Source organism: Eurosta solidaginis, chromosome 1, assembly GCF_040869045.1.
Source record: "Eurosta solidaginis isolate ZX-2024a chromosome 1, ASM4086904v1, whole genome shotgun sequence".
In the NCBI taxonomy this organism is placed as follows: domain Eukaryota; kingdom Metazoa; phylum Arthropoda; class Insecta; order Diptera; family Tephritidae; genus Eurosta; species Eurosta solidaginis.
Window position 1 is genome coordinate 386,395,685 of NC_090319.1, and position 144,179 is coordinate 386,539,863.

General features: G+C 36.5%; 2 protein-coding genes across 15 annotated transcripts; one reads left to right on the forward strand and one right to left on the reverse strand.

The window, feature by feature from the left end:
- Window positions 1-737: 737 nt before the first annotated feature.
- Window positions 738-112,693, reverse strand: Pli (E3 ubiquitin-protein ligase pellino). Of its 14 annotated transcripts, none has more exons than XM_067763379.1 (10): window positions 112,385-112,693; window positions 107,848-108,133; window positions 23,065-23,157; window positions 11,249-11,480; window positions 10,110-10,301; window positions 9,857-10,045; window positions 5,521-5,619; window positions 5,297-5,450; window positions 5,055-5,232; window positions 738-4,522 (listed from the first exon to the last, which is right to left on the reverse strand). In XM_067763379.1, the coding sequence occupies exons 2-10, from the start codon at window positions 107,856-107,858 to the stop codon at window positions 4,396-4,398; spliced, it is 1,275 nt and encodes a 424-aa protein (XP_067619480.1). In that variant the 5' UTR covers window positions 107,859-108,133; window positions 112,385-112,693; the 3' UTR covers window positions 738-4,395. The 14 variants fall into 14 exon arrangements, with proteins under 14 accessions (XP_067619480.1, XP_067619481.1, XP_067619479.1 ...); XM_067763380.1 differs by having other exon boundaries at window positions 107,848-108,044; window positions 112,367-112,693; XM_067763378.1 differs by having other exon boundaries at window positions 112,367-112,693.
- LOC137238423 (E3 SUMO-protein ligase ZBED1-like) lies at window positions 52,022-54,274 on the forward strand. Its single transcript, XM_067763366.1, has 2 exons — window positions 52,022-53,943; window positions 54,007-54,274. The coding sequence occupies exons 1-2, from the start codon at window positions 52,449-52,451 to the stop codon at window positions 54,012-54,014; spliced, it is 1,503 nt and encodes a 500-aa protein (XP_067619467.1). The 5' UTR covers window positions 52,022-52,448; the 3' UTR covers window positions 54,015-54,274.
- Window positions 112,694-144,179: the final 31,486 nt, after the last annotated feature.

A 144,179-nucleotide genomic window follows, 5' to 3' on the forward strand; every position in this document is an offset into this window, starting at 1 on the left:
TCCGTAAAGCTGCGCACAACAAAAACAACTTTTTTTTTTATCTGTATTCAGTTCATTGGATTTTTATTTATCGTAGAATTCAGTAAATTTAATTACAGTTTTTTTAGTTCTAAAGATGCTCAATATACATACATAAGTATTTTTTATTTAATCTTTGTATAATTTTTTTCGATATTACTTTATTGTTAACATTATACTTATTATTATTAAATTTATGCCTAAAGTTAAAAAAAAATTTAATATTTCAATTTTAAAATATTTTTTCTTTTTTAATAATAAAACTGGAAAGTTCATGAACTTTAAATACTTAATTGTAAACACTTCTTTACTTGTTTACGTTAAATCAAATACGCTTAATAAATATGGCCTGGAAAAGCGATTTCTATTACAAAATTACTCAACGCTGCTGCGGTGCAATATGAAAGGTAAAATAAATTTTTCATTTAGTTTTTAAAATATTTATGTAATAAGGTTCTCAAACGTAATCGCAAATAAAAGTTAATCGATTTATTAAGCTAAATGACATGCATGAATAAAATGTTGTTAGTTGCACTTTTTGCTTACATTATTATTGCAATTCAAATTATTTTTAACAATTTTGTTGTGCAAATTTAAGTGAATGTATGCATTTTTTTTAATGAAATAAAGTATATATTTCATCAACGCGTTGGTTTTTGAATTTTCAGTTTTGATACCTTTTTACACATATGCAGATGTACCAATTAAGATTCTAAATATTAATTTTTATACATAAATATATAAATTCTTTACTACGATTAGTTTGCTAAATTTACAAGTTTAATTGTGTTTTTATAATTATATTTGCGCATTAAGCTACATTTAGATTTTTATTTAAATTTTAGTTTATTATTTGTTGTATGTTATTCAATTATAAATTATTAATATTAAATAAAAAATAAAACAAATATATAAATGTAGCCGTCTGCTTTGCTTCCTACTTAACTTGACCATATGTACTTAAAAACTCAAATTCATACACATACTACATATGCAAGTACCCTGCAAAAATCGTTGGATCATGTGGTCCACTGGAGTACTAACCATTGTACTCCAATGTAATACAGCAATGGACCAACTCATATTTCTACACGAACCTATTGCAAGCCGAACATTGCTCATTTTTTACGATTATAATCACTGCACGATGTTTATTGGACTGTGGGTACTCCATGCATTACTCTGATGTAATGCGGAGCTGGAGTATATGGTCCCGTCCTAGGACATCGCAATGTTAATTGGACCATATTTTTTGTATCAATTGTGGTTAATTTTGGAGCACTCGGTTGGTCCATAGTGAGTACTCCATACATGCATGCATGGACTACTAGCGATTTTTGCAGGGTAAAAGATATACCAGCCAAAATTATTGAAAATTTTTATACTTTTTCTTAGTTTTTTATTTTCGTTTATTGAAAATGATGTAGTCCAAACTATGTAAACCAATTTCGAAAACATGTTTGAATTTCGGAATTAGATTAAATTAAAGAAATGTTCATTAAGAGCTTTTAAGTTTCTCGCGTGCACACGAAACTGCTAGAAATTTTAAATTTTTTCGAGCAAGTTTTCGAAAGTGGTTTTATAGTTTGCATTGCACCATTTTAAATAAATGAAAATAAAAAAAGAATAAAACGAATGAAATTTGCCAGTCATTTGAGTATGCAAAGTTTGACAATTCACAAAAAAATCAATGCGAATTTGAGAGACCTCAAATTTGTACTTTGCTATAATGAATTGGACTACGTGTGCAGTTTCCTAAAAGTCTAAACAAAAATTTTGAAATTTTCTTTAAAACTGCTCAAATTTTTTCAAATACGTTTTCGAAATTATTTTCATAGTTTTCGTTATCAACTCAATAACGTTTTTATTTAAATTTAACGAAAATAAGAAGGAAGAAACCAACTGATAACATGATTAAATAATTGTAGCTACTATTATTTTACTCTCAAGTGTAAAAGGGGCATGAGTATCGGCGTGTTTAATGCTTTGAATAATTTGGATTTATTTCAATTTCAAAGTGGTTTCGAAAGCCTTTAAAATTTTATTTTTCAAATTAAAGATAAAAAATTTAAAATACAGTTTTAAAGCATATTCAATTTTAGTCCAACAAAAACGTTTATAAAGCTATTTTCGCGTTTTTGCATTTAAATATAAAATAAACTCAAAAAAGACTTAAAACTCTTTGAACTTTTGGAAAGACGTATTTATTTATTAAATGTGGTGTCTTGCATTTGTGCCCATTTGCCTACATATTTTTGAATGGGAGGCGGATCAACCGTTTTTGGATCTCGATTCGAAAAAGATAGAATTCGATCACATTATATCCAATTTTATGAAGCTCTGAAAATAGATTCCAGATATTCTCAGCTGAGATAGGACACTATTGAAACGAGTGCTGATATGAGAACATTTTCCTGAGAAATGAGCGCCTTTCGCAGCCTTAAGTGAGAAATAAAACGTTCTACGCGGACGCCATAACTCCGAATGCTATGAATTGAAAACGTTTTAGGACTGTTTTTGAATAAATGTTTAAGCTTGTCCGGATTGATATTGGAACACTTCCCTGATCATATTCTAAACCTTTATTGATATTTTTACTCTTTTTACCTTTATTCTCATCGTTTTTGGAACAATTTTGGATCAATGTTGAAATATTTTTCTGAGCCTTAAGACACTTATTTTTCAAAGCATTGCTCGAAATGACTCCGAATCCGATAAAATATGAGTTTTTATCACTTTTTTGAAGCGAATTTCGGAGCCTTTTGGAAGTCATATTGGAATCTTTTTCTGGTCCTCTTCTGAAGACTTAATTCAATCCTCTGTGACTTTTCCGCTCAACAACCTTCATTTTTCACACAAAGCTTTATAAACCTTCAAAAGCTTTTTGATGTTAATGGATCTTTTTTTGGAGCGCTCCGACTTTGGTTAGCCGCGATGTGACTTTAAATGCAAAAAACTGATTTTACGTAAATAAATTAAGTAGGAGCTATACTCCTAAAAATTCTCTTCAATTATGGAACATCTAGACAGCGGAGTTCATATCGCCGCCAACACTTATACTCTAACACTGTATTTCGAGCGTAACAAACATAAGTACAATACATAGCAACATATTTATCTTGCATTAATTCGCTTATTAATTTATGTATTCATATCTTACTGGTCATTGACTGCGAAAGGTTGTGATGACATATGATATAGAAACAGCACAGTCATGTGCTACAACTACAACAGCACAGTCATAACCATTCCATATCTTCGCGCCTGAGTGGAACATCACCCTATAACAAGCTGGATAACGCTGTTTTCATCACGCTTTTGAAAAACTTCCAAGAACATAATTTTTAAGAAGGATGTAATATTTCAGCACCTCTTTCAAAAACGACCTAAAACAGAAATAGATTGAATTAGGCCTTTTTCACATCTCGGTTGAAAAACGCCCTATATCTGAATTTTTTTCAAAAGCGCTCTATCTCAGCATAAATTTAATATATCTTGATCAGAGATGGGACATCTTTGAAAAAGTTCTGGTATAGGACTTTCCTTAAATAAATTCGGAGATAGAGCGTTTCAATCAAGCGTCTATATGCAATCGATTAAGTTTTTGATTTTTCCATTCCCCGTGTCGTCCTTCAGTTTCTTTTTCAAGCAATGCAACAGATATGATTAAGCCTTTGGTATGCTGATATATATTACACCCATGTCACCACTACTTAACGCTTCTTCAGATTTCACTAAGCTCTAAATTGTTAAATATATGTACGTAACATACTTATTTTTATATCATTTATTCCTTTATATAGTTTGTATTTAATTTTACATTCCTTTACAATTCATTACATGCATTATTAGATTTCATTATCAAGACGTAACAGTGCAAATCTGCATACAAATTCTTGTATATTGCATTATTCCAATTTGTTATTATTATTTTTATATATTTTACTGCGCTCACAAATTCATCTGCCTTATTACAATAAAACTATTATTTTCTTTGTTTTTGTAATACTTGCTTACATTTCCTTTCATTAACGTACATACATATGTATATATCTATATAAATAATTGTATTGAGTTTATATCTACAATAATTTGCGAATATTCTCCTGCCTAGATGGCAAATAAGTTATGAATACCTTAAAGCTTATCAGCCAATTAGTTGGTGAAAAAAAATACAAAAAAATATATATTAATTATACAATTATGCAGCATATCTAAACAATAATTTTCAAATGCTTATTTCAAGTGATAACTTCATATTACATAAATCAATAATGTGTATATATAAATGGGCTGATAAACCAGACACTCACTTGCATCCGTTAAAAATTAGATTTTTTTTACATTTAATTATATTAGAAACTACATTATGCTAGTTTAATCTAAATTATCTTGGAAAATTAACTTAATAAAACCAGACGAACCATCCAGTGGCGTCGCACAGAAAGGACAAACTGCCTGAAAACCATTCGTGCCATGCGGTATGTCAACGTTGGCCCAGTATCTGTGGAGAGGAAATATAAACAATATTATTCGTCATAATCCTAATAGCTTTGTTAACACTGTACAGAAACCTGATGAGAATTGGAAAATTTTTTCCTAAGATATTGAGACAAAACAAAAAAAGCGATTTCTGGGCTTGTCGAAGTTAGCCTCCAAACCGCATTTCAAAAAAAAAATTAACTATAAAAAAGAGATGAAAAAGGAATACAACACCCACGTGCTTACAGTTTTTTTTTTTAATAACACGTTAGTTTAATATAAAATAGTGAAAAGTTCAATTTAGAACTTCGAAGCCCATAACTATTGAGACTAACTTCAAAAAACGGATGCATCACTTTATGGCTAATCTCTTCAAAGAAATTAAACCCAGAAAAAATTATTGGCATAACCATATAATGAAAAAATAAAAATAACTAAAATATTAGAATATCGTCTTCATCACCCCACCATGTCGCTCACAACGCAAATTTTCAACTTTTGTCTTAAAAACTCATAAAATGCCTAACTCATAGCAAATACTCATTTCAACTTACTTGACTGTCTTCTCAGTCGCCATATGACCGCATGGATTAAAAGCAAATGTGGGTGCACCGACATCAACATAGAATGCCGGCTCTAAGCCCATACAAAGAGTAACAACTGGACCAACTTCGAGGCACATAGGACAACGACGGGCTCCAGTACTTTTATCTTGACCCCAATCATGATGACCTGCAATTTGCATTTTCTTTAAATAACTTCTTGCTTTTTTAATATTGTAAACTAACGAACAAACCTTGAACATGTCCGCAATTTAAGTACACATAAGGCTGATTCACTTGATCACCAATATTAACTTTTCTAGGTATTACTAATGTATTCAAACCGACCGGACATTGTGGACGGCCGGCATTGACTTCATCAATTAACTTTTCCAAATCACGTTTGGTCTAAAATATAACGAGGAAATTCAAATAAGTAAGAAATAAAGTATAGCCTAGTTGATATTGTTACACAAACCGGCGAATGTTGTAAGCCTTCCGCTGAGCGCCAAAGCAGTGTAGCACCACATAGGTCAATAAGTGTGCCGTCTTGCAGCACATTTGATTCATCGTAAATCTGTAATTTAAGCAACATGCAATATAAATTTATTAGTTGTTCTTTTTCAGCCTGTTAATTTTTAAGATTATGGAGGTTTGATATATTTGTTTCGTGATTTCATTTTATTATTATTTTTAATCAGAGCAGAAAAGCGCTTATTAGCTATAACGGGTGTTTAAAAATTTCTTACCTCTATTCTAGTTAAAAAACAATTTGATTGGGAGAAAAGCTTTTTTGGTTAAAGCCTATTTAAAAAAAACAATTCAGTAAAAAAAAAAACTTCAAAAATTGACAAAAAAAATTGTAAAATATATTCAAAATTTTTTCTATATAATTTAAGAAAAAAATTAATCACTGTAACACAAAATTAAAAAAAAACAATATGTCATTAAATATTAGAAAAAATTTAAGATAAAATAAAAAAAATGTATATATTGCAAAAAAAAAAAACACAAATTTGCAAAATGTTTTAAAGAAACTATATAGTATAAAAAATATTATGTTCAAATAATATTATAGTGTCTTTGCGATATACATACATACGTACAGCAATTACAGAAAATATTAAAAAAAATATATATTTTTATACTCAGTTGAGCAGAGCTCACAGAATATATTAAGTTTGATTGGATAACGGTTGGTTGTACAGGTATAAAGGAATCGAGATAGATATAGACTTCCACATATCAAAATAATCAGGATCGAAAAAAAAATTTGATTGAGCCATGTCCGTCCGTCCGTCCGTTCACACGATAACTTGAGTAAATTTTGAGGTATCTTGATGACATTTGGTATGTAGGTTCCTGAGCACTCATCTCAGATCGCTATTTAAAATGAACGATATCGGACTATAACCACGCCCACTTTTTCGATATCGAAAATTTCGAAAAACCGAAAAAGTGCAATAATTCATTACCAAAGACAGATAAAGCGATGAAACTTAATAGGTGAGTTGAACTTATGACGCAGAATAGAAAATTAGTAAAATTTTGGACAATGTGCGTGGCACCGCCCACTTTTAAAAGAAGGTAATTTAAAACTTTTGCAAGCTGTAATTTGGCAGTCGTTGAAGATATCATGATGAAATTTGGCAGGAACGTTGCTCCTATTACTATATGTACGCTTAATAAAAATTAGCAAAAACGGAGAAGGACCACGCCCACTTTTAAAAAAAAATTTTTTTAAAGTAAAATTTTAACAACAAATTTAATATCTTTAAAGTATATAAGTAATTATGTCAACATTCAACTCCAGTAATGATATGGTGTAATAAAATACAAAAATAAAATAAAATTTCAAAATGGGCGTGGCCCCGCCCTTTTTCATTTAATTTGTCTAGGATACTTTTAATGCCATAAGTCGAACAAAAATTTACCAATCCTTTTGAAATTTGGCAAGGGCATAGATTTTATAACGTTAACTGTTTTCTGTGAAAATGGGCGAAATCGGTTGAAGCCACGCCCAGTTTTTGTACACAATCGTCCGTCTGTCCTTCCGCATGGCCGTTAACACGATAACTTGAGCAAAAATCGACATATCTTTACTGAACTTAGTTCACGTATTTATCTGAACTCACTTTATCTTGGTATAAAAATGGAACGAAATCCGACTATGACCACGCCCACTTTTTCGATATCGAAAATTACGAAAAATGAAAAGTGCCATAATTCTGTACCAAATACGAAAAAAGGGATGAAACATGGTAATTGGATTGGTTTATTGACGCGAAATACAACTTTAGAAAAAAACTTTGTAAAGTGGTTGTGACACCTACCATATTAAGTAGAAGAAAATGAAACAGTTTTCCAGGGCGAAATAAAAAAACCCTTGAAATCTTGGCAGGTATTACATATATAACTCCCCTTTAAACTCTCATTAATACCTTTAATTTGATACCAATATCGTACAAACACATTCTAGAGTCACCCCTGGTCCACCTTTATGGCGATATCTCGAAAAGGCGTCCACCTATAGAACTAAGCCCCACGCCCTTATAAAATACTCATTAACACCTTTCATTTAATACCCATATCGTACAAACATATTCTTGAGTCACCCCTGGTCCACTTTTATGGCGATATCTCGAAAAGGCGACCACCTATACAACTACCACCACTCCCTTTTAAAACTCTCATTAATACCTTTAATTTGATACCCATATCGTAGAAACAAATTCTAGGGTCACCCCTGGTCCACCTTTATGGCGATACCTCGAAAAAGCGTCCACCTGTAGAACTAAGGCCCACTCCCTTTTAAAATACTCATTAGCACCTTTCGTTTGATACCCATATTGTACAAACGTATTCTAGAGTCACCCCTGGTCCACGTTTATGGCGATATCTCGAAAAGGCGACCACCTATACAACTACCTCCACTCCCTTTTAAAACCCTCATTAATACCTTTAATTTGATACCCATATCGTACAAACAAATTCTAGGGTCACCCCTGGTCCACCTTTATGGCGTTATCTCGAAACGGCGTCCACCTATGGAACTAAGGATCACTCCCTTTTAAAATACTGATTAACACCTTTCGTTGGATACCCATAATGTACAAACGCATTCTAGAGTCACCCCTGGTCCACCTTTATGGCGATATCTCGAAAAGGCGACCACCTATACAACTACCACCACTCCCTTTTAAAACCCTCATTAATACCTTTAATTTGATACCCATATCGTACAAACAAATTCTAGGGTCACCCCTGGTCCACCTTTATGGCGATATCTCGAAAAGGCGTCCACCTATAGAACTAAGCCCCACGCCCTTTTAAAATACTCATTAACACCTTTCATTTGATACCCATATCGTACAAACATATTCTTGAGTCACCCCTGGTCCACCTTTATGGCGATATCTCGAAAAGGCGACCACCTATACAACTACCACCACTCCCTTTTAAAACCCTCATTAATACCTTTAATTTGATACCCATATCGTACAAACAAATTCTAGGGTCACCCCTGGTCCACCTTTATACCGATATCTCGAAACGGCGTCCACCTATGGAACTAAGGATCACTCCGTTTTAAAATACTCATTAACACCTTTCGTTGGATACCCATATTGTACAAACAAATTCTAGGGTCACCCCTGGTCCACCTTTATGGCGATATATCGAAACGGCGTCCACCTATGGAACTAAGGATCACTCCCTTTTAAAATACTCATTTTGATACCCATATTGTACAAACAAATTCTAGGGTCACCCCTGGTCCACCTTTATGGTGATATCTCGAAACGGCGTCCACCTATGGAACTAAGGATCACTCCCTTTTAAAATACTCATTTTGATACCCATATTGTACAAACAAATTCTAGGGTCACCCCTGGTCCACCTTTATGGTGATATCTCGAAACGGCGTCCACCTATGGAACTAAGGATCACTCCCTTTTAAAATACTCATTAACACCTTTCGTTGGATACCCATATTGTACAAACGCATTCTAGAGTCACCCCTGGTCCACCTTTATGGCGATATCTCGAAAAGGCGACCACCTATACAACTACCACCACTCCCTTTTAAAACCCTCATTAATACCTTTAATTTGATACCCATATCGTACAAACAAATTCTAGGGTCACCCCTGGTCCACCTTTATACCGATATATCGAAACGGCGTCCACCTATGGAACTAAGGATCACTCCGTTTTAAAATACTCATTAACACCTTTCGTTGGATACCCATATTGTACAAACGCATTCTAGAGTCACCCCTGGTCCACCTTTATGGCGATATCTCGAAAAGGCGACCACCTATACAACTACCACCACTCCCTTTTAAAACCCTCATTAATAACTTTAATTTGATACCCATATCGTACAAACAAATTCTAGGGTCACCCCTGGTCCACCTTTATGGCGATATATCGAAACGGCGCCCCCTATGGAACTAAGGATCACTCCCTTTTAAAATACTCATTAACACCTTTCATTTGATACCCATATCGTACAAACAAATTCTAGAGTCAACCCTGATCCACCTTTATGGCGATATCCCTAAATGGCGTCCACCTATAGAACTATGGCCCACTCCCTTATAAAATACTCTTTAATGCCTTTCATTTGATACACATGTCATACAAACACATTCCAGGGTTTCCTTCGGTTCATTTTCCTACATGGCTATTTTCTCTTATGTTGTCACCATAGCTCTCAACTGAGTATGTAATGTTCGGTTACGCCCGAACTTAACCTTCTTTACTTGTTTTATGCTCGATTAAGAAACAATTTAATATTTTATAATAATTACCGGTTGGCCCTTTTGCTGTGCCGATCTCGATTCGCGCAAACTGAACACATCACCACCAACTGAACATTCACGCCATAGGCCACATTTGGCATTTCCACCACAAAACTGCCCCTTTGGATGCATTATTAGAACACCATTTGTAGTGAGACCATCGATTTCAACATTGTCTTGCCATTTGGTGGCCTTTTCCTAAAAAAATAATTAGATTTATTATAAACTTAATTGATAAAAAATATATTGCTTTCAAACTTACGCCTAAGAAAATATTTCTACTTGAGTCGAAGCCCGCAGCAAATATTCGCGCTTTCGACGCCTCACATCGATTCACCAATATTCGGCATGCGAAACGTGAAATTGTACTTTGCATGACTTTAGCATCTTTTTTATCGCCGGGCAATGTGTCCATAACAACGAAATCAATAGGGCTCTCGGATGAACGGCCAACCTGAAATAAAGCACACAGAATTGAATAAAGTGTAATGAATGACTTGAGCTAAATATGCTTATATGTATGCATACGTAGGAACCTGAGGCAAGGGTTCAGAGAAGAGCTGTATGCTCAGTAGTAGCTGATGAAATGCCAAAAAAGCTAACTTGAAGTGCTCAGAAAGGAGCCGTATGTGCAATATGGTCAGTAGAGAGCTGGTGTGAGGAGCTCCGGAAAGGACTGACGCAAACTGGTCAGAAATTACCAAACTTGAAATGCACAGAAAGTAGTTGTATGTCTAGTGGTACGTAGAAGAGCTGACGCGAAATGCATCGTAACATGCACGTGGTTTTGAAGGAAATTCGTTGTACTATGGTCATAAAGATCGTACAACTCTCCGCCGTTGACATCATGTAAAGGTGTAGGTACTTCCGAAAAACTTGTCTCACCAAAAGCAAATTCATCTTATCTAAGAGTCGTGCTGTCGTCTTTCGGCATTGCACATGATTCAGGGTCATAGATCATGTTAGGGTGAATTGACCGGCACGTAAGGTCTTCAAATAGACTGAGTGCGTAAATAAAGCTAACTCTTTCGCCCTTGTAAATAGTAGATTCTCTATAGGAATTTCCCAACTTTCTGCTTCTAGATCGGAAAATCTATTTGCCTAACTCGAGCCTATCGTCGTTACGGTCACGTCTTTTGCTTGCCCCTTAATATGAGTTTCTCGAAGCACCTTTCAAAATCCCGTGATTAAAGCGTATTACGATTGTTTTTCAAAGGCCTTTTTCTTCCTGAGACACATAAAAAACTGCACATACCGCAGATCATTTTCCCAACCAAAATCCGTGTTAAACATATCCACCGTCTACTTGTTTATTTGGAGGATTTAAGCTGTCACTTTCTCGGGGAAGGAGATAACTTAAGGCCCTTACATTCCTTAATGCAACAGTTAATTATTTCTTACCTGAAACATATCCGTTTCCGTGTCCTCTTTGTATTCAACAATGACAGCTTGATTGCGCGACAATGTGTAGGATATTGAATGTTGATTGGCATCTAAAATAGCTTTCGATGTCTGTGGCGATTGGACGATATAATGTTTGGAACGTTTTACACCGTTCGGCTCTGTACGTTTGTATAGTACAAATTTCGAACGCCTGCGTCCGCGATCGCCTTGCGGTAAATAACCATTATAACTGTAAATATAAGTTATAAGAAAATAATTTGTAGGTGAGAAAATAATTTTTACTCAATTTTTAAGCATAAATTAGGTATATTCAGAACTCTACTTTAACTAAAAAAAAATTACAATTTTTCTTTGTAATTGATATTAGAGAAAAATTACAAGCTTTGCGCACGGCGACGGTTACAAAAACATGTTTCTGAATTTCACTTCATCAGCTAGCTTTTCGTATGCTGACCTTTGAACACGAGTACACCTGAACACTGGGGTTAAGGCCATACTGGTGGAAGCCTCTATCTACTCACCAATTTGATGGCGCTCGCTTTGTAATTTGTCTCTAAGTTTTTGTGGAATATTTTTCGACGCGTTCAACAGAACTTGATCAGTTACATTGGATTAATAGCAATGCGGTGCATTCTAATGGCTGAGTAGGTAGAGATATCTGCTTTAACACCAGTATGAATGCAGGTGCACTCGAGTTCGAAGCTCAGCACACAAAAAGTAGCAGGCTCTTCACCTGCCCACCAGACTCACTCACCACCGTGTTTTTCTCTACTACCAAATTTTTCTCTACTTTCAATAAAAAAGTAACATCGTATTGTGTCGCTAGTCAAATAGCTAAATAATTTACGAAAAAAGTTTAAGAAAAACCAAGGTTCTATAATTTTTGTTATTTTGGTTTTCATACACACATCACATGAATAGATATTCGTAGGCTGAAAAAAGTCCATAATATCTAAGCGCAAACTACAACAACACCATTCCAAATTACGCTATTCGTAGAATAGAAGACATCTGAAATAAATGCTGACAATGTGGCGCGCAACAACGGCTAGTTTGCGTCCACGTACACTTTCGTGTTCACATCCGAGTATGCTCAAGGCAACTTTTGTGCGACTACAAAACACAGCAAAAGCAACAGAATGAAAACAGCAGCTGCAGACGCGGATGCGGACGGCACTACAATACAATCTGCAATAGTTTATCTATTTTTGACGAATCAAAGTTCGTTAACACCGAAAGTTGTACCACAAAGTGAAATAGAGGACGGAACCGCAACAGGGCAATGGAAGTACCAACGCACATCAACATTTAAAGGAAAGGCGTCGTGCTGCATATTTACGTTTGAATTAGCTGAGAAAATACGCATTCGATGATACTCAGACAGATTTTGGTCGACGTTGAACATAATTTACACAATGTATTTACAGTAGCGGACAGTAAAACAGCAGTGGGATTTTGTTTTTTTTTTTTTTTAATGTCTGCTTCTGGGCGGAAAACTCTATTTTCCCCATCATTTTTGACATTTTAAGAAACAACTTTGCAAAGCAATCTCAAAAAAAATTTTCGAAAAAATTCGAAAACTCGAAAAATGTTTGCGTAGATTTTGAACTTTTTATTTCGAGTTTTCTTAAGTTTTTTGACTATGCAGTTTTGTAGCCTATTCAAACAAAGCACAAGTCATAGGTCCCTCAAAACTCGCATTGATTATTGACAAATTCAGAAAGAAATAATCAGGGCTGTTATGGAATCCAATTGTTGTCGGAATCGGATTTAAAAACGACAAAAAAATTACTTTGGTGTCATGAAATCCAATGTTATCGGTTTAATGTTCGAATTGAAATTAGTATCGGGTTTAGGTGTCACAGAATTCGATAATATCGATTTTGCTATCGGAAACAATCCAATCAGTTAAATGCTGTTGGATTTAATTTTTCCGTAGTTGTGTTTCTCTTGCAGTTGAGTATTTTCTAAAAATGTAAGTAAATAACGGTTTATTTTATATAAATAAATGTAAATTTACATATATTTCCATTCTTAATAGGGGAAAGCATAAAAATTCAATGCAAAACAGTATTTTGACTGAATTTATAGAGAAACATCCAGATATTGCGAAGGGCTTCACGAAGCACATCATCTAAAATCGTTGACACCGTGCTTCTACCTATACTCATGCTAGAATCCTTGCTAACTGATCTTCAGCTAAAACGTAGCTGCTAGTTGCAGCACTGGCAGAACTTTCGAGCGAGTTAAGCGTCCTTCAATGGTGTCCAATACTATTCGGACATCCTCTTTGTTTATGCGATAGTATGCAATGTAACTGCAAATACACTATAAATATTTAGAAACCCACATGAAGAAATATTTTTATTTACGCTGTCTCTGGCAACTCAAATGGAATGCTGCGATCTCTCAAAATTTTCCCTTGGACCTTCTCGCAACTTTCTACTTCCAATAACATAAATGCTACAACTGATGATGCCATTTTGATGTCAATAAATTTGTTTATTTCTGCTCAGATGCACAAAACAATTATTTTATAAAATTTTGCCAAAAAGATTAACATCAAAATTGTCGGTGCACCGATTACACTGCAAAACAGCTGATTCGAACATCGGTTTTATTTATATTCGAAAAGAGCAAAACTAATACGGTTTTATGACTCCAATTTAAATCAATATTGGTTTGTAATTCCGACATAACGCAAAACCGACTTGGATTCCATGACAGCCCTGAATTTCTTTCTTAACATATAGAAAATAAAAAACAGAAAAACTAGATTGACGAAATGTGATAAAAGTTGTCATTGCTATTTTTATGTTCGCTGCTGTTTATATACGAATATGATGCGAGTACACCTATTTTTGATTTCCATGCCCTTTTGCACAATTATATTTGGATAGAAAGCTTGATAAACTATATGATAAATATTTTTAAAGCTATTTTTAAATGAGAAGTCAGGTGAGCAGTCAGAAGACGTGGTATCTTGGTCACCAAAAGTAAGAAGGAATCTAGCTCTATAAGTGTGTAAAAAATAACCCAATTCCATGACTTAGTTGTGCGCTGGGCTTGGGACCGGCCAACCTAAAATCCCCTAGTAACATAAGTGCTTACAGCATCGCAGCCGGTACCTTGACTTTAAGCCTAAACAAAAAAGTTTGCCTTGGGTGAAGGTGTTGCACATTTAACTCGTTATTATTTGGACAAATTTAGATTCGGTAAGCTATGCAAAATCAAATATAATCTCCGTTTTAAGCTAAATAATTTATATTGCGGGCATGTTTCTGAATTCCCCTTCTTCATCCGGTAGTTTATTGGGTGCAAACGCCTCTATCTACTCATTTATATTTTAGAACATATCATGTCTTACTCGAAATACCTTCTAATTCCTTGTCGGTTTATTCGAGCTCAACGCGTTCTTAGTCTTCACTACATAGCATCTACACTTTCGCATTCTGTATCCGAAAATAATCAGTGCTCTATCTATCATCTTCTTCTTCTTCTCGAAGCAGTGCTTCGGCCCATTCAATAGGTACGATCACTCACGAATTGTCATCGATATCCTCCAACGGTAGTTCAAAGAAACTATCAGATTTGCACCATGGACACATTGGTGTTAGAGGCGTTGGTTCAACGTTATAATTCAAAAAATAGTTGGTTTCATGTGGGCACACATAACTCTTGTTTCAGATATTTCATTCCTGAACTGTACCAAAGCCTGCCAACCACTCGTAATTTCCAGTCCTACATGATGCTTTTATTAATCTTTGTAGCGGAAATGGTGATGGGTAACTTATTGTTATTGTGCTTCATCTGATTTGACAATGATTTTACAGTTGAACACTGCTTACCAACACTGGTAGAGAAGTTACAGTCCGCATGTGCTTTACCTCTGCTTTTGTCGGGAATGACTCACTTCAGCTACTTCGGTGTTGTTCCATCTTTTCAACTTAACCCTTTTGTACTATCCAGCTGAGTCGAAGTATGGAAGTGGTATACTTATTTGGTGCACCGTCATCGTTCTACTCGTCATACTAAGAAGCCTTCCTTCCTGCTCATCTCCACCTTGCGATATACGACTGCCAATAGAGGTTACTCGGTGCAACTGGCGTCGCAACGTTAGCTCCTTTAGAAGCTAGAGTCTTGCCCGGGACAGTTTGCTCACGAGTTGGCTTAAGATTAGTTGGTTTTACTGCGGGGTACATCCACATCAGATAATTAATTACGTTTTAACAATTAACATTTCGATGTTGTTTTTGCTAACAATCGCAAAAGCTTTCATGATGTTGAAAATTAACAATAAATACTTCCATCCTTACATTCATGCAAATATACATACATACACATTTCAATATGAATACAAAAGTAAGATTGTCTGGCCAAGATCGAAAAATAATCAACAGAAGAAAAAACAAAGGCTTAGTATTTATTGCGCAACAAGTCAAACGCTCCGAAGCAAGTCATCATATTTGGGATAAAGATTATAAACTTCGTCGACTGGGAGCAGTTCTGAATTGCGAAAAATTAAGTTAACACATTTGGCGCCTAGCGTTCATTTGGCACTGGAATTGTTGCTACGGAAAGAAACCCAATACCACCCACATTTGTGATCCTATCAGAGACATTTGATCAAATTGAAATGCGTCAATATTTCGCCACAATTTCACAAGGTTCATCAAAGAGAAGTGCGAATTATTCACACACTCACGCCAAAGAAACTAATTAAATTTGCCTAGACAAATTCAATTAAAACTACAGAACAGCAAAGCAAAACAAAAAAAGAGTACATGGAAATAAGAAAAAATATAACTAAATAAAACAAATACAGAATTTAATTAGCAACACGCAATGACGACTGAATCTGTGTATCTGGGCGATGTTGAAAGTAGCAGCAACAACAATGCAAGGAAAATTTGTTTAGTAAATATGACTTGGTAGCAGTAGTGAACCAGCAAAGTGACAACATTCCATAGGAGAACAATGAACTACTGGAGATCAGTAATATCAATCACATGTAGTAGATTACATCAAGTATTTGTGAACAGTAGCAGTGCCGCACATATCATTCGCTTGCTTCATAATTCACCACAAATGGAGGACGCTCAGGGACTAATCCCGTGATGCAAGGAACAAGTCGCTGCTTTGTCCTTTCTTTGATTTTACTTTACTTGCTGCACATCAATACAAAATACTAATGTTAATATTTTTGGCTAAAAACTTCTATCCAAATATCTGCCTAAAATCTCGAAAAACAATCCATTTAAAACTTTGGAACCTGGCCTAATGAGGATATTTCATTGAAAAATGTTTTCCATCTCTCGGACCGAAATCGGTTCCAATTTCGAATTTGGTTCCGGTTCGGTACGGTTTGCGATTTTTGTCAGGTTTCGGCCCCGTTTTCGGTGCCAGTTTTAGTCCGGTTATTGTTTAGATTTCTTTTCTGTTTAAAATTCTGGACTTGTTTTGGTCAAGTTTAAGTTCTGATTTCTTTTTTTAACGCGATTACAGTTTAGATCCGGATGTCAGTTTCAGTTCCGACTTTGATTTTAATTTTGGTTCCGGTTTCGGTTTCGCATTCGCTCGAGTTGAAGTTCTGGCTTCGGCTTCGACTTCGCATTTGGTTTCATTTCCCGTTTGATTTCAGTACCGGCATCGGTTTCGGTTTCTCACCATTCCTCCCCTATCCATGGTTTTTTTTTCTTCCTATTCCCTTCTTCCTTTCCTCTCCTTGCCTTTTTTCTCCCCTACGCTTTATTTCCCTTCCTCCCTCCTTCACTGTCTTTATTTTCTCATCTCATTTTCCTTCCTTTGTTAAGCTTTCTCTTCCATTATTTTCCCTACCATTCCTTTACGATCCTTCACATTTAACTTTTCTTCCCTTTTTGCCTCCCTCTTTCATTTATTCTCATTTTTTTTTTGCTTTTCTCATTTATTTCATTTCCATTAGCTGATTTGGTGTTCGACTGCGCTCATATCATTTCAACCACGTACATAATTTACAAAGTGTTCACAATTACACGTAACAAAATACATTAAATTACAATTCAAATTACATCAAAAAATTAACATAGTTTTCCATGGCCCAAATTCTGCCAAGCTGCTTTGGATTCATTAGATAGTCTTCAGACTTCTCTTCAGTTCGTTTATGCTTCAAAATGCTAACTGGGATGTAGAAGCACCACAATATGCACCGTAGTGACACATCAATCAGAAGTTTGCTAGCATTGAAGCCATAAGTGTTCGTAGAAGCAAGTTTAAGTCTAATTTATGAATGTAGCAGATGGTGTGAAGCTAAATGGGCTAATAAAAAGGCCACACGACAAAATGACAACCAACGTTATTTGTGAAGGTCAGTTGCGCTGCCACAAATTTATTAGACATTGTTTGTGCCGATTTGTTTCGTAAAAATGTAATGACCCATATCGCGAAAAGGTTCTTCAATTTCAAATGAAGTGATAGTGTTTTTAAATCCAAATGTGGCTTTCCACAGTGACGGGTGGAAAATTTTAGCTTGACTTTGACGCCAACTTTAATAAATTTCTAATCTTTGTAAACTTATCACGAAAATAATCACAAAGAAGTCACATTATTTCGAAAATCATGCCGGAATGATTCGGAGGTGGTCCGGAAATTGTATCAAAACTGTCTGGAAATGACTCCGAATGCATCCAGAAATGGTCCGAAATCAGTCCCGAATTGATCCAGAGAAATAACCGAAATTAATAAGAAACAAACTCTAAAAACAAAACTGTAACTAATCAAAAATAGTCCAGAAATAATCCTTAAGCATGTCGAAATATTCCCTAATGACTACTGAAAGGTGGAGATCTGTAGAAAGGGAACTTATTAGCTTAATGCTTAAGATGATGCGGGAACAACCAAGAAAGCCCCTTCCAACCTTTTATTCGGGGGGATGGCATAATGGTGTGAAGATGATAGCGTGCGACAACATCGCGAGCTTGCGGTGGCTGGAGGAAGTGGTTCCAAGCCTCCAAAGGCAAGGCACGAACGCGCGGTTTGAGGTGGTGAGGCGCAAATCCCCACGGTACCAAAAGTTAAAGTATGTATACCATGCGTGATGAAGTCGGAGGATACACTGCGACTTCTGCAGAATCAGAATCCGAACATACCGACACAGGAGGAAGGTAAGTTCTACATCTTCTTCTTCAATATTTATAGGCGACTCAGGAAAAGAAGTCCCGAGGATAAAAATCCTAACACGCTGGAAGTGGGCGAAGTCGAAAAGGACCTCAAAAGCCTAAGGGAAAATAGACAGCTGGAGGTAGCCGACGTCACCACGAAGGTGTTAGAAGAGGACCATCGCCCAATGGTGCTGTGAGTCGCACAGAGGCACAACAGTTACAAGAGGCTGAAGGGGGCTTGGAACACTCTAAACCAAAAGGGCAAGGGGAGGACGACGAGGTCACGACGAAGGTGTTGTAGGGGGACAAACAGCCCAATGGTGCTGCGAGTCCTACAGACAAACCTCCAACACAGTAAAGTGGCGTCGAGCGAACTCCTCCTAACCCTTGAGGAGGGTTCGTTTGACGTGGCGCTAATCCAGGAGCCGTGGCTTTCATCGGGAGGAAAGGTTTCTGGACTTAACGCGCGCGGATTTAGCGTTTACTATGCACAAACGGAAGGACGGGTGCGAGCTGTAGTAATGGTAAGGAAACAGCTGCATTCATATATGCTGTCTAATTACACTACTGAGGACCACGTAGTGGTGCCCGTTGAGCAAAGGAACAAGCAGGCACTTATCCTGGCATCCTGCTACATGGCTCATGCTGCGGAGGTTCCACCGATGGAGTTCAAGAGGCTAGTACAGGACGAAGGGCGCAAGGGCGGTTGGTCATAGGCGCGGATGCAAATGCGCACCACAATGCGTGGGGAGGATCAGATACGAACGAGAGAGGCGAATATCTATTTTGTTACATCCTGCAAACCAATTTGCAGATAGCCAACAGGGGAAATGTCCCTACATACATTGGTCCAACATCCAGCAATGTTTTGGATATTACACTGAGCTCCGAACGTGATATAGTATGACTGGATGGTCCTTGATAGACCATCCTTCTCCGACCATGCGTATATCAGATTCAGTATCCCCCTAAAGAGGGTAGAGAAGGGAGGAACCTTTAAAAACCCTAGATAAACAAACTGGACTAAATTCCAGAAACTAATGAATTCCTAACTGGACGCTTATGACTGCGTATAACAAAGCTTGTCCTCTAAGAAGATTCAGAGGAAAAGCAAAGCCGCCATGGTGGAACAATGAGCTGAGTCTTCTAAGAAGACAGGTAAAAGAAATGTTTAAGCTAGCAAAGACCGCAGAAAGCGAAGCGTGTCGGGACGAGTACAGGGATCTACTGAGGATCTATAAGCGTGAAATTTCCAGGGCGAAGAGTCTCATGGAAAAGTTTCTGTACGGACATAGAGTGCTCCTGCGAAACAGCACGGTTGAGAAAAGTCCTAGCAAAGGGAAATATTCCAGGGACTAATAAAGAAAGAGAACGGGGAATGGTCACGTAATAGTGAGGAATCCCGTGAGGTGCTTCTATACACATTTGCCAGCAGGCAGCACTCACACTTCGATCACGGAGCGGGTAGTGCCGGGCTTGGTGACCGATACCAAGATCGAGTGGGCAGTGAAGACGTTTTCTATGTTTAAATCGCCGGGCCCAGATGGTATGTTCCCGGCCATGCTACAAGTCTCAAGTAGGGCGGTCGTGGAATGGCTTAAAATAATATTCGATGGGTGCATAAGACTGAATCATGTACCGCACTCTTGGAGAACTCCTCGTGTAGCTTTCCTACCAAAGGTGGGAAAGATCGGTCACGTGTACGCCAAAGATTATAAACCCATTAGCTTAACATCATTTCTGCTCAAAACCTGATAGATGCATACATAAAGTCCAACGTGGATGAAAAGCTGCTCTCGACAACACAACATGCGTACACCAAAGGCAAGTCGGTTCGGTAGACACCGCACTGCATAGGGTGGTAATAAGCGTAGATAAAGCCCTGGAATATAAGGAATATACTCTAGGAGTCTTCTTAGACATTGCCGGGGCTTTCAATAATGTCTCTAAATGGGCGATTATTGATGATCTTAATTATATTAAAATACATCCAGCCTTAACCAGATGGATCGGCTGCATGTTAAATTGCAGGAAGATTACATCACAATGGGGATTGTACGAGGCCACGAAATCAGTGGACAGGGGAACGCCGCAGGGAGGGGTGTTATCACCTCTGCTGTGGACGCTGGTCATCAACCAACTGCTCAGGCGATCTGATGAGGGACCCGTAAAACTTACGGCTTACGCGGAAGACGTTGCAATTGTCATAAGTGGAAAGTGCCTTCCAACGATTAGCTCTTTGATGGATCGGGCGCTTGGGGATATTCATACCTGGGCATCAAATGTCGGGCTGAAAGTCAAAGCGGATAAGACGGATATGGTCTTGTTTACAAAGAGGTACAACGTCCCAAATTAGATCAGGCCTAAGTTAGGAGGGGTGACCCTACAGGAGAAACCTTGCACAAAGTATCTAGGAATCATCCTAGACAGTAAGCTGTCATGGAAGCTCAACGTGGAGGAGAGGGTGAAGAAGGCTTCAACGGCACTTTATGCATGTAAAAGAATGCTGGGGTGTATGTGGTGCTTTTCGCCCTCTCTTTCTCATTGGATTTTTACAGCGATTGTAAGCCCTATCCTATACTATGGAGTTCTTGTTTGGTGGAAAGCCACACTAAAAGCAACCTACCTCAAAAAATTAGAGGGGATATGCAGACTATCAATGCTTAGCATTACGGTAGCGCTGAAAACAACCCCGACAGCTGCACTGTATGCCATTCTGCACATTCCACCTGTAGACCTGGTAGCAAAGAACATAGCGTTAACAACTGCAACCAGGCTCGATGCCTCGGGGCAGCTTGAGCGCCGACCATACGGTCATAGTAGTATAGCGTCATCAAGCACAAGACGAACAGACTACCTGATTCTTTATTTGCGCTTCGAGGGTGATCTTAAGGCCACAATAGAGGTGGACGGTTGGCGCAAGGGTGCTCAAATGGCGGACGAGGCGATACATGTGTACACAGATGGTTCCAAAGTAGTGGAAGGAGTATGGTTTGCGGTATACTGTGCTGATCCGGAAATAAACAGATCCTACAGGCTGCGGGATTACTGTAGCGTTTTCCAAGCGGAAATAGTAGCCGTAACCAAAGCAGTAGAAACCCTGGAAGAAAATAGCCCAAGCTGCAATCGTGTTGACTTTTATATTGACAGTCGAGCAGCAATTAAGGCAATAATCTCGCATAACACAGCATCTAGATGCGTGTTAGAGTGTAAGCAGTCCCTGGAGAGAATCGGGACAGGGAGAAGCATACATCTATATTGGGTCTCAGGGCATATGGGAATAGATGGGAATGAAAAAGCGGATGAATTAGCTAAAAAGGGTGTATCCCTTGAAGCTTGCTCCGTAGACGTCCCAATTAGACTGGGCGAAATTAAGCGAAGGCGAGAGGTGCACATGATCGACCAAGCAGAAAAGGCGTGGGTTCAAATGTGGGGCTGTAAAGTGTCGAATATTATGTGCAGTTCTTACAACCTTAGACTAACAAAGCTGCTTCTTTCATTAAAAAGAGAGGACTGTAGACTCATGACGGGTATTCTGACTGGACACTGCCTTCTGGCGTCACATGCCTTTAAATTAGGGTTGGTCAGTGATAGCAGATGTAGGAAGGGCGGGCTGGAGGAGGAAACGATCGAGCACGTTCTGCGCTCTTGCCCTGCGCTTGCCAGGCTAAGACTCCAGCTATTAGGAGTGATACAGCTGTTAGATCTAGAAGCAGCAAGTGGCTTAAATCCTAGGAAGCTTCTAGTATTTGCCGGAGTTATTTTATAACATAGGTCCTGGTTTTTGATATCGTTTTTCAGTTTGGTCGTTAAAACAAACTTCTGGTAACACTACGGCCTTATTCAGTCTATGTGAGGTCCTCATGGACCGGCCAGTTCAACCTAACCTATGCCCTAATGATCCGGAGATAGTTTCAAAATGATTCCTTATACTACGCGAAATCATCCCGAAACGAATCATTGAGCATCCACAATTGACATTATCCACAAAACAATCCCAAAATGGTCCCGAAGTTAAACTATAACTACGGATAAAAGTATCTTTGCAAGTGGGCTAGAGATTGGTCTGCTGAAGTAGTAAATCTATAAGAACGGTGTAAAAACTCTGGTTAAGCTGGTTACTTGTCAATTTTGAATATTTGAATTGATATTCACGCATTGTTATTGAATTTACTACAGCAGCAAAGAAATCCATGATTATGTCAATTCAATATCAAATTTCATTAAATTTATGTTTAAATAAAATTACAACATGCATTTTTAATGCACGCACACAACCGAAAAAATAAACTGTCGAAGTGTTTATTTATGTCATGGCAGAATGTTTTCCTTATTAGTGCATGCACTCACCTACGTCTATTTCTAGCTTGCAGCTGATCTTTCGTGCTAACGAAAATAAATGAAAACGCCTTAGCTTGGAAATTCTCACATTTATAAAGCCAAATGTACGCTCAAATGCATTTATTCAAATAAGTTGTACGAATGAAGAACGTATTATCGTCCAAATACAATAAGGCCGTAAGCGTGTTGTCGCGAAAAGATTGAGCTGAACCTAATTTGCACAACGTTTTTGTCCAGTGGATAATTGTCGTCTATTGTCAATCTGTTCGATCCCTTTGAGTGAGGTCTTAATTCTATTAATATTTTCATTCAAGTTTGCTCCATCTTACTTACCCAAGTATAACTAGTTCGCCATATCGTACTCGCGGTTTGTCGTGTCCATCTGCATCAGCTTCAGCTAGTATGGGGGATTCTGTGCCGTCAGTGCTGTAATGAATAAAATATAAACAAAGAAAGACAAATCAGTATAAAGCAAATTAATTAAATGTGATTGTTGTATTAATATTAATGTGTCATTAAGCAAATATACGTATGTATGTATTGTGACGAATATGAGTGACACTAAGTGATACTCACATCCCTAGTCTGATGCTAAGTAAATGAAGTCACAACAACAATAAAGCAGACAGTCACTTGTATCTACATAAACGAATAAAAACATTATGTCTACACGCAGCAGAGAAGAGATGCACAAACACATGCAGATATCTTATCTGAGATGCTCCCAAAAGTATGCAATTGTAATTGTTGAAGTGTCGCTCACAAATACACGCATATGAGAAGCTATATACGTGCATCTGTAGTTATAATTATATGGCAGTAACTAAGTAAATTCTGGAAGCGCATAGAAGATGCCACGAGGAAATCACAGAGTATAAAAGCACCAGCGGTAGAGGCGCTATAATCAGTTTTCAGTTAAGCACGCTATCTGTCGGGCAATAGACCAGTTTCATTTAAGCTATCAGTCAGTTTGGTTATTAAGCCAGCTGGTTGCAAAGTATAAGTGTTATTGTGAAGTACTTTAATAAAGGCCATTTTTCCATTATTCAATATTGGAGTTATTTATTCAACAGTTTAGTGATTCAAACTTAGCAGAGGGTAGCAAATAAGAGGATTTGCAGTAAATTCGTTACAGTTTTAAGTACTTGATCGAATCTTTAATATCTCTACTCCTATGCTATCGATTTGTTAAGAAACAGATAAATAAAAATAAATGTAAGGCGCGATAACCTCCGAAGAGATCTAAGGCCGAGCTTCTCTTCCAATTTGCGTCGTGCTCCTCTTGATTTTCGCTACAAATTGGCCGGACGGGACCTACATGTTTTATGCCGACTCGGAACAGCATCTGCAAGGCAGATGAGTTTTCACTGAGAGCTTTTCATGGCAGAAATACACCCGGAGCGCTTGCCAAACACGGGCGAGGGGCGACCCCGCTTAGAAAAATTTTCTTCTAATTGAAAAATCTTATTTCTAAAATTTTGATGTTGCTTTGCCCGGGGTGTGAACCCAGGGCATACGGTGTGGTAGGCGAAGCACGATACCATCACACCACGGTGGAAAATAAAATATATATATAAAATCGAATATATAAAATCGATGACTCATCTGTAACCCGTCGGTAAGAGATCGATAAAAAAAATCCCGAAATTATTTGTTGTCGCGAATCTCATAATTCTAAGCCCCTGAAGGAGCGAAAATAGACCCACCAATAAGTATACCGAATTAATAATGTTGACAATCTGGTTTGATTTAGCCATGTCCGTCTGTCCGTTTCTCGGTTTGAGCGCAAACTAGTTCCTCAATTTATGGGATATTTTGATAAAGTTTTGTGAGCGGATATATTTAGGTGGCCTAGTAGACATTTGTCGCAACCAGCCGGATCGGACCACTATAGCATATGTATACCCCCCAAACAACCGATTTTTCAGAAAATAGGTTTTTCGATATATCTTCCTCAATTTATGAGATATAAGCTTCAAATTTCACCAGATGGTTTCGCATATGGCACGTATTGATGTCTGAAAAAATCGTAGAGAGCGGTAGTATATGATATACACCCCATACAACCGGCTGTTCAAATTAGAAGCTTTTTATAATTTCTGCCCCATTTAAACAGCTAGAAGCTTCAAATTCCACTAAATAATTACGTATGGCATATAAGGTTGTCTGAAAAAATCATAGAGGTCGGTCGTATATATACCATATATCAGGCATGCTTAACGAACGAAACGATATCATTTCGTTACGATAATCAACGCTAATAAACGGAACGAAGTCACTTCGTTTCGTTTATTAACGTTAAGATCGTCAAATTAACGTTAATTTGACGATCTTAACGTTAATAAACGAAACGAAGTGACTTCGTTCCGTTTATTAGCGTTGATTATCGTAACGAAATGATATCGTTTCGTTCGTTAAGCATGCCTGCCATATATCCCATACAACCGATTGCTCTAATTTCTGCCTCATTTTCTAATTTCACTAAATGCTTAAGTATGCGTATATTGTTAAATGAACAAACTGTATAGATCGGTGGAATATATAGTACATATCCCATACAACCTATTGGTGAGATAACAGATTCATGTTCATAGCTATCTCATGCAGAAAACAAGAAACGTGAAACTTCGCTTGAGTATTACTGATCTATTATTATTTGATATATCGGTGTTTCCGCAGAAGTGTCAGCCAACAGCAACAAAAAGTAAACATTTTATATATGTCAATCGAAAGCCGAATATGTTGTCCTCTACGACACAATAAATAAAAAAAAAATTAAATAAATAAAAAAATGTTGTCTTTAGATTTAACATTAAAGTACGTGTATTGAAAATATGATATGAAAAAAGTTACATTAAAAACTCAAGCGCATGCGTCGGCTTTTCTTTGCCATTTCATCTAAAACTTCATCAACGGTAACAATTTGATCACGGTGGATGCTTAGTGATGCACAGCCATTCAATCGATTTTCACTCATCGTGTTTCTCAAATAGTTTTTAATCAACCTAAGAGTTGAAAAAGATCTCTCGTTCGTTGCCGTTGTTACTGGAAGCGTACACAAGATTTTCAAGTGGCCTTTATGGCAGGTCTCTTAAGCCAGCCCAACCTTTTCAGCTCAATCAAAAAACGAGACGGTCCTAAATTGCACAACATTTATTACTAATTTAGTACCGGTTAATTAAATTTATTACCCTTGTATTTTAAAAAATATTGAGGGTTGGGCTAGCTTAAATTTAAGCCAGCCCAACCCATATGCACAATCAAAAAACGTGACCGTACTAAACTGCACAACATTTATTACTAATTTAATACCGGTTAATAAATGTTTTTGAGTTTAGTACGGTCTCGTTTTTTGATTGTGAATATGGGTTGGGCTGGCTTAAACTTAAGCTAGGCTAACCCTCGATATTTTTTAAAATAAAAGAGTAATAAATTTCATTAACCGGTACTAAATTAGTAATAAATGTTTTGCAGTTTAGTACGGTCTAGTTTTTTGATTGTGTATATGGGTTGGGCTGGCTTAAACTTAAGCTATCCCAACCCTCGATATTTTTTAAAATACAAGGGTAATAAATTTTATTAACCGCTACTAAATTAGTAATAAATGTTTTGCAGTTTAGTACGGTCTCGTTTTTTGATTGTGCGTATGGGTTGGGCTGGCTTAAACTTAAGCTAGTCCAACCCTCGATATTTTTTAAACTACAAGGGTAATAAATTTCATTAACCGGTACTAAATTAGTAATAAATGTTTTGCAGTTTAGTACGGTCTCGTTTTTTGATTGTGCATATGATATCGATATTTTTTAAACTACAAGGGTAATAAATTTCATTAACCGGTACTAAATTAGTAATAAATGTTGTGCAATTTAGTACGTTCTCGTTTTTTGATTGGGCTGAAAAGGTTGGGCTAGCTTAAGAGACCTCTTTATGGCCATTATACATACATAAAAAGCGAGCATTTGCTGAGTCTCGAGTTTCTGAGTAAAAAGTGGCTTGTTTGCATTCGCTACGTAAAGAAAATACCCACCTTTTACTCGGGAAATAGAGTCTGAGCATATGCTCAATTTTATGAATGAATTTTTATTGACAGATACATGGGCCACTTAAAAAAACGTCAAAAAAATTAAAAAGCTTCGCTCTGAAAAACTCACCTTTTACAAACATTTGCATATACGACATACATACATACAAATCTCTGATGCAAAACATAACTTAGGTATATATATTCCGCGAAAGATACTCACTAAGTTTATGTAAACTTGCAACTCATATTACAAGAGTAGAAAAGGAGCTTGCTTTTGAACTGTAAAATAAACAAAACTAGCGGGAAATGCAAATTTTGCAGAATTTAGACTTGTTTTAATTTTTGATAGACTGAGTACAGAGTCAATTGGAGAGTTTTTCAAATGATAAAAAATTTACTGAAATTTTTTCTTAAGCCAACAAAAAATAAATGAAAAAATCTGATAACACTTGCTAATAATTTTTTTGCTAATTTCTTGTTTACAGCTTAAGATACAAATTTGCATAAGCCATGTAAACAAGATGTATATATAAAAAAAATTACAAAAAAAATTGAATGCAATAAAAAGGCAAAAGGTGATGGCCACTTACGGCGCAATTAACAATCCATATCGAACAAAGAAAACCTGTGTGAGAAAGAAAATCAACATAAGGAAACAAAATATGACAAAAAAATAATAATAATACAGCTTAAATGCAATAGCATGAGGAAATTGTTAATTTAACGCATTGATAATATTGCTGATTTTTATTTATTTTTTTCGAACAAACAAAAGTTTAAGTGCTTTCGAAAAAGCGAAGTGAATATTGCTGTTGTTGCAAAAAATTACGTAAGTACTTATTATTATTACTCTGTTTCAATGTTCATATTTATGTACGATTGTATTTTATGAGATAACTTGGATGAAGGGTAGTGAGGTACAAATCGATGAATGGAGTAAGAGGTGAAGAGAAATACGAAGATAAACAAAAAGAAAAGATGACCACAAAGGGAAAATCGGAGAGAAACGATGACAGTTATGAAAGGAAAGACAAGGATAGAAACAGAAGTAAAAATGAGTAAGATAAAAATAAGGATAAGAACAAAGATGAAGATATAGATATAGATAAAGATAGGGCTGTCCTTATTTATCCAAAAAATTGGATGCGGCAACTTCCGAACTTTGTTTGGTGTTTTTTGTATTTTTTTTATGATTTTCTTCATTATACCTTATTTTGGACAGTAAAAAAAATTTTAGCGGACGTATAAACAGTTACTAAATATAAAGATATGGATTAAAATAAATAAAAACCAAAATATAAAGTTAGAGTTAAAGTTAAAGATAAAGACAAAGAAAAAGATAAACGTAAAATTGAAGATAAATACAAAGTTAAATATAAGCATTAAGACAAGGATGAGAGATAAACTTGAATACTAAAACAAATATAGAAATACATATACATACAAATATAATGTAAATAACTGTTACGATGACAAAGAAGTAGGCAAATAAAATAAAAAAGATCATCAACTCCGATGAAGACGATGGCCAAGGCAAATAGAAGACAATGACAAAGATAAGAGTAAGACGAAAATTAAATCAAAATCAAGAAGGGAAAGACGAAGACAAATGGAAAAGCGAAATCACGACGAAAAAAATTAGACGAAGACATACAGGAAGACGACGGCAAAGAGAAATGCGAAGGCGGAAACGAAGATAGGATAAGAAGGGTTATAAAGACGTAGAGGGGAGAAAGCAACAAAACTATGAAAACGAAGACTATAACGAATGCGACGACGAGGACAAATCTAAAACGTATTCATAGACAAAGAAGAGGGAGATACCCCAACGGATAAGGGGATTTGAATACTGCCGCTGTAGACACGTATGTAGTAAGAGGCGACACGAATTCACATACGATATCGGATTCAATCCAGCAATCTCGCTTTGCTAATGACAGTACCAGCCTTAGAATGTCTAAATGATTACATACACAAGGCTACAAGCCAACGCAACACCTCAAATCCTCAACGGTTAAGTTTTAGTTAAAAAATCTATCGAAAAATACCGTATACCGATATATCCTACCGAGCATTGGTTTAGAATCAAACTGTCAACCTTTAATTTAGACAGCAATTAAGCAGTTTATTGCTTTTGCAACGGCCTTGATTGCATTTAAAGTTTAAAAAAATTAAATTGGGAGAAAGTCAAAAGCAACAGCAATAAAATTCACTAAAAAGAAAGAACTGGATTATTTTGCCTGTAAGAAACAACCAGGCAGGCGACAAAGCAGTAAAAAGGCACGATAACTGATTACAGTAAAAGTTTTGTAAAAAAAAACACACGCATTCAAACAAAAATGGGAGGTAGTGACCAGACAAGTGCACACCCAACAACAACCCTTCAATACACCAGACTGTGCAGTCAATACCCTCTGAGCTTACAGACAGTCTACATCGATTTCGTATCGCATTTAAACTTGCTTCCCATTTTACTTCATGCTAAACAATTTTGAGACAATTGCGAACCATGCAGATATAATCGCCAGAGGGAAAGAGGGGTGGCGCTGTTTCAACTCCCACATATCATGGAGAGCTCACATGTTGTTTGCTAGTGGCTATGTTGTGGTTTGCTGCAGGGGATATACAGATGTTGGTATGAATGCCCAATCCTACATATGACCGCATGTGTACATACAGACAGATCTACGAGTATGCAATGTCTACTTGAAATTGTGCAACGCAGACAACATATTTAGAAAATAAATATAAAATGAAAGCAAAAGGAAAATTGACAACAAACTGTTGTAATTTGCTCTGCAATCAGACTTAGCAAGTGAATGTATTTTCGGCTTGCCAGCACAAACTGGCGGTCTGTAAACCAAATCGAATGTTGGAAAGCACATGTTTCCAATTCTTCATTTATCGATATCATATGCAATATATGTATATTAACTGGGCCGATTTATTAACCGATATCGCGCCATCGATTTTTCGATAGGATTTGGGCTCAGGGAAAAGAAGTTCCACTACGCATACCTAAAAAAATAATTTTTGAGCCTGCTAAATTTCATTTTTTTTAGTTTTTTCGACTTTGATTTTTAAGGATTTTTTCATGACCTACTAAAAAAAAATTTTCATTTGATTGTAAAATATATATATATATTTTTTTTTTTCAAAAAACTGTCATCGACGACGTTTATAGCGGACATTTTTGGGTCGGACAGGGTATACATATGAAATTTTTTTTAGTAGGTCATGAAAAAACCTTAAAAATCAAAGTCGAAAAAAAGTAAAAAAAAATTAAATTTCGCAGGCTCGAAAATTATTTTTTGGGTACGCGTAGAGGAACTCTTTTTCCTGAGCCCAAATCCTATCGAAAAATCGATGGCGCGATATCGGTTAACTTTCGTCCATACAAATCGACCCACCCTAATGTATATATCTGCGATGAGGCGAGTCATGTTTGGGACATGAAGCTGCTGTTAGAAGCTTTTATAGGCCTGCATACACTCTCATGATGTCCCATCATGAAAAAGATGGCGGCAAAGAAGGGCGCCAGCCTCGGAACATCTACAATAAATGTTCCAATGAGAGAAAGACGATAGAACGTTTCATAATATAAATAAAAAGGAGGGAGGAGTCGCATATGATCTATCACCCAAGCGTCGACGATTATTCTGCAAAATGTTGAAGATCATATGCAAGTCTTACCAAGTCCAAGACTAAACGATATCAAAACTTCTTAAATTGAATTGAAAATGTCGGTAAAGCAATACAAAAGAAAAAATTTTGTTTTTTTTTTTTAGCATACTTTTCAATCTAAATTCAAATGCCAAATATGAACAAACAAAAATTAACGTTTTTTATTTAACAAAAAAAAAACACAAATAAAATGTACCTTTGGACAAACAAAATGCAGATCAGTGGATGTGTCTCATAGCCATTGAAGTGTTAGGCGTGTAGACGGTGCATTATATGGTGTGACGAAGTCTTAGTAATAGTGGCCTTAGTGGCAAAACTTATTTGGGGCACACTGCGCATACAGCCCAACGTAAATAGTCCCTACAAGTAGTACGGCCACTATCTTGTGTTAGTGGAAGCCCTAATAAATAAGCTCTTCGTCACCCGGCCATACGATTACTGGGAGTCAGCTGCTATTTATGTTATATTCCTTTGATTATCCGTGGCCTTTGCTGCGGAAACATGCATAAATGTAGCAAAATGTGAAAATATGTAATTTAATGCTTGTTTTGGTTTTTGTTTAGCATAAACAAACAATTTAAATTGTCAAATGAACTCGCACAGTTTTGACAATTTTTTCCTAAATTGTTGCAGTCCTGTAAAGTTCCAGTGGAATATTAGTCTAGGTACCTAAAATTTAGGCGAACTCGCACCAAGCCTAAATTAGCATTAAATGTTGTGCAATTTAGTATGGTCTCGTTTTTTGATTGGGCTGGAAGAGTTGGGCAAGGTTAAGAGAGTTATTTTCATTGGTTGCCACGTGTCGTATAGTTCAAACAAATACCGTTTCAATCCAATAATACTTTAGACGCCTACTTTTTTATCAAACATTAATTTTTGAAACATCTGTTATTATCTGCTTAACGTCAGTAACATCAGATTTAAGTACATATTTACCAAACTAAATACGCACTACAATAATACATTCATACATTTTTGTTTGATCGACAACAAATAAAATAAGTCAATAAAAACAACCTCTCTGAAGATGGCAAGACAACTTCCACGTGGAAAAAGTTAACTATTGGTTAAACTACCGTGAAATTACCGTAATTTATCCGTTAGAAAATATCGAGTGGTCCGCTAACTTCACTTAAGTTATCGGTACACCATAAAAAAAAATTAGATGTTTTTTTTTTCAAATTTATAAAATATGCCACTTAAATAAAAAAATAAATGTAAGGCGCGATAACCTCCGAAGAGATCTAAGGGCGAGCTTCTCTTCCAATTTGCGTCTGTGCTCTTCTTGATTTTCCCTACAAATTGGCCGGACGGGACCTACATGTTTTATGCCGACTCCGAACGGCATCTGCAAGGCAGATGAGTTATCACTGAGAGCTTTTCATGCAGAAATACACCCGGAGCGCTTGCCAAACACTGCCGAGGGGCGACCCAGCTTAGAAAAATTTTCTTCTAATTGAAAAAACTTGTTTCTAAAATTTTGATGTTACTTTGCCCGGGGCGTGAACCCAGAGCATACGGTGTGGTAGGCGGAGCACGCTACCATCACACCACGGTGGCCGCTATCTAGGGCTAATTCACGGCAAGTAGGCGTAGGCGTGCCACTCGATATTTTCTAAAATATAGTCGCGACAAATTTTTTTGTTTCACGGATAAATTACGGAAAAATCACGGCAATTCACCCAATAGTTACTTTTTTCCACGTAAAAGTTGTCTTGCAAACTTCAGAGAGGTATTAAAATCTACACAGACGGCTCAAAAACGGAAAATATAACAAATAATGGCTCATTATATATGAAGAATCTTCAAGATTTGTCCAAAATAAAGAGACTCAGTGATCAATTTCTCAGCAGCCAGGCTACATTAAAAATCATTCGAATTTAATTTGGACAAGATGGGCAAAAGAGTTCAGTGATCCCTACGCTACAAAACCCATTTTTACATCATTGTGAAGCCGATATTAGAACATCGATCGATAATTTGGAATCCGCGTTATCAAGTTCATGTGGATAGGCTAGAATCAGTTCAAAAACAGTTTTTACTTTTCGTCTTGACAAACCTTCAATGGGACTCCTTGTATAATCTTCCTCCTTACACTAATCGGTTAAAACTAATAAATCTTCCTACCCTTGTAAACTTGAATGTTCCATGCCGAGTTTCATGGCATTATAAACCTATAATTCTCAAACAATGCAGAAGCAATTTCCAACTAAACGAACCTTTTCCATGTTTGTGTGAAGATTATAAGTCTCACTCGAGAATAATTGATGTTTCGGACTCGCTCTTTGCCATGAAAAAAACTGTTTTATCTTCTCTTAATAATTAACAAGTAAGGGTATCTAAGTTCGGGTGTAACCGAACATTATATACTCAGTGTGAACTTCAATTGTACATTTTATTTCAGATAAATTACTTTTCTACATAACACGTGGCCCTTTTAAAAAAAATATGTATACCCATTTCCTCTTACAATAAAACTTGACAAGTGAAATATCATTGATTCAGAATTATTTTTTGCTAAGTTGTAGCTTATTATTCTAGTCTACGACCCTTTTAAACCTTTTAAAGTTGTTTCATATCTAAGTTGCCGTGGTCTTTAACCGATCCCGTCCATTTTTTCTAGAAATATTTTCTGCTATAAGGAAAATATGTGTACCCAATTTTTATACGATCCGTTAATTTTTCTTGGAGTTGTGGCTCCCTAAACATAGAAAATTGCTTAGTCATAAAGGGGCGGTGCCACAGCCATTTACAAAAATTTTAGTGTTCTCCAATTTAATGTTATAATTCAATTTAGAAAGTAAAATTCTGTTGATACAAAGCTCTTTTTCGCTAAGATGTAGCTTATTATTTTCGTCTAAAACCCTTTTAAAAATCTTTTATGTAAAAGTGGGCGTGGACCTTAACCGATTTCGTTAATTTTTTTTCAAAGCATGCCTGCCGAATTTTATTACGATAGATTTAACGATTTTTCATTTATGATTAATAATATTTTTAAAATGTATTTTTTTTTCACATGTGGGCGGTGCCACGCCCATTTTAAAAAATTCTAGGTGTGTTATTTACTAAATAATCAGGTTTTTTGTGTTTTCCAAAATGTTATATATATAAACCTCTGCTCTGGGTTGTGGTAGTCAACGAGCTTCTTGTGGCGCTGGAAGCCAATGGCTGTCGGGTGGTTGCCTATGCAGATGACCTCGCTATCCTAGTCAGGGGCAAATTTCTGGGCACCCTGCGCGATGTTCTGCAGGGATACCTGGATACTGTGGCTAGGTGGGCTGAATCATGTGGAGTGGCGGTCAACCCGGGAAAAACAGAATTGGTTCTTTTTACAAGGAGATATAAGATACCCGACTTCAGAACTCCTTCGATTGGAGGGGTACCGTTGGTACTTACTGACAGGGTTAAATATTTGGGAATTGTTCTGGACAAGAAGCTGTCCTGGAGGCCCAATGTGGAAGATAGGGCCAGGAAGGCCGCGGTTGCCTTGTACTGCTGCAGGGGGGCTATCGGAAAGAGATGGGGGCTCTCGCCAGGAGTAGTACACTGGCTTTATGAGATGGTTGTCAAACCGATTCTGCTATATGGGGTGCTGGTCTGGTGGAAAGCACTGGACACGGCGAGCACCTCCAAAATGCTAGTGTCAGTGCAACGGACGGCGCTTATCGGCATCAGTGGCGCTATGAGAACAACACCTACCTTGGCACTGAATGTCATGCTGAATATACATCCAGTAGATATTGCGGGAAAGGCAGCCGCGGCCCGGTCGTTGGTCAGGCTTCGTGATATGGGTTATATGCTTTCTGATTTCGGACACTCTAGCCTTCTTACTAGTTTCGACTTTATCCCGGACAGGACGGACTATTGCATGCCGGTGGCCGCTCCCTATACAACCTTCACCCCAGTCATTCCCCCGAGGGAGGAGTGGAGAAGAGGAATTATCTGGGGCATGGGACCGGTTAACTTGTTCACGGATGGGTCGAAGTTGGACGGAAAGGTTGGCGGGGGGGTCTTTTGTCAAGAGCTAAATGTAAGCCGCAAGTTTAAGTTGGCTGATCACTGCAGTGTATTCCAAGCGGAAGTTGCTGCGATTAAGGATGCGGTGGATGAAATGCTATCCAGCGCTACTACGGTTAGGGAATTTAACATCTACTCTGATAGCCAAGCGGCTATAAAGGCCTTGAGCTCAACTACAGTGCGATCGAGGGTGGTCTGGGAGTGCCTGACCACACTTGCGATTGCATCGAATTATTTTACAATTAAGATTATCTGGGTCCCGGGCCATAGTGATATTCCGGGTAACTGTCAAGCGGATCTCTTAGCCCGAATCGGTACAACTGAACCGGATGAAGATGGCTGTAGGGATTTCGGGATTCCGCTAGCCACCTGTGGATTGCTCTTCCATAGCTGGGCCTCGAGTCAGCTCAGCAAACGTTGGGCGGACACTACGTCTTGTAGGATATCAAGATCTTTCTGGCCGAAAGTGGATGGCAGGAGGTCTGCTGAAATAATTGGGTTCACTAAGGCTCACCTATCAATGGTCATTGGGGTTTTGACAGGGCACTGTCCCATGGGTATCCATGCGGTACGTCTCAATATATTGGAAACTCCATCCTGCTGCAGCTGTATGGAGGATGATGAGGTGGAATCACCAAATCACTTTATGCTTGACTGCCCAGCTTTTGCCAGAACTAGGCGAAAGTATTTTGGTCGTGACTCACTTGGATCTCCCGAGGAGCTATCCAAGGTTGAGATCGGGATCATTCGGAACTTTATCGTTGCTACCCAACGATTCTCTAAGTAGTTATATCTACGTCACCGTTAGTTTAGTTTATTATATGTGGTATCACAACGGACCGTCATGTTGTCCAAGTGAGCTTCCTCTCATCAGGGAAGCTACCACCCAACCTGACCTGACCTGACTATATATATAAAAAGTGGGCGTGGTTATCATCCGATTTCGCTCATTTTCAATAACAATCTATTCTGGGTCCAGATAAGCACGCGTGCCAAACTTGGTGAAGATATCTCACCACCGTAGTGTGATGGTAGCGTGCTCCGCCTACCACACCGTATTCCCTGGGTTCACACCCCGGGCAAATCACCATCAAAATTTTAGAAATAAGGTTTTTCAATTAGAAGAAAATTTTTCTAAGCGGGGTCGCCCCTCGGCAGTGTTTGGTAAGCGCTCCGGGTGTACATATTTCTGCCATGAAAAGCTCTCAGTGAAAAATCATCTGCCTTGCAGATGCCGTTTGGAGTCAGCATAAACATGTAAGGTTCCGTCCGGCCAATTTGTAGGGAAAATCAAGAGGAGCACGACGCAAATTGGAAGAGAAGCTCGGCCTTAGATCTCTTCCGAGGTTATCGCGCCTTATATTTATTTATTTTACATCTCAATATTTACTCAAGCTATCGTGTTAACGGACGGACGGGCGGACATGGCTCAATCAAATTTTTTTTCGATATTGATGATTTTGATATAATAGAAATTATAAATTATAAATAAAACATAAATAAGAATTAGAATAAAAAAATAAAAAAAATTATGTATTAAAAAATGGTTTTGGAGAGGTTAGAAACGTGAAAATGATGAGGATTAACTAGGAATTGCCTTGCTAGATCAATATATGCCCCCAACCCAGCACACGCTGAGGGCATTTAGAATTAATGGAATTCATGACGAGCTTTAGGAATACCAGTTTAGTATCTTTATATTTCGTGTTTATGTTGTTCTCGTCACATAAAAGTCCCAGCTAATAGAAGTTCCACTGTTTTCAGTTGTTTTTAAATGAAAAGCATAACCCCATATTTGGGTACATTCAGTCTAGTTATGTTCGGTATCTAGGGATCTGTTTGAAATAAACCTGCAGACCGGCACAGCAGAAGTTCTTTCACTTTCCAAGTCTGAGTGCATCTTAACTTTCACAAGAATATAAATGTAAATATTCGTTTAGCATTTCCCGCCTATTTTGTATCAGTTCGCCAACTTAATAAAGAAAATGAGTGCGCCACGACTTATTACCATGAAAAAAGCGCCGTTACGACCCAAATGGGGAGGAAGGCGTATTTATTCCAGTGGACGTGGCGCATAGGAGCATTTACAAATAAACCCAACAGAACATTCATACATACATTCATCCAAAGTAAAAGCATAGCGGAATTTCTCTAACAGAATACAGTAGAGGAAATTACGAAACGAAAATTGGAAAGAGCCAAATAAAGAAAGTAACAGCAAAAAAATAGAAAATATAAAATTAAAAAGCAAAAATTTACAACTATGCAATTTAAGTGAAGGCGGGCAAAAATACGTTGGGAATGTTAGACGATTTTAGATTTAATACATTTTAGTTAAATATTGAAGCGGCGTGGCGGAGTGGGTCGCTGCCACAGAACGCCTTGAATCTTGCTTGACCTGCCCTCATACTTTTCTGTTTTTTATTTTTATTAAAATTATATTCTGACTAGATTTATTTCACTTTAATGAGGTCGTCGCTTTGAGCGTGACCTCAGCTTAATTCAGCCCAAGCATGTCGCGCGAGCAAGTGGATTGACTTGAGAGAAAAAGAAGTAAGGGTATCTAAGTTCGGGTGTAACCGAACTCAGCGTGAGCTTCAATTACACATTTCATTTCAGATAAAATACTTTTCTACATAACACGTGGCACCGCCCGTTTAAAAAAAATGTCTCGCCATTTCCTCTTACAATAAAACTTGATAAGTGAAATATCATTGATTCAAAACTATTTTTTGCTAAGTTATAGCTTATTATTCTAGTCTACGACCCTTTTAAACCTTTTAAACTTGTTTTATGTCTAAGTTGCCGTGGTCTTTAACCGATCCCGTCCATTTTTACTAGAAATACTTCTTGCTATAGGGAAAATTTGTGTAACCAATTTTATTAAGATCCGTTAATTTTTCTTCGAGTTATGGCTCCCGAAACATAGAAACTTGCTTAGTCATAAAAGGGGCGGTGCCATGCTCATTTTTTATTTGAATTTTTTCCTATTTATTGTTATAAATCCACTTGGGAAATGAAATACCATTGTTATAAAGCTCTTTTTTGCAAAGATATAGCTTATTTTATTCGTCTACGACCCTTTTAAAAATCGTGTACATAAAAGTGGGCGTGGTCCTTAACCGATTTCGTTAATTTTTCTTGAAAGCATTCCTTATAGTAAAGGTAACCTCTCTGCCGAATTTTGTTACGATAGGTTTAACGATTTTTGATTTATGATAAATAATATTTGTAAAATTGATTTTTTCACAAGTGGGCGGTGCCACGCCCATTTTAAAAATTTTTTTCAAATTTTTATCAAGAGTCTCAATATCAGTCCACGTGTCAAATTTCAGCATTCTAGGTGTATTATTTACTAAATAATTTAGGTTTTTTGCGTTTTCCAAAATGTTATATATATAAAAAGTGGGCGTGGTTATCATCCGATTTCGCTCATTTTCAATACCTATCTATTCTGGGTCCAGATAAGCTCGTGTACCAAGTTTGGTGAAGATATCTCAATATTTACACAAGTTATCGTGTTAACGGACAGACGGACGGACGGGCATAGCTCAATCAAATTTTTTTTCGATACTGATGATTTTGATATATGGAAGTCTATATCTATCTCGATTCCTTTATACCTGTACAATAGGGTGGCCACAAGAAATCAATTTTAGATTTTCCGCTGGGGCACCCCCATAAAATATGCCAATAGATTAGAAAATGATAAATACAAAGTTTCAGTCCAATCCGATAATGTTAAGACGTGCCTCATTGAAGTCAAAGTTAGGAAAAACAATGATTTTTCAGAAAAATTTTTTTGTGTTTCCTCAGTAAAAGTGAAACCGTTTATGCCAGGAACTTGACTCGTACACCATTCGATAGGTAATTTTATTTGTATTGATTTTGATCTGAATAATATTTTTGTAAAACGGTTATTTTTAGCAGTATTTAGCATTTATCAGATCAGGTCATAGTGGATATCCCTAATTTTTAATTTCCATGCAAACGTCTATGGTCATTACAATATTCAATAGTATATGAGTCAAGTTCTTGGCATAAATGGTTTCACTTTTACTGACGAAACACTAAAATTTTTTCTGAAAAATCGCTGTTTTTCCTAATTTTGACCTCAATGAGGCACATGTTAACATTATCGGATTGGCCTGAAACTTTGCAATAATCATTTTCTGATCTATTAGCATATTTTGGGAGGGTGCCCCGAAAGATAGAACAAAAATTAAAATTCACCATATACCTTGTAACCACCCTACGGTACAACCAACCGTTATCCAATCAAAGTTAATATACTCTGTGTACTAAGCCTGCTGAGTATAAAAATGAAATAAAAGCAGGTAGAATAGTATAATGCAGATCTTTTGTTGGTTCAAATGGAGTAATTTAAAGCAGTACCTAGTAACTTAGACTAAAAAAAACACTAAATTATGCTTTCTGCCAGTTTGGCATTGCAGGTTGATATTTTCGGCACAGTCACTTGTGATGGCATTAGGGCGGCATAGCTACTTCATCTACCAGTCGTTTTTTTCGCTGTTGCATTTAATTGTGAAATTCCTTTCCAGCATGATTCTTACTCTATGTTTCATTTAAATTTTGTTTGTACTAATTATGATTCTGATTGTCACACAGATTGGTGCTGATGAAGAGACAAACAGATGAACTGACGTGACCGATACGCTTTGCTAGTTGTTTAGCTCAAGTAAGCTTGTTAATGACATCATAACCGGCCGGCAAAGTGTTTGAGATGTGGGTTCGAAATTGGATGTTGTTTAGATGTCAGTTCTTACAATGGTCGTACACCCAAAAAAAAGGTTTAAACTGAGGAAAACTGATAATCAATGTAGACAATTAATTTTTTTATTTTTTATTAAAATTACTTTTTTTTTGGCATTTGGGAATAATATTCTTAAACCGAAAAAAAATATATATATGCGTTATAAAATAATACGTTTTACGATCCGTGATTGAGATTTATTTTTTAATCACAATAGCTTTGAAATGGTGGATCGGATTGAGATATGTAAACTAGCGACAAATAATACTCGTTAAATCCATAACTTATAATTTTTAGAAATAGTTTAACAGTTGTATAGTAAAACGTAATACGGGCCCAGGTTACGAAACGGAAAAATCGGCATCACAGTTAACCACTTCTGAGGTGCTTTTCAGGCCAATTCATCCCACCGATGGACGTTTTGAAGTTTATTGTTTATTGAAAAAAAAAAATATTGGTGAGAAGTTTTATGGTTAATACCAAGTTCACACAGAGGGCTAATGAAATGATTAGGCAAGTTTTCTTCCATACAAAATACAAATTCATAAATTTCTCATTATTGCCTTATTGAATGCCTATTGTAGTCAAAAACATATACTTTATTGTCAATGTAAAAAATGACACACACGAAATTCTAAGTTTAATTTTTGCAGCAAAAGATGGTATGATTTTTTGCAATATAGGCATTTGTTTGGATAGGTGCAATATCAAAGCTTTTCTTTAAAGTTAAATAGTGGATGGATAGCAGTCTATTTAAACTATTTTTTGGCGTTGCTAACGGATGCACTATGTATAAAACAAGTTTGATATTTATCCGTCAACTGTCTGACAGGATGTTCAATGTGGCTACTTTTTAGCGTTTTGGCAGTTTTTTTAAAAGAATTTTCAATATGGCGATGCATACGCTCGGCCATTGTGAATTCATACAAGTGAAAAATTTTTATATTCCTCCATTGCCATACCTACCTGTCAAATAGTAGATGACAGGGAGAACGGCTGTCGCGAATGGCCAGAGAATGGAATAAAGGTTTACTTTTTGCTCGCGGTTATTAAATTTAAGTGCCATGAATTGCCCATTTGTGTTTCAAATCAGCTTTTCTTTGAAATGTGTATAGAGAAAATCGGGCTTCACATTAATATTCATTTCTAAAATCTAGTTAATAGATTAAATGTGAGCAGCCTGTAAGCAAACATTCTAAAATATGTAAATAATGCAATATACCACTCGTCTACAAAAATGTTTGTAAAACACTATTGAGCAAATGATTTAAGTAACCGAACAGCGATTGAACAGGTGATCCAGGCTGTTTACTATTGTGAACGTTTTTATCAAACAATCGCCACTTGTATGAATTCACAATGCGCTCGGTTATCTTCAGCGGGTGATAGAAAGAGATACAGGATGGGACTGCGATAGTCACTGGATGCTGTTTTTAAACAACAAAAACAACAAAAGCCACTTTAAAAATGAGGTGATAAGTTCTATTTGTTGTTTTGACGTCTATGCTGAAGATGTCACACGTGGCCCTTTGAAACAAAAAATAAATACTTCATCAAATTGTGATTCGATTAAGTTTCTGTGTAAAGTTGGTGTTGGGATGTTCCAGGAATATGTTTTGAACCCTTTCGATCAAAATTAGTGATTGTTTGTCGTAAGGTCTCCAGATAATGACCACATATTCCACGTGTAAGCGTGCGAAACGGGGACATGTAAAGAAGTTTAAAAGTGTATGGATCTGAAAACTCTTCATTACATCGAACAAAACTCAATATCGAGTATGCTTTCGAGAGAGGCAGAATAATATTACTGTGAAAAGAAAATTTTGCTTCAAAAATCACTCCAAGATCTTTAATCTCTGTAACTTTCTTTAAAACAGAGTTGGCAATATTAAAACCGATAGGCGTGGTATTCTGACGTCTGGTATATGTTAAGTGGAAACATTTGTTTATTTTCACCGACAGTCTAATGACACCATTAATGAATATTATTTAAATTGCTTTGAAGTTTTCTTGCGTCCTCAGAATTTTTAGCAGCAGCAAACACTTTCAAATCACCAGCATAGAGCAAAAAATTCGATAAAGAGAAGAAATTGCCAATGTCATTTAGCAGAGGGCCAAAAATGTTTCCCTGGGATACACCTGATGACGCAACAACATCGAAAGAGCCAGCACCAGCTGATGACAAATCGTAAACTCGACCATAATAGTTTGCTATCTATAATAAACCGACAAACAAAATAAGTAAAGTAGCCTCTGTTGTGGTTTAACTTCAACCCCTGGGCTTGCTTTAGTTAACTTAAGAGATTAGTTTCCTAGACGTACACCCTCATATGTAGTTAAACATCGAACTTCAAGAGTACTTAGTACTCACGCCTTTTTTAAATGTAGTTGATTTTCAAGTAGTTAATAGTTTAATTGTAAAACTGGTCATTTTGTTGTTGTTGTGTTACCAGTGCCCTAGTACCTCGTTGCAGAAGTTTTAGGCACCACTGTGCACCTCTATCAATGTTTACTTTGCTTGCACACCGGCTATCCAAGTTATATTGGCACATATGTATTGGTATGCGTTCAAGTCAGCTGTTTATGTTAAAATTATTGATTTCCAGCAATACCTAGCAACGAAGGCAAATGAAGGTAGTATTTTTCTTTTATTCATTTACTTATATGTTCCATTTGTTTGTTGCTTTGTTTAACCAACCAACAATATTACGCTACATTTTGGTTACATAGCACGAAAAGCTGGCGCTTAGTAAATAATATAAATGCATATGTGTGTTGGAATGTTCAACTAAAGGTTGTGGGTTAGCAGACATTTTAATGCAAACATAGACATAAACGTGTAAGTATGTATTAAAAGTAGGACGGTGGGTGGAAAAGTCAGTTTATACACATACACAGATAAATACATATGCGCTTATGTTCGAACTATTTTCTATTTTTATACTTGATGGACGTCACTGGGTAAAATGGAAACCCATCAATATGCGGCAACAATGATAATATTGTTGGTAAAATGTGTATGAAGAACAAAACTGCATATATATGTACAACCATACTTTTGAATCGGTTATATCCATTTAAGTGATTTATTAGCTATGTAACAGGCTTTATTCTTTTATATCTAACTATGTGACACAAAATTGATTTTATTTATCTTTTTAAAGAATTTTTTTTCTCACACTAACATTTACCATACGTACCTTAGACTGGGTCCATTTATTAACCGATATCGCGCCATCGATTTTTCGATAGGATTTGGGCTCAGGAAAAAAGTTCCACTACGCATACCCAAAAAAATAATTTTCGAGCCTGCGTAATTTAATTTTTTTTACTTGTTTTCGACTTTGATTTTTAAGGTTTTTTTCATGACCCCCTAAAAAAAATTTCATTTGATTGTAAGATTTCCATGTATAGCCTGTTTTCTTTTTCTTTTCAAAAAACTGTTATCGCCAACGTTTTTAGCGGACATTTTTGGGTCGGACATATGAAAATTTTTTTAGTAGGTCATGAAAAAAACCTTAAAAATCAAAGTCGAAAACAAGTAAAAAAAATTAAATTACGCAGGCTCGAAAATTATTTTTTTGGGTATGCGTAGTGGAACTTTTTTTCCTGAGCCCAAATCCTATCGAAAAATCGATGGCGCGATACCAGTTAACTTTCGTCCATACAAATCGACCCACCCTAGTGTACATATATGAGTATTACAGCCCGATGTGGTCATGTTATAATTTTTTTCGGAAAAGTTTGTTCTAAGTTTCAGAAATCGAGCTTATCAAGAAGTTACGTTAAATCGCTTCTGAACAAGTTTTTCAAATAACACGCTTCCTGCGCCGCCTAGAGGAGTTGTTTTCTCACATGTTTTACTGCCAACGAAATCAATTTTATGTTCAAATTTTCAAGTCACTGGCTGCTCAAGAAAATTTTCTTTAAATCGATTACAACAATTCAAGTTTAGTTTAGATTTTTTAAATATTTCAGTCGTTTCGGAATTCATTTAACTTGCATTTACTTTTCGGTGGTGTGACATAAGGTCAACGGGCAAAACGGTCAATTGACGTTATAACCACTTCAAATATCCATGAGATCAATTGACCTTATGACCTGTCTCAATTTGACTTAACTGCCATTTGAGAAATTTCCTTTTGACCTTGTGACCATTTCGGGGGAAAAATCGAAACTATATCAAGTAATTTAAGATCCGCACATAAGCGAAAACTTCTTCAGGATTGGTTAGACGTTTAGTTGATTATGCATGTTCTTCTTCTCTAATCCGAGTTTATACTTTAATAAAACCGAAATTAATCGAATTTTTTTTTTTCAAATTTTTATTTGCTTTCATTCAAATAAATTATTATTATTTAAAATATAAATAATATTATTCTTATTTAAAAATAAATATAATTTATTTATATTTACGTTGGAACAGTATTAAATCCGATCTTTAACTAAAATGAGACCAGAATATAGAATAAGAAACCCCGCAGGAACAAGTTCTTATTTCCGGTTTTTTACTAGAATGAAACAAAAATATAGGAGCGCCGTATCCGAAAATTAAAAAAAAAAAACAACAACAATGTGGACAGTTGGCAACAACAAAGTGGACTTTATGACCATTTCGGAATTCGGCCATAAAGTCAAAATAGTTCATTTTTGAAATTTGACGTTGTCATCATTTCATATGATTGGAATCGAACAAAAATGTTTATTGGGTACGGCCATGTGTAGCTGATCGAATGTTAGTGGCGAATTTTGTGGCATGCAAAACATGCAAAGCAAATGACATTGAGCTTATATAGAAATTGTAAAATGTTTTTGAACAAGAACCTTTGTCATATACCACTTACCATGTGCCACTTTTACATATGTATGTAGATGTGTATGTAGTATGTTTGACGATTTGACCAAAATAATATATAAACTTTGCAAATAATACAAATAATTTCCCCTAAATCTGAGATTGTGAATTTACATCCATTATACCTCATATCCTATGCTGTGGGGATGTTGATTCGGAGAAGCAAACTGGTATGAAACTAGCTAGGATAAGAAACAAATTCGAAGAGTTCGATGACTATTTTTTAGCTGTTGATATTAGAGAAAATGACAAAATCCGCTCACAACGTTGGTAATTTGGACATGTTTCTTAATCTCATTTCTTCATCAGCTAGCTTTTCGGGTGCAACGCTTTGAACTCGGGTACACCTTCATACTGTTTTTAAGGCAGATATATACTTCTATCCACTCAGCCATTTGAGTACACCGCTGCATGTTTTGTAATTTGTCTATAACTTTTACCTTTTTGTTGCTCTTCCTTTTATACACACATTGAAATATATATGTATATGTACTATAAGTTTTTAATCCCGAAATGTGTAGAATATTTATCGGCGCGTTCAACAGAATTTGATCAGTGACATTCGATTTATAGCACTGCGTTATTAGCAATGCTTCTGCTGTTTACCAATCTATCAATATGAGTTACCTATATGTTCTTGATCAGCGAGATAGGCTCATAATACTGCCTTATAAAATTTTTCTTTTATTTCAATTCCTTCAGGAAACGTTATAACTTTGTTCAACGCAATCAAAAGAGACGGCGAGGCAATATGAAAAAGTGAAATACAGAAGAAGATACGAAGGTAAACAACTTGAATGAAGTGCTCAACGTACTCAAGCAATGCTTTTTCGTTTCCTCTTAGTGCAATTTTTGGGTATTGCTCTAAGCAGGTGTTTTTATATTCTTTCTTTTCTTCTTTTTCTCAAAATCAAAGGTATCAAATTTCCTGTTGTGGTTTGTGGTAAGTTAATGCATGGTTGATATAACGGAAGTTTGTCCTCGAGGGTACTTGAGGACGCATATTTTAATAAATAAAAAGAAATTAAAAATATAATAAACTGCAGCTGTATGTATAGTGAAAGAAAAAAAACACACATTATTTTTCATTGATGATATTAAGTTAGTGGGTTATAAAAATATTTTAAATGTTCATAAATTCGCTAAGACCAGATTAACATCGAAGACTTTGGTTTAGGTGCAATCTCGCTTCACAGGGTTTGTGGAAAGTGAAGCGAAGCAAAAAAAATTAGATTTTTCAAACGTCAAAGTCGAGGTTTTAGTCGAGGGATTTATTATAAACTTTCTGTCAAAGTTTAAGTCTGGGCGTGTTAAGAGCAAATTTCAGGTATTTTGGTGTACCAAAAAATCGGGTATTTCTTTACATTAAAATGTTTGCTATTTACAATAATATGGCAAACTTTGAGTACTAATAGAATGAAATTAATTGCTTTAAATCACGCAGTAAAGCGGAGAACACGAGTACTCAATTAAAGCTACGAAGCATTGGCGACTGCTGTTGAAACTTGCAACGGGATTTGAATATTTGATTTACTCGAAAATTTAACCATTTCATCGAAATTTATGCATCTGCCCACAGGAAAATTCCTTGAATTTCGAATCTAAAGTGCACAAAGCAAAGAGCTTCATATACAACGTATAACGAATACGCTGGCAGTTTTAAAGAGCAAATTTAAATGTACGTCAGTTGTACTTCAAAGAAATTGAATATCATTTTAACTTTCCCCTTATAATTGATTTTATCTCCGTCAAGCAATACGAATCAGTTGTCTAATGAAAAGTGCTGCCAAATTTTTTGCGACAATTAGAAGACTACAAGGCAAGCCATGTTGAAAATTCGTAGAAAATTGCTTAATAACAGTGAAATTTAGCTCCCACAGAAGCATTCAATTTCCAGCTACGACAAACCCACATACAAACGAGCAATGTCAATACCGAGATCCCGATATTGAACAAAGTTCGGTATTGATGAATATATCTGGACTAACTGTCATCATACATTTATGTAATACAATTTTCTTAAATATACTCAAGAATTCATAACATGTACAATTTAGACCTTTTCCCGCTCGCTTATAAGTGATGGTATTATTTAAGTGTACAGATAGTAGATATTGAATTCGGTAATCTGGTGTCTTTAAAACTTCAAAATTTCAGATTTTTTACTTAACTTCCTTTTAGGTGTGCGATATGTGTATGGCCTTCGAAAACTTTTGTCTAAGGACTTATATTCACCCACGTATGCACATGCATATGTAGCAGTTACGCAACTTTAAAACAATAATTAACTTTGCATTTAGATATTATCTATGTGTTATGTATTTCGTTTATTTCCCAATAAGCATTAGGCTTGAGCTTGAAACTAAACTTCAGTTTAAGTATAGCAATAAATTCACGCAATGGCTCTCTAGGGCCCACAACAAACATCTTTTTGACTCTGTTCAGCTCACAACAACATAGAAATAATTTTCCGTAGAATAACACCAGAGGAGTTATCACAGCATGCTTTGAAATGGCTTTGCCATGATGCGCACTCAACGCAAACGGCGCTATAATGGATTGACTTGTTTTTAGTATTTTCGAGAAGGCAGCTGTAACTGTTACTGATGATCTTGTAGTGTAATTCTAATAGCCAAACTCCTTGAGTTCTTTTGAAGAAGAGTAGAATCGGTGATTCTCAAAAAAGTATAGTTCTTTTGTTGAGCTCCACTTTAATTCAATAATACTATGTACAAACACACACAAAATTGGCAATTTATACCATTTGGGCAATTTATTACGCAATTTATAATATAATAAATTGCCGATTTAAAAAAAAAAATTGCGTAATAAATTGTTTTAAACTGCAAATGCAACCTTGTAAAGTGGGTTTATTGGGTAGATTTAAACGTCAGTTACGTGTGGCTCAAGTATATGGTGGCTCATCTCAACAGCTGATTTTATTTTTTTCATTTCACCGGAGTAGGGATTGTCAAAAGAAGATGGCAAACTCAAAATGAAACCAAAACATTGAACATATTTTCTTACAACACACAAAAATTTCAAAGTTTTATGTTTTCATTCCATTCCATTCGCCTAATACCAACACGCACATTTTGACAATCTGAACAAAGGTATGTTGTTGCTGTGGAGATGAGCCAACCAGATATCAAATTACTATTGTGTAAGCTAAATTGAATTGTATGAAAACCACTCAATTTAAAGCGAAATTGCCTCAATTTATTTTTCTGTTTGAACATAGTATAACTAGACTCCATCTAAAAGACAAGGTTTGAAACAGATTGAGTTACCAAAATTGATGAAATATTTTCGCAATGTTTGTTGGGTTATGCTTGCTTAACGCTCTGCTAAATAAATGCATTTGTTTAGTTTTTGTTGTGGTGCAATACTTATTAACGATTTTTTAAATTTCTTAAATTTTTTATTACGATTTTTGTATCTTTGTTGTATAACCGACGTAGCCAGCCAATGTACACCTGTTTTAATGCGCCAATATTTGTTAACGCCATCACAAGGAAGAGGGTGTGTATTTAAACACAAAATATGTATTACGAGTACTAAATGTTGCTTAAAAAGGCAAAAAAAAAGTATGATAACGTCAAAAACGAACGAAAGTTGGCCCAAATAGCTTTCCATTTTAGCGTAAATTTAATGTTATTTCTGTTATTCATGCATTTGTGTTTTTGTTTCTTTCTTTCGGTCTCCCTTCTTTCTATAAGCACCTATTAGTTATGTATTTTGATTTTTAATTTTTTGTTTAACTTTAATTGCTTGTGCAAGCGTCAATAATATACAAAAATTTCACAAAGGCTTTGGCAATGTAAAAACTGCAAGACAATGAATAGTTATTGTTATTTCTGGCTTGTCAGTGGATGGCTCAACATTTAGCTGCATATTTTTGGTATTTGTATTTCTGGGATGGCACATTATCGTCATTAAGTTGAGTTAATTTACATCGGCTTATCGTTTATTAAATAAAAACATTTAATTTATTTATCAATTCATGTTAACGACGACTGCGGCAATATGTAACAGCTATGGGAATAAAAGCAAATCATCATTAGTATCAACGGTGTTTTGGTCGTTTCGTAGCTAGTTACACCAATAATCGCTGCTTTGCGATGACTGACGCCAATTGGGAAGCATCAAGGCATAACATGCCTTCCTCCACGCGTCTCTACGCTAACTCAGTGGATGTTTTACCTTTCCTCTGCTGCTATATACAGAGGCCGTTGAGCTTTTGTTCATTGCACTTTGTTCATATCAACACCGATAGAAATAACGCTAGTAAAATCAACAAATCGGGTTTGTTGTTCCTAAGTTAATATGTATTCTGTAAAATGTGTCGCACTATGGTTAATTCAACCCAGTTTTTTTTCAATAGAAAAAAATTTATTCAGTGGTTTCAACAGAGGCGAAACTGTTGGTCCCAATTTAATAATATTCTCTAAAAATTACAGATTCTGCTGAAAGAACTGATTTCATTGGTCATTTCAACAGTAAATAACTGTCAATATTATGCAAAAGCATCAAATAATTATAATTACGCTCACGCCGCTCACTACTTTGTTCTTATGACCAGGGTGCCACAGAAAGCACTGTCATATCAACAGCACGGAAACATGTTATTTTTACAGTTGAAATTGTTATTCTTAGGGCAACAATAATAATAATTTTTAAGTTAACAGAGCTAGGGTTTTAGAGTTATGAACTTTTTTTTTGTTGTTTTGACTGTTGTAACGGTCCATTTAGAATCGAAAATTTGTGCGAAGTTGATTCAACAGCTATTTGCGATGAATAAAAATTACAGAAATTTTGGTTGAATTTAGCCGCAATTCCGTTGATTTTACCATTTTTTTATACCCAGCTGTACTTGTACACAGGGTATTATAACTTTGATTGTATAACTGTTGGTTGTACAGGTATAAAGGAATCGACATAGATATAGACTTCCATGTATCAAAATCATCAGTAACAAAAAAAAACTTGATTGAGCCATGTCCGTCCGTCCGTCCGCCTGTCCGTTAACACGATAACTTGAGTAAATATTGAGATATCTTCACCAAATTTGGTACACGAGCTTATTTGGACACAGAATAGATTGGTATTGAAAATGAACGAAATCGGATGATAACCACGCCCACTTTTTATATATATAACATTTTGGAAAACACAAAAAACCTGATTATTTTGTAAATAATAAACCTAGAATGTTGAAATTTGACGTGTGGACTGATATTGAGACTATAAAAATTTGAAAAAAATTTTTTAAATGCAGCGAGCACCGCCCTACTTATGATAACATCAATTTTACAAATACGAGCCGAGCCCGTGTGCATCTTGCGCAACCAATATAAAAATCTCTTATCAAATATCAAGAGAAATCGGCTGTTCTATCAATCAATTAAAACTTACAGCTTGCGCTGCCATCTGGTGTATGGTAGCAACTGCCGGTAATGCAGTGCAAATATTCACAATAGTGCCATAGTACAAATAGATTTCTTTGTGTGCTCACAATCGTTTATTTTTAACAAATTATTTTAATGAAATATAGCTAAACAAAAGCACTACGACCAAAATTGCCCAAAGCTCACTAATAGTCCGAATATCCATCTTTACAACCAAAACTTTATTTATAGATTTCGATTCCAAATAAGAGCGAAAAAGGAACCCGTACATAAAAACAGCAATTAGAAATAATATATAAGATTATTAATCTTAAATCAAAAATCGTTAAACCTATCATAACAAAATTCGGCAGAGAGGTTGCCTTTAGTATAAGGAATGCTTCGAAAAAAAATTAACGAAATCCGTTAAGGACCACGCCAACTTTTATATAAAACATTTTTATAGGGGTCGTGGACGAATAAAATAAGCTGTAATGGTGTTTCATTTTCCAATTGGATTTATAACAATAAATAGGAAAACTTCAAATTATAAAAAATGGGCGTGGCACCGCCCCTTTTATGACTAAGCAATTTTCTATGTTTCGGGAGCCATAACTCGAAGAAAAATTAGTTCAGAATAGAACCATATGTATATGTATTATTGCGCAGCCTTGTAACACTATTAAGCACACAAAATAAACAACAGCATTTCAAGTGTACAGCTGGGTATGTAATGTTCGGTTTCACCCGAACTTAGACTTCCTTACTTGTTTTACTTTAAGTGCAAGTAAAGCTCATACAGCACACCATTAAACCTCGATACTGCCATTGGCATCACGGGAAGACCTTCCGTAAAACTTTTCTTTCAAATACTTTAAAAGTCGTCCAATCATTTTTCGATTACATCACGACAGGTATATTGAGGGACATAGACCGTGATTTTGATTCGTCGAAGGAAGACTTTACTTCTTAATAGCCTTCTCAGTCGAAAGTAGTATTTGTGAGTAGAATGATTAGCTATTTGAGTTATAAGCTGTTGTTTTCGCAGGCTCACATTCAGATGAAATTTCTTTATATACTTATTACAAAATAACATTTTCCAAACAAAAGTTCAAGAGTGAAGTATCTAAGCTTTTCAATGTTAGCATAAAACTCTTTGGTACTCCCATGTAATCAAATAATATTTTCATAGCATATTTACGAGTTTTTTTGATGTTGACAACCAATGAGTGTACTCGTCTTGCTTCCTTGCTCGTTGATAAACGACTAAACTAGTGTTGGGAACTATCGAATGAAAATTATCGAGTTATTCGATAGTTCACTAATTTTCATTCATTCGATAGTCATTTGAAATTCGTTCATTACTATTTTTTCGAGTTACTAGTTTTAGGTATGAATGATTCGTTCACTACTATTTTTTCGAGTTACTAGTTTTAGGTATGAATGATTCTTTCACTACTATTTTTTTGAGTTACTAGTTTTAGGTATGAATGATTCGTTCACTACTATTTTTTCGAGTTACTAGTTTTAGGTATGAATGATTCGTTCATTACTATTTTTTCGAATTACTAGTTTTAGGCATGAATGATTCGTTCACTACTATTTTTTCGAGTTACTAGTTTTAGGTATGAATGATTCGTTCACTACTATTTTTTTGAGTTACTAGTTTTAGGTATGAATTATTCGTTCACTACTATTTTTTCGAGTTACTAGTTTTAGGTATGAATGATTCGTTCATTACTATTTTTTCGAATTACTAGTTTTAGGCATGAATGATTCGTTCACTACTATTTTTTCGAGTTACTAGATTTAGGTATGAATGATTCGTTCACTACTATTTTTTTGAGTTACTAGTTTTAGGTATGAATGATTCGTTCACTACTATTTTTTCGAGTTACTAGTTTTAGGTATGAATGATTCGTTCATTACTATTTTTTCGAATTACTAGTTTTAGGCATGAATGATTCGTTCACTACTATTTTTTCGAGTTACTAGTTTTAGGTATGAATGATTCGTTCACTACTATTTTTTTGAGTTACTAGTTTTAGGTATGAATGATTCGTTCACTACTATTTTTTCGAGTTACTAGTTTTAGGTATGAATGATTCGTTCACTACTATTTTTTCGAGTTACTAGTTTTAGGTATGAATGATTCGTTCACTACTATTTTTTTGAGTTACTAGTTTTAGGTATGAATGATTCGTTCACTACTATTTTTTCGAGTTACTAGTTTTAGGTATGAATGATTCGTTCATTACTATTTTTTCGAATTACTAGTTTTAGGCATGAATGATTCGTTCACTACTATTTTTTCGAGTTACTAGTTTTATGTATGAATGATTCGTTCATTACTATTTTATCGAACTACTAGTTTTTGGTATGAATGATTCGCTTATTACTATTTCTTCGAATCATTCGTTCTATTTAAATTTTTGCTGTGCATATATCAGTGTTAAAAAGATATTAAAAGAAATTTAGCATACGTCAACCTAATCGACAAACGTTTTAAGCGTGGTAATTGTTAAATATTTTTAACTGAGGAAGTGATTTTAACGATTTAATTTGTGTAGATATTTATAATGCGGCCTGGATTGAAGAGATCTTCTGTTTGGGAGTTTTTTTACCAAAAATGGCAATGAAGTTAAATGCCATATATGCAAAAAAATTTTTAAATTTTCTGGCAACACATCAAATTTAAATGACCATCTACGCCGTAAGCATCCGTCTTCCTCAGAACATAGGAATCTAACTTCAGGAGAAATAGCGCCAGTAATTTCAGAAGAGGAACATAGTTCCACTTCTCTTTCGTCAACTACTGCAGGGAGTGCAGCGCGCAGTTCGTTAACAGTACCTACCGGAGACATTTCCAATAGTGGATGTTTGAGAAGGACTGTTCAAACAAAATTATTTGTTACCAGCACACGTTCTGAGCTCTCAGAGCAAGAAAAAAATAATATTGATGAATCTCTTTTAAAGATGATAACAAAAGACTTGCAGCCGCTTTCCATCGTTGACAATTTAGGATTTGTAGAATATACAAAAAAGCTTCAGCCATTATATTCCTTGCCAAACAGAAAAGTTTTATCAAATACAATGCTACCTTTTAAATACAATGAAGTAAGAAAGAAACTGCATGACTTGCTCAACATTGTAACACATATTTCAGTTACAACTGATATGTGGACTTCTGATAGTCAAAAATCTTTTTTGTCAGTTACTAGTCATTTCGTTCGGGATAACAAAATGATTTCTGCAGTTTTATCAACAAAGGAAATCTTAGGAAATCATACCTCCCAAAATATAGCTACAGAATTGAAGTTAATATTTGATGAGTGGTCCGTTTTTGACAAAATAGTTACTGTAGTAAGTGATAACGGGGCTAATATTAAAAAGGATATAATTGAAATGCTACAGAAGCACCACCTCCCATGTGTAGCGCATACATTAAATTTATGTGTAATTGATGCCGTCAAAGCTGTTCCACAAGTTACTGTGCTCATAAACAAGTGTCGTGCCATAGTCACTTACTTTAACCATAGTTCTCAAGCGACGGAAAAATTAAAAAATATGCGAAAGCAAATGGGCGTTACTGAACTGAGGTTAAAACAAGATGTCCCTACCCGGTGGAATTCCACCCTTATAATGATGGAGCGCATATGCTTGGTAAAAGAACCACTCTCTGCCATAATAACGTCTTTACCAAATGCACCTGATTTCCTCAATTCATCAGAATGGGAAACATTGTTGGACTACACTAATCTTTTCAAGCCCGTAGAGGCCATGACAACCGAATTGTCAGGAGAAAATTATCCCACGATGTCACTGGTAGTGCCCCTAATCAGAGGTCTTCAATACGCAGTACGAAATCGCAAAATGAAAACTGTAGAGGGAGAAAGTTTGAAGAGCAGATTGTTAGAGGTAGTTTGGAGACGATTAGGGCAGTTGGAGTCTGACAAAATGTTCGCAAAATCATCATTCCTAGATCCTTGGTTTAAAAAAATTGCGTTCGGTAATGAAATTAATGCAAATAATACAACAAAAAGGCTAGTGGAAGAAGTAACTTCCCTAATACGGCAACAAAACACAAGTGTTTCTACCAACACCCCAAGAGAAGTATCGGTCGATAAAAGCGAAGTATCTCTCTGGGACCTTCGCGATGAAAAAGTTGCTGAAGCAAAAACAATTTGTCAAAACGCGCCCAATGTCAATGCAAATATTCAGTTGGAGCAATATCTAAGGCAAAATTTTGTTGATCGCTCAAATAATCCCCTAGACTATTGGAATCGTAGCCAGTCAACATTTCCGGAACTATATATGCTTTCGAAAAAATATTTATGTATACCCGAAACATCGGTCCCGTCAGAACGAGTTTTCTCGAAAGCAGGGCAAATAATTAACGACAGGAGAAACCGACTTAAAGGAGATAAACTGGATATGATAATACTTTTGAACAGCAATTTAAACATTGAAGGTATTTTTCATGTCAACTCGATGTACATACTTGTATTATTTACTTTACAATCAATTTTTTTAGGGGTTTAATAACACAATCAGTTGCCATCTCTGCGGCGAAAATTTAATATAGACCCTCATGCACTATCCGATTTTGGCTAGAACAACTATAGCGACTTTTAGTATTTAAGTGCTTGAAATATTTGTTTTATGTTTCTTTTATAAGTGAAATTTAATGTGCAATTTTTATATTAATTAAACGTGACCTGAATTTTGAAAAAAAAAAAACAGTAGCTTATGTATAAGTTAAGGCAATCAATAATGCCTCTGAAACAGATTTGAATAATACAGATAAAAATCCATTTTAAGTAACCTTACTTCCTGTTGTTGTTGTTGTTGTTGTTGTTGTAGAGGCATAAAATCTCCCCACAGGTTTGGGGAGACCAAAAAACTCTGTGGGTTGCGAACCAAGGTCATTTGCATATCATTCATGCGCTTTGCATAACATGTAACAAAGGCATTTAAATTGAATATTTTCATTATTTACTTGAAGCACAATTTACACCATTTTAGTCATATTTAACGTTTTTGTTACGTTCCAATGTAGCGTGATCCAGATACGGATAGAAATTTAACATATAGGTTTGTTCTTTAGCTACCCCGAGGGGTAACTAAAACAATCCAGAATTTGTTCTTTTGGCTTCTGGCAAGCTAAAGAACAAATTAAATGAATGAATGAAAAAATTCGTTCGATAGTTAAAATTATTCAGTAACTAACTATCGATAGTTGAATTCATTCGATAGTTCCCAACACTAGACTAAACCACTACTAAAACGATCATAGTAGTCTTACCAACACAGTCACAGTTACAATTTTGAAGAGCTCTGTTCCAAATAAATAGCGAAAAGCTATTTTCTAATACTTAATGCATTAAATTATTAATTGATTATTGTCACCCAAATTCCATTTACCGAAAGCATACTTGAAAAGTTGTATACAAATTGCAGCTATTGATTTAATAGTACCTAATCAAAAGGCAATAACGGCAAAGTGGGCATCAAGGGGAAACAACACTGAAAGAAATGGCGCTAGTAAAATTAATCGGTTCTGTTGTTCTTGACTTAACGGAGATTCGGTGAAATTGATCGAATTATGGTTAATTCGACGAGTTCTTTGTCAAGCGAACAAATTAGTTTAGTCATTTCAACAGAAGAGAAATTGTCGCTCTTAAGTTAACAAAATTCTGTAAAATTGACACATTTCTAATCAATCTAAGTGATTTTTTTGTTAGCACAGCTGATCTCACTGGTCATTTCAACAGCGATCAACAGTCAATACATGAGCAAATTTCAAAGAGAATTTTACGCTCATTGCGCTCTCTACTTTGTACTTAGGCATGCTGTGTACTATATGTATACACATATTTACGTATGTATATGGCGGCCGCCGTGGTGTAATGGTAGCGTGCTCAGCCTACCACACCGAAGACCCTGGGTTCACACCCCGGACAAAGCAACATAAAAATTTTAGAAATAAGGGTTTTCAATTAGAAGAAAATTTTCCTAAGCGGGGTCGCCCCTCGGCACTGTTTAGCAAGCACTCCGAGTGTATTTCTGCCATGAAAAGATCTCAGTGAAAACTCATCTGCCTTGCAAATGCCGCAACATAGGTACTTTCGTACAAAGCTGTCGCAAAAACTTTTTTTGTTCATTTGACTACTAAAACGGTCAATTACGAATCAACGATTTGTGCGCAGTTCATTCAACATCTTGTTGCGATGGATAAAAATTTACAGAAATTTCGGTTGAATTGACCCGTATTTCGGTTGATTTTACCAGTATTTTTCTTTCAGTGAAGAAATATGTACTCGGAAACAAAGACCATGTAAAAAACGAACAAACAAAAGGCGCCAAGTAACAAAAAAAATATATAAATAGACAACTAAATGATTCTAATGCACATTTATTGCTCCAATGCGGTTGACCCATTTACAAGATTTGTGTTTATGCTATTTCCGCCCTACTGGCGGTTGCATGCTTATCATATATCAATACTTGCATATATGTATTTAAGTATACATATGTACAAATCAATATTTTTGTGCAGATAGCAACAAGCACAGAACAAATCTTTCTACGGACAGAAAATGAGAATGCTGAACGTCATTACTGTTGCTTGGTGCATACCAGGAAAGATACAAGGAAAGCATTAAAGAAGAATAAATTGATCAATCACATATTGAAGACAAACAAACGCAGGTCGTATTTACAAGCAGAAACTCAGACGCAGACAATAACGCAAACTCAGACGTGGTCACAGATCAATAGACAGAAGACAGACAGAACCTGCGGCCATGAGAACTAAAAACAAAACTCTAGAGTGCGAAAAAGGCTTGGAAACTTGATGCATCGATAACAGAGTCATAAGTGTATACGTACCATAGTAGCAGTGTTGCCATATTCACTGTTGCAAATATAAACTACAGTTTTACACAGAAAATGTATAAAATTGATATCGAACCTTCAATCAAACCATGAATCGTGCAGCTTTTATAAACTGTTTCCATTTTTATTTGACTAATTTTGATTAAAGCATGAACAACACATATATGTACTGTTATTGTTTTAAATTACTTCAATTGCCTAAATTTCTCGCAATACTGTATACAAGTCTATATGTATCTAGAAAGCCACATAACCAACCCAGATAGTGGTGAGGCGCATGATTAACTCCGTCCAGATCTACGCTGTGTTCAATGTGGCGTAGACGGCAAAGGCAATGACAGTGATTACAAAGACTTTGTTTATGCCACAGTCAATTGAAGTATTTGCGTTCTTTTTCTAGTTAAGGCGAAACAAAGTTTTTGTGAACTAAAGCAATGAAGCGTTTAGAAGTTAGATTATCTAAATTAGAGCAGTGAATAAATGCACTTTGCGAGGCAATGTAATATGGTCGTATGCTAATGAATAGCCAGCCAAGAATATGTATGCAGATTATTACGAAAAAAAAGAGAATGGGTGTCCATATCACGAAATTTAATAGGTAGTTATGCCAAGTCCCAATACCAAGTCTTCCATTATCTTAAATTCTAAGACTTTCTACCTAGGTGCTGCCACTGAGAATGTTTTACAAGGATGCCAGCTATTTCTTTTTTTAATTAAGAGACACGCCAGTTAATGGTCAATTCAGTTATTTTTTTACTTCGCTAGTTAAGCAAATACTTCCATTGATCTTTGTCAATTTTTGTTTTTTCTGAAGCGTGTTTGGATTTTCTTTCATATAAGAAACAAAATTAAATGCGCAAAAATCTTCAAAAATTAATGTGAGTTTTGGGAGACATACAACTTGTACTTTGATTGATTGGTCTACAAAACTGCATACTAAAAAATTTAGAAAACTCTATATAAAAAGTTCGATATATTTCGAAAACATTTTTGAGATGAAGAGTTGATAAATTTTATAAAAACTTCAACTGCTATTTTTCAACTGAAACACTGCAAACTAATTCCAAAATGTTTTCGGAAAAACTCGAAAATTCTATACAATTTTACAAAAATGTCGAATGTTTTATTTTCTGTTTTCAGAACTTCTGCCAAGTATTCAGTTTTGTAGCCCAACTATTTAGGTCCCTTAAGCCAGCCCAACCTTTCCAGCCCAATCAAAAAAGACAGAGCATACAAAATTGCACAATATTTAATGCTAATTTAATACGTGTTAATTAAATTTATTACAATTGTTGTTTAAAAAATCTCACAGGTTGGGCTAGTTTAACCTTAAGCTCTCGCTCGCGTTTTTTTTTTTTTTTTTTTTTTTTTTTTTGGGATTAGTTTTCATTCAATTAATGCGTATTAAATTAGCATTAAATATTGTGCAATTTTGGACGATATCGTTTTTTGATTGGGCTGGAAAGGTTGGGCTCACTTAAGAGACCTCAAATATTGTAGTCTAACAAAGTAAAAGCTCTAAAAAGAATACTTAGCGCGATTAACCTTCGACGAGATTTTAGGCGGAGGTTCCTAATTTTATCCACTAATTGGTGGAACCTACATGCGACTTAAAACTTGCACTTTGAGAGACTAAAACTGATTGGGCTACAAAGCTGCATAATAGAAAAAACTGTGGAACTCTAAATAAAAAGTTCGAAATTTTGGAACAACTTTCTCGAATTTCCGAAAACGTTTTTGAGCGTTCTCAACATGTAAATACTTCAGGACTTAATAACTCCCCCAGGTTCTGTGAAACGGTGAAATAAAAAAATGGTCAAACAAAAATTTATTCAAATGTATGGGATTTTTATACCCAGCTGTACTTGTGCACATGGTATTATAACTTTGATTGGATAACGGTACAGGTATAAAGGAATCGAGATTAATATAGACTTCCATACATCAAAATTAGCAGTATCGAAAAAAAATTTGATTACGCCATATCCATCCGTCTGTCCATCCGATAACACAACTTCAGCAAATATTGAGATATCTTCACCAATTTCGGTATACGAGCTTATTTGGACCCAGAAAAGATTGGTATTGAAAATGAGCGCAATCGGACGATAATCACGCCCACTTTTTCGTTATCGAAAGCCACCAAAGTCACCAAACACATTTAGAAGAAGAAAATTTGGAAGTGTAAGCCGTTAAAGATATTACATTGGAATTTTGCATAGACAATATCCTTGCCAAATTATATATAGACTGATTGAAGATAAACAAAATTGGTTAAAGACCACGCCCACTTTTCCTAAATGTATAACCTTAACAAAGTTTGCAATAACTCTATGGTATTTAACTACATTTAACTGATATTCTACAAACAACAGCGTTTCAAGTGCACAGCTGGGTATGTAATGTTCGGTTTAACTTGTTCGGTTCTTGCGTGTTTTTTTTTTTTCGTTTCATCGATTCACAAAAAAATTCTCCACAGAAAAAGTTTTTCTAAGCGGGGTCGTCCGTTACCAGTGTTTTCGAAAGACCTTAAGCTTTTACTTCACTAGACCAAAAATAATTGAAACAAAAACCTCAAAAAATTTCTCAAAATTCTAGGTAAACATTTTTAAATTTTCATAATGATTTTTAAAACCCTTTGAGCTTTATTTTTCTAAAATAAGAGACTAAAATCTCATAAAAGGTGCTACAACCATTTTTATTGCTATTTTCAATACATTGCTAAATAACTGACCGTAAGTGTAAAATTTCAATCCGTGTAAAACGTATGATCAAAATTAATTTTAAACATGAAAGGTATAAAAAGAAATTTGTATTGGCACTTACATTCTATTTATGGATGTCAAATATTGTATGCTATTGGTGCGTGACTGGGCATTGGCTTGTGAACGCCCACATTCAAATATTTATATTTAGTGCACATTAATCTTGAAGCGCAGTTTTTGTGTTTTATAATGACACATCCTTGTATAATTTGTATATGAAAAATGTATACCATTGAATCTGAATATAGTGAACGCCCGCTATAGTGAACACCTTAGACGAGCACACTACCTCCATAACGCGGCGGCCAAGAGAATAAATCACCAGTAAAAATAAAATCTTCTCTGACATTAAAAAGAAAATTACGTAGGGTGATACGGGTAAATTAATTGAACAGCAACGGCTATTTGGTGAAATTCTGGAATTAACGAAGGTCGGACGGAAAAATCGTTATACAACTGCTTTACCAATCAAAGAAAAAAAACTATCCAAATGAAAAATATATCCCAAAACCCTAACTGTATTTTGACATCAAAACATCACGTAATATCTGCTTCAAAGATACGTTTTAGTTGCTTAGCAAGATTTGCTGCTTCATTGAGACTGCTAATCCGTAAAAGAGAATATCAGCTGAGTAAAGTAGAAGGGGGTGGTAGAAAGCAGTTCAAAAGAAAATCCACTTAATTCAAAATGATTCTCAAACTATGTTGTGAGTGTTAGAGCTACTCACCTTCTTTGTTCAGATTGTGCTAATAGATTAGTCATTTTTTTAAGCTGACGAATGAATGAGTAGCAGGCAAAAAAGTGGGTCAAATGCCGGGCGCACAATGTAAAGCATTGATGGCAGAGTTAAAGTTATACGAGTGAGGTATGTACAAAATACATACATACAGTAGCGCGTAGTGAAATAAAAGTGTGCTGCATAGGTAGATATATATAAGGTATTTCGGTATAGCCAGATGAAAGTCGTGAACCGGATTTTTCATAATTTTTTTATTTTTTGAATTGATTTTTACATTTTTTGCATAATTTTTTTTGCTTTACCCATTTTTTTGTTCGTCCATTTTTCTTCATTTTAATATCTTATTATTTTTTCTTACACTTTTTTTATTATTATCTAAATACACTTCTTATACTCAGTTGAGCAGAGCTCACAGAGTATATTAACTTTGATTGGATAACGGTTGGTTGTACAGGTATAAAGGAATCGAGATAGATATAGACTTCCATATGTCAAAATAATCAGGATCGAAAAAAAATTTGATTGAGCCATGTCCGTCCGTCCGTCTGTCCGTTAACACGATAACTTGAGTAAATTTTAAGATATCTTGATGAAATTTGGTATGTAGATTTCTGAGCACTCATCTCAGATCGCTATTTAAAATGAACAATATCGGACTATAACCACGCCCACTTTTTCGATATCGAAAATTTCGAAAAACCGAAAAAGAGCGATAATTCATTACCAAAGACGGATAAAGCGATGAAACTAGGTAGGTGAGTTGAACTGATGACGCAGAATAGAAAATTGTTAAAATATTGGACAATGGGCGTGGCACCGCCCACTTTTAAAAGAAGGTAATTTAAAATTTTTGCAAGCTGTAATTTGGCACTCGTTGAAGATATCATGATGAAATTTGGCAGGAACGTTACTCCTATTACTATGTGTATGTTTAATAAAAATTTGCAAAATCGGAGAACGAACACGCCCACTTTTAAAAAAATTTTTTTTAAGTCAAATTTTAACAAAAAATTTAATATCTTTACAGTATATAAGTAAATTATTTCAACATTCAACTCCAGTAATGATATGGTGCTACAAAATGCAAAAATAAAAGTAAATTTCAAAATGGGCGTGGCTCCGCCCTTTTTCATTTAATTTGTCTATGATACTTTTAATGCCATAAGTAGAACAAAAATTTACCAATCCTTGTGAAATTTGGTAGGGGCTTAGATTCTAGGACAATAACTTATTTCTGTGAAAAAGGGCGAAATCGGTTGAAGCCACGCCCAGTTTTTATACACAGTCGACCGTCTGTCCTTCCGCTCGGCCGTTAACACGATAACTTGAGCAAAAATCGATATATCTGAACTCACTTTGTATTCGTATAAAAAATGGCCGAAATCCGACTATGACCACGCCCACGTTTTCGATATCGAAAATTACAAAAAACGAAAAAAATGCCATAATTCTATGCCAAATACGAAAAAAGGGATGAAACATGGTATTTGGATTGGTTTATTGACGCAAAATATAACTTTAGAAAAAAACTTTGTAAAATGGGTGTGACACCTACCATATTAAGTAGAATGAAATGAAAAAGTTCTGCAGGGCGAAATAAAAAACCCTTGAAATCTTGGCAGGAATACTGTTCGTGGTATTATATATATAAATAAATTAGCGGTATCCAACAGATGATGTTCTGGGTCACCCTGGTTCACATTTTGGTCAATATCTGGAAAACGCCTTCACATATACAACTACCACCACTCCCTTTTACAAACCTGATTAATACCTTTAATTTGATACCCAAATCGTACAAACACATTATAGAGTCACCCCTGCTCCACCTTTATGGCGATATATCGAAATGGCGTCCACCTATAGAACTAAGGTCCACTCCTTTTTAAAAAGACTCATTAACATCTTTCATTTGATACCCATATCGTACATACAAAGTCTAGAGTCACCCCTGGTCCACCTTTAGGCCGATATCTCGAAAAGGCGACCACCTATACAACTACCACCACTCCCTTTTAAAACCCTCATTAATACCTTTAATTTGATACCCATATCGTACAAACACATTCTAGAGTCACCCCTGGTCCACCTTTATGCCGATATCTCGAAAAGGCGACCACCTATACAACTACCACCATTCGTTTTTAAAATCCTCATTAATACCTTCAATTTGATACCCATATGGTACAAACACATTCTAGAGTCACCCCTGGTCCACCTTAATGGCGATATCTCGAAAAGGCGCCCACCTATAGAACTAAACCCCACGCCCTTTTTAAATACTCATTAACACCTTTCGTTTGATACCCATATTGTACAAACGTATTATAGAGTCACCCCTGGTCCACCTTTATGCCGATATCTCGAAAAGGCGACCACCTATACAACTACCACCACTCCCTTTTAAAACCCTCATTAATACCTTTAATTTGATACCCATATCGTACAAACACATTCTAGAGTCACCCCTGGTCCACCTTAATGGCGTTATCTCGAAAAGGCGCCCACCTATAGAACTAAACCCCGCGCCCTTTTGAAATACTCATTAACACCTTTCGTTTGATACCCATATTGTACAAACGCATTCTAGAGTCACCCCTGGTCCACCTTTATCGCAATATCTCAAAAAGGCGTCCACCTATAGAACTAAGACCCACGCCCTTTTAAAATACTCATTAACACCTTTCGTTTGATACCCATATTGTACAAACGCATTCTAGAGTCACCCCTGGTCCACCTTTATGCCGATATCTCGAAAATGCGACCACCTATACAACTACCACCACTCCCTTTTAAAACCCTCATTAACACCTTTCGTTTGATACCCATATTGTACAAACGCATTCTAGAGTCACCCCTGGTCCACCTTTATGGCGATATCTCGAAAAGGCGTCCACCTATAGAACTAAGGCCCACTCCCTTTTAAAATGTTCATTAACCCCTTTCGTTTGATACCCATATCGTACAAACAAATTCTAGAGTCAACCCTGATCCACCTTTATGGCGATATCCCTAAATGGCGTCCACCTATAGAACTATGGCCCACTCCCTCATAAAATACTCTTTAATGCCTTTCATTTGATACACATGTCATACAAACACATTCCAGGATTACCCTCGGTTCATTTTCCTACATGGTTGTTTTCCCTTATGTTGTCACCATAGCTCTCAACTGAGTATGTAATGTTCGGTTACACCCGAACTTAACCTTCCTTACTTGTTTTAATTAAATTTTTTTTTTATAAATTTTATGTTAACTTTTTTGTTGTTAATTTTGCCAAATTAATTTCCTTTAGACGTAATGGTGAACCCGAGTATGGCTTTAGGACAAGGGCTGCTCGACTGGTGCCAATACTGTAGGTGCTGACTGTGCTGGAGATTCTGCTACGGTCGCAGAGTGCGTGGGTGGCTCAATCACCTTGTTTAGATTCATACAAACGAATAGGAAATTTAACAAAGGAAATATCTTCAAAAAAATGTAGGTAATTAGGTGTAAATTAATGAGCACTGTGGGTATTCACAATGTATGAATGCCAGAACACACTTATGATTTAGTTATGCATATGAATTACTGCATATTAAGGTATGTATACTAGGATGCTCCTTTTTTTGCGAAAATTATCAGAGCCAGTCGCTTCAATTACTAAAAACGAACGCTTAATTATTTGTTTACTTAAGGCGCATGCATTAGCTTCTTCGCAAAATATGGGCGGACGAGTGCATGCCCAACGATTGGAATCTAAGTGTTCTTTGCCCAGTCCACAAGAAGGGGGATACTGCAAACTGCAAAAACTATCGCGGAATCAGCCTTCTTAATATCGCATATAAGGTCCTGTCAAGTGTATTGTGCGAAAGATTGAAGCCCATCGTGAATCGGCTGATTGGACCTTATCAGGGTGGCTTAAGACCTGGTAAATCTACCATCGCCCATATTTTCACAATGCGCCAAATCTTGGAAAAAACCCGCGAAAACAGAACCACCACACATCACCTCTTCGTCGATTTTAAAGCCGCCTTCGACAGCTCGAAAAGGAGTTGCCTATATGCTGCTATGTCTGAATTTGGTTTCCCCGCAAAACTTATGCGCCTGTGCAAAATGACGTTGAGCAACACAATCAGCTCAGTCAGAATTGAGAAGGACCTCTCCGAGCCGTTCGAAACTAAACGGGGTTTCAAACAGGGTGCCCCCATCGTTCGATTTCTTTAATTTGATGCTGGAGAAAATTATACTAGCTGCAGAACTTAACCGCTCTGGAACAGTATTCTATAAAAGCGTGCAATTACTGGCATATGCTGATGACATTGATATCATCGGCCTAAGCAACCGACGGCCACCGTGGTGTGATGGTAGCGTGCTCCGCCTACCACACCGTATGCCCTGGGTCCACACCCCGGGCAAAGCAACATCAAAATTTTAGAAATAAGGTTTTTCAATTAGAAGAAAATTTTTCTAAGCGGGGTCGCCCCTCGGCAGTGTTTGGCAAGCACTCCAAGTGTATTTCTGCCATGAAAAGCTCTCAGTGAAACACATCTGCCTTGCAGACGCCGTTCGGAGTCGGCATAAAACATGTAGGTCCCGTCCGGCCAATTTGTAGGGAAAATCAAGAGGAACACGACGCAAATTGGAAGAGAAGCCCGGCCTTTGATCTCTTCGGAGGTTATCGCGCCTTACATTTATTTTTTTTAAGTACCCGCTCCGTTGGTTCTGCTTACTCCAAACTGGAAAAATAAGCAGTAAAGTTAGGTTAGTTGGTGAATGAGGAAAAAACGAAGTACCTGCTGCCATTGAGCAAAGTGTCAGCGCATATGCGCATTGGTAACCACGCTACTGTTGCCAGCCATAATTTTGAAATAGTAAAAGACTTCGTTTATTTCGGAACCAGTATCAACACTAGCAACAACATCAGCTCTGAAATCCAGCGAAGAATCACTCTTGCTAATAAATACTACTTTAGTCTAGGTAGGCTATTGAAAAGTAAAGTCCGGCAAACGAAGATCATACTCTACATGTCAGTTATCGTTCCCGTCCTGCTAAATGGTGTAGAAGCATGGACCATGACAACATCAGATAAAACGACTCTGGGAGTGTTCGGGAGAAAAGTTCATCGACCTCTACGTGTATTCCAGTGAATTAAAACGCAGCGGCTGCGCTGACTAAGCCATGTTATGCGAATGAAAGATGACGCTCCGGCCAAGAAAGTGTTTCTATCGGAACCCGCCTATGGAAGCAGAGGTGGAAAACGATTTAAACTCCCTTGATGTAACCAACTGGCGCGGGTGGCAGAGAGAAGGAGCGACTGGCGCGCCTTGTTTGACGGCCATAACCGTTTAAACGGTTAAGCGCCAATTAAGTAAGTAAGTATAGGGCTTTTCTGTCGCTGGCTGCTTCCGTTTACTCAAGTTGCCTAAAACTAGGGTAAATTCCGTATTCTCGGAATGTAGTCAAAGCCAATTTTATTACAAAGGCCGACAAGAACCACACACTAATCTACGATAATCTACATCGCAGCATGAATATTGTAAGCGCAGGTCAATTAAAACGGCTTGCCATTCGATTATGAACAAATAGAGGGTTAGGAGGTACAAAGAATTAGCGCTGTGGGCCTTTCTTAACATTGAAGAGGCGTTTAACTTTGTATTGCAGAAGCTGTAAGATTCCTGTTTATAAGCAGACGTAGATTGCAAGAGTACCTGGCTATTGTGTGATGCGTTCTAGTATCTAGTGATATAAACTCAGACAAAAACAGTTACCTAAAATGAGGAAAACATTTCCTAACCAATTTTTCTTTAAATTGAAGACAATTTTTTATAGAACTTTTCATTAGTCCGAGGGAACAGTTTTCTTCAATTTTTTATATTCAATACTTGATTGGATATTTCTCACAATATTTACATGTACACAAACGTGATAGCTACACAATTTAACTTTTTTTCATAGAAATTTCTCCATTTTTAGGAAAGTAATCCCATAAACAAGCAAAAAAATAGTTTTAATTTTTAAGAAAATAACTTTCCCAGCTTTAGGAAAGGATTTCTATGGCGAAACATCATAAATAGAGATGGGATTTTACCGGGTATTTCCCATTTTTATGGGTAAACCTCACGCGGGGGTTACTACATAGGTTTGGTTGCGTTCGACGTACAGGGTTTCGAGATATAGGCCGAAACGTGGACCCGAGTAACCCTAGAATGTGTTTATAGAATACGGATAACAAATGAAAGCTGTTTATGAGTGCTTTAGTAGAGGGTAATTCTCATACCCCTGGGTGACTAGGGTCTAGAGATATAGGCCAAAACGTGGGCCAGTGAATGCCTAGACAGTGTTTATACATTATAGATATCAAAAGAAAGCTTTAGTACAGAGTAATATATTATCCAGAGACGGACTGGCACTGGGATTAGGACTAGTACTGGGACTGAAACTCGGAGTGGGACTGGGACTGGGACTGGAATAAAATACATACCACCGTCTGGGACAGGCAATAAGGGATGCAGAAGAATGAGAAGAAATTGAGAGAAGAGAAAAGAGAGAAGGAGATTGAAAAAGAGATAGAATGAGACGAAGATGGAGATAGATGAAGCGAAAAAGACGGAGGGAGGAGTGAATAAAAGGATTAGGAAAATTGAAGAAGGGGGGGGGGGGGGGGGGGGGGGCAGAGTCAGACGGAAAAAGCTTATTAAAATGTATGCAGATAGGCAAAATTTAGGGCAGGACAACGTCTGCCGGGTCTTCTAGTAGGTTTATAAATCTCTTATATAAATGTCATTCGAAAATGCTTTATAAACCTCTTGTATTTTTTATGAATAAGGGGATAGTATACGGCTCCAAGGTACTTCATATAAGCATTTGAGCGTTACAAGTCTAATAATCGCCAGCATTTGCATAAAATATGTAAAATATTTAACATTAAAGTGATTTGCATCTACAAACACCAATCGCCGTACAAAAGGTATAACAATAAATACTACAAGCTTTTGGCTTTAAAACTGCATGCAGCAAAGAAATTACATACAAGTTTATTTAAATATGCATGTGAAGAATTCCATGGTTGGTACGGCACAATTTGAACGAATTTTTATCGTTTTCGTCCTTAAATAAATTAAAGAAAAACTTTAATTTTATCAAACAGAATATTTAGTGCATTAATATTATGTGCTAAATGTCCAAACAAAAATAGAAATTTGCTTCTGAAATTTTCGTGAAAAATTCAAAATAATTGCAGTTTGTACGGGACAGTTTTCATTTTTCGCTGAAGTGAATCGTGGCATTTTAGCCGCCCAAACAACTTTATTGGATAGTGGTTGCACCGAAATTTGCAAAAATATAAGTACATTTCTCTTACAAAAATTTATATAGCTGATACGAAACTTTTTGTGCGGGACAAATGCGTTTTTGTACGGCGAACGTCCGCAATTCAGATTCCCGATCCAGAAAAGTTGATGATGTGGTTATCTAAAGCATAATTTATGCATGTATGTAACTTCTTTCTCATTTGGCGATTAAAACTTAAATGGAAATTTGTAAAACTCTTCAACTATGTAGTGCCTTCATATTTCTTCTAGTGGTTGTTAATGAAACTTAAGTGATAGGTAGGTATCGTGTTTTTTCCAGTTTTTTCTGAAATTGTTTTATACTAATTCTTATTCTTTGCATCTTTTTATACCAATTTTCTTTTCAGTACATTTTATTTTTGATTTTATACCAATTTTTTAATTCCATATTTTATTCTTTTTTATTTCTTTTTTTTTTGTACCAATTCTGCACGGCGAATAGGTCTAATTCGCTTTCCCATCACGTTGTTCGCATTGCATTTTTGGTACGCCAATTTTTTATGTTTTTATACCTTTCATGAACATGAAATGGTATATTAACTTTGGTCCGATGTTTGTAACGTTGAGAAATATAGAAGATAGACTCACCGTTAAGTATACCGAATTGATCAGGGCGACGAACTCAATTGATATAGCCATGTCCGTCTGTCCGTCCGTCTGTCTGTTTGAACGCAAACTAGTCCCTCAAATTTTGAGATATCTCAATGAAATTTGGCACAAGGATGCATTTTTGTATTATATTAGACATTTGTCGGAACCGGTAGGATCGGCCCACTATAACATATATCTCCCATACAACCGATCGTTCCGATAAGACGATTTTGGTCAATTCTGCCGCAATTTAGAAAGTATAAACGTGAAACTCGGTGATGTATAATCTAATATATCATAGGAGATTTCCTGTAAAAATAATTTCGATCGGAGCTATATATAATATATATCCCATACAGCCGATCGTTCAGATAAGGGGATTTTTTGCAATTTTTTTATATTTATCTTAAAAAAGTATAGGCATGTACATCTGTTCACTATATATTTCTTATCTTATACGTCCGCTTATTTGGAGATTACGAATATGATAAGATTATTGTTCAGCCCCATTCATGAAAGGTATGAAGTCTTCGGCTGCGCAGTCCCGTCCTTACTTGTTTTTTACTGATTTTTTGTTTATTTCAAGATTTTATAATATTTCTTTAAACCAGTTATTTCGTATACCAATTTCTTTATTATAATAATTTTAAATTCATTTTCTTCTGTACAATGATGAGCCACTGTAAGCTGATCAGGAAACCAATTAGTAAATCCACCGAAATTCACAATTTACCCTGGAATGCTCTATATAAGTATATAAATGTGTAAGTGCGTAGAGCACTTATATATATATATATATATATATATATATATTATGTTTGAATATTTTTTAGAAAGTAAATGAGTCATTAAGCTCCTTTAATTTATTCATAAATGGTAGAAGCCATATAAAACTTTAAAGTTTATTTATCCAAAAAAAAGCGCTTACTATAGTTAAGTAAGTGAAAGTGCGTTTCTTTATTATCAATTACTGTCGCTTGGAATTTTTTATTTTTTCGGCTTTTATATGGTGGTAATTAGGTGTGCAAACTAAGTCGGTATGCAGATTTCCACCACCGATGTTGAGTCACATGCGCAAATTAACTACTAATATTAACTGATAATCTTCTGAAGTTTGCTGTGTTTAATGCCAGTTTCACACAGAGGCTTAATGAAATAATTAGTCAAGTTTTCTACATTAAAGCCCTAATTGAACTCAATCTTCCATACAAAATACAAATTCTTAATTATCTCATTATGGCTTTATTGAATGCCTAATCGGGTGAAAAATCCAGTAGGTTTTGCTTGTTGCTTCGAATTTTATTGTCAATGTAACAAATGACAACCAAAATCAATAATTTACGAAAAATAGAAAAACTGGAAAAAAATTAAAAAATTTTATTTTCGCTGCCTTAGCTGCAAAAGATAATATGGATTTTTCGAAAATAGGCACATATTTTGTTAGGTGAAATATCTATGGGTAGTTGCGCATGTATTTTATTGTCATTGCATTTATAGTTAGAAGGAAACGGCAGCTCTCCATTTTAAGTATTTTTTGTAAAAACGAAATATTTTTTGGGGCTGTTGACAGGATTTTCGCTTAATGAAGCAAAAGGCCCTGTATGAAATGGGAAACTTAATTATATCATTAAATAGAATTGTGATTCGATTAAGTTTCTGTGTGAAAACGGTATTAAGTAAACTAATTACTTTGCAAAATGATGTCTAGTTTTAATAATGCAATGACTAAAACTTTAACCTGGCAGTTCTAGCTTGGATTACATTCAGCTTAGCACAAAAATCAATTGGAAGTAATTGTCTGCAATTTATTTTATAACTATAACCAGGGTCAAAGTCAAGTAAATACCCCAAATAAACAAAGAAACTATAAAGATGTGGGTATTACAAAACACGCGTGCGCAAACGGCTCAATCGCATTACTCAAGTACATATTGATCGCTTAGCTCAGCGGAAAATTGTATTAAAGACATTGAAATCACAAGCGCAAAGCAGAGAAAAACCAGGTGGCCACAATGTCATGTTCATAGGATTCGTCAAGTGTTTGAAGCGAAGCAAGTGAATGTGAGACTAAGCAAAACAAGCAAAAAACCATTAAAATTTATTACGCCGTGTCGATCACTGCGTAGAAATTCGCTGGCTGGCTATGCGCTTAGTGGTCAATAGACAATGTTAATGTAGTTTGCCACGTTTATTTAATTACTTTTATACGATTAATGATTTAGTTGGTTTTTAATGCTTTGAGGCTTTCTTTATGCTTATCTTTCCTGTTCCGTCGTTTTGTCGGCATGCGGCTTATTGCAACTAAGTTTAAGTAATTAATATGTACTCCACATGTACACCACAATAAATCCATTTGACAGTTGCAGATCGTCCAGTATGTATAGGTAATAATACTTTGAGTTAAACAAAGTGACCTTTGAAAGGTTTGATGATGCATGCGTCCCTATGCTGGGAGTCAACTTAAAAGTAACGGCGACAAAGTATTCATCATGTGATAATGAAATTCAGATAAATTTGATCAATAATTTGTGTTTGCAGCTCGCTGTTGAAAAATAAACAAAGCAAGCTTTTTGTTTTAATGTTTCTTGATTTGATCTCATCATTGCTCTGCAGCGCGAGTGTAAAATGAGGAAACTCAATTTGTGATAATCCAGCATTCCAGAGAAAATGTTTCGGCGGATTTATTTTTTACTTTCCAAATTAATTTTCAGTGGCAATATATTTAAAATGTATCACTTTTCATTGTGAAGACGAAAAAGAATTTCAAATTATAAAAATAAGTTGGTATAAAAAATTTTGGTATATGAAACTAAAAATTGGTTTAAAAATCGTATAAAATTATTGGTATGAAAAAAAAAATCTGTAAAAAATTATTATAAAAAATTTGGTATTGGACCCAAAAGTTTGTTATGGAATAAATAATTTGTAAAGAGAAATTGGTAAGAAACAAAAAAATTTTCAAAAATTAGTATAAGACACTGTATATAAAATAATTAGATATGTTATGAACATTGGTATAAAATATTTGTTACAAAGAAAATGGTATATAAAACTATTGCAAAAGCTAATAATAAAATTGGTATAAAAAACATAATTCCTTACTTCATTGGCACTTAACCGTTAAAACGGTTATGGCCGTCCAGCAAGGCGCACCCGTCACTTCTCCGCTGCGCTAACCACGCGCTATTTGGTAACACCAAGAGAATTTAAAACGTTTTCCACTTGGTCTTTCCAATGGAAGTGGAGGCCGCTCTCTTCCTCAGTTTCCATAGGCGAGTTTCAATAAGAATACCTTTTTCACAGTATTTCGTTCGCATAGCAATCGCTGTGGTTTCATTCGCTGGACTTTGTTGATGTCTGCATAAAGTTCATACAACTCATCACTAAAGCCTCTTCGCTACTCGCCGTCACCGAAGCGTAGAGGTCCGCAAATCTATCGAAGAATTTTATAAATAGATTTAAGTGCATCACATCTTATCATGTGCCATATCGCATCACCTCATATTAAGGCACATCTCATCGTCACACTACATCACATCACGGTACCCTCCAGCACATTAAATCAAAGCAAAGCAAGTCATATCGAACTTAATTGAACTAATAAAATCAAATAAAATGGAATGTAATGAAATCCGATATAATGAGTTCAAATCAATTTAAATTAGATTCAAATAAGGCTTCAATAGATCCTCTAACTGTTTTTCCAAGCAATCATGTACTCAATCACTTTCAAAATAAGAGATCAAAGTAGCACTTCAAGTACAACGCAGCAAAACCTTAGGTTTCGTATCAGAACTTTCGGTTTGTTACTAAACGCAAGTGTATCTAACAATTAAAAGAAAAGAAGAACTTTAAAAAAGCAAAAAGTATACAATGGATCATCAGGAGAAATGTCGCCGACAAGTTCATATCTCATCATTAATCATTACGAACGTAAAGAAAAATTAGGCATAACAAAATAATAAGAGAATGTAAAAAAGAAAAGAAAATAAAACGAATGTAGGAAGATAGAGACGTAGCTCTTACTCAGAGATCAATGACCCACCTAACAACAAAAACTACTACACAACAATGTTTGAAACTTGTAAGTAGTTTCACAAAAGAATGAAGAAACGGCAAGAAACACTTTAATTCACACAACAAACATGTTCAGTTCACTGCGTTCCTAAGTTGCTTCTCACTTTATTGCGAGCGTGCGTTCTTAGTGATGTCATAACAGCTAAAAGAGCTTTCTCATACACGTGACGAGCACCAAAAAAACAGTAGGCTGTGTAGCCACAAAGCCACACGCATGTAAGTAAATTCGAAAACGGAAACAAGTTTACTGCCTTTTGGTAAAACAATGCCACCGGAATGAGAGAGATGCAGAATGCAGACAATTGAAGAGTGTCAAAAGAAGGGCGTGTGTGCATTTGAGATGTAATAAAAAAAGGGAATGCACCTTACATACATACAAATGCACGTTACGGGGTTGCATTACAGGAAGTTGGTGGAAAAATTGCACTACAACAATAATAATAATAATATGAATGACACTTGTGCTGAGCATGCCTCTATACATGTACGAATTATGAGTAAAAAGAAAAAACATGTGCTAGTAAAGTGCAATAAGTCGAATGTTGGAATGCAGACAGCAAAGTTCAAGTCGCTTGGTTAGAGTGTATCCTGCGCTATGAATACCCTACCGTAACTATTTTTTTTTACATATTTTTTGCTCATCCTTTTCACATTTTCCACCTGACTTGCTGGAATACTGTCTGACAGCACCGATATCCACTAAACACCAAAAACACAAGTACATTACCAAAGAGGATAAATCAACAAGAGACATCACTTAACATGTTTGTTTCGAACCCAAATTACTCGCTGATTAAGATTGGGGTTACTGACATTCCTTTTTAAGGCTGTCCGCAAAAACACGGCGAAAACCACAGTTGCCACTTCGGGCTCTGTTTGGTACGCTGGTACCTTTTTGTCAATTTAGGTGCTTTTTAAGCAAGTAGCCACGATTTTGATATTTTTGTCTTTTTCACTAATGCACAGATTCAAAAATCGTTCAATCATTTAATTGTAGCAGAACAAAGGCTATTCCGGCACATAAAGGAGTAATGTCGGATTTTCCAAAAAACAAATTTTGTATATATGTACATATGTAGCTGATGAAACAACGGACTTATCAGAACGAGAGGTCTAGTTTTGGTGGTTAGATGTTTCGATCGATTAACAAACAAATTTCGTTAAAGATTTTAGTCACAAGTTTAGCCTAATAAAAGTGATACAACACTGAATTAAAAATTTATTTCAAAATCACGTTTGCTTCTTGGTAATTTTATAAAGCTTGCATTGATGGAGCCAATAAGAGGTCCAGCGAAAAAATTAATTCAAAACAAAATTTTACATTTAGTGCATTCAGGCGAATCGACTTGAACTAGGTAACCTGGCTGAGTTTGTGATTTTGTGATGCCACGAATTGTATGCTGCCACGACTTTGTTATAAGAAATGATCTCAATAACTCTCATACATCAGATGATGAATAGCACTGTGATATTGACATATTTTGAGGCTTATTTATGTATATGGGCAAGTTGCCTTTAAGTTTTAGTTTTATTCTTAGTGGCGACCACCGTGATGTGATGGTAGCGTGCTCCGCCTATCACACCGAATATCCTGGGTTCACGCCCCGGACAAAGCAACATCAAAATTTTAGAAATAATGTTTTTCAATTAGAAGAAAATTTTTCTAAGCAGGGTCGCCCCTCGGCAGTGTTTGGCAAGCACTCTGCGTGTATTTCTGCCATGAAAAGCTCTCAGTGAAAACTCATATGCCTTGCAGATGCCGTTCGGAGTCGGCACAAAACAAGTAGGTCGCGTCCCGCCAATTTGTAAGAAAAATTAAAAAGGAGGACGCCGTAAATTGGAAGAGAAGCTCGGCCTAAAATCTCTTCACAGGTTATCGCGCCTTACATTTATTTATATTTATTATTAGCTTTAAAAATTTTTATTTCGCTTCTTTGAGCCTTTAATTTTTGTCTATATAGCCTTTTTCCTGCAAAGAAGTTCTGGCAACACTGCTTTAGTGTTTTGACATGCGGCGAAAATTAATATAAAAAGTGGGAAGCAACTGTCAGTAACCCCAATCTTTTGTAGCGAGTATTTGATATCAAACATACGAACTGACGTCTTGTTATGTATGCTCTTTGACATTACTACCGGCAATTTTTAGTCGAACATACATTAGCGAGCAGAAAAATAGTAGTGACAATTTTTATCGTTTATAGTTAGTTAAATTCTTCTTCTATGAGTTTTGTAAATGAAACTGTGGAAATCAATCTTAAACCCGTTTTTCGAAGAAATTGGAGAACATTTTACGAAATTTTGGAACTTTTTATTTGGAGTTCTCTGAATTTTTATGAGTATGCACTTTTGTAGCCGAATCAATTTTACTACAACAAAGTGCAATATATATTTAGGTCTTTCTAAATTCACAGAAAAAGTTCGAAATTTTCTCTTTTCTTTTGCATAGTTTCAGTTAGGGATTTTTTCACAAAAAAAAAATTAAAAAAAAAAGAGTTCAACGAAATTTCATAAAAATTGTCACTACTTTTTGCGTGTTCGCTGCTGTACATAGTACACACACCTGTTATAAAATCTTCTCCCTTTTTAATTTCAAAAACAAAACCAATTCCGAAAACTTTTACGAAAAAATTCGAAAATGAGATAAGTTTTTGAAAAATCCATTATAGTCTTTAAGAAAAAGTTTGCTGTCTAACTATCAAAATTCAGATTAATATTCAACAATTTTTATACTGAAAGGGGTTTCCGAAAATGTGCATGAAAGCAACTAAAGAACTTCCGAAAAAAAAATGTTTACAAATATCCTTGCGAAATGTTTATTAAAACTCCAAATGAACAGTTTGAAAAGCTATTGATTTTTTTTTTTTTTTTGTTGTACGAGCTATACGCAGACATCAACATAGCCCAGCGAATTAAAACACAGCGGCTGCGCTGGCTAGGCCATGTTATGCGAATGAAAGATGATGCTCCGGCCAAGAAAGTGTTTCTATCGGAACCCGCCTATGGAAGCAGAGGTAGAGGGCGGCCCCCACTCCGTTGGAAGGACCAGGTGGAAAATGATTTAAACTCCGTTGGTGTGACCAATTGTCGCCGGTTGGCGGAGCGAAGGAGCGCGCCCTTGTTGGACGGCTATAACCGTTTAGACGGTTAAGCGCCAATTAAGTAAGTAAGTAATTCAATATAAGGAATTAAGATCAAATCGTAAAAGTGCACACCACCCGTGGCACCAACCTATCTATCAATCTAATAATAAATATACATACCCAGCAAACACAGTTTCTAGCGTTAGAGAAATATTGTAGTTTTACATTAGAATTCTAATGTAGTTCTCTAATGCATTTCTCATTAGAAACCCATTAGCAATTGACGTTAGAATTCGATTAGAATTCTAACCCTTTTCTCGATATCGAGAACGAAGTCCCCTTTTTGTCGTGACAGTTTCGCAAATCGTCCTCTAACCTTCTACCTTAGAGAAATACATTAGAATTCGATTCGTCTTCTAATCGTTTTCTAACCTAAATGTTTGTTGCGTATGTACATCCGTGGACTATGATGCCATACGTTACCGCTACTTATGTATGGACGTGCTAAGCACTTTAGTATGCAGACAGTGACTCCATTGCGTCGCTGCATTTCCTAGTTCCCTGGGAATTCAATAAAAGAAATCCTTGAAGTTTTAAGAAGAGTAGCAAACCGATATTGAACCAATGCTTTTTTGTATTTGCTGAAAGTTCGAATCACTTTATACACTAACTTATTAGCAAAGGTTGTCAGGAAATAATCCTCAATTAAATTCCTACATACTTCTGGTACAATTAGGTCTATTTCTTGCATCATATTCTTTAAAATACCAACATAAGGGTTCTTTGTACGAAAAATTCATATCAAAATTATCAACGTCGTAGAAGATTTCGATTGAACAAAGTCTATCCGTCCATGCGTTATGACGATAATTTAAGCAAAAATAGAGACACCCTTACCAAATTTGGGGCACGGGTTTGTTTGGACCTAGAATATATTGGTATTGAAAATGGGTCATGTCGGATGACAACCGAAAATAGCAGTGGCATTTTTCAACGAATTCCTTCAATTAAATTCTTTTTTTATTTATGAATATTTGAGAGGGTGTGTCAAATTCTTTTGCATAAAAAATACATATTTGTGCCTTTCGTATGGAACAAATTTTAAGACAACTTTCGGAAAATAATTGTCAAAAATCAATACGAATTTTAAGAGACTGGTACTTTGTTGGACTAAAATTGATTGGGCTACAAAACTACAAACTCAAAAAAATTCAGAAAAGTTTTGTTGAGATTTTGAATCTTTTTGAAAACGTTTTTGAGACTGGTTTGCATTGTTTTTGAGACTGGTTTGCATTGAAATTTGATAAAAATTGTCACCAATATTTTCGTGTTCGCTGCTGTACTTTCCGACAACTTAACAGGCTCACTGACACAAGTTAAATGGGGTCCATTCCACAGTAATAAGCACACACCAAACTGAAATTAAACTTACGAATCGAGAATTTTAGTTCAAGTAAGTGAGACTAAATAAATTCAAAATTAAAAACCCAAATTTTCTTATTTATTTATCTCAAATGCCACATCCGTCACCGTGGAATGAACCATGTGTGGCATGTGCTTACATTGTTTTTTTAAACGCTGATGTAAAATCTAGAAAATATCGGCATGCATGAACTCTATATGCACACAATAAAGTGCCAATAGACGGTTACCATGATCAAAATGTTCATTACAGGAGGGGATAAGTAAAAACAACCGTTAACCTTTCACTTTCTAATGTCTTTTACTAATTTTACAGCTTGGAAATGAAAATGTTTTCCATTAATATACAGCAAGCAACTGCTGGCTATTTTTACAACATTCTTCATACTTAATGTTATGAAACGAATTTCCGAATTTCAGTTTATTTATTTCACAACTATCACTAAACATGCCTGACAGACCATAAAAGGAAGATAAAAATAACACCACAAACCTAACATGGCCATCCAAAAGGAATACGGGAATTTTATTCCCTCCATCTTCATCTTGCCTTGATGTACTAGAAATATGTGTAAGCTGGTTCTGTTGTTGTTGTTGTTGTTGTAGCGAAGGTTTGGGGAGTGTTATCGATGTGATGGTTCTTTGCCGGATACAGATCCGGTACGCTCCGGTAACACAGCACCATTAAGGTACTAGCCCGACCATCTCGAGCACGGTTTGTGTCGCCACATTAAACCTTCAGGCCACCCCTCCCTCCCCACCCCCAAGTTGCATGAGGATCTTCGGGTCGCCAGAGCCTCGGCTGTTAATGAAACAGGATTCGCCACGGATAGGTGAGGTTTGGAGAAGCTAGCAACCTGCCTAGTTTCCGCTACACAACCCCTTGAATCTGGTATTTTAGACGCCTCTTACGACAGGCATACCTACCGCGGGTATATTCTTACCCGCTGGGGTAGTAAGCTGGTTCTCTCACCTTGTTCTCAAAAGTGCAGTTTGAAAGTTTTTTTTCAGCATTTAACGATTTTTGACAGTCGAAACACTAATAGGTAAGTATTTAGGTTTCATTTTAAGTACATCCCGAGAAGTTCTTCATAACTATTTTGGTTTATGCACGTTATTAAATTGATGCCAACACATACCTAAATAAATTTTAATATTTGCATTTACGGTCATTTGACAGCACTTTGCTGCTTTTATTGTAGTAGAATCATATTTAGGTCAGCAGCATCGATTTATTTCTGCAACACCGAAACTATAAAACCTTAAAAGGTAAACTATATATATATATAAACTATATATATATATGTATATATACTTAATAGCAAATGCGATGTGCAACGCGGCGTACATACAGCAGCGAACAGAAAAATAGAAGCAATGGCAGTTTTTATCCAAACTCGTCAATTAATTTCTTCCTTTTTTATTTTCTATATTTAAAATAAAAAACTTTTATAAATTTTGTAACTGAAACTATGCAAACTAATCTCAAAAATGTTTCCGAAATCGTTCGAAAATTTCGAAATTTCCATTTAGAGTTTCCTGAATTAAATTAGCATCTAATATTGTGCATTTAGTACGGTCTCGTTTTTTGATTGGACTGGAAAAGTTGGGCTAGCTCAAGAGACCTGAAACTGATTGGGCAACAAGACTGCATAATTAAAAAATACAGAAAACTTGAAATAAAAATTTCGAAATTTCAGCAAAATTTCCTTGAATTTTTTTCAAATGGTTTTTTAGATTATTTAGATCAGTTACATAGAATGTTTTTCTTAAAATATCGAAAATAAAAAATTTACGAAATCTAAAAAAGCGGCTGATATTCTTCTTTCGCTGCTGTATATACTGCGCTCTGGCATGTATCCATTGGGTTGACCCTAACTTTTGAAAATTTGTCTGAAACAATCGATCTTAGTTTCTTAAAAAAAATAAGATTTCAGTGTATATTATGTAAGAGAAGTAAAGGGGTTGTATTGATAATGTATTTCCAATGTAGCCCATTTAAAGAGAGATTTTTTCTTCGAACTTGTCTATATAGGGAAAGAACTGTTTCACAAACAGTGTGCAGCAAGGCCGCACCTAAACCATCTTCTGTCGAATTCTAATTTTAATAATCAAAATCCCAAAAAAACACCTAGTAAACGTAGAAAATATTCCACGTTTTCTACAACACTCAGAGGACGCATGACGTGGCGGTTTTCGAAATGGTACCATCGCAATATGGCAGTAAATGTTTCCTTCTTTTCAGTTTTTCCCAATAAATAATTGAATAACAAATTATTATTTACCGATCATAAATTTTTAAAAAAAATCTTAAGTAAAATTTAACACACCATTAAACATACAAACATATAAATATATTTTGTTGTTTCGTGCTGAAAACTTTTGACAGTAAAATGAAAAACTTTCTGCATTTTCTATGGAATATAGAATTTTAAATTTTTTCGGGATTTCTGAATATTAGGGATTTGGTAGTTTGTGGATTATAAACCTCGGGATTATGTATGGCGACCTTAAGTTCGATGTAAAATAGTAATTAGGGTTAACTGACGATCACTTCAACCTCGTTCAGCATTGAGCGATTTTGAACGCTTGGAATCAAAAATACATAGATTAAGGAAAGCGTGTTTGTGCGCAAAATTAATCCCATTTCTTTTAAATTTATATACTAAGTACAATTGAACCCAGGGAATTGCTTGAGCGTATGTAATTTGTTTATCGCCTCAATCCGAAAACAAAAATTCGACAAGACCGACGAGCAAACAATTTAATAAAATGTCCAACAAAGACCTAGCCAATAAATATTCGCAGAATCGTAGTTAACAGTAAATAAAGAAAAATTATATTTCAATGGTTATTGTGTTGATTGGATTAATTGGACTGCAAAGTGTTTGTGGCATTTTCTGACCTTTACTATAGCTATTGAGATGTCTATGCGGCTTTATCAAAGGTCAAAAAAAAGAGTAAGTAATCACTTTATATATTAATGTGTGTAGATACTCAAGCTTCGAAAATATGGTGTAAAGTAAATACATATGTATTTACTTATGTATGTATGTATATTGACAATGTTATCAAAGCATACGGGGAATCGATTGCTATTTCTTTAGTCTCAAGAAGGGCTCCTGAAATATTAAAAATAAGGTTTCTGTAACCTCAACAGCGGCACTTACCAAGTTTGAAAATGAAAGTGATTTACTTAGTACTTCCGAAATGATCCCGGAAGCAGCATAAAAATAGTCCATACATAGGTTTTTAACAATTCCGAATTGATGCACAGACGTTTCGAAATTCATCCTATTAGATAGCCCTGGTGATCCGGACAACGTCATGAAGTTATATCGAGATATTAAAGACATTATGCAAGTAGCCTCAATCTAAAGGTTTATATAAGTACAAAGTTTCATTTGTCTATGACCCAGAAATATTGTGGGGATGGATAGACTTAAATGTATAACTAGTTAAAGATATTGTGGGCAGATCTCTTTAAGAATAGCGAAATTATATCACGGATGGACAAAAATTGTATGATAGTAAAATGGGAGCTGTTACTATGGGGCGAACTCAATACCATATGGGCCGAAATCAATACCAATGGGATGCTACCTCACTCATGCAATACAAGTTTGCCGGTAGAGAATTTCTACGAAGGAGATTATCCTCATTATTTCCAACTACTACTAATTACTTCTACCCAAGCGGGTTTGGGGGCTTAGAATATACCCGCGGCAGGTACGCCTGTCGTACGAGGTGACTAAAAGACCAAATTGAATCAAGGTGTCAACCCGTGGCGAATCCTGTTTCTTTAACAGCGGAGGCTTTGGTGACCCCAAGTTTCTCATGGATGTAGGGATGCATTGTAGTTCTAAATGATCTGGGAGCCAGAAACAAGGTTTTGTTAGGTTTCTCGGCATCAGGGACATGAAGGTAATGACCAGGTAGACTACCCAGCTAAGCAGCCTATAACAGCATTCTATGTACGAAGCCCTTCTGTGGACTTACATAGGCATACAATAGGGAAAGCATAAGTAGCTGAAAAACAAATCAGTTCAGACAGCACTTGATTGATTGACATTCTCTGCGATTGCATCGCTCGGGTAAGGCAGGACTCCCTCATCTAGGTGGCGTGACTTCGCGATATGTAGTAAATAGAATTAAGAGGTACTTATATACGTATATTAAAACCCTCCACATACAGTAATAGCCTTAAAGGTCTAACATTGCAGTGCATGAGGCTTAATAATAATAATATTAATAAGATTAGTCGAAATTAATGTACTTAAAGTTATAACGCTTAAAAATTAGAAAAAACACTGTTCTGTTAAATAGGTTGTCTTTCTGAACAAAGAAAGCAGCTTGGTTCCACTAATTTGGAAAGTAAGGGATATTGAACGTAAAAGTTAAACTTCTCCCACCATGATGAATACGAGAAAAAACATGCTTGTCTTTATAACTTAGTACTTATATATACATATGTATGTATATATGTATGTGAAGTTATCACTTTCAAGTAAACAAAACAATGAGACCAATTGCGTCAGCAAAATCTGGACAAAGGAGAGTAGAGCATGTGATTATAGAAAACAATTTAATCAGCAAATCGTCTTCAAAATTTGGTAAATATTAAAAAGTTTTCAATAAATGAAAGCAAAACATGCAACAGAGCCATAAACAACAACAAGAAAAGAAAGAATGATAGATAACAAGTCTAGCTGATGATAGAGCAGGCAGACAGGTATTAAAAACAGGAGCCACTCGCTGAGCCATAAGTCTACTTATCAGAATTCTGAGCAACTATGGATGCCCACGGATACTGACTGAATTGGCAGTCAATAGACCAAAAATATATTGAAACGAAAAAGCTTTGCAACAGCAGAGGCGTAACTAAATGAACTACCCGGGGATTTTTTTTGTTAAGGACAAAGCACGCTGTAACCAGAAATTTGATTAACCGCAGGTCATTGCCGTTACCAGAATTTGCTTCGATTTTAGCAGTTGACGGCGTACCGCTGCTTTTGTAGCTTTCGAACGCCACCAGCATTAGCAGCAGCATTTTAAATTACAAAACACAACAACTTCGAAATATCACGCAGAGGTCAATAGTCGGCAAAAACTAATGGTAAATGGTAAATTACTCGAAATTGAGTTAAACAGCAAAATAAAGTTAACAATTTCACAGCAAATTGTGAATGAAAAAATTACGAAAGTGTGAAGAACACAGACAGAGACGACAATTAATATACAAGTTTTATACGTATCAATGTATTATTATTTACTTAAAAAAGAATAAAAATAGCTTTAAGAAATGGAAGATCTATCATGAAATTTGTATGAATTACTTATAACATTGACTGCACCTATTTTCCTTGTATAGTTTCCGCGCGAAAAATATTTTTCTCATTCGTCCGGAATTTTTGTTCTATTGTTATACCCAGCTGTACTTGTACACAGGGTATTATAACTTTGATTGCATAACGGTTGGTTGTACAGGTATAAAGGAATCGAGATAGATATAGACTACCATATATCAAAATCATCAGTATCGAAAAAAAATTTGATTCAGCCATGTCCGTCCGTCCGTCTCTCCGTTAACACGATAACTTGAGTAAATATTAAGATATCTTCACCAAATTTGGTACACGAGCTTATCTGGACCCAGAATAGAAATTGAAAATGAGCGAAATCGGATGATAACCATGCCCACTTTTTATGTACATATATAACATTTTGGAAAACACAAAAACCTGATTATTTAGCATATAATGCACCTAGAATGTTGAAATTTGATGTGTGGACTGATATTGAGACTCTTGGTAAAAATTAAAAAAAATTGTAAATGGGCGTGGCTATATCAACATTCAGTTTGATATTTAAAAAAACTCTTTTATTTTCGGTTTGATATATAAAATTTATTTTTATTAATTTTTGAGTTTAAATATTTTCCAAATAATTAGAATTTTCTTTTTTTGAAGTTATTCAAAAATTTTAAGTTAACACGAAAACTCAATTAAAAATTATTTTAAAAATTAAAGTAAAGAATACAAAGTAGTTAACACTATATTTACTCCCCCTCCAAGAAAATTTAAAACAAATTATTAATTAATATTAAATGTAACCTTTTTTTGTTTTTGTTGTTTAATGTATTTGTATTTGTATTTAAATTAGTGTTAATTAGTATGTTTGCTGGTTTAAGTAAATCAATTGAAATATTTTTAATAATATTTTTGTATTGAATTGCAAATGTTTTATGTTCCTTAGAGATAACTTTAAAAGGTCCTTCATAAGGTGATTCTAAATTAGATTTACGAAGAACTTTAACAAAAACATACTCACAATTTTCTAATTTTTTAGGAACGAAAAAGTTTTCTTTGTTATGATGAAAAACTTTAGAGCGAACAAGCAAACAATATTCTCTTATTTTGTGAAGAGCGTCATTAGAAAAACCATGTTCTTTATTAGTATTTGAAATAATTATTTCACTAGGTATTCTAAGTGTTTGGCCATAAACAAGTTCAGCAGATAAACATTTTAAATCTTCTTTAATAGAAGTTTGTAAACCAAGTAGAATGAATGGTAAAATGTCAGACCAATGAACCGAGTCGTTTGATGCTATAATTGCTGCTTTTTAAATTCGATGAAATCTCTCTATTATGCCATTTGCTTGGGGATGGTAAGGAGATGTATGAATTTTATGCGAACCTAAAAGTTTAGTTAATTCTGTAAAAATGTTTGAGGTGAATTGTGAACCTTGATCTACTGTAATATTCAATGGTATACCAAATCGTGGTATATAATTTTGAATAAAAGTTTTTACTATAGTATTTGTTGAAATATCTTTAAGTGGATAAGCTTCAGGCCAACGTGAAAATCTGTCAATAATTGTTAAAATATAACAATTTTCATTTGAAACTGGAAGAGGTCCAACAATATCCATATGAATATGTTCAAAACGGCTTGATGGTATTTGAATTTTTTGAATAGGAGATTTGGTATGTCTTGAAATTTTGGATTTTTGACAATTGATACAAGATGAAGTCCAATCGTTAATTTCTTTACGCATGTTAGGCCAATAATATTTATTTTGAATTAATTTTTTAGTTGTTCTTATACTTGGATGAGATAATGAGTGAATTTTGTCAAATATAATTCTTCTCATAGAATGTGGAACATAAGGTCGAAAAGGTTGTAGAGAAACATCACACCATATGTTTAAATTAATAACTGGAATATGAATTTCTTTTAAATTATTTTTAGAATTTTGATCAGAAATGGTTTTTTGTAAAAATGTATTAGTTTGCTGTTCTTTATATAACGTTTCTAAATTTATATCTTGAGTTGAAATTGCATTTATTTCTGGAATACGGGAAAGTGTGTCGGCAACTATGTTGTCTTTTCCACGTATATATTGAATATCATTTGTAAATTGAGCAATATATTCAAGATGACGTAGTTGACGAGGAGATCTATCTACTTTAGAATTTAGAACATGAATTAAAGGTTTATGATCAGTATAAATTGTAAAAGTTCTACCCTCAAGAAAATGTTTAAAATGTTTAATTGAATTATAAATTTCCAAAAGTTCACGATCAAATGTTGAATATTTAGTTTCTGTTGTAGTTAATTTTCTTGAAAAATAAGCTAAGGGTTCTAGTATATTATTGCTAGTTTGTTGAAGAACTGCTCCAATAGCAACATTTGATGCATCTACTGCTAATGATAAAGTACCATTTTTGTCGAAATGTGTAAGTAAAGTATTTTTAGCAAAAAGTTTTTTAACATTTTCGAAAGCTGTTGTGGTTTCATTTGTCCAATTTAATTGTTTGAGTTTGTTTTTAATTGCATGTGTTAACATTTCATGTAGAGGACTAAGTTCTGTTGCTAACATTTCAATATATCTGTGATAGTAATTTATCATACCTAAAAATTTTTGTAATTTATTTATAGAAATTGGTTTTTCAAAATTTGTTATGATTTCAATTCTATCTAAAGATGGTTTAATACCTTCGCCTGAAATTTCGTAACTTAAAAAATTTAATTTATTTACACCGAGAGTACATTTTGAAGGTTTGACATTGAAATTATATTCTTCGTCTTTTGAAAACTGATTTTAAATGATTTATATGTTTATCTTCATTATAACTGGCAATAAGAATGTCATCAATGTATGTAAATACAAAATCGAAATCAGAAAATACTTCATTAATAAAGCATTGGAAAGTTTGAGCAGTGTTTCGTAAACCGAAGGGCATTCTTACGAATTCAAACATTCCAAAAGGGGTAGTTATTGCAGTTTTATGAATGTCTTCTTCTGCCATTGGAATTTGGTGGTAAGCACGCACAAGATCAATTTTGGAAAAAAATTTTTTGTTTTTTAAATCAATTGTTAAATCGTGGATATGTGGTAAAGGACACCGATCTGGTGTAGTAATAAAATTAAGTCTTCGATAGTCTCCTCAAGGTCTCCAATCATTTGGTTCTTTTTTAGGAACGAGATGAAGTGGAGATGCAATAGGAGAATTTGAGGGTCTGCATATACCCGTTTTAACTAAAAATTCAAATTCAGCTTTAGCAATTTTAAGTTTGATTGGATCAAGACGTCTGGGTTTCGAAAATGGTAAAATACCTTTTGTTTCTATCCTGTGAACCGTATGGTGTGTAACTTTTCTAGAATAATCTGGTTCACAGGTAATAGATGGAAATTCATTAAGTAATTTTGAAAACTTATTTTCGACAATAGGAATTTTGAGTGAGAAAATATCAGAAAATCCAGAGGATCCAGCAACTTTAATTTTTGTAGAAGAATCCATTATTTCTTTATTTTTAATATTGACAATAATTCCGAATTTTTCTAAAAAAGTTTGCTCCTAAAATTGGTGTATCAATGTTCGCAATAATGAATGGAAATTCAAAATCTCTTCTTAAACCTAAATCAATTTTAAGTAGTTTTGTACCGAAAGTTTCAATTGAAGAACCGTTTGCTGCAGTCAAAGTAAGATCCGAATTTCTTTTATAAATTTTAAATTTAGAAAAAGGAATAACTGATACAACTGCGCCGGTATCGATAAGAAAATTAAGTTTATTGAATTTATCAAATATGAATAGGCGACGAGTAGGTTTAATAATAGTTCCATTATCCGTCACCGTCATAATGAATCGTTTCAGTTTAAATTTTGTTCGTAATTTGAATTATGATTTTGATTAAAATTGCATGGGGGTATACATTTAAGAGCGTTATTCTTAAATTTTTTGTGATACCAACACAACAAGACAAACAACTGAATTAAAATTACGATTGTTTGAAACATTTCTTGATCATGAAACATTTCGAGATTTAGATCTATTTCTATCTTTAGATCTTGAACGGATTTGTAATTGATTAATATCATTAGAAATTTTATTTAAATTTTGATAAATAGCCGTAGTTAATTCAGTTAAATTTTTAACGCATTGTTCTAAAATATTATTATTTATATTTGAGACTACAGGAGATTTGGAGGAATGAGGTTTTTTTCATTAAATCAAAAAGTTTGTCAACTAAAATAACAATTTCATCTCTTTTTTGATTATTATTGGAAGTCAAATGAATTTGTATTTCTTGTGGTAATTTACGAATCCACAATTTAAAGAGTAATTATTGGCTAACTATGGAGTCAGAACCTATAAGTGATTTCATAAATCTGAATAATTCAGATGGTGAACGATCACCAAGTTCAGCTTTTGAAAATAATTGTTCTAATCTTTTTTCTTCACTAAGTGAAAATCTTTCGCATAAAATCTTTTTAATTGTATTATATTTATTGAAAAGAGGAGGAGGGTTAATAATGTCAAAAATTTTAGGAATAGTATCTCGTTGAAGGGTAACTAGAACATTTTGAAATTTTAAATTATCATCAGTGATATTATTAATTTCAAATTGTCCTTCAACAAGTAAAAACCAGGCATCAGGACAATCTTGCCAAAATTGTGGTAATTTAATAGATTTAGCAGAAGGAAAATTTGTAAAGTTATCTTGTGTTGAAGTATCTTGTGTTATATTAGAGATGTTGTTTTGTGTTGTATTAATGTTCGAATTTTGAGTTGTATTGTGAGCCATGATGTTATTTGTATGGTTGTTATTTTGATTTTCACAATTTGTAAAATTACGAGTTCGTATTGGTGAACGCAGAACCAAATAAAAAAAATTTAAATGAAAAATTTGAAAATTAGGAAATATTTAAGAATTTTTTGGAAAGGGAGTTAACAATTTAAATAAAATATTTAAATTTATATAAAAAATAAGTAAATTTAAATAATTTATATAGAATTTTTAAAATATAAAAATAATCTTAAAATAAATTTGAAAATTTAAAGGGTTTAAAATTTTAATTTAAATTATAATAGAAAATTTTAAATTTAATATTAAAATAAAAATTATACTTACATAAAATTAAATTTAATAAAAAAAATATTAAAATTAATAAGTAGTTGATTGATGATTGTTTAAAAATATCTTGAAATTAATATCAGGATTGTTTGATATCGTAATGCTTTTAAAATATGCAATGGCTTTGTTGTTTTCTTTGTAAATCTCTTAATTTTCATCGTGATGTCTTCATTTTAAATCTGTTCTTGTGTGTATTGCGTGCAAAATTGTTGTTGTGGCTTGGATAACTCAATCGTTGCTTTTAAGAGTATTATGTTGTAAATGTTTTTATTTTGTTTACACACACGTTTTTAGAGTTTTTTATGTTTTTAATTTGATTTTCAACATTTATTCTATGTTTTAATGTTTAATATATATAATTTACAGCGACTGTTATATGAAATTTGCACAGAATGTTGTTGTATTGCTTCCTGTCCACAAATGTATAGGGAACACAAACATAGTTATATTATATGCATAAGAATTTCAATAGTGCAGTTTATTTAATTATTATTTTTTTTTTGATTTAGTTAATTCTTCAGCGCGTACTGCATAATGCTATTTTTATTATAAGAAATATGGAGGGATAGTTTTGTAATTGGTTTAGGCAACTAAAACAAATTTTCTTTGGTAGCACGTCACTTAGTTGCACTTCTATTTGCGGTATTGTACTGGTCAGTAGCTCTGCGATACGTAAAGCGCCACATTCAGTAATTGTATCAAATAAAGATATAGGTCCGTTGGTAGGATCGCCAGTATATCAACATTCAGGTTGATATTTAAAAAAACTCTTAATTTCGGTTTGATATATAAAATTTATTTTTATTAATTTTTGAGTTTAAATATTTTCCAACTAATTAGAATTTTCTTTTTTTGAAGTTATTCAAAAATTTTAAGTTAACACGAAATCTCAATTAAAAAATATTTTAAAAATTAAAGTAAAGAATACAAAGTAGTTAACACTATTGGCACCGCCTCTTGCGATAAAATCAATTTTACAAATATTAATCATAATTCGAAGAAAAATTGACGGATCGTAATAAAATTGGGTACACATATTTTCCTTATAGCAGGAAATATTTCTAGTAAAAATGGATAAGATTGCATAAGGACCACGCCCACTTTTATAGAAATGAAAATAATAAGTTAAATTTTAGCGAAAAATAGTTTTGTACCAATCGTATTTTTATTGTTCTGTTATATCTTTATTTTAAAATAAACAGTAGGGAAATCCCCATGTCTGAAGGAAAACTGCTGTATTAGCCGCTCAAGGTCATTGGTGTTAGCCTCTGTATTGCTTCTTTTAAACGAAACTTAGTTCAGAATAGAACCATATGCATATGTATTATTGCGCAGCCTTGTAAAACTATTAAGCACACAAAACAAACAACAGCATTTAAAGTGTACAGCTGGGCATGTAATGTTCGGTTTCACCCGAACTTAGACTTCCTTACTTGTTTTTCTTTGGTTTACTCGTTTTCTTGTGATCTTTGTTGGTTTTATTTTTTTTGCTTTACTAACCTTTTTATAGGTTATGATATTGATGCATATTGGGACGATTTTCCGTCATCCCTTGTCAAATTTGGTTTGGAGACAAACCGGTTTCGGGGTTGCGCCATCCTCAGCGTCATTAGACGTTCGTTTACGAGAAACGACAAGGGATGACAGAAAATCGTTCAAATATACATCATTTATCCACCCTGTCGGAAAATCAGCAAAACAAAAACTATGACGAAAACAATCAAAAATCAGTCGTGAAAAGGTTTGGAAGTAGTCACGAAGTTGTAACTTAAAAAATTCCGAAACTATCTAGAGATAGTCCCGAAACTTTTCCAAATACTCCTTAATGATACCTAGAACAATTTCAAAATGATACTGAAAATAATTCCGCATATGATATTCTCAAGTAGCCTCAAGTGTAGGTTAGGTTGAACTGGCCTGTACGTGAGGACTTCAAATAGACCTAATTAGTCCATATGTTATAAGAAGTTTTTTTAACAACCAGAAAACCAGGAGCTATGCTATAAAAAAACTGCGCCCTCTTGGCAAATACTAGAAGCATTCCAGCCCCTTAATAGTCCCAAAAACCATATTGAAATAATACCGAAAACCACGCCGAAATTATCTCGAGAGTTTCCGAAAAGTCGCTAAACGTAACAATAGCAATATCGAATCATCGATATAAAAAATTATAACCAAAATAGTCAAAACTTATAACTTAAATAGTCCCGTAACATTCCCGAACTGATTCCTAGTTCGTCCGGATCCGCAATAATCCGGAGATAGTTCCAAAGCCGTTCCAAAATAGTGTCTGTTGTTCGACAACTCAAAATCTGGATATCATACAGATTCGATTAGAACAAAGATGATTATATATACAAGATGGAGAAAATCAGTAAATATACAACAAACGCAGCAGACAGGCATGAACATAATTATCATTAAGTTTATTATTTAATTGCTGTGGGCCATGAAAAAGGTCAGATTTAAGTGCATATTGAACCTATACAGTAGGGTAATCCAAAACAAGAATTATTTATTTCTTAAAAAACTTCTTAGGTTGCGTTTCATTTATTTATTGACAAGATATTAGTACAATAAGATCTAAGATCTTTTATAGTACAACCAAGATGAATAACTCTTATAATAATAAAATAAGTCGAACTAATCTATGTCAAACTTAATAACAAACTCAAATTTTTAAATAAAAATGTTTAGATGTACATAGTGCTATTTTCTTTAAATTGTTAGTCTTATGACCAGTTTTTCAGTGCAAGTTTAAACTCCAGTTAAAGTTGACTAGAGTTTATTTAACCATGCCACTTACTTCGGACGCTTAAGCTGAGATGAGCAGCAAAATGTTATGTTATCGAACAAAATGGCAAGGTTAAACTGTAGTCAATTTTAACTGGAATTTAAACTCACACTAAAAAACCGGGCATTAATACCTATTTTAAGCCTAAATAATAATAATCACTAATAATAAATACACTGGCGATTTAAAAAAAAGAGTCAAAGCTATTTGAAAATTACTTTTTACTTTTAGTACTTTAAAAAAACTTTAATGAATCATATCAATTTGAAGTTTTTAAAAATTTACATACAAATTTCGAAACTTGTGCTGCTGAGAATTTTACGATATTTTTTGGGTATTCAGTGTTGTAATCCTGTTCATTTTGGTCTGAAAAAGTACACGCTTGAAGTCTTTCAAAATTCGAATTTGGTTTTGACAATTATTTATCACGAATAATTCCTTTATCTTAATATATGTACATATAAAAAACACGTGTCACAGGTTTGAGGCCAATGGACTCCTAAACTACTAAACCGATTTTGAATTTGTTTTGCACTCCGTGTGTAGTACCTCTCTGAAGTTGGCAAGACAACTTTTACGTGGAAAAAAATTACCTATTGGGAAAATTGCCGTGAATTTGCCGTAATTTAGCCGTGAAACAAAAAAATTTGCCGTGGCCATATTTTAGAAAATACAGGGTGGCACGTGAAGTTAGCGTGCCACCCTCAGAAAACCACCTTAGAGGCCAGCTAGGAAGATAATTCTTGCACACGAATTTGCCGTAAATTTGCCGTAGATAGGTGGCATATTATATAATTTGGAAAAAAAAAATTTAACTTTTTTTTATGGTGCACCGCCAACTTCACGTGAAGTTAGCGTGCCACCCTCAGAAAACCGCCTTAGAGGCAAGCTAGGAAAATAATTCTTGCACACGAATTTGCCGTAAATTTGCCGTAGATAAGTGGCATATTTTATAAATTCGAAAAAAGAAATTTCAAATTTTTTTTATAGTGCACCGCCAACTTCACGTGAAGTTAGCGTGCCACCCTCAGAAAACCATCTTAGTGGCCAGCTAGGAAAATACTTCTTGCACACAAATTTGCCGTAACTTTGCCGTAGATAAATGGCATATTTTATAAATTCGAAAAAAGAAATTTCAAATTTTTTTTATAGTGCACCGCCAACTTCACGTGAAGTTAGCGTGCCACCCTCAGAAAACCGCCTTAGAGGCCAGCTAGGAAAATAATTCTTGCACTCGAATTTGCCGTAAATTTGCCGTAGATAAGTTGCATATTTTATAAATTCGAAAAAAAAATTTCAAATTTTTTTTATGGTGTACCGCCAACTTCACGTGAAGTTAACGTGCCACCCTCAGAAAACCACCTTAGAGGCCAGCTAGGAAAATAATTCTTGCACACGAATTTGCCGTAAATTTGCCGTAGATAAGTGGCATATTTTATAAATTCGAAAAAAGAAATTTCAAATTTTTTTTATGGTGCACCGCCAACTTCACGTGAAGTTAGCGTGCCACCCTCAGAAAACCGCCTTAGAGGCCAGCTAGGAAAATAATTCTTGCACACGAATTTGCCGTAAATTTGCCGTAGATAAGTTGCATATTTTATAAATTCGAAAAAAAAAAATTTCAAATTTTTTATGGTGCACCGCCAACTTCACGTGAAGTTAGCGTGCCACCCTCAGAAAACCACCTTAGAGGCCAGCTAAGAAAATAATTCTTGCACACGAATTTGCCGTAAATTTGCCGTAGATAAGCGGCATATTTTATAAATTCGAAAAAAGAAATTTCAAATTTTTTATGGTGTACCGCCAACTTCACGTGAAGTTAACGTGCCACCCTCAGAAAACCGCCTTAGAGGCCAGCTAGGAAAATAATTCTTGCACACGAATTTGCCGTAAATTTGCCGTAGATAAGTGGCATATTTTATAAATTCGAAAAAAGAAATTTCAAATTTTTTTTATAGTGCACCGCCAACTTCACGTGAAGTTAGCGTGCCACCCTCAGAAAACCATCTTAGTGGCCAGCTAGGAAAATAATTCTTGCACACGAATTTGCCGTAAATTTGCCGTAGATAAATGGCATATTTCATAAATTCGAAAAAAAATTTCAAATTTTTTTTATGGTGCACCGCCAACTTCACGTGAAGTTAGCGTGCCACCCTCAGAAAACCGCCTTAGCCTTAAACTTCACGTGAAGTTGGCGGTGCACCATAAAAAAAAAATTGAATTTTCTTTTTCGAATTTATAAAATATGCCACTTATCTGCGGCAAATTTACGGCAAATTCGTGTGCAAGAATTATTTTCCTAGCTGGCCTCTAAGGCGGTTTTCTGAGGGTGGCACGCTAACTTCACGTGAAGTTGGCGGTGCACCATAAAAAAAATTTGAAATTTTTTTTTCGAATTTATGAAATATGCCATTTATCTACGGCAAATTTACGGCAAATTCGAGTGCAAGAATTATTTTCCTAGCTGGCCTCTAAGGCGGTTTTCTGAGGGTGGCACGCTAACTTCACGTGAAGTTGGCGGTGCACCATAAAAAAAATTTGAAATTTTTTTTTTTCGAATTTATGAAATATGCCATTTATCTACGGCAAATTTACGGCAAATTTGTGTGCAAGAATTATTTTCCTAGCTGGCCACTAAGATGGTTTTCTGAGGGTGGCACACGCACTTCACGTGAAGTTGGCGGTGCACCATAAAAAAAATTTGAAATTTTTTTTTTCAAATTTATAAAATATGCAACTTATCTACGGAAAATTTACGGCAAATTCGTGTGCAAGAATTATTTTCCTATCTGGCCTCTTAGGCGGTTTTCTGAGGGTGGCACGCTAACTTCACGTGAAGTTGGCGGTGCACCAAAAAAAAATTTGAAATTTTTTTTTTCGAATTTATGAAATATGCCATTTATCTACGGCAAATTTACGGCAAATTCGTGTGCAAGAATTATTTTCCTAGCTGGCCACTAAGATGGCTTCCTGAGGGTGGCACGCTAACTTCACGTGAAGTTGGCGGTGCACTATAAAAAAAATTTGAAATTTCTTTTTTCGAATTTATAAAATATGCCACTTATCTACGGCAAATTTACGGCAGATTCGTGTGCAAGAATTATTTTCCTAGCTGGCCTCTAAGGCGGTTTTCTGAGGGTGGCACGTTAACTTCACGTGAAGTTGGCGGTACACCATAAAAAATTTGAAATTTCTTTTTTCGAATTTATAAAATATGCCGCTTATCTACGGCAAATTTACGGCAAATTCGTGTGCAAGAATTATTTTCTTAGCTGGCCTCTAAGGTGGCTTTCTGAGGGTGGCACGCTAACTTCACGTGAAGTTGGCGGTGCACCATAAAAAAAATTTGAAATTTTTTTTTTCGAATTTATGAAATATGCCATTTATCTACGGCAAATTTACGGCAAATTCGTGTGCAAGAATTATTTTCCTAGCTGGCCACTAAGATGTTTTCTGAGGGTGGCACGCTACCTTCACGTGAAGTTGGCGGTGCACTATAAAAAAAATTTGAAATTTCTTTTTTCGAATTTATAAAATATGCCACTTATCTACGGCAAATTCGTGTGCAAGAATTATTTTCCTAGCTGGCCTCTAAGGCGGTTTTCTGAGGGTGGCACGTTAACTTCACGTGAAGTTGGCGGTACACCATAAAAAAAATTTGAAATTTTTTTTTCGAATTTATAAAATATGCAACTTATCTACGGCAAATTTACGGCAAATTCGAGTGCAAGAATTATTTTCCTAGCTGGCCTCTAAGGCGGTTTTCTGAGGGTGGCACGCTAACTTCACGTGAAGTTGGCGGTGCACCATAAAAAAAATTTTAAATTTCTTTTTTCGAATTTATAAAATATGCCACTTATCTACGACGAATTTACGGCAAATTCGTGTGCAAGAATTATTTTCCTAGCTGGCCACTAAGATGGTTTTCTGAGGGTGGCACGCTAACTTCACGTGAAGTTGGCGGTGCACTATAAAAAAAATTTGAAATTTCTTTTTTCGAATTTATAAAATATGACACTTATCTACGGCAAATTTACGGCAAATTCGTGTGCAAGAATTATTTTCCTAGCTGGCCACTAAGATGGTTTTCTGAGGGTGGCACGTTAACTTCACGTGAAGTTGGCGGTGCACTATAAAAAAAATTTGAAATTTCTTTTTTCGAATTTATAAAATATGCCACTTATCTACGGCCAATTTACGGCAAATTCGTGTGCAAGAATTATTTTCCTAGCTGGCCACTAAGGCGGTTTTCTGAGGGTGGCACGTTAACTTCACGTGAAGTTGGAGGTGCACCATAAAAAAAATTTGAAATTTCTTTTTTCGAATTTATAAAATATGCCACTTATCTACGGCAAATTTACGGCAAATTCGTGTGCAAGAATTATTTTCCTAGCTGGCCTCTAAGGCGGTTTTCTGAGGGTGGCACGTTAACTTCACGTGAAGTTGGCGGTACACCATAAAAAAAATTTGAAATTTTTTTTTTTCGAATTTATAAAATATGCCATTTATCTACGGCAAATTTACGGCAAATTCATGTGCAAGAATTATTTTCTTAGCTGGCCTCTAAGGTGGCTTTCTGAGGGTGGCACGCTAACTTCACGTGAAGTTGGCGGTGCACTATAAAAAAAATTTGAAATTTCTTTTTTCGAATTTATAAAATATGCCACTTATCTACGGCGAATTTACGGCAAATTCGTGTGCAAGAATTATTTTCCTAGCTGGCCACTAAGATGGTTTTCTGAGGGTGGCACGCTAACTTCACGTGAAGTTAGCGGTGCACTATAAAAAAAATTTGAAATTTCTTTTTTTGAATTTATAAAATATGCCACTTATCTACGGCAAATTTACGGCAAATTCGTGTGCAAGAATTATTTTCCTAGCTGGCCTATAAGGTGGTTTTCTGAGGGTGGCACGCTAACTTCACATGAAGTTAGGGTGCCACCCTGTATTTTCTAAAATATGGCCACGGCAAATTTTTTTGTTTCACGGCTAAATTACGGCAAATTCACGGCAATTTTCCCAATAGGTAATTTTTTTCCACGTAAAAGTTGTCTTGCCAACTTCAGAGAGGTGTGTGTAGTTTGATCTATCTTGAAATATAAGATAGGTGACTGGGTGACTAGGGTCTCGAGATAGGCCAAAACGTGGACCCGTGTACCCGTAGAATGTGTTTATAGAATATGGATATCAAATGAAAGCTGTTGATGAGTGCTTTAGTAGAGGGTAATTTTCATACCCCTGGGTGACTAGGGTCTCGAGCTATAGGCCAAAACGTGGACCCGGGTACCCCTAGAATGTGTTTATAGAATATTGATATCAAATGAAAGCTGTTGATGACGGAAAAAGCTTATTAAAATGTATGCAGATAGGCCAAATTTAGGGCAGGGCAACGTCTGCCGGGTCTTCTACTTTATTTATATAAAGTAAATGAGTAAGTCCATTGCGGATTAATATTACTTAGCGGTGCGTTACGATCATGGACTCATATGTAACACAAAATTTTCACATCCATATGCAACCTTTTTAACCTAATAAAACAAACGGAAACGGTCTAATGTACTACATATACAACAAATACCTGAACATAGACATAAAGAAAGATATTTATGAACAAACCGAATCACAATATTCACAAACCCCAAGAGCAATCGACACATGAAAATGAAATGAAGTGTAGGGATGTGTGTGCTGGTACACGAAGGAACAACAAGAAGCAAACATTTATGTTGCGAAATACTAAAAACATACGTAAGTAAAAAAATATATAAAAATACATACAAGAGAAAATTGAGCGAAAATCAAATGCATGTGCTGCAACAAAAATTGGTCAAACAAAACGAAATACAACACCAACCGCACAAACAAAAATTAATTTACAAGAAGCAAATTCAGCTGCTGTTGAAGGAAGAAAACAAAGCAAAAAACTTTCAATAATCATTGCTAAGAAATAAATAGAAAATACACCTGCGTTTACAATAATAGTAGCAACGATCTGTTGAACATTCGATTTTGCTAGTTTTAGAACAAAATTTAATGAATTGGATAATGGAAACTATGCAAACTACACAAAAAAATTTGGACAATATTTTTTAGCCTGTTGTATTTTAATCAATATTGGTGCAACAAAGTACAAGTTTGAAGTCAGCGAAAATTCGGATTACTTTTATGTATGTTTTTTTTTTTTTGCAAAGGGTGTTTAGATTTTCTTAGTGTGTACTTAAAATAAAGTTTTTTTATATACAGGAAAATTTTAAACACCTTTCGAAAAAACTAGTGTTTAAAATAATTGTGAATTTGTTCGGTACTTCGTTTGACTAAAATCAATTACATTCCAAAACTGTATACGCAAAATCTTTTCTAAAATTCTAATAAGAAAATTTGACATTTCCATGAATTTTTTTTTTTCAGAACTTCTCGAATTTATTCGAAAACATTTTTGAAACTGATTTACAATCCATTCAAATCGTACTTTTATGTAACCTGTTACTTTCTTAAGCCGATTCCTTTTTCGGATCATAATAATACTGTTCTGGAAGTCATGGGTGCGATTAATTTTTCGAAACCAATAATTTATCTTGAAAAGGTTACTTTTCGGAACCGGTTACTTTTTTTGAAATCGCAAACTTTTCCAATAGGTATGTTTGTAGCATAGAAACATTATTTGTTGGAGCAATTAAGTGGCAACGCTTACACGACCTGAGAGGCACTTCCGTCTTTCTCCTACAACTCGAGCGACGTACTAATCACTTTTTTTTATGGTTAAGAATATCCTTTTGTAAATGAATTCAATAAATGAAGTATTCTAAAGTTAAAAGATTAATTTCCTTTATTGAAAGTGAGGTTGCAATAGGTATATTTTTGGAACCGATTTTTTTTCTGAGCCGATTTATTTTTTGGGTCAAGTGAATTTAGTGAAACCACCAATTTTGAAAGGATTTTTGGGATCATATGAAAACGTTACTTTTTGATACCGGTTATTTTGGAACCGGTTACTTTTCATCTAACAACTATGTTGTACATTTTTATATTATTTAATAAAAACAAATAATTGATGAATTCCACACGTATAACTATATAAAACCATTTCGAAATCATTTAAAAAAAATATTCGAAAATTTGAGGAATTTTTGAAATTATATAAAAAAAATTGCATATTGTTTCATATCTATGCGAGTTTCGGCAGCCTTCAAGATTGTACATCAGACTAAAATGAATTGTACAACAAAATTGCTTTATCCAGTTCATACAGTTTTGGAAATTTTTGTGAAGATTTCTAAAAACTTGTTGCAAAACCGTTTTAATTTTGTCTTCATTATATTGAAACGTTATATTGAAATCTGAGCTTCAATTATAAATTTCCGAGTTTAAATTGAAAATTCTAAACTTTAATTACTTATCCAATATAAAGGCTCCATTACTGATACTTAGCATAGACTTGACTTGACTTGGTGTAAACTTGGCAACTTAACCACGATTATACTCCACTTAGCGCATACAATCTGGCATCATAATCATGTTTGAAATTTTCTTTTAAATAAATGTCAATTTATATGACAAAATGTCAAAATGACATGGAAACAAATAAATGGCATTTCAAAATGTAAAGGTCACTTAGAACTTACATAGAAAACCAAAATTCAACAGACTTCTAAGTCAAGTTAAGTGTTCCAAGTTTTGAGTAATCAGTAACATGCACTGTTCATTTAACAGAACTGTAAGTGACAGTTCTCAAGTCAAGTCAAGTCTATGCTAAATATCAGTAATGCAGCCTTAACTTCTGATATTGCTCTCAGAGAAATATTACGTATTTATGTAAATAAGTTGATATATGTACACACATATAGCAAACGCAGTTTCTCAAATAGCTCATAGACCTTAATTGTTTACACAATAGGACAACAGCAACATTTTGTAAACAAAGTTAAATACGTAAATTGCTTTATTGCACATCGCAATCATCACAACAACTGATAACAGAATAAATAATTAGGAACGTTTTGCCAATTAATGCACAAAGATCGCAGCTAAAATTGTTTTTGCCTAGTATGTATGTAGATACAAATGTTTGTATGTATTTGGTATGAGCTTCTTATGTGACTGAACTTTAACACTCCAGTAGGCGCGCCCCTATATGGGACGTTAGTAGTCGCGCGCTCCACTTATGTAGAACATTTTTAATAGAAGGTTTTCAAAAGAAATGTATATAAATTGAAAAATATTTTTTGGTAATAATAAAAAAGATTGTATTATAAAACTAAAACAAATAAAATATAACCAATTTAAACACATTAGGAACCAAAAATCAGACTTTTTCTACATAACTAAAAAAAACACAAAATGTTTACTTATAATAATAAAAGACTAATTTTTTTTAATCGGTCATGTATTCCACCTCCGATTCTTCAAATTTAGCGCAGTCCGGACACAGAAGAACCTGATGATCAGGACAAATCCATTTGTTACATGTATAAAAAAAATGTCACACGAGAACGCGCGCCTAGTTCTACAATTGTAGAAATATGAACTTTTGCCGTCAAATTTCTCCAAAATGAGCACGCATCGGTCGCCACAATGACACTGAAAAAGTTTCTTGTCTAGTAATAGAAGAGTAATAAGACTGCGTGCGTGAGTGACATAAGGTAAGCGAGAATATTCAACGAAATGCACAAGCGTTCTACTATTGTAGAAAGCGCCCCTACTGGAGTGTTAAAGCAATTTACTTAAACGCATTAAAATCTAATTTAATCAAAATCAATTCGCCCAATAAAAGTAGATACAAAAATGCGTTCAAACATTTGCGAACACGAAATATCTGCAAAAACGATTAACAAATTTTGCGAGTTATTTTTTGCTTTTATTTAAGTGTTTCCTATCAGCTTAACAGCTCATTTAGCTCTATTTTTTTACTCTATTACAAAAATAAAGTACATTAGACAGAAAAAATATTTTAAACAGATAACTTGATTAGACCATATATTTTATTTTCTCCTTGCGGACGGGGCCGCTAGTTTATAATATTAAAAGATAAGATATTCATGGTTTATATAGATGTTAGTCTAAAAGGTTATGTCTTCTGGTTACTTACAGGACAATTTCGGCATCATTTCGGGAACATTTCCGTACTCGCGGAATTATATCAAGACTGTTTGGGATATTTTTCAGGATGAAATCGGAAATATTTAGGCCAATTCGAAACCGTGTACGGAATTTTTTCGGGACTACTTTTAGAATACCTCAGGATTATTTCGGGATTGTGCTACGAATCGTTTCAGAAGTGTTTATATATTAGACACTTTGAGACTATTAAAGGACCGTTTCGGGATTATTTGAGGAACATTTTCGGGAATATTTCAAATTTTTCTAGGACAATTTCGGGACCGATTAGAAACTGTGTTCGAGATCTTCTTGGTGCTGTTTCGGATCCGTTTCTGAATTGTTTTCGTAATAATATCGTCGAGACTGTTTGGGGACTAACTCCATATAGTTTCGAGATAGTTTTCCAAAGTATTTCACAATTGTTTAGGAAATCATATCAGAGGAGCTGCCACCGAATATTTTTTAACTATCGCCGGATCTGTTCGTGGTTTTCGGAAATATTTTTTTCGAAAAAAAATATATTTTTGTTATAAATTTTTAACAAAAGGTGGACAAACGAAATTTTTTCCTGGACAAACATGGACAAACGGTGGAATGAGAAATGGTTTTTTTAATTACTCGCACATGTAGAGCTGCAAAAGTATCGATATAAATATCGATACATCGAGTACTAGGTTCATGGTGCGATTATCGATATTTTTTCTAAATATCGAGTACTGTATTCCCATTTCTTATTCCTTTTTCTAGCGGCAGACTTACCAGCGTCTAAAACTTTGGTAAGGCAAATAAATAAAATTACATACATTATGTCAGATTTGTGTTTATTTTAGATGAATACCTAACAAGTTGGAGGCTCTGAATATTAAAAAATTCTTACAAAAGTTCAATGTGAAAGCTACGTTATTTTTTCATATTATGTACACATATATACATGTATTCGTATATGTAGATATACACGCAACAGAAGACATCATAGAGTTGGAAGACGAAAATTGTGTTGCCAAAAAGCTACGAAGTACAAAGTCAAGCATTTGGATCCATTTTGACAAAATCAGTAATACTTTTGCAATATGCCACTATTGCAAAAAATGTTTTAAACTAGTGGTAATACGTCCAATTTGTTTCACCATCTAGAACGATCGCATAAACTGCAAATTTAGATTCACATAGCTCGCGAAATAAGATTGATTTTTATATAAAAAAAAACATATTAAGATCCATCATCACGTAAAAAGGCTTTTGACGGCCCCTACTAGGGTTCAGTCACCGCAGACGTTCGACCTTTTCCCATAGTGGATGACAAAGGGTGTTGTAACTTTGTATATACCCTCGTTTCGCTGTATAAGCTATCATCACGGACAACTTTGCAGAATGTGTTTTATGGTCGTTTCGAAGTTATGAAGATATTATTACATATATATACATGTACATATTGTATTTACATAAATGTTGATTACACCTGACATTGCTTTTAAATTGAGTAGGCGCTTTTTACTCTAAAAAAAATTCGATATATATCGCGATATATCCATACCCTCTTAAATATCGAAAATATCGAGTAAGCCGAATAGCTCTACTTCACAGAGCTATTGGATTCTCCTTTTTTAAGAACTTCACTACATCCTTCCTTCTGTTTATCACCGTGTGCTTATCTCCCTGACTTTGAGTATTTCGCGATTTGTTGGGACTATTTAATGATTATTTTATGGACGATCTCGATACTTTTTCAAGATCATATCTTGGCATATCCTGCGGACTTGACGCAGTTTTAGGCTAGTCTAGTTTTACGAATATGTGAAAGATGAACAGATGTTTAAATCCACAACAAATTAACGCCTTAGTAACACTTAGCGAAAGATATTGATTATGTCAGCCCTCAGAATTTCGTGCACTGATCCCAACTCTGGTTTTATGGCAGTATACAATAAAAACTAATTAAGTGTACCGTTTGTACTTTTCTGTATTTATTCACTAAAAATACGGTACACGTATCAATTTAATAACAAAATTTAACTGTGCAAATATACATATATACATACATACAAACTATTACTAAGAAATTTTCGTTTGAAAGAGTATAGCAAAATGTTAATGCGTAAATATGAGTATGTTTGTTTAACTAACTAACACTTTCCATTATAAATATTAATTAAATAGGCTTATTAGGCTCCTATGAAAGAAAATGTATATCTTTGTGTAGTTGGAACCTAAATATGCGAGTAATTAAAAAACATATCTCATTCGTTTGTCCATGTTTGTCCAGGAAAAATGTTCGTTTGTCCACCTTTCGTTAAAAAGTTATAACAAAAATAGTGGTCGGAAAACTGAAGCTACGCGGTCATCCATAGTCGACTCTTAAATCATAAGCCCGAAAAATTACAGTTTGGACTGAGCATATAACCATTAGCATCTTTCAACTTAAAATCCGTCGACATAGTACAGGTTTACAAGTATGATATGTATGAGAAGGAAATAATTCCTTTCTCTTTCTAACACACTGCAGTTTGACACTTCGGTCAGTGTCAAATTAGCGTGGAACCCAGTGGAACCTGCGTGGAACATCAGTTTGACACTGAACAAAGTGTCAAAATTACCAGGGTTGCTGACGTAAAAGCGACGCAGGGAAACAAAAAAAAGGAGCTAAATATCAGATATGGGTTGCTGTGATGGTAAATTTTTTTGAACGAATTTAGTATGAAAATGTAGTGCACCTATATGGGTCCTACAGAAAATTATACAAAAGTCTTGAATTGGGGTATCTGGGGACGCGTAGTTATTCCATTATTAAGAATACAAACACAGGTGCTAAGCTTGTCTGCGTTCAAAAGTTCTCCGCGAAAAACAGTTTGAAACCGAGGTCGACTGCAATAACCCGTCCAAAAATGTGGAAAGAGAAATGAAAAGACTCGTTTTGTCCTGTTATCAATGGTCCAAAGGCGAAAAAGTATTCGAATTATTGGAAGCGAGGCAAAAAAGCGTCTATTAATACCTCCCCCGACGGTTTTGGTCGTGTTTTAGCAATCGTCCCCGGCAATAAAGTATCACAATGTATTAACTAAAATTGTCCAAAACGTATGGATTTTAAAGACAGATGTAATTAAGTGCTCGTTTGAAAGTAAATCAGACCAATTCTAAAAATTCTCGCGGATTTGTTTATTCCCGCGGAAAAATTCCTCCAATTCTTTACTCCTAGGGAGAAGAATAATTGGGGAATAGGAATTTCGAATTTTCGAAGTCAGTTGTTTTGTCAATTGAAATTTCGTTGCGCATTTCTTATTTTGTTTAAAAAATTGTAAAGTTTAATTATTGTTGCCAATTTTTTTTAAATTAAGAAATAAGGTATAAACAATGCACATTATTGCATTTCATGTGGTATTCACTGAAATGAGTAATGAATGGGTGCCACAGCAACATCAACAGAGGAGCATAAGAAGAAGACCGGCGGGATAACACAAATCCGCCGGAGTTGCCTGCATTCATTCTGCAAAGCAATTTTCTGGCGGCCAAGTCGAGTTGAGTTCGCCTTTCGCCATATGCCAAAATCTATTTAAGCCTTCTTAAAAAATCCTTGCGCAATTTCTGGATGGCTGCATCAAATATACGGAGAGCTCTTCCGTTGCTTATGATATACTTTTCGACTTAAAATAAAGAATATTGTGGTTGTTGTTGTTGTTGTTGTATTAACAGTGAAAATATTGTGGTAGAATGTACATACATATTTTAGCACAAATTTGTACAAATAAGTATTCTTTCTTAAAAGAACCAATTTCCTTTAACTATTTTGATGCATTCCCTTTAATTTAACTAGTGAAAAAACTCTGAAATGGCAGAGAAATCTCCCTCCCCCTTACATTCATAATACCTACTTTTCACCCATAACCGGTTTCCGCTTTTTCGAAGGGAGATGTGGAAAAACTCACAAGGAATTTTTATTTAGAATACGAGGAATGGGAGAAGGGAAACAACTCGCACGGAATTTTCGTTTAGAATTGGGCTGAATAAGGATATTTCTTTGTAATTTTACAATAAAAATTTTAGGCAGTTTTCGTTAGCAGCTACTACACTTTTCTTGGACCTAAGAAGTACAGCAGTGCCAAATAGCATCCACAAAAGGAACGAACAAGAACAAGCATTTCATCAGGTGAGCGTGGCTGTGTATGTGCGCGCTGCTACATATCCTACTTGTAGACCTGTACTATGTCCGTCAAATTTCATTCTAAAATATTGTTTTGGTTTAACGAAGACTATTGAAAACAATGTTTCGAACACAAACGTATGTAAATTTTGGCCTACATTTTGAAATTTGTATCCAGGGTCCTTGTAAAATTAAAATAATTTAGATGCGCCAAGGATTATACGATTTTCACCCATGAAATAACGCATTGATATCCACTTACCAGCTTATGATTTCGAAGGCGGCTTCCTTGACCGAATAGTTACTCTACCCTACGAAAAGTCCTTGCGAAAGCGCAAATGCCAAATTTTACAAAACGGAAACAAATGTAATCCGGTGCCAATAGATGGTCAAGGGGTATACATGTAAAATAATTGCTCATTTGACGCTGTTATGGAGATAGTCACCCATTACTACTGCTATTATGAAACCTTTAAAAATTGCATAGACACAAAATCAGAAATGATTATTTTCTCCTTTACCATGAAATATGCGTATGAAGGGATACGTTCCACTATATTCAGCTTAAGGACTATACTTTTATAGTTGATGTTTAAAATTGATATCGGATATCTAGATTACTAATAAAAGAACTGTTTTCTGATGTGGAAACTTTCGAAATTACAAAAAAATATGGAGATGTGAGGAAAAATTTAAATATACTAGACGTGGATGGGCGTGATCAAGGATTGAGATTTGGAACACGTTAAAAAAAAATTTGTCGTCACAATTTAGAGAAAAGAATAGAAAAATGTGCAACCCAAAAAATGACTGCATTAAAAGAGGGTCCTTTCCTTTTCATTGATACGCACGTTTTTTTACCTTAAATGAGTCTAAATACAAAAACCAGATTCTCCTTTTAGAAATTCCTGAAAGAATCGAAGTTCAAAATATCGAATATATGTATTTTAGGAGGTTCTGTTTATAGCAAACAACAATATTATATTTTAAATAACTTATACCTCAATTATTGGCAATTTATTACTGCAAAAAAAAACTGATAACTACGTCCGGTTCCGAGAAAAATGAGTGTCTGCTGGCTTACATATGTACACCTTTTTAAAGTGTCTTTCATCCATGTGAAGTTGCATTTTAGTAATAGAAGGTTGGTTTGACGCCTTCTCTAGGAGAGCTTTCATAAAATTTTTATGCGACCGCTTGGATTATAAAGAATAAATGTCCGGGTATTCATGGTGTTCAATTCTCAATAGTTACTTAATGTGTATCTGCAAAGCGGCAAAAAATCGGTTTTTAATTCAATAAAAAAATTATTTTTAAACTAAGAAAATAATAAAGTAAACTATGCCACTTTGAAAGCCATTTTAGAAAGCTAATTATTTTATTTAACGGAAGTATTATTTTCTGATTTTTGCATTTCAAAGTAATTAGAACTCCGTTACCCCCAATTTCTTTGTCTCTTTTGTAATTGACGAATTACCAATAAAAAGTGTTACGAAAAACAAATTTTCCAACTCCTACCCTCTCTAGTTTCTTAGATTCCCATTTAGTTAACATGGCAAAAATTATTTGGTATTTTTTATCTTGAATTTACACATAATTTACAAAACCCTTTGAGTCTTTGAGATTTACAAAATTTGACAAAAAAAATATTTGGACAAACGAAAATTTTTCTTGGATAAACATGGACACATAAATGAAATATGGTTTTATTAATTACTCGCACGTGTAGGTGCCAACTACACAAATCTTAAATTTATATGAGAATGTCATTATAAACGCTTAATGAGCCTTTTGTATTTGCCATAAATAAATATTTAATTTTAGCACGCACTTTTATCCAAAATTTTACACGCGCTATAATTGATCGAAGCGGCCGCCGTGGTGTTGTGGTAGCATGCTCTACCTACCGAACCGAGGGTCCTGTGTTCAACTCCCGGGCAGAGTAACATTTAAAATGAGGAAACAAGTTTTTCAATTAGAAACCAATTTCTCTAATTGGCGTCTCCTCTCGGAAGTGTTTAGCATACACTTCGAGTGTATTTCTGCCATGAAAAGCTCCTCAGTGAAAACTCATCTGCCTTGCAAATGCTGTTTGGAGTCGGCGTAAAAACATGTAGGTGTTGTCCCGCCAATTTGTAGGAAAAATTAAAAGAAGCACGACGCAAATTGGAAGATAAGCTCGGCCTAAAATCTCTTTGGAGGTTATCGCGCCTTGCGTTTATTTATTTATTTTATTTATAATAGACCGAGTGAAAACAAACAAAATTTTCTATTGTATAGCCTTGGCTTTAATTAAGATGTATTGTTATTTAAAATTCCTGAAATTTGGCTGATAAGTTGTTGTTTATTTTTTATTCACATGACACAATTAGGTATAAATAGCGCCCACAAAATTAATCTCGAAGTTCTTTATACATAAAAAGTGGTGAAAAAGTTGTTAAATTAAAATGAACTTACGCATTAATTTCGTGATCCTGTTTGTTGTTCTCAGCTGCCTCCTATCCTATACGAATGCGCATTTTCGCATTGTAAAGGGTAATCATATAATAATAGAGCAGAGTCCACATTCGGTGGCAATATTTATTTCTCAGGAGCAGGTGTGCACTGGTTCCTTAGTCACTTTTAAATCGGTGGTTACAACTGCGTATTGCGTATTTAATGAACCACAGGAAGATATCGTCGTTATAGCTGGTGTAACCAATGTAAATAGAATAAACTTAAGAATGGCGCAACAACGCAAAGTGGAGAGTATACACTATGATCATGGCTATAATGACAAATCTTTATTTATGGACATTGCTGTGGTTAAAGTGTGTTCATCTTTTGAACGGAATAGCGCAATTAACGTAATAAAGCTTTGCGATTTCGAATTAGTACCGGGCGTGGCTATGCAAGTTAGAGGATGGGGTTCGGAAACTTATGGTGATACGAATGATAATACTCATCTCAAAAATACTACAATGCATATAATACCATTCGGTGAATGCCAGAACCATTATGACAATATACCGGAACCGATGGTTATACCAAACACAATCATTTGTGCTGCATGTAGTGGTGGCGATACGGGTAGTGGAGATTCTGGAGCAGGGGCAATTGTGAATAACCAACTTTGTGCGGTGGCACAGGGTGGTTGTGATGATTTCAGTATTCCAACTTTATTTACAGATTTAACAAATGCAATAATTTTAAGCTTTTTAAAAACCTATATATCTTGAATGATTCCATGACGTGAACCATATTATTATACTTTATTTAATATATAAAAAAAAGTCTATTAAATGCTTTTCATTCGAACGTGTCACATATTTTTGATTATTCAAGATATAATTATTTAAGAAAAATAAATTTTTTTTTTACGGATTTCGATTATCACAATGGGACCTAAGTGCACTGGTGCTCGCCCGTTTGGGGATTATTTGAGAAACATTTTCGGGACTATTTCAATTTTTTTCTAGGACTATTTCGGGACCGTTTAGAGTGTGTTCGAGATCTTCTGTGCTGTTTCGACTAACTCCATATAGTTTCAAGATTGTTTTCGAAAATATTTCGCAATTGTTTAGGGAATCATACCAGAAGAACTGCCACCGAATATTTTTTAACTATCGCCGGATCTGTTCGTTGTTTCCGGAAATATTTCAGGATCATTTAAAAAAAAGTATTTCAGGTGAGTATTGGATCCTCTTTTTTTAAGAACTTCACTATATCCTTCATTCTGTTTATCACCGTGTGCTTATCTCCGTGACTGTGAGTATTTCGCGATTTGTTGGGACTATTTAAAGATTATTTTATGGACGATCTCGATACTTTTCCAAGATCATATCTTGGAAAGAAAAGTGTTTTCCTCTCGGAAGTGTTTAGCATACACCTCAAGCGTATTTCTGCCATGAAAAGCTCATCAGTGAAAACTCATCTGTCTTGTAGATGCCGTTCAAAGTCGGCGTAAAAACATGTAGGTGGCGTAGGAAAAATTAAAAGAAGCAAGAGGCAAATTGGAAGATAAGCTCGGCCTAAAATCTGTTTAGAGGTTATCGCGCCTTGCGTTTTTTTATTTATTTTATTTATAATAGACCGAGTGAAAACAAACAAGATTTTTTATTATATAACTAGCATTGACATTATAGCTATATAAAAGCTGGCGAGCCTTACGAGTCATTCGAGATTCAAGAATCTCGCGAGAAGGCGAGACCCGCAAGAAATCTCTTCTCGAACTATTTCGAGAAATCGTAAGCTCTACTTGACATTAATTATGATGTATTGTTGTTATTTAAAATTCCTGAAATTTTGACTGATAAGTTGTTGTTTATTTTTTATTCACATCACAATTAGGTATAAATAGCGCCAACAAAATTAATCTCGGTGTACTTTATACTTAAAAAGTGGTGCAAAAGTTCTTAAACTAAAATGAATTCACGCATTAATTTCGCAATCCTGTTTGTTGTTCTCATCTGCCTTCTATCCTACTTACGTGTTTTTATTCAAAAAATTTGACCTGGTGCCGGCAAAAAACAAATTTATATAACACAAAAAGGTCGCTAAACACTTTAATCATAATCATTTAAGAAAAATTAATTATTTTTACGGCATTCGTAGATTTATCTTAAAGTATTCAAACAAAAAAAGATACTTTCATATATACGCGGGGCTTTTATAATATATAAGATCATTAAAGGGTAGCGCCTTTTTTGTCCCATCAGTGACAACAAAAAAACTTAATATAATTTGCATATATGTATGCTAAGATAACGTGAGTTTTTTATAAAACAGTACTGACTGAATGTTAATTGTCTCAGCCTGTAAATTAGAAACTGAAATCTCCAACCGATTTTATCCGAATGCTTCAACAAAGATGAAATATTGCGTACAATTGTCCCACCCGTGACGTTGGAACATCGCATAATTGAACATTGTTTTACTTTGCGGCCTCAAGCTCATCAAATATATCACATCACATAACTAAGGCAATTAAACAACTTAAAATGTAATTAAAAACATTAAGACATATGAAAAATATCCTTAAACTTACCGTTTCACCATTTTGTTGGTCACTCCAGAATTATTTTCCTGTAGAGATCCAATATCGTCGGATTTATTATAATCCAGCTTTGAAAAAATTTTTATGCGACGGAAATTAATTTTGAAATATTTTTTAAATTGCACAAAAATGCTTCAAAATTCCAAGTTTTTTGAGTTATAAACAGGAAACGGTAACGGAGCCTTTAGCTTTTAAAATAAATACATCGTAGGTGCACGGTTGGCCCGAAGCTATTACATGAACTTCTTTCCAATCAGGCAAAAAATTACTCTGTTTGCTTAAAGAGAAAAACAGCTTAAAAGATGTCAATGTAGGGACGGCTTCTCAATATTCCACGATTCTTCTGTGCCCTACTAACGTACGGGATCAATATATGGCAAACCCTAAAACCTACCAAAAATGTTGGGGAGTGTATTTATCTCCTATTACATATATAAAACGAAAAAGCCAACTTGCTGCCAGGACTGAGAAAAAATAATACGAAATACTGGGCATTTTAACAGAGAACTGGCAAAGCTGTTATGGGTGGATGTAACTAGAGAAGGGTAATTCACAATTATTTTCTTTCTACAGTGTGAAAGTGATTGCGATCTGACTTGCTCTATGCATATTTCATTCCTCTATTTTTCCTTTTACTAAATTTTTCAAATTCTAACTTTAAAATTACAAATATAATATTAATATTAAATCATTTTTTAATTTAAAATACTACGTTTATGTTGTAAGTTACTTGCGAATTGTAATAGACCTAAGATTTAAAATTTTTTTTTTTTTTTTTTTGAATTTCCAATTTCGTATTGTACTTTAAAAGACTCAGTCTTACATGTACACCCACACATTCTAAATAAATAAAATAAAATAAAATAAATAAATAAAATAAATAAATAAAATAAAATAAATAAATAAAATTAGTTGTTGGAACTGTCTGGAGTTACAGGTTTTCTTTTCCTTAGGGCCGGATGTATTGTATTTAGCTGCGTCTAATATTACCATTCCCTTTTCGCGCTCCAGTATCGGATATATCATTTAATAAATAAAGGGGAAAAACTTTATCTTATTGGAAGAGTTTTACAATGCTCCAATAAACTTTTTTTTAAAAGTATTCAAGTTATTACTACTTTTTATGTGATTAGGAAGTACATTGAAATATTTCAGGCCCTTATAAAAATATATTTTGCTTGTCCACTTCTGTTTTGAAAAGAGGTAATCTAAAATACATCTCTGAAGTTGGCAAGACAACTTTTACGTGGAAAAAAATTACCTTTCGGGAAAATTGCCGTGAATTTGCCGTAATTTATCCGCGAAACAAAAAAATTTGCCGTGGCCATATTTTAGAAAATACAGGGTGGCACGCCAACTACACGTGAAGTAAGCGTTCCACCCTCAGAAAACCACCTTAGAGACCAGCTAGGAAAATAATTCTTGTACACGAATTTGCCGTAAATTTGCCTTAGATAAGTGGCATATTATATAATTTCGAAAAAAAAAATTTTACTTTTTTATGGTGCACCGCCAACTTCACGTGATGTTAGCGTGCCACATTTCAAAAACCACCTTAGACACCAGTTAGGAAATAATTCTTGCACGTGAATTTGCTGTAAATTTGCCGTGAATTATCCGTGAAACAAAAAAATTTGGCGCGGCCATGTTTTAGAAAATACAGGGTGGCACACTAACTTCACGTGAAGTTGGCGGTGCACCATAAAAAAAGTAAACATTTTTTTTTTCGAAATTATATAATATGCCACTTATCTACGGCAAATTTACGGCAAATTCTTGTGCAAGAATTATTTTCCTAGCTGATCTCTAAGGTGGTTTTCTGAGGGTGGCACGCTAACTTCACGTGAAGTTGGCGTGCCACCCTGTATTTTCTAAAATATGGGCACGGCAAATTTTTTTGTTTCACGGATAAATTACGGCAAATTCACGGCAATTTTCCCAATAGGTAATTTTTTTCCACGTAAAAGTTGTCTTGCCAACTTTAGAGAGGTATCTAAAATTATTGTTTTCTCTGATTACGTATGAATGAGCATCATGTACATATATAAACTTTTCGCTGAGGTATGTTGGTAATCTACCGTGCTTGATATTAAATAAAAATTTCATACTGTGGTAGAATATAAGCAGTTTTATACTCAACAAGTTTAGTGCTTCTATCATGTTATTAATGGCAGTATCATACCTCATGTTTAGAATAAATCTCATAGCTTTATTTTGCATGACTTGTAGCTTATCTAATTGAGTTTCATTGGCAATAAAGAATATTGTGGGGCATTATAGTTATGCCTGTTTGTCAGAGGCGACTAAAATACCAGTGCAATTTATAGCTTCTCTAACCCAATCGTCAACCTCACCTACCCGTGGCGAATCCCCAAAGCCGTCAGGGAGTATCCTTATCGCTACAACAACAACAGTTGGACCCGCCTTACAGAAATATAAGGGCACACTTCCGTAAGCACTACGAAGTTATTCGACACACAACACTTTTCAAGTATTATGTCGATGTACTTATATCCGGCGAACGGCGTTCCGATTCCCGAAGTTCGCTGTAAATAAAAGCAGACTCTCCAGGAAAACGTTTTGGCGACCGACCTGGATATTATAGTTGGTCAAAACTTACTTATTCAGAATTAAGCCTGGCATACGCAATAAAGTCCTGCATATGTATAATGGCACCAAAGGTCTATTGAATTGCCTCAACGCCTCTAACGCTGATTCTGTTTATGAGTATGATTTAGTATGTGATTATTGGATGTGCCAAAGCAATTCTACATAATAAAACAGTAGACAATAGTTTAAGGCGATTTGAAGGTCGATCGCATACATTTGGCGAGGACAAAAAGTTATTCAAAGGGAGTCGGTAAGCTCCCCTCATAATTATCCGCGGCGAACGCCGTTCTCAGAATAAAATACCTAATTATACCGTCGTTGGGGTTAAGTTCACATTATGTAAGTCCAATTGTGGTAAAGGGCTAGTTTACACCCGAGATGATTTTGAACCCTTAACCAGCAGAGATGTGATTTCTAGTCTTCCGTTTATTGATGTGTTTCCTCTATTATGCTCCTCGTGTCATGGGGGCACCCGTTTCGTTATAGCAGGACGGAAGTTTGGAGTAACCAATTTACTAATTTGAATGACGAAATAGAGACAGTGAACCTTAACAGAAGATTTTCTACAATAATGGCCAGTGCTAGCTTCGATTTTATGACGCTGTTCCCTTTGGATTTGTTTCTGTGCAGAAAAAAAGTTTTTATTTACTCAATATAGATCGCAGTGCCTGATCACAAATAAATATTCTAAGCAGATGAAAGTAACTATGAGGTGTGGCTTCCCAGCGGGTTAGGGTGTTAGAATATACCCAGGGTAGATATGCCTGTCGTAAGAGGCGACTAAAATACCAAATAGATTCAAGGGGTTGTGTAGCGCAACCCTTTCAGGTTGTCAGCGCAATATATAGCTTCTCCAAATGCAATGGTCAACGTCACCTATCCGTGGCGGATCATGTTACATTAACAACCGAGGCTCTGGCGACCTCGAAATACTCATGGATGTATGGCCTAGAAGGTCGCATGTGGTCATAACAAATCGTTCCCAAGATGGTTGGTTTCGGAGCGTACCGGATCTGCACCCGGCGAACGGCTTTAATTAGCACCCTGTGAAAGCCAGTTAACGACTTAGGTATTTGTAGCAGCTTTGACTTTTTGTCGTGCTGTAATAAAATCTAAAGCAACATTTGAAAGGAGTAGGTACCATTAATATTATTTGTTTTTCCTTATCGTGTCTCGTATGGGTCATTACATTTAAATAGGCATTCTGTAGGCATGTTTTCCCCTAAACCTAAACACTTTTCCTAAAAACCTTAACCCTCAACACCATAACAAACCCCATCATTTTATTTGTGCAGTTCCAATTCACCACCACAAATTCACATATACGCTACAAATTCAAGCACTGCGGGGGGCAGGCCCTATAGCAAAAAAGTGTTCGGTTAACATTTTTTTCCTCTCCAACTTCCATTCATTCTGCTTCTGCGTTATTCCCCCACACAACCCCTGCTCTTTGAATCTTTTTTCAATTCGCTTGTATACATTTTTGTCTTCCACCATAGAACTGCTTTGCTGCAATGCAATGAAAAAATTACGTTTCATTTTAGCTGTTTTTCTCCCAGCAATACGCCCGTATCTTTTTGCTTCACTTTAAATATAATTGGCATTGAATGAAGCCCACCTATGTACATCAAATTATTTCTATCACATCACCAAATACCACTTTTCAAAATCAGCTAATTTGAACTTCACATCGCAGTTCCTCATTTATACATCAAATTCCATCGAGCTGGAATACATAAGACTTTTGGTTCCCTTTTACTGCCAACGCGACCGGAAAATCGTTATTAAATTGCACTGGTGCTTCAACTTTATAAAAACCGAAAAAATATGCAGAAAAACATTCAAGGTATTGCAATGAGAATGTAAATGCATTTGTTCCTCTTTTTTCAATAATTTTTACTTTGTTCTTCGCCTTTACTTCTTTTTACTTCCTTTCCAATTACACAATTTAATTTGCACTACGTTTTGAAGATCCTTTCTTCCAATTGATTCCGTTTTTTGTGTATTTCTTTGAATGGCTTAAAATTCTTTCTTTGCCCCCGCTCTGTTAAGTTTAAGCGATAACCGTTTTCAATTTTGTTGATTTAAAATATCGTTTTACAAAATATGCACATATATTGAAATTTAAATGCAATTAAGTAGCTTCTTTTTGCAAGTATACAGCAACAACACACATCTGCGTTAACACAACTCTGAAGAAAATTATTAACTGAAACAAACTTCACCACACAAATTAAATGCGATGACAATTTGACAATTCTGATTTTTCACCATACTTAATTTGTGTTTAATTTTTTGCTTTCACACAGAAGTAACTGCTCGATTAGTATGAAGGATGAAATGTCAAGCGAATAAAATGACAATGCTATATGACAGACAATCATGGCGGAACGATACAAGGTGGCAGCATGTTGACATACCTACAAACATAAAAAATTCCATGTACTTGTAAATTCGATGGACAAATGTCAAAATCGTACTGCGCCGGTAGTTGATGTATCAAATCAAATAAAAAAGGTTATAATCAGCTGTTCGATGCGGCCACCTTGTATTGTTCCGCCATGTAGACAATGACATTTACTTTGACAAATGACATTTTTAAGCACTGAACACACCAAAAACTAAGGAGCGGAAGGCTGCCAACAGAGTTGCATTGTGCTTTTGACTTCATTAGGCATTCGATTAGCTACTAATGAAATAATTATATATTCGAATTTTGTAGTGAAGATTGAGCTCAATAAGCGTCTTAATGTAGAAAATTGCCTTTATTATTCAATAAGCCGTCTGTGTGAAAATAGTATTAAAGACACATGTGCAAGAAGCACAAAAGTATAACTTTCTACGTAAAGTTTGTGGAATGTATAGCGAAGGAAAAGATTTAGAAATTCTATACTTATGGCGCTGTAAAAGCGTCAAATCGCAGTAAAGCTGTAAACGCAATTGACGAAAGCGAAATTTACGCGACGGATTTTGCGGCCGCAGTGGTGTGATGGTAGCGTGCTTCGCCACCACATCGAAGATCTTGGGCTCACGCCGCCCCGGGCAAAGCAACATCAAAATTTTAGAAACAAGTTTTTACAATTTGAAGTAATTTTTTCTAAGTGGGGTCGCCCCTCGGCAGTGTTTGGCAAGCACTTGGAGTGTATTTCTGCAATGAAAAGCTCATCTGCATTGCAGATGCCATCCGGAGTCGTCATAAAACAGTAGTTCACGTCCCGCCAATTTCTAGGAAAAAATCAAAGGAACACGATGCAAATTGGAATACAAGCTCGGCTAAAAATCTCTTCGGAGGTTATCGCGCCTTAAATTTTTTTTTTTTCTTTTGTGACATTAGATTTGTTACTATTGTAGTCGCCGGGCGGTCATTATACAGGTATCTGCCGACGCGTAGTCATTCCAGCATTAAGAATACGAACACGGGTGCTAAGTTTTTCTACCCGTTCAAAAGTTCTCCGCGAAAACAGTTTGATACCGTGGTCGACTGCCATAACCCGTCCAAAAATGTGGAGAGAGGTATGAAAATATGCGTTTTGTCTTGGTATCGATAATCCAAAGACAAAAACGTGTTCGGATTATTGAAACCGTGGCAAAACGCGTCTATTAATGCCTCCCCCGACGGTTTGGTCGTGACTTAGCAATCGTCCCCGGTAATAAAGTAGCACAATTTGACAACTAAAATTGTCCAAAACAAATGGATTTTAAAAAGTGATGTAATTAAGAGCCCACTTGAAAGTAAGTAAGGGTATTTCTTTGTAATTTACAATTAAATTTTTACGCAGTTTTCGTTAGCAGCTACTACATTTTTTTTTGGACCTAAGAAGTACAACAGTGCCAAATAGCATCCAGAAAAAAAAAACGAACAAGAACAAGCATTTTGATCAGGTGAGAGAGGCTGTTTGTAATTTTGACGTTTTTCGCTTAGTTGACACACCACTTGGTATTGTACACCATGATGCGGGCGATCATGATTCAATTACTAGAGGTTTGTTCTTCAATGATGACAGATCTTTGACACTCCCAAATTGAAAACTATGGACGGGTTGCTTTTACAAAGTAAGGAAAACGGGGAATAATTCAATCCCCTTCAGTGAAATTGTAGTAGACAAGTATCTTTGGTAGTATATTAGTAGTGATAATAAATTTGTAGCTGCCAAAAGTTTTTGGGGAAATAATTAATTTCCTACTAAGTATTTTCGTGAACAGAAGGTCGACTTTTAATACGCCCCCAAAAATACCGATAGAAGTGTCAAAAGGCGCGTGTTGACCTCGATAACAATAATTCGAAGGCGCAAAAAAAATTTTAGCTCGTTCAAAAGATAATGACGAAAAAACGAAAACTGGCCCATGCCTGCGTTGGCGGCCTTCAGCCGAGCTTATAAAAAATTACCGGTCCACCAATGAGGTTGGATCAAAATTAAATGCGTGCAAAAGCCCTTTGTACACATTATCTTTTTCAGTGCACTACGTTTTGAAGATCCTTTCTTCCAATTGATTCCGTTTTTTGTGTATCTCTTTGAATGGCTTAAAATTCTTTCTTTGCCCCCGCTCTGCGATAACCGTTTTCAATTTTGTTGATTTAAAATATCGTTTTACAAAATATGCTCATATATTGAAATTTAAATGCAATTAAGTAGCTTCTTTTTGCAAGTATACAGCAACAACACACATCTGCGTTAACACAACTCTGAAGAACACAACCACATGAAAATTGCCAACTTCAACTGCAAATATCGCCGGACGAGATACAATTTTTCTTTTCCGCCTTCGCATTATTGTTGTCGAGGTCACTTCTCCCGATATTTTTGGACGCGTATTAGCAGTAGACTCCTGTTCTAGACTTTTACCTGAATAAGTTAACATGCCCAATGAGTACATTTCGTTATGGCATCTCCATTATTTACTAATGAGATTTTTACGTGAATCGATTTAATAATTGAGGTTTTGACATTGAACGATGAATTTTGAATTGCTTTAGGTTTCGAATATTCATAGGTTTACGAAAGTGCACGATTCGTTGGTGCCATAGTTAAGTACTTATCGGGTATTTGTAAACTGGTTGCTTCCTATTTCTACTACTAATATTTTTCGAAAATTCGCAAAGAAACAACACAGTTAACGGATGTCAATTCGAGTTGGGAGCAAAATGGCTGCAATTGTCTGCAAAATGTGTCTGTCGAGCAAACCTCTTGTGATTGAATCATGGCGGGCGATGTCGGCAAACATGGCAGGGGCTGCTGCTGTGAATTTTTCTTTAAAGTAAAAAAAGAGAAAACTAAGATGAAAAGACTATAAATTTTTTACAAAATACAGGAACCACAACACAATGTGCAATTGCTTTTTACTCCTGACAGAAGTAAAATGTTAAATATCAGTTTTGGGATAATAGTTATTTAGTTCGAAACGCTTCTTTTAGTACCTCTCCGGACATCGGATCTTGATCGTGATTCAGTGCTCGATTACTTTATGCAACGTTACTTATGTAAACCCGGCATAGATTATTGTGTTGGGTAATTTTCTTTACATTTTTAATATGTCTGGCAGGGTTACGCACAGGGTTGCAAAGACTGAATACTAGATGGCGACCATAGTTTACAAGTACAAGCGTGTTTTCTTTCTGACAGGCACTCGCTTAAGTGAGCATAACGGAAAAATCTGGGTTGCCATTGTTGTTTCGGTTGAAAACGGTCAATTAGGGTTCTGTGCAGGGACGTAAAAGATTGAAACAGGGTTTATGTAGTCACAAAAGTGTTGCTCCTGTTCCACAGCATTTTAATTTTTTTCATGGCGAAAATTGTTCAGTTCAGAGCTATTGACTTTCATTAAAAATTTAATTTATTATACAGGATTACTTTTCTAAGTGTGAAAAGCATAGAAAACGTAGAGTTTTTCAAATTATTGTGAAAAACTTTTTAAACTCAACAACAAAGTATATCGGTAAAATATTTTCTAGGATTTCTGAATTTCTGTACACAAGTTCATTATATTTGTGTAATAAAAGAGTATGGAAACAGCATTTTTAAACGAAAAAACAACAATGTTATTGCATAAAAATGTATCTAATAGTTAAACTTTCATTCATTCATATTCTTGCCCGCTTCTTTGGTTTGCTTCCACTCACAGCACCGTTTTATTTGCGGGAGACTTTCACAGCGAGAGAAATTAAGGCGGATTTACATAAACGCTTTGGTTGTGTTGCATCGATCTGAAGCCTAGGCAGGCCCATAATATAATATGATACTCCTTGCCATTTTCTTCGCTTTGAAGCGATGAGAGTTGTAAATCCTCCTTTACGAATTTCTCAACTTTTTGAGTCCTTAACATTCAACAAACTTTGCTTGGCAAAATATAGGAGCTGCCATAAATTTAACTCATCTGTCGGCGAAGCATCAAAAGATTTACATAAATGATTTGGTTGCGTGCCTACGCTTTGACGGCGCCATACGAAAAACAACCAAACGCCTTGCGTTATCTTTGCTTTGATGCGACCAAAGCGTTTATATAATTTTGCTTTATGCATTTGTGTAAACAGTCATAGAAGTGAACATTTTCGTAAGGGAAACATGTTACACGCTTTATATTTTGTTAAGTTTCTCTAGACCTTTTTGATTCTAATTTAAATAAAATTTGCTTTTGGTATCTTTGCGCATTGTTGGAGGCTACAAATGTTCTATTATTTATATTTCCCCGGAAATATATGCAACTATTTCATCTGTTACAACTACAAAGTTTTATTAAACTATCAAATGCAACTCAGCTTAAAGTACTCTTAGGTACCAAAAATGCAACTCTAGACCTGAGATTTGCATCAGGTGAGCGAGGCTGTTTGTAATTTTGACATTTATCGCTTAGTTGACACACTGGTACTGTACACAATGATGACGACCCACAAATCACAAAAAGATTGCCCATCACAAATCACACACAGAAGATTGTGCATTCACGAATTCAAAATTGCTTTGTTCTGCGCAACTACGTCACACTTAACTGCTTGAGCGAATGAAAGAAAGAGAGAAAAAACAAGAGCTAAAGGAAAATGACGTAAAAATTGCCCATAAAAAACAGCTGATATTTTGTTTACATGCGCAATGTGCAATCTTGTGTGTGTGATTCGTGAAGGCGACCCACAAATCACAAAATATAAGATTGTACGGGGAATATTTTGAATAAGGTGCCACGATTTTCCAACTTTTTTTTTCGAGGGTTGGCGGGGGTCCTAAAAATCACAAAATTATCATCCGCAACTCTAGGAAACTCTTAGTTTATGAAATATAAGCTTTTTAATTTCCAAATTTAGTAAAATTTCAATTTAAGTCCTGCACTTAAAATTCGAGTCGCACATGTCGATAGCAGTATCAAAAGACGCGTATTTTCATCAAGATTCAGAACCCGAAAGCAGAACTTATATTTTTTATCTCGTTTAAAAGTTATTGGTGGAAACCCCGTCGGTACTATTGTCGCATTTTTCGTTGTAGCAATTAAACAAACGACAACATAAGAGTTGGCAAATATCCGTGTACCTGTGATTTTGTCACAGGTACTGAATGATCACAACTGAACACTGTGACTGCTTCTGAGGAGTAGCCGTGACTGACTGACTGTGATAGTATCTGCACTTCGTTCACAATCACGTTTACATAATCTCAATCACATGATTCAATGAATCTGTGATTCGTGCTGCGACTAATTAGCAGCAGATGGCGCAGTCGCCATGTAAAATCATGCATGTATATGTATTTGGAATAGATATTTTTTTTGCATTCCGTTTTGAATACGGTTTCTATTGATGTGAATACGTCTGTTACTTTTATGCTTTGTTTTCACTATGTCAAAATCACTGACATCAAATACTGACATAACTGTCACCATGGCGATTTGGTGTCAATTGTGTTTTCATTACATATTAAAAACTGGCATGAAGTCGATATAGCAGTGTGTGCCAAAGACTGTCATCAAATTGTGGTGTGAGTCGATTGACATCCAGTTTTCACCACTGACGTCAAACGTTAAGTAAATATTTTTGACAGCGATGGGGTCATTTCGGGACTATTTCGGGATCATTTGGGGTACCTACCGGCATCATTTCTGGTTGCTTTTCGGGTTCCGTCCGGGATCCCATCGGGGTCATTTAGGGACTTTTTCGGGATCATTTGGGGTACCTTCCGGCATCATTTCTAGATGGTTTTGGGTATCCGTCCGGGATCCCGTCGGGGTCATATAGGGACTTTTTATCGACTAATACGGGATCATTTGGGGACCCTTTCGGCATTATTTCTGGAGGGTTTTAGGGATCCGTCCGAGATCTCATCAGGGTCATTTCGAGACTTTTTCGGGATCATTTGGGGTACCTTCCGGCATCATTTCTAGATGGTTTTGGGTATCCGTCCGGGATCCCGTCGTGGTAATTTCGGGACTTTTTCGCGACTAATACGGGATCATTTGGGGTACCTTCCGGCATCATTTCTAGATGGTTTTGGGTATCCGTCAGGGATCCCGTGGGGTTCATTTCGGGACTAATACGGGATCATTTGGAGACCCTTTCGGCATCAATTCTGGAGGGTTTTAGGGATCCGTCCGGGATCCCATCAGTGTCATTACGGGATTTTTTCGGGATCATTTGTGGTACCTTCCGGCATCATTTTTAGATGGTTTTGGGTATCCATCCGGGATCCCGTCGTGGTCATTTCGGGACTTTTTCGCGACTAATACGGGATCATTTGGGGACCCTTTCGGCATCATTTCTGGAGGGTTTTAGGGATCCGTCCCGGATCCCATCAGGGCCATTTCGGGACTTATTCGGGATCATTTGTGGTACCTCCTGGCATCATTTCTAAATGGTTTTGGGTATCCGTCCGGGATCCCGTCGGGGTCATTTCGGGACATTTTCGAGACTAATACGGGATCATTTGGGGACCCTTTCGGCATCATTTCTGGAGAGTTTTAGGGATATTTTCTGGATGGTATTTAAGATCAGGGTCATTTCGGAACTTTTCCGGAACTATTTCGGGATCAGTTTGGTACCCTTTAGGGATCATTTCTGTGTGGTTCTGTGGATAAGTCTAGAATCGTGTCGTTGTCATTTCAGGTTTTTTTGGGACTATTTCGGGAACTTTTGGAGACCCTTCCGGGGCATTTCTGGAAGGTTTTCGGGATCTGTACGGGATCGTTTGGGGACCCTTCCGGCATCATTTCTGTGTGGTTCTCTGGATAAGTCTAGAATCGTGTCGTTGTCATTTCGGGTTGTTTTGGGACTATTCCGGGAACTTTTGGAGACCCTTCCGGGGCATTTCTGGATGGTTTTCGGGATCCGTCCGCGATATCGTCGGGGTCAATTTGTGGCTTTTTCTGAATAAATTCGGGATAATTTGTTGGATCTTAGCAGAATATCAGGTCATATAGATCTTTTTTTTACTCAATTACAAAAATAAAGTGCATTAGACAGAAAAAAATGTTTAAACAGATAACTTGACAAGCAGGCTAGCGTGAATAGCCCATACATTTCATTTTCTCCTTGCGGACGGCGCCGCGGTAAATGCTAGTATATTTATAAAGAAAAAAGGAAATCACGCGGAAAGAGCAACGCAGGCTGTTCCACTTCGCAGATACCTCAAATCGCGACATCTTTAAAATATCCGCCACATCTTGTCATTGAGCCTCCCTCAAATTTCGGCCCCTGTATTGAGACGAAAGAAAATTCAAGGTCCCCTCTCTGACCTCTACTTCCTGCAATAGTCTCTCCGTTTGCTCGGCTGTCCATTTTTCAGTAAATTTTCTCACCCGCTTCCTTTTTTCAGTGGTACTACCGACTGGGTGAACGAAAATTGCAGAATTTGAAGCTGACTTATCCATTACGTCCTCCAACTACTCCAACCCCAAACGGCAACCCTACTTAAAAATGTCCCTATTGTAATGCGGAGTGAAATACCTTTCGTTTGATACCCATGTCGGCATATCTCATGCAATTTTTTTAAATTTCGAATAGGTGGCAACCCTACTCAAAAATGTCCCTATTGTAATGCGGAGTCAAATACCTTTCGTTTGATACCCATATCGGCATATCTCATGCAATTTTTTTTTATTTCGAATAGGTGGCAACCCTACTAAAAATGTTCCTATTGTAATGCGGAGTGAAATACCTTTCGTTTGATACCCATATCGGCATATCTCATGCAATTTTTTTAAATTTCGGATAGGTGGCAACCCTAAATGGCAACCCTACTCAAAAATGTCCCTATTGTAATGCGGAGTGAAATACCTTTCGTTTGATACCCATATCGGCATATCTCATGCAAGTTTTTTTAATTTCGAATAGGTGGCAGACCTAAATGGCAACCCTACTCAAAAATGACCCTATTGTAATGCGGAGTGAAATACCTTTCGTTTGATACCCATATGGGCATATCTCATGCAATTTTTTAAATTTCGAACAGGTGGCAACCCTAAATGGCAACCCTACTCAAAAATGTCCCTATTGTAATGCGGAGTGAAATACCTTTCGTTTGATACCCATATCGGCATATCTCATGCAATTTTTTTTTAATTTCGAATAGGTGACAACCCCAAATGGCATCCCTTCTCAAAAATGTTCCTATTGTAACGCAGAGTGAAATACCTTTCGTTCGATACCCATATCGGCATATCTCATGCAATTTTTTTTTAAATTTAGAATAGGTGGCAACCCTAAATGGCAACCCTATTAAAAATGTCCCTATTGTAATGCGGAGAGAAATACCTTTCATTTGATAACAATATCGGTATATGTCATGCAATTTTTTTTAATTTCGAATAGGTAGCAACCTTGTGAAACATTCTGAGTGGCAACACCGAAGTACATTATCTCTGTGCCAAATTTCATTTAAATCGGTTGAGCCGTTCCCGAGATCGTTCGGCTATACAAACAAACAAGAATTGCTCGTTTAATGAGAGATTTGCCAGCATGTTGGCAAATCTTTTTTGTGTGTCAAACGTTTCCAACAGCGCTGGCAAACTGAAATTTGGTCGTTTTCACTTGTGTCACTGGTATATACCGCAGGTCGATACACATATGTATGTATATACACGCGACGGGTTACTTACGTTTTCAGGATGCCCGTTTTTATTAAATCGTACACAAAAGTTTAGTATAGTAATGATTTAGAAGTTTAATATAATTATAGAGAATTAATATTGTTTATTAAATACAGATCATGTATTATTAAATGTAATTGATATCGCACCGCTCGTACTACTTATCGTCGGATGTCTTCGTTAAACTCCACTGGTAGACTTTTGTATTTCCAGGGTTTGACTAAGTGCATTTTAGGAGATTGACAAAGTGGTGCATTTAGGAGTAGCAGTAGGTATGAAACAAAGAGGTGGATTTCAGGAATTGTTCAGTATGGACTTATAACGTGTGACAACTCGGCTTTTCCTGACCTGAATCGTCCTCGATTTCGTCTTCGGACTCAAGCTCGGGGCTATTACTACACCATGGTTTCATTTTATCCGAGGCATAAACGGAACAAAACTTTTTGTTAGTTATCTGGTACCCTGGGATATATTCAATTAAGTAACGATCATTTCCCAGAATTTTGCGGACTATATATGGCCCACGATATTTGGGTTCGAGCTTTCTAGATTCGCCTGTTGGTTCATGTTCATGTTCGATGACAACGAAGTCTTCCTCGGCGTATATTTTTGGTGGTTTATGTCTTTGATCGAATCGCGTTTTCCATTTTTGACGTTCGTTGGATATATTAGTTACCGCTTGGTTACGTTTTTCTGAAGCAGTTAGCGTAGATGGTTCGTCATCGACATCATCATGAATAGCGGCAAGTAATTCATTAGATACAACGTCTCGGAGTTCAAAATCAAATACAAGCTCGTTTGGACTAAAGCCTGTTGTGTTATTTTTGCGTGAGTTTACTGACCATTGGAGATCTCTTAACATGAGATCCCAGTCTTTTGGATTTTCAGTAGTTGTACGTAGAAATGTTAATATACTTTGATTAGCGCGCTCAACTTGGCCATTTGCACGAGGAGTGCGAACGGCAACTTTAGTGTGTTTAATGTTATTTTGTTTGCAATATTCGTCAAAATTTTTTGATGTAAAAGATGTTCCTCGATCAGTTACGATGTGTGACGGGAGACCAAAATACGATGACATTTCATTCAGCGCTTTTAGGACATGCAGTGTTTTTGTATCGCGAACAGGTTATACAATGAGGAATTTACTGAATGCGTCGGAGATGGCTAAAACATAGCTATTTCCTCTTTTGCTACGAACAAATGGACCTAAGTGATCTAGGTGAATACGGTAGAATGGAATCGGTTTAATGTCATCTATATGCAAACTAGCTTCGCGTTTGTTAGAACCTTGTGTTTGATAGCAGCATTTAATACAAGCGGCTATATAGCTCTTTGCATATCGTCTCATATTGGGGAACCAGTACGTTTTCTTTATCCGTTCGATCGTTTTTTCTAGTGCGGGGTGTCCTACCTGATCATGGCAGCAGTGAAGAATCCGCCAGCGTACACCTTTGGGTACAACGAATTTAGTACCATCAGGTAGCTTTTTATAAAGGCGATTATTGCGTAGTAGATATTGTGATTTTACAGTATTTGTTTCTGATGATTTTAATGTACCATTCAGCACATTTATATGTTGTCGTAGCTTTTCATCTTGCATTTGCATTGTGAAGAGCCAATCATTGATATCGGCAGATACGTTTAATACAAACCCAGCTGGTTCGACCTCCCTAGCAGGTTGGTCAGGCATGCGACTTAAAGCATCTACATGTTGTAGACGACTCCCTTGACGATGTATGCATTCAAAATCAAACTCTAACAATTTCAGCCACCATCGCGCTATCTTAGATTTAAGTTCTTTATTTTCTTTGACGTGTGCTACTGCTGAACAATCGGTTACAAGGCGAAAATGTTTGCCTAATACGTATATGCGGAAATGCTCTAGAGTCTCGACCACAGCAAGAACTTCCAGCTCGTAGCTGTGATATCGGCTTTCAGCATCCGTGCAATGGCGACTGTAATTACAGACGGGACGGCATTCTTTTCCATCGGATGATTGAAGAAGTACCCCAGCCAACCCAACGCTGCTAGCGTCAGTGTGTATTTCGTGCTCGGCGTTATAGTCATATAGGACAAGAATCGGTTCAATTGTTAGTGAGTTAATTAAAGTTTCGAAAGAGTCTTGCTGCTCAGGACCCCAAGTAAATTTGTCCTGATTAGCTTTGGTTAGTAATATGGTGATTGGTTTCGATATTATTGAGTAGTCCTTCACGAATTTCCGGAAGAAACCCGTGAGGCCTAAGAATCGTCTTACCTCAGTTACGTTGTTAGGTCGTTGAAAATTCATAATAGCGTTTACTTTATGCGAGCCAGGTGTGACGGCTCACCCGGATTCCTTTTAGCCGCGATTTTGTTCATTATACATTGAAATGTTGCAGGCGCGTTCACGAGACCGAAAGGCATACGATTGAACTCGAAATGTCCGTCTGACGTCACGAACGCAGTATATTGTTTAGACGATTCGTCGATTTCGATCTGGTGGTATCCCATACGGAGATCTAGTGCACTGAAAAATCGATTTCCCGCGAGTTGAGCGAATTGGTCTTCCATGTTTGGCATGGGATATGGCTGTTTAACCGTATTTTTGTTTAAGCAATGATAATCTACACAGAGTCTATACTCGTTATTATTTTTTTCTACTAAAACTACTGGGGAAGAAAACGACGATTCAGTTGGCCTTATTATATCATGTGCTAGTAACTCTGCTATTATTTGTGATATTATTGGTCGTTTTGCGAAAGGAACACGATATGGTTTTAATGAAATAGGCGTATCGTTTTTCAAGACAATTTTCATCTTAGAAATGCCGCAGTTTCCAATATTTTCAATATTTGTTGCAAACACTCCACGATATTCGCTCAACATTTTCCCGAATTGTTTGTTTTCATTTTCATTTAGCACATCAGGGACGACTATGCAACGAACTTGTTCGACGCGACACTCATCATTTTCTAAAATTAGACGCGTACTTGAACCGCAAAGAACATCCTTCCCGAGTAAAACGTTTTCTGAAATTAAATCGTCTTTAACAACCACGACATTTGCATCTAATGTTTGGTCATCTATCATGATCATCACATTCATCACGCAATTCGAAACGTATTCGCCACCACCGAACCCTCGTAATTTTGTAATTTCGATTTTGAGAGTACCTATATTGCTAGCAAACGTTTTGCGAACGAGCGTACGTGTGCAACAAAAGCACGAGTTTGATGACCATTTAGGTTTATTTGCTTTATTATGCCGTCACTTGTAATTTCTGACTTTTGGTTTACGACCGGACCGACTCTTCACTCTTATGTGTCGTACGTTGACACTTTGAGCATCGTTGCTTTTTCTGCGGCTCGGTGCAGTTTAGAGCTATATGCCCGAATTTAGCACAATTAAAACATTTTAAATCATTTGTTGGGCGTACTTGTTTACTCGTTGTTGAATTGTCGGATTCTTTTACATTTACCGGTTGTGATTTTATTGCGAAATAATTCGGTTTTGGTTTATTTGCGTTTTGATGTATGTCATTATATACACTATAATTCATTATGTCTTTCAATAGATCTTGACACCGCGAATATTCATTGGAAATTTTACGTTTAAGGTAATTATCATTAACACCATTAATTATGTGTCGGGCGATACTCGATTCTGTTAAGCCACCCTTATTACCAAGTGCTAACATTCTGTAAAAGTACTCGATCGGCGACTCACTTTGTTGACGTTTCGTTCGCGAAAGTTTTATATGCGTATCTGCTTCGTTAACCGTACACGGAAAATCGGTCAAAAATTTATTTACAAATTGAGGCCAATTTACGAACGCGCACTGTAATGAGTCGATCCACAATTTTGCGGCACCTCGCATCTTCTGTTGCACCGCAATAATTACAATACTTTCTTGCCAGTTGTAGGCACTTTTCAGCATTTCAACACGTTTAATAAATTGTATTGAGTTTAAGGAAATTTCGCTTGTTGGGTTGAACTCGGGCAACAACTCAACAATATCTTTTATCTTATAAGAATTAGAATAATCACTACACATTGGAATTGGACCATTGTTTGGATGAAATATATTAGTTCCAATTGGAATCTGTTGTATTGGTGCAGTTGGTACGTTTGGCCTCTGCCACTGCGATGTGAAATTGCCATGAGCATACAAAGTTGTTGTTATGGGTTGCATATTTGCTGTACACGCATACGCTGTTGACACGGGCGACGACGTTTGCGCGGGCTGAAAATTTTGCACACACGTATTAACTCGCGCATTCATATTTGTTGTTACTTGCAAATTAATAAACTTTTCGATGGTTCTTTCAAGTGCTGATATACGTTGCACTATAGTAACTTCTTCCTCTAGTTCACTTTTGTAATCATCGAGATTAGTTTGTAAATGCTGTGTTAGTTGGTTTTTCGAACTTGATGTAGGCAAACCAGCATCTTTGCACTTTTTTTGCAATTCTTTTATAGTTACCTCTTTTCGCGACATTTTGTTTTGATTATTGTTTTCGTTTCTAATAAGATTTACTCGAACAAAATATATGTATGATTATCAATGTGAAATAATAACGCGAGTACGAGATGGGTATAGTACGCAAACACGAGAGCGATATATTTAATTTTGAAGTTATGAGTGCGATATACGAAATTTTGTATGCACAAATGAGAAAAACGTATTTTATGTATTATAAGCTACAACGTAACGAAGTGGTGAACGTGATAAACGATGAATCGCTGCACAACTACAAAACTGCAAGTTTAAATTTTAGCCGTTGAGCTCAGGAACAAAGCGTATGTCGCCGGAGCCCTAAAATTCTTGGAGTCTCACACAAAGTGTGGTTATGTACTATGGCAAAACGTTAGCCACTGAAACTTTAATTTTCAAGTTCACACAAACGATTCGTTTCTCTTTTTGCTTAATACATTTTATGCACACAAGTATTTTTAATAAATTCCGAAGGCGTAGAAATTCAATCCTTCTTCTGAAACTGTCACTGGTATATACCGCAGGTCGATACACATATGTATGTATATACACGCGACGGGTTACTTACGTTTTCAGGATGCCCGTTTTTATTAAATCGTACACAAAAGTTTAGTATAGTAATGATTTAGAAGTTTAATATAATTATAGAGAATTAATATTGTTTATTAAATACAGATCATGTATTATTAAATGTAATTGATATCGCACCGCTCGTACTACTTATCGTCGGATGTCTTTGTTAAACTCTACTGGTAGACTTTTGTATTTCCAGGGTTGCCGTGTGTTTGACTAAGTGCATTTTAGGAGATTGACAAAGTGGTGCATTTAGGAGTAGCAGTAGGTATGAAACAAAGAGGTGGATTTCAGGAATTGTTCAGTATGGACTTATAACGTGTGACACTTGGATGCCGTTTTGTCTTACAGTGAGCTGTCAAACCTGACTGCAAACGCAACTGACACTATTTGGCAGCCCGTTTTCATTATTTTGGCAACATTTGACGACATATATGCCATAATGAAAACGAGGCTTTACGTTATGAAAATCGTTTCATTTTGAATATTCTCGTATTGACTGGACTGGGCGATTTGGAGTGTAGCACTTTAAGCTTAAAGTTTTATAAAAATTATTTATGAAAGATGTCGTTAAAAAATCCAAAACCAGTTTCCTATGGCAGTTTTTTGAAAAGGTGGATCATTCTTTTGCCACACGCAATATTTGCAAAAGCAAAATATCTTATAAAACATCGACAAGTAATTTGAAGAGACATATGATTCGGAGGTATCCGACCGTACAACTGGAAGAACTTGTGGTAAATTTAAACGACTTCCAAGCTTTGTTCATGTCCCTGTGTATGCATGCATTTCCCTTTGCAGGATAAACCTCAACCTATCGAAATTGAACCTGTCATTGATATCACCGAAGAGCAGCCATCAACTTCCAGTGCAGTACCAAAACGGATGACACAATGCAAAATTATAAAAAACTATCGCCCAGTTTCATAAGAGGGTTTTTTAATAGCAAGCTTCCGCAGTTATTTACAGTAGACTTACAACCATTCAGCGTTGTAGACGACAGACGCTTCAGGGAATTTGTGAAATCTTTGAATCCTATGTACATACTCCCAAGCAGACGGGTAGTTTCCAAAACCATGATTCCTGCTTTGTACGTGTAGAGTGTAGACATAAAATGCAAGGAATGATACAAGGCAGCAACCAATTTTGTATTACAACGGATTGTTCGCCTTCAAGAAATGTTTCTAGCTTCATTGCTGTGACAGTGCATTTTGTGTCACCGGAGTTTGAGCTGAAATCCATACTATTGTCGGCTTCAGAGCTCAATATTAACCATACGGCCGAAAACTTAGCTAACGCGATACACAAAATTGTTTGTGACTGGAATGTAGAAAGAAAAATTTCGCTTTCTGTTTCCGATAACGCCAGCAACATAAAATGTGCCCTTACAACAAAGTTGTATTGGAAATATTTTGGATGTATGGCTCATACAATGAATTTGATTGTTAAAGATGGGGTGCGTGTAATGGAAATTGCTGAAATAATCGATAAGATCAAAGGTATAGTTACCTATTTTAAGAAAAGTTCTTCAGCCAATAAAGCTTTTCTGAGCTATCAACGAAACTACTACTCTTGCAATGATGGAACGATTCGCTGCGCTTGAGGAAGCAGTAAAATATACGCTAGTTATTTTAAACAGACATTAAAAGATTTATGTATAATATGTCAACCGTTCGAAGACGCTACAGTAACCATAAGTGGCGAAACGTATTGTACGGGATCCCTGCTAATACCGATTACAAATGGTCTTCAGGACGTCTACAGGCATTTGCTAACAAAAGTTTGGCCTGATCCTGTGCGCAAGGTTATAGACATTTTTGTAAATGGGATTCGGGAACGATTGGGCAATATGATATATATATCAATAATATAGCACATTTTCTGTAGCTACATTTTGGATCCTAGGTTTAAATTATTAGCATTGACGGATGAATTAGCTGCAGAAAATTGTACAAAAATTGTGAAAAGTAATCTTATGGAACTGAACAGGGCAGAATCGGCTCCCTTGTCTGAGAGTGTAGACGAACCAATGAATGGTCCCCTTAGGAGGACACTTTCTCAATTTAGTGCTTATTCCTATTCCTTGGCGTTTGATTTTAGTTGTAGTAAATTTACATTTAAGAACCTGATAATCATAAACTTGTCATAAAGTTAACTATACTTTTTATATAAGCTATGTAAACTTTAAGTTTTGTATATCCAAAATAAGACCCCTCAATCGGCTACTCGTTTCTTTTCAGAAATTTTTGATCGCTGAAACTATTTTTACTCGATGTTGACTGAGACATAGTCGGCAAGTTGTCTTCACATCTTGTCCACAATTTGACAGCGAGGTGTGGGGAAATAAAAATTTACTGAGTGTAAGTTGAGTGTGGCTGCAACTTCTGCAAAATGTCAAAGCAGCCAAAACAAAGTCAAAATGAAAATAATAAAGTGAAAATGTGAAAAACTGTGTAAATTGGTAAAATAAAGTGTTAAATTGTGTTAAAAATTTTTACTATTTTAATAATAATTGTGTTCAGTGCAGTGAAGTGGTTAAAAAGTGTAGAAAACTACATAAGCGAAAGAAGTGAAATTTGTGCAAAGACATTGTGTGTGGCATGTGGCATACGTATGTACACATGTTATTATGTGTGTCATAAATATGCAAAAGCCAAGTGTTGTGTTTTGTGAGTGATAACGGTGATAACATTGATAACAAAATAAGTATACTTTTATCAATAAATTGAACTTGTGATTTTAAAAGCAGTTCATTTATATATAAACTAGCCTTTACCCGCGGCCCCGTCCGCAAGGAGAAATTAAAATATATGGGCTATTCGCGTTAGCCTGCTTATCAAGTTATCTGTTTAAAATTTTGTTTTCTGTCTAATGTATTTTATTTTTGTAATTGAGTAAAAAAAAGAACTAAATAAGCTGATAACCTGATAGGATCCCAAATGATCCCGAAATTATACAGAAAAAGCTACGAAATGACCCCCACGCTATCGCGGACGGATCCCGAAAACTATCCAGAAATGCCCCATGATCCCAAAAAAGTCCCGCAATGATTCCGACGGGATCCTGAACGGAAACCGAAAACCATCCAGTAGTGATGCCGGGAAGGTCCTCAAATGATCACCTAATAGTCCCAAAATGACCCTGACGGCATCACGGACTGATCCCGAAATCCATCCAGAAATGATCTTGGGAAGGTCTCAAAGTGATCCCGAAATAGTGTCGGAAAAGTCCAGAAATTACCCTGACGTGTTCCCGGACGAATCCTGAAAGCCATCCTTAAATGATCCCGAAAAAGTCCCGAAATGACCCTCACGCGATCCCGAAAAGATTCCGAAAACTATCCAGAAATGATGCCGGAAAGGTCCTCAAATGATCTCCTAATAGTCCCGAAATGACCGTGATGGGATCCCGAACGGATCGCGACAACTATCCAGAAATGATGCCGAAAGGGTCCGCAAATGATCCCGTATTAGTCGAGAAAAAATCTCGAAAATGCCCCGACGGGATCCCGGACGAATCCAAAAACCATCCAGAAATGATGCCGGTAGGTATCCAAAATGATCCCGAAATAGTCCCGAAATGACCTCGTCGGCATCCCGGACGGATCCCGAAAATTATCCAGAAATGATGCCGGAGAGGTCCCCAAATGATCCCCTAATAGTCCCGAAATTGCCCTGATGGGATCCCAGACGGATCACGAAAACCATCCAGAAATGATGCCGAAAGGGTCCCAAATGATCCCGTATTAGTCGCGAAAAAGTCCCGAAATGACCCCGGCGGGATCCCATACGGATCCCGAAAACCATCCAGAAGTGATGCCGGAAGAGCCTCAAATGATCCCGAAAAAGTCCCCAAATGACCCCGACGATATCCCGGACGGATCCCGAAAACCATCTAGAAATGATGCCGGAAGAGCCCCCAAATGATCTCGAAAAAGTACCCAAATGACCCCGACGAGATCCCGGACGGATCCCGAAAACCATCCAGAAATGATGCAGAAAGGGTTCCCAAATGATCCCGTATTAGTCGCGAAAAAGTCCCGAAATGACCCCGACGGGATCCCGGACGGATCCCGAAAACCATCCAGAAATGATGCCGGAAGAGCCCCCAAATGATACCGAAAAAGTCCCCAAATGACCCCGACGAGATCCCGGAGGGATCCCGAAAACCATCCAGATATGATGCTGAAAGGTCCCGAAATGACCCCGACGGGATGCCGGAAAGTACCGTAATGATCCCGGAAACCATCAAGAATTTATCTCTCGAAGGTACGCAAATGATCCCGAAAGTACCCCTACGGGATCCCGGATGGATCCCGAAAACCATCCAGCAATGATGCCGGAAGGGTCCCCAAATGATCGCGAAATAGTTCCGAAATTATTCCGGAATATTCCCGAAAATGTCCCAAAATAACCCGACGGAATCCCGGACGGATCCCGAAAACTTTACAGAAATGATCCCGGAATGGTCCCAAAATGATCCCGAAAAAGTCCCGAAATTACCTCGGCGGGATCCCGGGCCGATCCCGAAAACCATCCAGAAATGATCCCGGAAGGGTCTCGATATGACCCTTACGGGATTACAAATAAGGTGAAGCTAATTATAAAACCATGTTAATAAGGCAGTAGGCGCATTGGAGCGAATGAAAAGTTACTTCTATGTAACATACAGGTAAAGCTAATAAAAGCGTGCTAATAAAAACAATTGAAGGAGGGCGGATGGCGGGAGTAGAAGGAGAGGACCACTGATCGTTCCTCCAAAATTGTCTAGATCTCGATCTGTATGTGCCAGATACCAAAAACTATTGATTTAGGAGAACATTTATATTGAGTTATAACAATAGATGTATAGATTTTACACCAGAGGGGGTGATAAAGGGGGGGGGCAAAGGGTGTCATTACTTACTTTGTAAGCCCTCGACTTATTTGACCCCTTGAGTCTGTGATATTGGTGAAGGCCAGTATACGTAAAGTTATAATGTGTAAAAATTATTAAAAAGTAATTGCTCGAAGGGGTCGTGGGACCCCCACCCCTCTTTCCATGTTCGAAAAAAATTTCGCTAGTAGACTATTGTCTGTGTCCCAAATTTCATCAAAATCCGTGTAGCCATTCTGGCGTGATTCAGTCGCAAAAACGAAAAAATATAATAATTAAGTTATAACTGTTCCTAGGGGGCGGGGACCACGACCCTTTTGAAAAATATATAGCTAGTAGATCCTTCCAGACTATTGGCTATATGTGTGAAAAATTTCATCCAAATCGGTCCAGCCGTTCTTGCGTGATTGAGTCACAAAGACAAACGTCTGGACAAACATCCAAACATCCAAACTCTGCCATTTATAATGTACTAGCCTTTACCCGCGGCCCCGTCCGCAAGGAGAAAATGAAATATATGGGCTATTCACGTTAGCCTGCTTATCAAGTTATCTGTTTAAAAAAAATTTGCTGTCTAATGCATTTTATTTTTGTAATTGAGTAAAAAAAAAAGAACGAAATGACTGATAACCTGATAGGATCCCCAAATGATCCCGAACTTATCCAGAAAAATCCACGAAATGACCCCGACGCTATCGGGGACAAATTCCGAAAACCGGATTAGTCCCAAAAAACCCCAAATGACAACGACACGATTATAGACTTATCCAGAGAACCACCAAGAAATGATGCCTGAAGGGTACCAAAATGATGCCGAAATAGTCCCGAAAAAGTTCCGAAATGACCCTGACGGGCTCCCAGATGGTTCTCAAAAACCATCCAGAAAATATTAAGGAAGGGTCCCAAAATGATCCCGTATTAGTCCCGAAAAAGTCCTGAAATGACCCCGACGGGATCCCGGACGGATGAAAACTATCCAGAAATGATACCGGAAAGGTCCACAAATGATCCCCTATTAGACCCGAAATGACCCTGACGGGATCCCGGACAGATCATGAAATCCATCCAGAAAGGATCTTGGAAGGGCCCCAAATAAACCCGAAATAGTCTCGGAAAATCCAGAAATTTCCCCGACGGGATCCCGCACGGATCCCAAAAACAATCCAGAAATTATGCCGGGAAGGTCCTCAAATGATCCCCTAATAGTCCCGAAATGACCGAAAACCATCCAGAAATTATGCCGGAAGGGACCCCAAATGATCCCGAAAACCATACAGAAATGATGCCGGAAAATACCCCAAATGATCCCGAAATAGTCCCGAAAAAGTTCCGAAATGACCCCGAAGGGATCCCGGACGGATTCCGAAAACCATCCAGAAATTATGCCGAAAGGGCCCCAAATGATCCGATACCAGTCGATAAAAATCCCGAAATAACCCCGACAGAATCCCGGACGGATCCTGACAACCATATAGAAAAGATGCCGGAAGGTACCCCAAATGATCCCGAAATAGTCCCGAATTGACCCTGGCAGGATCCCGTACGGATCCCGAACACCATCCAGAAATGATACCGAAAGGCTCCCCTAATTATCCCGTATTAGTCCCGAAAAAGTCCCGAAATTACCAAGACGGGATCCCGGACGGATCCCGAAAACCATCTAGCAATGACACCGTAAGGGACCCAAAATGATCCCGAGAAAGTCACGAAATGACCACGACGGGATCCCGAAAACTATATAGAAATAATGCCGGAAAGGTCCACAAATGATCCCCTAATAGTCCCGAAATGGCCCTGATGGGATCCCGGACGGATCCTGAAAACCATACAGAAATAATGCCGAAAGGGTCCGCAAATGATCCCGTATTAGTCGAGAAAAAGTCCTGAAATGACCCCGTCGGGATCCCGGATGGATCCCGAAAACTATCCAGAAATGATGCTGGAAAGATCCTCAAATGATCCCCTAATCGTCCCGAAATGGCCCTGAGAGGATCCCGAAAACCATCCAGAAATGAAGCCGAAAGGATCCCCAAATGTTTCCGTATTAGTCGCGATGAAGTCCGGTAATGACCCGGACGGATCCCGAAAATTATCTAGAAATGATGCCGAAAGGTACTCCAAATGATCCCAAAATAGTCCCGAATTGTCCTCTACGGGATCACGGACGGATCCCGAAAACTATCTAGAAATGATGCCGGAAGGCACCCCAAATGATCCCGAGATAGTCCGTAAATGAACCCGAAATAGTCCCGAAATGACCCCGACGGGATCACGGACGGATCCCGAAAAACATCCAGATATGATGCCGAAGGGGTCCCCAAATGATCCCGTATTAGTCGAGAAAAAGTCCCGAAATGACCCCGACGGGATCCCGGACGGATCCGGAAAACCATATAGAAATGATGCCGGAAGGCACCCCAAATGATCCCGAAATAGTACCGAAATGACCCCGACGGGATCCCGGACGGATCATAAAAACCATCTAGAAATGATGCCGGAAGGCACCCCAAATGATCCCGAGATAGTCCGTAAATGAACCCGAAATAGTCCCGAAATGACCCCGACGGGATCACGGACGGATCCCGAAAAACATCCAGATATGATGCCGAAGGGGTCCCCAAATGATCCCGTATTAGTCGAGAAAAAGTCCCGAAATGACCCCGACGGGATCCCGGACGGATCCGGAAAACCATATAGAAATTATGCCGAAAGGTACCCCAAATGATCCCGAAATAGTACCGAAATGACCCCGATGTGATCCCGGGCGGATCCCGAAAACCATCGAGAAATGATGCCGAAAGGGTCCCCAAATGATCCCTTATTAGTCGAGAAAAAGTCCCGAAATGACGCCGACGGGATCCCGGACGGATACCGAAAACCATCTAGAAATGATGCCGGAAGGCACCCCAAATGATCCCGAAATAGTACCGAAATGACCACGACGGGATCCCGGGCGGATCCCGAAAACCATCGAGAAATGATGCCGAAAGGGTCCCCAAATGATCCAGTATTAGTCGAGAAAGAGTCCCGAAATGACCCCGACGGGATCCCGGACGGAACCCGAAAACCATCCAGAAATGATGCCGAAAGGGTCCCCAAATGATCCCGTATCAGTCGAGAAAGGGTCCAGAAATGACCCCGACGGGATCCCGGACGGATACCGAAAACCATCTACAAATGATGCCGGAAGGCACCCCAAATGATCCCGAAATAGTTCCGAAATGACCTTGGCGAAAACTATACAGAAATGATCCCGGAAGGGTCCCAAAATGATCTCGAAATACTCCCGAAAAAGTCCCGAAATTACCCCGGCGGGATCGCGGGTGGATCCCGAAAACCATCCAGAAATGATCCCAGAAGGGTCTCGATATGACCCTAACGGGATTACAAATAGGATGAAGATAATTATAAAATCATGTTAATAAGGCAGCAGGCGCATTGGAGCGAATGAAGAGTTACATAGAAACATACAGGTAAAGCTAATAAAAACCGTGGCAATAAAAACAATTGAGGGAGGGCGGATGGCAGGAGGAGAAGGAGTGGACCCCTGATCGTTTTTCCAAAATTGTTTAGATCTCGATCTGTATGAGCCAGATACCAAAAATTATTGATTTACCAGAAAATTTACATTGAGTTGTAACAATTTATAGAATTACCACCAGAGCGGGAGAGGAGTGGGGAGGGTGGTTTCACTGCTCATTTTGTAAGCCCTCGACTTATTTGACCCATTGAGTTTGTAATATTGGTGAAGGTCAGTATACGTTAAGTTATACTGTGTAAAAATTATTAAAAAGTAATTATTCGAAGGGGTCGTGGGACCTCCGCCCCCCTTTCCATGTTCGAAAAAATTTCGCCAGTAGAGTATTGTCTGTGTTCCATATTTCATCAAAATCCGTGCAGCCGTTCTGGCGTGATTCAGTCACATATACGAAAAAATACAATAATGAAATTATAACTGTTCCTAGGGGGCGGGGACCTCCCCCCTTTTCAAAAAAATATAGCTAGTAGATCCTTCTAGACTATTGGCTATATGTGTGCCAAATTTCATCCAAATCCGTCCAGCCGTTCTTGCGTGATTGAGTCACAAAGACAAACGTCTGGACAAACATACAAACATCCAAACATTCCCATTTACAATATACTAGCCTTTACCCGCGGCCCCGTCCGCAAGGAGAAATTTAAATATATGGGCTATTCGCGTTAGCCTGCTTATCAAGTTATCTGTTTAAAATTTTGTTTTCTGTCTGATGCATTTTATTTTTGTAATTGAGTAAAAAAAAGAACTAAATGAGCTGATAACCTGATAGAATCCCAAATGATCCCGAAATTATCCAGAAAAAGCTACGAAATGACCCCCACGTTATCGCGGACGCATCCCGAAAACCATCCAGAAATGCCCCGAAAGGGTCTCCAAAAGTTCCCGGAATAGTCCCAAAAAAACCAGAAATAACAACGACACGATTCTAGACGCATCCAGAGAACCACACAGAAATGATCCCTGAAGGTGTTCCAAAATGATCCCGAAGAGGTTCCGAAATGACCATGACTGGCTCCCGGGCGGATCTCAGAAACCATCCAGAAAATATCCAGGAAGGGTCCCTAAATTATCCCGACATACTCCAGAAAATGTTCCGAAATGGCTCCGAGGGGATCCACGACGGATCGCGAAAACCATACAAAAATGAACCGGGAAGGGTCCCAAAATGATCCCGAAATAGTCCGGAAATGACCCAAATGGGATCCCGCACAGGTCCAGAAATGATCCAGGAAGGGTCCAAAAACTATCCGGGAAAAGTAACAAAAAATTCCGAAATGGCTCCTACGGCATCCCGGACGGATCCAGAAATGATCTCGGAAGGGTCCCCAAATGATCCCAAAATGGTCCCGAAATGACCCTGATGGATCCGGCAAACCATCAAGAAATTATGCCGGAAGGGTCCCCAAATGATCCCGAAATAATACAGAAAAAGTCACGAAACGACCCCTAGAGGATCCCCAAATGATCCCGTAATTAGCCCCGAAAAGGTCCCGAAATAACCCCGACGGGATCCCGGACAAATCCCGAAAACCATCCAGAAATAATGCCGGAAAGGACCCCAAATGATCCCAAAAAAGTCCTGCAAATATTCCGACGGGATCCCGGACGAATCCCAAAAACCATCCAGAAATGATGCCAGTAGGTATGCCAAATGATCCCGAAATAGTCCCGAAATGACCTCGTCGGCATCCCGGACGGATCCCGAAAATTATCCAGAAATGATGCCGGAAAGGTCCCCAACTGATCCCCTAATAGTCCCGAAATTACCCTGATGGGATCCCGGCCGGATCCCGAAAACCATCCAGAAATGATACCGAAAGGGTTCCCAAATGATCCCGTATTAGTCGCGAAAAAGTCCCGAAATGACCCCGACGGGATCCAGAAAACCATCCAGAAATGATGCCGGAAGAGCCCCCAAATGATCCCGAAAAGTTCCCAAATGACTCCGACGAGATCCCGGACGGATACCGAAAACCATCCAGAAATGATGCCGGTAGGTACCCCAAATGATTCCGAAATAGTCCCGAAATGGACCCCGTCCGGATCCCGGACGGATCCCGAAAACTATCCAGAAATGATGTCGAAAGGGTCCCCAAATGATCCCGTATTAGTCGAGAAAAAGTCCCGAAATGACCCCGACGGGATCCCGGACGGATCCCGAAAAACCATCCAGAAATGATGCCGACAGAGCCCCCAACTGATCCCGAAAAAGTCCCCAAATGACCCCGTCATACTCCAGAAAAAGTTCCGAAATGGCTCCGAGGGTATCCACGACGGATCGCGAAAACCATACAGAAATGATTCCGGAAGGATCCAAAATGATCCCCAAATAGTGCGCAATTGACCCAGATGGGATCCCGCACAGATCCAGAAATGATCCCGGAAGGGTCCAAAAACTATCCCGGAAAAGTTACAAAAAATTCCGAAATGCCTCCTACGGCATCCCGGACGGATCCAGAAATGATCTCGGAAGGGTCCCCAAATGATCCCAAAATTGTCCCGAAATGACCCTGATGGATCCGGCAAACCATCATGAAATTATGCCGGAAGGGTTCCCAAATGATCCCGAAATAAAACAGAAAAAGTCACGAAACGACCCATAGAGGATCCTCAAATGATCCCGTATTAGCCCCGAAAAGGTCCAGAAATAACCCCGACGTGATCCCGGATGAATCCCAGAAACCATAAAGAAATGATGCCGGAAGGGACCCCAAATGATCCCGAAAAATTCCCGCAATTATTCCGACGGGATCCTGAACGGATACCGAAAACCATGCAGAAGTGATGCCGGAAAGGTCCTCAAATGATCACCTAATAGTCCCAAAATGACCCTGACGGCATCCCGGAGAGATCCCGAAATCCATCCAGAAATGATCTTGGGAAGGTCCCAAAATGATCCCGAAATAGTCCCGAAATGACCGTCACGGGACCCCGAAAGGATCCCGAAAACTATCCAGAAATGATGTCGGGAAAGGTCCTCAAATGAGTTCCGAAAGACACTGACGGGATCCCGAACGGATCCCGACAACTATCTAGAAATGATGCCGAAAGGGCCCGCAAATGATCCCGTATTAGTCGAGAAAAAGTCCCGAAATGACCCCGACGAGATGCCGGATGAATCCCAAAAAACCATCCAGAAATGATGCCGGAAGAGAACCCAAATGATCCCGAAAAATTCCCGCAATTATTCCGACGGGATCCTGAACGGATACCGAAAAACCATCCAGAAGTGATGGCGGAAAGGTCCTCAAATGATCACCTAATAATCCCAAAATGACCCTGACGGCATCCCGGACAGATCCCGAAACCATCCAGAAATGATCTTGGGAAGGTCCCAAAATGATCCAGAAATAGTCCCGAAATGACCGTCACGGGGACCCCGAAAGGATCCCGAAAACTATCCAGAAATGATGTCGGAAAGGTCCTCAAATGATCTCCTAATAGTTCCGAAAAGACACTGACGGGATCGCGAACGGATCCCGACAACTATCTAGAAATGATGCCGAAAGGGCCCGCAAATGATCCCGTATTAGTCGAGAAAAAGTCCCGAAATGACCCCGACGAGATGCCGGATGAATCCCAAAAACCATCCAGAAATGATGCCGGAAGGGACCCCAAATTATCCCGAAAAATTCCCGCAATTATTCCGACGGGATCCTGAACGGATACCGAAAACCATCCAGAAGTGATGCCGGAAAGGTCCTCAAATGATCACCTAATAGTCCCAAAATGAACCTGACGGCATCCCGGACTGATCCCGAAATTACCCTGACGGGTTCCCGGACGAATCCTGAAAGCCATCCTTAAATGATCCCGAAAAAGTCCGAAATGAACCTGACGGGACCCCGAAAGGATCCCGAAAACTATCCAGAAATAATGTCGGAAAGGTTCTCAAATGATCTCTTAATAGCTCCGAAAAGACACTGACGGGATCCCGAACGGATCCTGACAACTATCCAGAAATGATGCCGAAAGGGTCCCCAAATGATCCCGTATTAGTCGCGAAAAAGTCCCGAAATGACCCCGACGGGAAGCCGGACGAATCCCGAAGACCATCCAGAAATGATGCCTAAAGGGACCCAAAATAACCCCGAAAAAGTTCCGTAATGATCCCGGTAACCATCAAGAATTTATCTCTCGAAGGTACGCAAATGATCCCGAAAGTACCCCGGATGCCGATGAATCCCAACAACCATCTAGAAATGATGCCGGAAAGTTCCTCAAATGATCCCCTAATAGTCCCGAAATGACCGTGACGGGATCCCGAACGGATCCCGACAACTATCCAGAAATGATGCCGAAAGGGTCCGAAAATGATTCCGTATTAGTCGAGAAAAAGTCCCGAAATGACCTCGACGGGATCCCGGACGACTCCCAAAAACCATCCAGAAATGATGCCGGTAGTTATCCCAAATGATCCCGAAATAGTCCTGAAATGACCTCGTCGGCATCCCGGACGGATCCCGAAAATTATCCAGAAATGATGCCGGAAAGGTCCCCAAATGATCCCCTAATAGTCCCGATATTACCCTGATGGGATCCCCGACGGATCCCGAAAACCATGCCGAAAGGGTTCCCAAATGATCCCGTATTAGTCGCGAAAAAGTCCCGAAATGACCCCGACGGGATCCCGGACGGATCCCGAAAACCATCCAGAAATGATGCCGAAAGGGTTCCCAAATGATCCCGTATTAGTCGCGAAAAAGTCCCGAAATGACCCCGACGGGATCCCGGACAGATCCCGAAAACCATCCAGAAATGATGCCGGAAGAGCCCCAAATTGATCCCGAAAAGTCCCCAAATGACCCCGATGAGATCCCGGACGGATCCCGCCAACCATCCAGAAATGATGCCGGAAGAGCCCCACATGATCCCCGAAAAAGTCCCGTAATGATCCCGACAACCATCAAGAATTTATCTCTCGAAGGTACGCAAATGATCCCGAAAGTACCCCGACGGGATCCCGGACGGATCCCGAAACCATCCAGAAATTATGCCGGAAGGGTCCCCAAATGATCCCGAAAAAGTCCCGCAATGATTCCGGAATAGTCCCGAAAATGTCCCAAAATAACCCCGACGGGATCCCGGACGGATCCCGAAAACTATACAGAAATGATCCCGGAAGGGTCCCAAAATGATCCCGAAATAGTCCCGAAATAGTACCGAAATTACCCCGACGGGATCCCGGACCGATCCCGAAAACCATCCAGAAATGATCCCGGAAGGGTCTCCATATGATGTGAAGCTAATTATAAAACCATGTTAATAAGGCAGCAGGCGCAGGAGCGAATGAAAAGTTACATAGAAACGTACAGGTAAAGTTAATAAAAGCGTGCTAATAAAAACAATTGAAGGTGGGCGTATGGCGGGGGTAAAAGGAGAGGACCACTGATCGTTCCTCCAAAAATTGTCTAGATCTCGATCTGTATGTGCCAGATACCAAAAACTATTGATTTAGGAGAAAATTTATATTGAGTTATAACAATTTATAGATTTTACACCAGAGTGGGTGATAAAGGGGGGGAAGGGGGCGGAGGGTGTCACTGCTTACTTTGTAAGCCCTCGACTTATTTGACCCCTTGAGTCTGTGATATTGGTGAAGGCCAGTATACGTAAAGTTATAATGTGTAAAAATTATTAAAAAGTAATTGCTCGAAGAGGTTGTGGGACCCCCACCCCTCTTTCCATGTGCAAAAAAAATTTCGCTAGTAGACTACTGTCTGTGTCCCATATTTCATCAAAATCCGTGTAGCCATTCTGGCGTGATTCAGTCGCAAAGACGAAAAAATATAATAATTAAATTATAACTGTTCCTAGGGGGCGGAGACCACGCCCCTTTTGAAAAATATGTAGCTAGTAGATCCTTCTAGACTATCGGTCCAGCCGTTCTTGCGTGATTGAGTCACAAAGACAAAGGTCTGGACAAACATCCAAACATCCAAACATCTAAACATCCAAACTTTGCCATTTATAATATATATATTAGACTAGCCTTTACCCGCGGCCCCGTCCGCAAGGAGAAAATGAAATATGTGGGCTATTCACGTTAGCCTGCTTATAAAGTTATCTGTTTAAAATTTTTTTTCTGTCTAATGCATTTTATTTTTGTAATTGAGTAAAAAAAAGAACTTTATGAGCTGATAACCTGATAGGATCCCAAAATGGTAACGAAATTATCCAGAAAAAGCCACGAAATGACCCCGACGCTATCGCGGACGGATCCCGAAAACCATCCAGAAACGCCCCGGAAGTGTTTCCAAAAGTTCCCGAAGTAGTCCCAAAAAAACCCGAAATGACAACGACACGATTCTAGACTTATCCAGAGAACCACACAGAAATGATGTCTGAAGGGTACCAAATTGATCCCGAAATAGTCCCGAAAATGTTCCGAAATTACCCTGACGGGCTCCCGGACGGATCTCAAAAACCATCCAGGAAGGGTTCCTAAATTATCCCGACATAGTCCAGAAAAAGATCCGAAAAAGTTCCGAAATGACCCCGAGGGATCCACAACGGATAGCGAAAACCATAAAGAAATGATTCCGGAAGGGTCCCAAAATGATTCCGAAATAGGCCGAAAATGACCCCGATGGAATCCCGCACGGATCCAAATGTGATCCCGGAAGGGTTTCAAAACTATTCCGAAAAAGTAACAAAAAAAAATCTCAAAATGAATCTTACGGCATCCTGGACGGATCCGGAAATGATCCCAACATTGTCCCGAAATGACCCTGATGGATCCGGCAAACGATCAAGAATTGATGCCGGAAGGGTCTTCAAATGATCCCGAAATAATACAGATAAAGTCATGGAATGACCCCTAAGTGGTCCCCAAATGATCCCGAAATAGTCCCGAAAAAGTCCCGAAATTACCCTGATGGGTTCCCGTACAGATCCCGAAATTCATCCAGAAGTGATGCCGAAAGGGTCCAAAAATGATCCCGTATTGTCCCCGAAAAAGTCCCTAAATGACCCCGACGGGATCCCGGACGGATCCCCAAAACTATCTAGAAATAATGAAGGAAGGTACCCAAAATGATTCCGAAAAAGTCGTGAAATAACCCCGACGGAATTCCGGACGGATCCCGAAAACCATCCAGAAATGATCCCGAAATAGTCCCGAAGAAGTCCCGAAATGTCCCTGACGGGATCTCAAACGGCCTCCTAACTGACCCCGCCGGGATCCGGGACAGATCCCGAAATCCATCCAGGAATCATTTTGGCCCAAAATGATTCCGAAATAGTTTCGGAAAAGTCCACAAATTACCCTGACGGGATCCCGGACGAATCCTGAAAACCATGCTTAAATGATCCCGAAAAAGTTCCGAAATGACCCCGACGGGATCTCGGATGGATCCCCAAAACTATCTAGAAATGATGAAGGAAGGTACCCAAAATGATTCCGAAAAAGTCCTGGAATAACCCCGACCGGATTCCGAACGGATCCCGAAAACCATCCAGAAATGATGCCGAAAGGTACACCAAATGATACCGAAATGATCCCGACGGGATCCCTTACGGATCCCGAAAACCATGCAGAAATGATGCCGGAAGGGACCCAAATGATCCCGAAAGAGTCCTGAAAACCATCCAGAAATGATGCCGAAAGGAACACCAAATGATCCCGAAATAGTCCCGAAATGACCCGGACTGATCCGGAAAATTATCCAGAAATGATGCCGGAAAGGTCCTCAAATGATCCCTTAATAGTCCCAAAATCACCCTGAAGGGATCCCCGACGGATCCCGGAAACTATCCAGAAATGACGCCGGAAAGGTTCCCAAAATCCATCCAATCCTACAATCTACACATTCGATTCCCAGTCTTTAAACTTCAGAAATGCTGAGTACGGTTCTTTAAATGCAATCTTCAACGAAATTGATTGGAGCTCTATTTTTCTTTCGCGTAATGTTGCTGAGTGCTATGAGATGTTTCCTGAACAAATTTACTTGGTCTTAAACTCTAATCTAAATCTGATCCCTCCCCGGAGACATAAGTTACCTTGGTATACGAGAAGGCTTAAAAGACTGAAGAACAAACGAAATAAATATTATAAACTTTTCATGTCCACAAACGATTTTAGCTTCAGAGAAAAGTATATCAGCCTTAGTAAAGAATTCAATGAACTTGATAAAACTCTCTATAACAATTCTATATCTCGGTACGAGGATGAGTTAAAGTCCAACCCCAAAGCATTCTGGAACTTCATCCGTTCTAAGAAAGGATGCTCGAATATGCTGTATGACTCTGGATGGCCTTTCCTCCTCTTCTCTGCATGACAGCGTAACTCTCTTCGCTGATTTTTTCAAGTCCAATTTTGTAAATGATGCTGGCGTTGGCACTTATAATTATTACGGTGATTATCTTGGTTCACATTGCGTTGATTTTGGAGCACTTTGCATCACTGACTTGGATATACAGAATGGTATCTCTGCTTTAAAACTGTCTTATAAAAATGATTCCGATGGCCTCACCTCTTTTTTCCTTAAGAAATGCTGCTCATCCCTAACTGTCCCTTTATCTCAGATAATTAACCTTTCCCTTTCCTCCGGTATTTTCATCGACAAATGGAAGGCGAGCTCTATTACACCCATCCACAAATCTGGTAACAAGAATGATGTCAGAAATTACCGTCCAATCTCAAAATTAACCACCTTCTCAAAACTTTTTGAAAAGGTTGTAAAAGATAAGTTATTCTTCGCAGTTAAAGAAATTATTGATCCCAACCAACATGGTTTTGTCTGTGGCCGTTCCACCGTAACCAATCTTGCGGTTTTTTCAGAGTACCGTTTGTCGGCCTTTAAGAGTGGATCTCAGGTGGATACCATTTACACCGATTTCTCTAAAGCCTTCGATACAGTCTCTCATGATATTTTATTACACAAGCTTGAGCTCCTTGGTTTCCATTCAGTCTTTCTTCTGTGGTTGCGATCCTATCTAACGAACAGAACAACGTTTGTAGAAGTCGATGGTACTGCGTCTTACTCTTTTGTGGTAACCTCCGGAGTACCGCAAGGTAGTATTCTAGGCCCGCTTCTTTTTGTTTTGTTTATCAATGATATCCGGTCCTGCTTTAATTACTCGCAATTTCTTTTCTATGCTGATGACTTGAAATTGTATTCTAGAGTTACCTGCGTGGCTGACGCGCTTCGGCTTCAAAATGAACTCAAAAATCTTACTGATTGGAGT

Bases quoted from the DNA above. Each gene is read 5' to 3' on its own strand.
- Pli (XM_067763379.1), bottom strand. The intron at 10,046-10,109 runs GTAAGTTTGAAA...TTATTTTTTTAG, and splicing joins GTAGAAATATTTTCTTAGGC to GAAAAGGCCACCAAATGGCA. The intron at 5,451-5,520 runs GTTTGTGTAACA...GTTATATTTTAG, and splicing joins AAGGCTTACAACATTCGCCG to ACCAAACGTGATTTGGAAAA.
- LOC137238423 (XM_067763366.1), top strand. From the start codon at position 52,449: ATGATAACAAAAGACTTGCAGCCGCTTTCCATCGTTGACAATTTAGGA.